Raw genomic sequence first — 123,707 nt, 5'->3', positions numbered from 1 at the left:
CAATAATATAATTTAATATAATTGGAATCAACTGGATCCAATCAGTGTAAAAAATTATAAAATGTAGCTATTATAATAAAAAAAGAGATTCAAATTACAAGAAAATCCCATACATTACAAATAATATGCACATGAAAGTGGTACCCCCCCCCAAAAAAAAAAAAAAAATAAAATAAAATAATTAAACATTTTCATTGTACAATATAATACAATTTATAATTTAAAAAAAAACTGGACCCTTGTGGTGTTTCCCACCAATATACAGCACAATGATATCAATTCAAATTTGCAACGACGGCGCTCACAAATGAGAATTAAAGCTTAGATTAAAAAAAACCCACAGAGCTGTCTTAAATTGAAATTGTTCTTAAAACTTGTTCTGGCATCCCTGATTGTTCACATGACACTTGAGCACGCGAGTCCAGCTTGCACTGCAGCAGCATTTATTGGAAATGCAGCTCTCACAGCACTAAAACATGGAAGTAGAGGTAGTAGACTTGAATTTGATCTGGTCATTTACACCAAATTCATAACATCATCTTTCAAATTGTAAACCTTTGATGGTTTGTTTGTGCTAGCATTGTACATATGCATGTCTGTGTTGACACATTGAACGTGGATAATATGGACAGAGCATTCGTGACGTCACCCGTTCATTTCTCATGTCAGAAAATGAAGCCAGCTAGAAGGTGGGCTTGTTGGATTTGTGGAGCCGGAGACGATATGTTCATTATACGTAATATACACTGTCAGTATGTTTACAGCAGTCTTGTGACTCTTAGCCATGGTTGAAAGCAGAGCTCACGGGGGAATTGAATACTCGTACGCATGCGGAGCCAGCTGAGCTAGCCAGGTGTGGGCACGCTGAACGTCTTTAGGTGAGCGCCTTCAGGTTGATGACATGGTGGTGAGCCCATAGTTGAGATGATCCCCCCAGAAAGCCACAAAAAGAAAAATTGTCCATACCACCTTTAAAATGATATATATCCTATAGTTCAAAGATCATGGCCTGGCCTGGCCCAGATTGGGATTCTGATTCTGACCAACCCAGATTGGAATCTAAATGGCCTGTCTACTGGCTCAAACTGGAATTCTAATGTTATAATCTAATGTGTTATTTTCATTTTGTTCAATAACATTTTAAAACATTCTATTGACAATTTCTCAGAATCTCGGACTAACATATTTTGAAAATGACTGGAATCAAAAGGATCAAATCAGGGTAAAAATCAAAATAAAATGACTATATCAATATAATGAAAAAAATCAATCAGATTGAAGCAAAAATCCATACATTGCATATATTATGCACATGAAAACTGGTACATGATTTCATTGAGATGAGGCAGTACCAGCCCATCAGTCCCAGTGAGATACGGCTTATTGCCCGGCAGGTTTGTCTTATTGATATCTATTAATGATCAGTAGACTGAACTGTGTGAGTCCTCTCTAGCCTGTCCTCTCATGCTCTGCTGCAGCTCCTGGTGGCTTTAGAAGCCCTGAGAGGTTTGTGCATCCTGCGACATCAAGCCGGACAACGTGATGTTGGTCGATGCAGTGAGGCAGCCCCTCAGGATCAAGCTCATCGATTTCGGTGAAGCCATTCCAGCCTCCAGCGTTCATCCTGGGCTGGTGCTCCAGCCTGGCTACAGGTGGGTTCACATCCTGGTTTCATCCACAGTGCCTGAGTCCGTCACAGGCTCCATGTTGATCAGTCCTGCAGTTCTCCAGTAGATTTCACAGATTTACCTCCTGTTTCCTCCTCAGAGCTCCAGAGGTTTTCCTGGGCCTGGACTACGCCGAAGCCATCGACGTGTGGGGGGTGGCGTGTGTCCTGGCCTACCTTTACCTGGCAGGCAACCTCTTCCAGGTCCATTGTGAATATCAGAAGGTGAGTCTAGTTCTTCAAACATGTTTCCTGAAACGGATGGAGACCTTGTCAGAACCTCAGCTGATGTGTGTGTGTGTGTGTGTGTGTGTGTGTGTGTGTGTGTGTGTGTGTGTGTGTGTTTTTGTACATACCCAAAAGTAAGGACCAAAATTCGTATTTCACCAACAGAGTGAGGACATTTTTGCCGGTCCTCACTTTTCAAAAGGCCTTTTTTGGCCTCTTTGAGGGTTAAGACTTGGTTTTTGATTTAGGGTTACTATTGGGTTTAGGTTAGGTTTAGGGCATAGGTTAGGGTTAGGCATTAATTTTTAATGGTTAGGGTTAGGATAAGGGTGTGTGTGTGTGTGTGTGTGTGTGTGTGTGTGTGTGTGTGTGTGTGTGTGTGTCTGCATTGTGGAGCTGCTGGGTCAGCCTTCAGACCAGCTGCTGTGGTCAGGAGGCTACACAAAGATTTCTTCGCTGAGGAGGAGGAGGCCAACGCCAGCTCTGCCTGGAGGCTGATGGTAAAGAATCTCAGAGTGTCTGTCTGGAGTTGCTTTAATCATCCTGCTTGAACATTTCTAAAACCGTTGCCATGATATTTCTGTTCCTGCAGACGCCAGAGGAGTATGATGTGGTGAACACCACACCGGCTCGAGAGCAGTACTCGTCCTTTGAGCAGCCCAGCAGTTTGGATGAGCTCAATCACGTAAGTCCTCTCTGCTGCTTCACTGCTTCTGTCTTCTTCACGTTCTCTGATTCACTTCAGCAAGACGTCCTGGTCTTTAAGGATGCTGCCACTCAACCATCACTGGCAGAGTTTGACACTGTGACATGGCTTCACTGCTGAAAATAATCTGGCCACTGACTGGAATATGTCAAGTTATTTCATACATTTTTAATGGTTTGAAGCTCTTTATATGCCTTAAACGCTTATGTGTGATGTTTTGGGGAATTACAGAACATTTCTTATGGATGTCAGAGTAAATCAGTTCGAGTACTGGACCACTTTAAAAAGGAGATATGAATTCATGATTACAATAAGTGTTAAAGTGGTTCATTGAAGCAGACGATGAATGTTTTTCTATTCAGCATTTCAGTTTAATATTTTGACAGTTTTCTTGTAAACATCTAAAATGCAACAGAAGTTTTGCATTTCACTTGAAATTGTGTAAACAGACACTCCGTTTGTGATCCATCGCGGAGCTGTTCCACTCACCTGACTGTTTCTAAATCCAGATGTATCCACACCTGAATGACAAGGAGCTGGAGGACAGGATGGCCCTCACCCACCTTCTGAAGGGGATGTTACATCTGGACGGGAAGCAGAGAATGATTCCCCGTGCAGCTCTGGAACACCCCTTCTTCACCAGGTCCTGCCTGGACCAGGACTTCCACAGCAGACCCTGGTCAGTGTCTGATTGTCTGCTCTCTCAGGAAGACTGCTCTGCTGTCTCTGATGGACTCACTGACTGTGCTTCTTCTTCCAGTATGAACAACTCCGAGTGTCTGCTGGAGGCTCCATCGGGAACAGGCAGCAACTCCCCGCATGACCTCCCGGAGCCAAAAAGAGCTGACTCCCTGCATCACCTTCTGAAACCGTAACTAGCCAGCGACTGTCCTCATGACCTCCTGAAGCCACAACCAGCCAACAACTCTGCTCATGGCCTCCTGGAGTCAAAACCAGACAGTGACTCCCCGTATGACCTCCAGGAGTCAGAGCAAGCAGGTGAATCCCCTCATGAGGAGTCAGACTCCACCTCTACTGGTTATTTCAAGCCAGTGAGGGAGAGGATCTGCAGGTTCTTCAGGAACATGAAACTGAGCGTAAATCCCTGGTTTTATCACTGCTTTCTGAGATAACTGTTGTTAAAACAGCAACAGAATTCCTCCAACGACCTTCTTTTCAAACTGTCCTTAAAACAATAATAAACTTGTTTAGAGGATTCATTGAACTCTGTTATTATTCAATACACTTTTTAAATGATCTTTTAACAGTGCATTGGTTTTTATACGTGATAGATTCAGTGAAGGAGTGAATGGAACATTGTCCAGCCTTTTATCATCCTCAACCGGTTCACCTCAAGGCTGTGTTCTGTCTGCACTTCTTTACATTTTGTATACTAATGACTGTTGTAGTCGTCACACAAACAGATTCATTATAAAGTATGCAGATGACTCTGTCAGCCTGCTCCATGATGAGGAGGTCAGCCACGGCCAGGTACTTGACGATTTTGTATCCTGGTGCGATGATTTCTTTTTACAGATCAACGTTACTAAAACTAAGGAAGTCTGTATTGACTTCAGACGTACGACTCAGGTTCCTCATCGCAGTGTCGTTAACAATCAGGGAGTTGAACTGGTGAGCAGCTACAAATATTTGGGCACTATAATAGATAACTCGCTCAAATTTGATGAGAACTGTGACATGCTCTGTAAAAAGGGTCAGCAGCGCCTATTTTGTCTGAGGAAGCTCGCTAAATTCCAGGTAGACAGAGGCCTGACGAAAATGTTTTACTGTGCTTATATCGAGTCCGTTATTTCCTTTTGTATCCTTTGTTGGTACGGTAATCTTACTGTTAAGGACAAAAACTCCTTAGGGAAAATTGTGCGCGTTGCTTCCAAAGTAGCCGGGGTGAAGTTCAGCAGCCTGGAGGAAATTTATAATATTCAGCTGCTTAAGAAAGTCAAGAACATTTGCAGAGACGAAACCCACCCTCTGCATCAGGAGTATAAGCTCCTTCCCTCTGGCCTCCGCTTCACTGTCCCTCTAGCTACTAAAAACAGATATAAATTTTCCTTTGTGCCTCTCTCCATCCGCGCTTTAAATGCCGAGAAGAAGAGGAAGTAAAAGCATGTCTACCAGTCTCCATGCTTTACTATGCAACTACTGCACATTTGCTGACAGTGGTTTGTCATTTCTTGTTTGCCGTCTGGAATGTTTCGCACAGCTTGGTTTTATGGGTCCACCTTGCTGATCTGCTTTTTATTTGTACTGGAGCTGATTATGCACTGAGGTTTGTTATGCTTTTATGTTGTCTTGTATATTTATGTTATGTATGAACGTGAACTTACTGCACATTGAATCGCCCTCCAAGGGACAAATGAATAAACTGAACTGAACTGAACTGAAGGAGTTTCAAATAATGGGTCTGAGGGTCAAAACGAGAGTTTATTGAGGAAATAAATCGCACCATCCTGATAGAGTCAAATTCTTTGTGATTAGATGAGAAACATACAATTCTGACAAGTCACAATTTAGCCTTTGCAAAAATATTTTCTAGTTCTAACACAAACATTTTTAGGATGAAAAGTGCCGGTAATAGTCAATGAGTGCACAAGACTGGCCAGTGAAAGTAATAGATTACTTTCCCACCACTGCTGACTGCTGAATAACTCCCACCCATGGCTGATTGCTGTCCACGCAAGACCCGAGCGCTGTAAATAAACCACAAGCACATGACATATATGTGCAGTGTATATGTGACTATTTGCATTGCTTTTGAAGGATTCCAAGATTTATACCAGTGTGTTCAAGTCCTGCTTTTTATATAAATACCGCAATACACATTATATTCCTTTTCATGTCAAAGTCAGGAAATGACATTATTTGAATGTGAAATTGATTTATTTGAAAAATACAGTATATCTCCAACAGACTCAAAGTGGAGGACGAAATGAGATCAACACATTCACAGATGCTAGCAACACCTGAATGTCTGTGATGTTTGAACTGGCTGACACACTTCCTCTGTGCTGCCATGTTCAGTTTGACTCCTTTTAACAGACATCTCTTTAAAAATCACAAAAGCTTTCAACTTCCTACCCAAGTCTAAAACATTGTTAGTCTGATTTTACTGTTCTGTTTCGAACAACGTGCATGTAAAGTTTGTGGTTCTGTGATCGCACCTTGCTGAAATTGGAGTCGTTTCATAAAGAAAAGATAGCTGCTCACTGACAAGCCAGTGGAAATGTCTGAAAATCCTCCTCCAGGGTGTTGAAACATTAAGGAAAGCTGGTCAATCGCTGTAATGTGTTTCAAAACAGAGCAATTCGCTTAAGATGCACAGGCAGCTTATAGAAAAGAGTTAGACTGCTTTAATTCTTTCTTTGAGGTAGAAAAACACTGCAGAGTCCCTGAATATTCCCTGATCTTAACAAACATTTATCTTTACTGGAAATGAGAGGAATTGCTGTGTTGTCTGTGATCCAGTGTGAAAGGAAGAATTTGGCTTTTATTGTTTCGAAGCGCCTGCTGACATGTCAGATACCTGTAGGATAGAGAAAAGAAAATATCAGAGATTACAGGGAATTACTAAGATTTCTGATTGTATCTTTACTAAATACAGCAGATCGTTTTGAAAATCCCTGAATGTCTTCAGTCCCAGGTTTTTCCCTCTCTCGTCTGAATCTTCCTCTGTTCTGACACTAGGAAAAGATCATTCAGTAGATTTCTACCTGGTTGTCGATGCACCTGAACTGCCAGCTCCAGCGTGTGTTATAAAGGAAAGGTCGGAGGTCGAAGCGGTTGTCGTCGGGACCGTAGCTCTCCGCGTGGTAGGACGGCGTCACCGTGGTCATCTTGTGGCGGTTCACCGAGTACATCCTGAAGAAGTGCTTCACCTTTTGGGCCACCTGACGGATAAACCAGGATTTCCCATGAAGCACTTTCTCAGAATCAGCATTCTCAAGTCCAAATAAATCAACAGGAAATTTTGCTCTGAAGCTAACAGGCTGCGTTTAGATGGATACATTCTCACACACACTGTTACACATGTTAGTACTGTTCAGTGGAGAGAGCCAGGAGTGTAATCTGGATTCCTTCATTAATCCAAAAGGCAAAAATATGGTTCCTTTCTACAAGTAAATTACTGTGTATTTGCAAAAGTTTTCGTCTCGCTGGTTGCACATGAGCTATCCCGCTCCACCCCGACTCCCACAGCTCACCAGTGCCGAAGCTCCGTCAGCTACGCATTCGTAGGAAACCTGGGAAATAAATTATCGACGAAACGAACGCAGCAGGCAGACAGAAGTCTCCATCCTCTTCTATTTATTAAACGTAGAGCATATCTGGTTGATGAGGGAGATGATACATACCACCTACATTCAATCTTTTTCCATCTCCATCCAAAAGTTATGCTCTTGAGTTCCTTGTAGAGCAAACTTTTTATTAACCCCAAAAGAAAACACTCCAATGTCTGTGTTCCTCGGGCGTATGTAGCCACCTTAACTATAACTCCGAACCCACCGTGACCCTGACCTGAGTGAGACCTGAATGAGTCGCAGTCTCTCTTATCAAACCTGGAGAGAAAACAGCTGAAATGAGGATATCTAATGAACACCGTGAAGAATCTGACTGACCTCAGACGGCGACAGAGCGTCCTTCCACATGTGAATGAGTTTACAGAACATGCTGAAGGGGCCGCACTTGGCGATCTTCCTCAGTCGTCCAATCACAGATAACTCAGAATAGGTCATCCCCATATCGGCCTGATGAGGGAGGAAGCGAGGTCAAAGAGAGGCATGAGAAACAGGACAGTCAAGTTTAGTTCTGTGATTCTACTTCCTGGGTTCATAGACCTCGAACACATAAAGCACTTTTAAAATAAGAAGAATAAGAACTTCAAGGGTGAGCAGAATCAGATCTAATAAAAGAGGAGATGGTGAGGTTTTAATCTCCTCTGCTCCATGTTTACTCACTTCAGATCATTCTTTGTGAGACTTTAACACATGGCTTTATCAGCAGCTTTTCCCAGCTTGTTTTCTGTATTGTGTGTTTGGAGAAAACTCTCAGAAAAGCCAGGAGACATTTCAAGCCGTCTCACCTCATCTGTCTGCGACACCTGTCCGTCAGTCAGCGGCTCCAGCTCAGCTGTGGGCGGAGCCGCCAGGACGCTGCAGAGGAAACACACACACACACACACACACACACAGCAGCAAACTGAGGACCACACATGACTGTGAAACCACACGGTGTTCAGCAGGCAGGTTGGAGACGCGGCGTCGTTTCCGCCCTCACCCTCTCAGAGCGCTGAGCTGGAACTGCTCCACGCAGTACAGCAGGAAGCTCTTCAGGTCCGTCTTGCTGATGCCTCCTATGGGGTTGATGTCGGCGCTGGAGCAGTCGTATTTAGTGAAGTAACCCGTCAGGCTGAGCAGGAACGGTGGAGAAAGTGGGAGAAAATGTGAGCTTGTGGTTGGTCTTTAAAAAAAAATTATTCTTCCAGAACAAAGTTTATAACTGATGCTTTTCCCATTATTGCCGATCGTACTGATGAGATTAAACGGCAGCCAGCGGCAGCAGGCGTCAGTGTCACTACAGTCTCCATCCAGGAAAAGAGTAACTTCTGCAAATGTTAAATGATTTTTTTATTATTAATCAGTAGAATAAAGTCTTTGTTTTTCCAGCAGATTTCTTGAAAAAAACATCTCCTTCAGCCTGGCTCTGATCACTCTGATCAGTTTCTAAGGGCTTCTCCTGCAGGTTTAGACTGCTCACAGGGCTTCTTTTCACAGGCTGCGTTGATCTGCGTTCCAAAGAATTTAAACTGGTTTTAATCAGGTTTCCGAAAGTTTTCAACAGATATTATTAATCTCTTTTCAATTGCACATGCAGTCAATGCTCTATTGAAAGGGTTAAGGCTATAGTGATCTCCTTATGTAGGTATCTAGACTGACATTTCTTCACTCCAATCGGAGGACGACACAGATGGTGACATGCGGGAGGAGGCTGTTTGTTTAGGGTGTATTCTTTTCACATGCTTCAGGCTGCTTTTATGTGGTTTCTAAAGAATTTAAACTGGTTTTATCAGGTTCTAAATTCCAGATCCAGTCAGTGCTCTAGTGAAAGGGTTAAGGCTGTATTGATCTCCTTTAGTGAATTTAATGTAGAGTGTTGCACTCACACGTCTTCAATTTGACTATAGCATGAGCATGCAAATGGTGATGTATGAGTGTTGGGAGTGTGTATTCTAAGGCAAAATAACTTTCAATGGATGGAACGAGTCAAGATTTCCCAGAATTCCAGTCACAGCTCGTAGTTTATGTCTGAAGGCCTGAAGCAACTGAAAAGGTCAAAAGTGTCACGTCTGACACCGTGAAGCAGAGGCAGTCCGAGGGAGGACCCGACCTGTGCTCACCTCTCGTCCACGTTGGCCGAGCCCAGCACCAGTAATCCCCCAGGTCTCCCCCGGGCCCACAGGCTCAGCTGGGCAAACAGGTAGGCCAGGACCATCCTCACTCTGGCCTGGTAACACACACGCCGCGCACGCACGCACAGACAGACACACACACAGACAGACACACACACACACAGACACACACACACACACAGACACACACACACACACAGACACACACACAGACACACACACACACACACACACACACACACACACACACACACACACACACACACACACACACACACACACACACACACAATTTCATTATTTCCTTTGTTGAATTTGAATATTTTTCATTGATTTATTTTTTTTTCCGATGCCTGACTCCTTGATCCTTGTAGAAACTTCCAGGTTAGGAGGCATGTAGAAAAAAACCAGTGAGAGTCAAACCTGAACATTCTGCAGAGCCAGGTTTTCTCTGTGGCTTCCTCCATGAGCGCGAAACTGAGGCCGGTGTCCAGTGACCAGGGAGAAAATACCCAGAATGCCTTTCACCGCCATGTCTATGTTGATGTTCATGTGCGTGCTGCAAACATATAAGCACAAGAGAATAAGATTAAAGCATGAAAACTCAGAAGACGAAGGAGATTTTTTTGTGGAAATGGTGATATTTGTGATCCTTTCACCTGCCGATCTGGTTGGCCAGGTTCTTGGCTCTGCTGCATGTGTCCTCAGAGGAGTTTTCACTGGACATGTAGCAGGTGGTGAAGATGCGACCGCACAGCTCCCTGGGGTGCTGCGGACGATACGACTCGTCTCCGACGACACGCCGGACATCCTGCAGCACCTCACGACCTGAGAAAAGTACAGAAGGAGAGAAGAACGGGACAGAGCCTGTTAGCAGGTTTGTATTTTATTATACTTTGTCCACATTTCTGTAGAAAATGTTTATGATGTATTTGTGAAATTTTTAGGTTTGTCCGTAATAAATTACTCATATACAAATCAGATTATATTGGTGATATTAAATAAATCCTGGTGGAAAAGAATGGAAATCCTCAGATTTCTCTAGCAAAAGAGCTTCAACCAGAGTGTGTGTTTGCAGTCAAAGCAAAGTGAAAGCCACTCACTGCCGTCCTCCACAGCCTGGCAGAGCAGAACACACATCGAGTGGACGATGCAGGCAGTGGAGGAGCTGTCCACGCCGCCGCTGAGAGGCAGCAGGAATCCAGCCTGAAACAGCACACACACCTCACCGACTCAACCTGCGGCTCCAACACTGCAGATTCTAACGGAGACGTCTCCGATCCGGAGCGAGTCCGCCCTCACCTGTCCACTCCTCCTCAGGTAGTCCCACAGCCAGCAGGCGGGTCCTAGACTGAACACACAGCCACGGTCAGACACGCTCTGCCAGTGAAAACATCTTCTGGACGAGATAATATCATCAGCAGCACCTGATCTCCTCCTCTGGTGTGTGAAAGAGCCATTCGACTGGCTGGTGAGTGGGGAGGTAGATGTCATCACAGCTGGATAAAGAAAAGTCGACTTTAATCCTGTGGCAGGGTTTGGGTTCGTTGCCCTGCAGCAGAGCGGAACACGAAGGGGCCGAGTTAAAATTACTTTCTCATCATGATCAGTAACAGGATGCTGTAAAGAGTCATTTCTACTGGAATCCAACAGGAGGGAGACGTTTTAGGAGTGGTTCAGGGTCAAATCAACATGAAATGCAGCTTTGTGTGCATTAGAGCCATCATGTCGGTGCTCTCTCACCATCTGCGGCTGGCAGAGCTCTCCTCTGTAGCTTCGGACATCCTCCAGATCCAGAGTGGCGCTGATCACCTCCTGCAACACCGGCGGGGATCAGGAACCGCCGACCCCACGCCAGGCCACTTCCGAGCACTTGCAACGGTGTTCAGATGAATGTGTGTGTGTTTCTCATGGTGCGGACGCTCACCACATCGTCCAGGGAGAACTGAGCTCCGTGCGCCACGACGTCTCCGTTGATGGCGATCATCGCACAGCCGTCGTAGTAGACGCGGTCTCCGTCACAGCCCCTCTGGTTGGCATACAGGTAGATGCCGCCACTCTGGAACGTCACCATCAGTGTAGTGAGTGTTCAGATTCCTCTGGAGCAGGCGGAAGAAGGAAGAACTCCATACCTTAGTGGTGGCAGACTTCACCAGGTTCACTCTCTGGTCGGCTTTCCGTAGCTCGTGATGGCTGGCGGACGAATTGGTGAAGATTTCGACTCCATCCAGTCCCATGTAAGTGTGCGGGCTGAGAGAGAAGAGGAACATAACATTTACAGCTTTCTTCAGTAACGACTGTCAACACAATCGTCTCCTGCTGTACCTGTCCGGGTTCCACATCTCCTCACACATCTCCGTCCCAATACAAGTGTCCTTAGTGGACAGAACGCAGTCGCCAAACGGAACGGTATCCTGAAGAAAACAAGGAAAAAACGTTAGATAAACACCTGCAGAAAAACCTACAACACGTTTTAACATGTGTTTACAGTGAAAATACACATGAAATCTCCATATGTACATGCACCTCTGCATGTACATATGGACATTTCATGTACACCTCCATGTACACCTCTGTGGACATGGAGTGTGGACAGTTGACACGGTGAACAATCTGTCACAGAGATAAAGACTTGATGCTTTCGCTATTTATTACTCTAATAAATAAGGAGCAAATGATCTCTTCTTACCTGGCCTGTAACTTCCTGGATCATTCTGGGCAGAAAGTACTCTTCCACCTGCCTGCAAAAGAAAAACACAAAATTAGATAAAATCACCTTCAACCAAGCCAAAGTTTAAGAACATCTCTCCTGTATTTAACCTGATTTCCTTGTCTGGGGGGATTTCTGTGAAGATATGTCAACGAAAGTAAGCATCTGTTTAGAGTTTGTTTCAAGGTTTGCTCAAAGAAGCAGCAGGAAGAATAATGACCTCCATTACTGAACATCTTGGCTGCTTGACAGTACTGCTGTCGAAGTGATGAATGGGTATTAGCATAAATCATCACTACAACAGCAAAAAGTGGAGCCAAAACTCTAAAATCCTGAGCAAACTGGCGCTAAAATGACTCAATACTGCCACCCAGTGGACATCAGCAGCATTACTACTTAAGCTTTGTCTTTAAAATGCCACACTGGTGAGTAGGGCTGTGAAGGCCCGACTGACCTGATCTGCCTCCAGGGCGAGAACCAGCGCATCTCTCGGTAGTTCCCGTGGTTGGCCATCAGCATTTTGGGCCTGATCAGCAGGACTTTTCTGCAGAGTGGAAGAAAAGCGCTGAGCGATGGAAAACCTGCGTTCTGTGAGCTTCCGGACGACGGACTATGAAGTACCTGTTGAGGAACAGGACCCGGCAGTTGTAGCGCACGTTGTGGTGCATGATGGGCCTGGAGAGAGCAATGAACACACCGGTCAAGGTGGAACTTTAGAATTCGCTCTCTGGCTCTGTTTTTTTTTTTAATGAAATCCATTCTTTAAACCATCCATGTGACTGTTTAGTTGCACTGCAGTGGCTCCCTGGAGCTTTAAAAAAAACAAAACAAAAACAAAAACAAACTACATAAACAAGCGTTTTGTCATATTTTGATATTGTTCTACAAAAGACAAACTGTCTCTTGTTTAGTTCAACAGTAGTCCAACTAGAACATGCTTCTCCTGCCTGCTGCATTTCACCACAGGTAGTAAATTAAAGAATTATAAGAGCTGCAAAGCTATGGTGAAAATGCTAAAAGATAAAATTACTGCAAAACTACTGAAATGGATGGATGAGATGAGATAAAACTGCTTGAGTTAATAAAGCAGCTAAAACCTCCAAAACAGCTAATTAAATCTTCTAAAGTCAATAAATTACCTTAAAAAAAAGCTGATAATGACTTACTCTATGAGATATACAGTCTGAAGGTTAAACATGTTTCTTGCCCCAGGCAAGGTTTATTTGGTGAATAGTTGGAAAAAAATCAGCTCTCTTGATGATAGAAGTTGGAGCCAGGCCCCTGACTCTGTGCCTGCTTACAGTGGGTGAAAACAAAAGTGCACCGAGGACCAGCCACACTGGAGGCCAATTTGGAGTCAATAATGAACCTGGCGAGTTTGTTTTTGGATTGGTCCCGAGAGCCAGAATAGACAGAAATCTCCTGCTTAGATGGAACATGCAAACTCCACATAGCACCATTAAAACTAGCCACTTCAGCCACATTGATTTACTAATCCTCTATTCCTGTTTCATTCCATGAGGTGAAAGGTTGAGCATGAACTGGACAGGCCGCCATTAGAGTCACGTTTCAGGACATTTAAGCAAAGCATGCGCTTCCCTTGTGTGTAACAGAAAACCCTCACACACCATCTGCTAATGTCACTAGATGGAGCCAAAGCCTTACCCTGGCCGTACAGAAGAGCCAGTGAAGCTGTTCTTTACTCACATTCCAACATCACAGATGATGTCCTGGGTGACGGGAGATTCCAGAAGATCCTTGAGGACCTGAAAGCTGTGGAGCAGCGTGTCCGACTCATAGAAGTGGTCCGCACAGCCGTAACCGCTGTGGAGAGGGAGGATCAGGATGAGTAATGAAGTCATCCTGTAAAGTGTTTTAGATCTGGTACTGTAGCAGCTGCATGAAAAAAATACTACAGAACAGGTGAGGTGGGACTGAGTTGTATTCTCATGTGATCTCAGAATATTCCATGAAACTGTGAAGACAACATACACAAGTATCTGAGAAACATTTAAAAGTATATTTTCATTTCATACCATATCTCCAGCTCCGGACCCAATCTGTATTTGGCTCCTTGACTTTTAGCGATCTCGATACCTGCAGGGACACAGACAGAGTCAAACATACCAGTTTACAGCCTGTCAGACTCATCCTAACGACAATGTATACCAGATAAGTTACATAAAGATTCATTAATTACAGGTTGCAGAGGTCAGGACAAATGTGGCAGATAAAATAACAATAATAAATCCTGAAATGAAATTCAAAATTCTTAAGCACAAAGACTTTCTTGTTGGACTTTTAGTTTCTCAGTTTCTGAGTTAAAAATACACCAACTTAAGTGACTTTATAATGTATTTTTTGCTGAAAGTGAAGGGAGCTAAAACAGAAAGGAAGATGAGTGAATGAAAAGAATAAAGTGCAGCTATCAGGAGAGACAACCCACTGTACACATCACACCTGTTTCACCCTGTTCAGTAAAGTTTCAGTGTTTTAATGGTTTAAGGTCCTCGGAAGGTCAATTCTGTCATCATAGTGTTTGTTTTCATCAATCTGAATGCTTGTTTTTCTCGCGAGATCTGGCAACACAGCTGAACCGGTGACTTCCGTGTGAACCAAGGTTGTGTAACAGTTGGTGAAGACCCCCAAGCACCTTCCTCCACAGCCGATTTAAACCCCACACGCACCACGCCGAGCCCGCCATGCTGCCTTACTGATTCATAAACAGAAACACTCACTCCTCAGGATCCTCTTGGAGTTTCCTTCAAAGTCCAGAGCCCATTGATTCAGAGAGCAGGAGGCTACGGTCACCTTACGGCCCATCTCCGGTGCGCTTTCAGCGGCGTCAGTGAAAACTCGCTGAAGAAAGAGGCGTAAAGTATCTGCAGTAAGTGTAGATAAATAAAACTTGACCGGACACTTATAAAGAACAGTGAGTTCCTTCCTCTACCTGCTCCCAGGCTCTTCTTCGCTCGTTCGGTTAGTTTGGAATCACTGAAAGAGATGCTGCCCCCACGTGGGCAAAGGCGGTACTACATCAACCATAGGACAGATGGATAGATAGATAGATAGATAGATAGATAGATAGATAGATAGATAGATAGATAGATAGATAGATAGATAGATAGAAAAACTTTATTGAGCCAGTGTGGGAAATTGTGTTGTAATTACACTGACTTTGGAATTACAAAACAATATAAATACACATTTAAAACTATAGAAGAGAAAAATAGACCTAAAGTTTGACCTTATTACACCTTTTATTCTTAATTTAGTTTTCCATTTCCCAATTCAATCATGCAATACAGCGCCTTAATGGTTTTTATGAAATGTTATTTATTTTTGCACATCTATTACTATTCACTTTACTGCTGTTGAATTGTTATGCATGTCATTATTCTTCAGCGAAATTCACGCTCAGTCTCATAATCTGACCGGACTGTCAGTTTTATTGATAGGGAGTTCTTACATTTACCTTAAAATGAATAGAAGACATTGTTTTGGGGGGATGGTGGGCCATAATCTTCTCACCCAGAAAGCAGAATTGGTATGACACTATCAATAAGATACAGACCTTTTGTTAAAGCTTACCATGAACAAGAGCTAGAAAAAAAGATAAAAAAAAAACATACATCTGTCATCCTCTTTCAAAATGGTATGTCTCTTTTTAAACTCTGGAAAGGGGCTACAGAGTCTTTCTAACAAATCAAAATTTATTCAAGAAATCCTTCATGCAGAGCGATATTACTAATCCTAACTCTGTCATCTGACAGGAACTCTTGTCAGTATTTCATAATTATTTTTTAATGCACTGGTGGCATAACAATAACCTTACAATAATGAAAGTTTCATATTTTTCCTTGGAAAAAAAAACTGCTTTACATTAAGTATGTTAGAAAAAAAAAACATTTTATCAAACATTTCCAAAACGTCCTGCCTCCCTCTATGAAATAAATGCCTTCTTCTGTAATTTTCACACCATAAATATTGATCCTCGGGTTTTGGAGGAGGAGCTGAAGCTCGATGTCTGACAGCTCAGTTCTATTCCAGGCATCAATCCTTCAACAGTCACTGACATTTGAATTATCTCCATGTTTACATCGATCCATACATCACTTGTCCCTGTTTTTTTCTTCAGGGAAAAATTCTCAAACTCTTTAGTCTCGTCACTATCATCACTTTTAAATCTCAAGCCTCGATGCAGTTATTGCAGGCAGTGGTGGAGCGGTGTGTAAATCCGTTTAGTGCTTCTCGATCATCAATCATGCTCTTAATGCCTCCGTCTGTCTGAGGAATATTCTTTTCACGGCTGCAGAGCAGCAAGATCAGGCTGCATTTCACAAAATAAAAGACACAGAGGGGTCAACATGTGAACTCACCCTGTGGAATGTGGTTGATTGGAGGCTGAGGTTCACCTTTTATCAGGTCAATATGTCTCAAAAGTTTCCAAAACTGAAAGGAGGGCCAGAAATGATGTTCCTAATAAAGTACAGTTGGAAAGTAAACTTCAGATCAAAATGTTTCTAATATGGGCACCAGCCCCATCTTCAAACAGCCCTTTTGAGCTTTAGGTCTTACTTGGCAGTTTTATTGCAGTCAAAGGAAAAACAATAGCTTAAATTCAATCTAATTTATTTTCTCCCTCAGAAACTAATACGACCCTTCATTGGCAGAGTAATGTTGAAATCAGACATTCACTCCCATATCTGCTCACATTTGGTCTCCGTTGGCGAATAAATAAAAAATGTTCACTACTTTATTTGGCAATAAAGAAGTCTTGGGAGCTTCTGGTAGTGGTGAGATTCTCTCAAATCATTACACTGGGAGCCGTAAAGCCAAATAATGAGCTGGAAGACGCAGAGAGCTTTGCACAGATGGAAAGAAGGGCAGAAGAAACTTTAGAGTTTGCTCTGAGAGGTCTTTTCAAAATAAAAATGGCTTTTTTGTTCATTCCTTGCATATAAACAGTCATTGATGCAGCTTTGTCTTTAAAAATAAAGTTGAATTTCTATACCTTACCTTTTTTATTTGAAAGAACTGGGAAGATTGTAGCATTTCTGTAATCACGTTAGATTTAAAGAAGCTATCTTTTCAACACAGTGAATTTAAGCTTTACTCTGAAATACCAATAGCGAAATTTCACAAGTGACCCCATAAATACACCAAAGTATTTGTATGTGTGAATTACTGGAGTGCAGACCATAAAGCATGTTGTTTAACCTCATTTCAGACTCATTTCATTATGATTCACTCAGACCTCCACATGAACTGGTTCAATTTACAGATAAAAGCTGCAATGTTAGCACCAAAACGGAGCATGGAATACAGTATACCGGTGATAAAGTGGGAAACTTCACCTGAGAATATCTCTTCTATAAGACATGTGGAATAAGGATTAAAGGTTCAGATTGAATCAGGTGAAAACTTCTGAGTTAACTGTTGCAACAGTCTCTGGTCTGGTCACGACGGTATCTGTGTATTTATCATTCATCTAGCAGAGCATCCTCAGAATATACTGGCTGTAAATGAATATTTACATGTGGAAACAGAGAAAAGTGGAGTCAATCAGAGGACTAATATCATAGCAGTTAAGTAAGTAATGGACTTTATTTTTCTTCTTCTCCAAAACATGCACTTAGTGAAGACAGTGTAACTGGAGGGCCGCGCCGTCAGGTCATTCGTTTAAAAGTTCAGAGGTCATCGCCACTGGTGAGAGAGGACTCGCTCACTGTCCAAACACTACGAGCGTCGACGCACACACAGCTGGAGGGAAATCTTTCAGCGCTTGGCTCATGAGGCCGGAGGAGTGTTTCATACAGGAGAGGCACCGGGAAAAGCCGAGCTCACTCAGCAGAAGAAACCAGGACCTGCAGGATCTCATTCCTTCGCTTTGTCCTGTCCGGCTGAGTCAACAGTTATTCGTGGTTCCAAATGTTGATCCAGAAACTGATGGAGGCAGCTAGCAGGGTGATGGTTACATTTTTAACACTTTCATTCAGCACTGTTATCAGCTCATCTTTGCAGTTTGTACAATTCTTTTGACCTTAGGTGAATAAGTACAAACAACCTCAGAGGGGCTGCGTGTCTCAAGCAAGGCGTCATCGAGGGTCCGTTATAATAACTGCAGATAGTTTGGAACATTTTAAATGGAACGGAGCCAATAATGTAATAAAAGTTTAGAATCAATATTGCAAGAACATCTTCCTCCAAACTTTACAGGTTTGTTGTGTTATATTATATAAATGCTGGATCCACGAAGTGAAAACCACTGATCAAGAATTATGTTCATCATTTGTAATGCAAAAATGATTGTTTTTGTTAAAAAAAAAAAAAGATTAATGTTAAAAATGTGTTTATCTGAAACATTTGATTTATTCTATTGGAGTATTTAGATGAAGTGAAAGGCTTCATTCCTATTAGCTTTATTTGAAAATAAAAATTTCAACATCTGAATTTGAAGTTCCTCCTCTGATGCCTTTTCTGTTGTTATATTTCTGGTTGTTTTTATTATGAACCAGTTTACATTTAGCGTCTACAAAATGCAACCACTCATATCTGTCTATCATTGACCAGAACAGCTTCTCACTGTGTTTTTTTTCTTGCACATCTTCTACATTTAATCCATTTCAATGACGAGACAAAAAAAAGCAAATAACTATTTAAAGTCAAATTAAAGTGTGGCATCAGTAGTAAAACTGATTAATTGACAAGTGGCACAGCGGCTTCACATTCAGCAGTATTGTTTGCCGAACGTCAAATTCTGTGTGATTATTGTAATAAAATGTATAATCACTGTTATGACTGAAACCGACTGCTGGAGCCTGAGGGAGAACCTGTCACCTCTGTGGCTTAGTAATGGAATTTATTCTCCATTTTCAATTTGCCTGCATTACATTCACATCTTCAATCTGACTTTTGAATTCCCTTTTCATCGAAATGTCTTAGTAAAAATACGAAGAATAAGCCATGCTGGGAAAACATCTTCTGCCATTGATGAAGAACTGCAGCTCTGAGTTGGTTTGAACTTCACTCTGGTTCAGTTTGTTGAGCTCAGTGACACTCAGTCATTTTACAATCAGCTTGGCTTGTTCCCATCCGGCTGTATGAAACATTCCTCTGAACAATTCCCTCCTGCCACAAAAGAAAGAAAGAACGAAAGTAACAGCAGAGTGGCAGAGAAGCTGTCAGTGATGGATCCAGGGCCAGAAAAGACGAATGTTTGTGGGGTCCGGTGCTGGGACGAAGGGTCTGCAATACACGTGAAGTGTCCACACTGACAAAGTGGACTGGCTACCATCCGCTGGCTCCACACCACAAGGTGCAAAGAAACGTGGCTCGTGAATACTCACTCACACACACACAAACACACACACACACGCACGCACGCAAAATAAATAGCAATATGTACAAGACTCTCAAGAGGGGGAAAAGCCCCCAAACTCAGATTATACAGTCTGTCGGTACGGAATCACACAACAACACTTACAGCATGTAAACAACCAAGAAAACGTTTAGCCCTGTCATGTTGGAATGAGGCAAAAACCATAAAGTAGAGAAAGATTCCAGCATTAAATCGCACAATCCGGATGCGAGGTGAAGGGGAGGGGGTGAAAGTGGTGGCGGCGTTTCCAAAGTTTTACATAAACAGTCTTAAACCTTCACGAGGAAATCAAACCTCCCACTGAGTCCACAGCAGGAGGAAAAGCACAAGCCAGCCTCTAGTGGTGCGACAGCTCGTCCCTCCTCCCGACGCTAAAGCACTTCCTGAACCGGACGCTCTGTCGAAGTGGAACCGAAGGCAAAGGCAGTAATGCAGCAAAAGGCAACATGTCCAGATGAGAGACTGAAAACGGTCCTCTGACTCGTCCTTCTCCTTTGACAGCAATAAAAAACCACGACAGCAGTTTGGGGGTAATTCCCAAGGCCAGGCGGCAGGAGCAGGGCGGTCGGGACGGGAGTGGAGGAATCTGATAGCAGAGGGGCGACAGAGTCTCCCGTACCAGAGCGACACACTGAAGGACGGATTTGATGAATTCAAACCACATGAGTGAAGGTCAGGACGCCTTTCAGGATGATGGAGACGGTTCAGAGGGCCAAACTTCACTGATTCTAGTTCCTTGCAATACTGTATCTTGAATTCTACCGACGGATCCACTGCAGTAATTACGGACACAAATAAACTGTTGATATATGTAGATTTGAGGAACCGGTGCAGCTTGAATTTTGGACTCGCTTAAAATCAGAACTACATGTGGACTTTATTCCACTCAGCGGTGATCATGATCATGTTATTCTTGCATATGAACTGCATTGTTTGACCGAATAGATCTCAGGCTCCAAACTGATTCGCTCCATCCTCAGCAAGACGGCCCGACTGGGTTTGTTCCTGTAATGTATCATAGTCTGCTCTCCTGGAAGTGTGTTCAGCTGTTTTCCACACACATCCATCATGTAGCTCTGTGATCACAACAGAAACAGAAAAAACCTCCTGAGCACCCGACGTGATGTTTTTTTTAGGAAGTGGTAGGCTTTATCAGGAAACCTTTCGGGGGGAAAACACCCCTCACCCACAGTTTAAACCCTCTTTACTAAATGAGTGCATGTCGGTATTCAAACACACTTTTCAATTCTTCTCCAGGAATTTGGACTCAAGTTATGGAGAAAATTGGAAATGACAAATAAAATCAAAATAAATGTGAAGATGTGAAATATCAGTGATTGGCAGGCTGGATGTGGCTGCATCATCAGTATAGATCCATGAACCCTAAACAGCTCCTGTTTCCCTTCTGACCCATAAATAATAGGAAAATAACAGATTTGTGCAAATACAGGTCAATACAAGCATGTGGATACTTGGAAGTGTAATCGGATACATCCCAGAGAAAGTCTGAGGCTCTGACTGCAAACACCCGCTTCAGTGCAGGAGCCGCTTCACAGAAAAAACTCAAATGCAATCACAGTTGCACTCCTCAGTCCCGGACCAAACAGTTTCCATCCAAGTCAAAGGCGTCGGTCCAGACGTGGACGAACGGTGAAACAGTTGTCAGTACGTGTGTGTCTGGAGCTGGCACGCCGGACGCCTTCCAAACTGCCAATTCCAGCCGTGACTCCAGTGATCGCGCAGTCCACCGGTGCTCAGCCGCGGCAGACTGCAACGTCCCATCCACCGGGGGGCGCCCTACTGTACACTCATCATACAAAAAAACCTGTGGAAATTTGATCAAAAAGATTGGCATTTCATTAATAACCTACTAAAAAAAAACTACCAGATCGAGGCAGGTAGCGACGTTACAACAAAGATCTGCTGCTAAAGGCCTGTTTATGCTTTAAACAACTCCAGCTTGTCATCAAACACACTGGAAGTGTCTGGAAGGGCCACAGTAAAGGTGGGGCTGAAAATGTTCCTTGTAATATATGACTTTGATTTCTTTCTTTTTTTTTTTATGGACATTCATAATGTTGACTTAAGTTTTTTTCATGAAATTTCATTAAGAAGTCTAGACTATAATTAGACATTAATCAGTCATCAAAAAATTCAATGTTCACATTCATAGACTGTCTTCCAACCTCTTTTGAACTTTTCAGATAAAATCTACAGGAACCGCTGGGTGACTGACGAGTGTGGCTAACAAAGCAAGATGCTGCTCTCGTAAAGTTGGATCTAGTTTGGCCGTTTAGAAACTTCTACAGGGAAACCGGGGAATGAAATGAGTACGTGTGAAGCGTTCCTACAATCTTTATGGCTCTTCACCGCTTCTTCTGAGACAACCTCGGTGGTTTAAAGCATACTGGGAGCTTTCCTTCAGGCCTCCAGGCTTCTCAGCTTCAGTCGGCTTCAGTCTGCCGCGGGGGAGGAGCATCAAGGAAGCTCGCTTTCTGCACTGGAGCGGCGAGGCGGCCGGTGTCTGCTGCTCCGAACGCTCGTCCTGTGAGGTGTAATGTTGGTCTGTTCAGCTCATCCAAGGAGTGTGTGTATGTGTGTGTGCGTGTGCCTGCATGCATGTGTGTGTGTGTGTGTGTGTGTGTGGGCTTCCTTGTTAAAGTCTTGGGCGTGTGTCACTGCCCGGGGTAGGTGGGGTAGTGTGTTGGGGAGCTGGTGTGTATGTGCGGTTGGGACTGTGTGTGTGCGTTGGCCAGCGCCAGCGGCAGCGTGGCGTGGCGGCTGGGAGGCAGGCGGGTGGACAGCAGCTCGTCCTCTGCCGGGTCGCCTGCAGGAAACAGGAAGAGGCCGTCAGGACCGGAGCCTGCAGTGGCTCCCTGAAGCTTTGAGAGAACTACACCGAAAAACATTTCATCTCATGACACACCAGCTGTTTTCAGACCTTTTCACACTTGATGCTGCTGTAACATCAGAATTTCCCAAATTGGCATTAATAAAATAATAATCTACTCTACTCTACTCTTCTCTACCAGTCTAAAAAGGGTTTAAAAAATAACTAAAATAGGAAAGATGCTAAAAGAAAAACAACGAAATGAGTCAAATTGTTAAAATAGCATAAAAGATGAGGGGAAAAAAAGAGCCAAATTGTAAAAAGCTAAAAAAAAAAAAAAAAAGGGACTAAAATCAAGTTCATCAACAGCTGAAAATGTAATAAATGTTTCTAATTTTTAATTGAAACTTCCTGAATGTACTGTGTACAGCAAAACAAAAGGTGACACTGTGTCGGCCTCATTTCAAAGGTAAATGTGTTTTGGGGCTCGACTCAAATGTGATTTGGTGAAAAATGACAAAAACGTCTCTTTTGGTCCTAGAGGTCTTGCAGAGCCCTGCTGTAAGGGATTGATCAGTAAATGGAAACTAGATTTAAAATTTTTTGGCCAATCATTTCATATTAAGCCTCTCATAAATCACTGTCATTTATTAGAAGCCACAGAATTAAATTAGGAAAAATCCATTGCACAAGGCCAGAATGGACACTTTCGTTCCTCATTATTTTATTTTATTTTATTTTTTTTTTTTAACTGGAGCTCAGCTATCATATTGCTTGTTAAAAGTTGCAGAAAGTAGTAGGCGCATTCGGAAGAAAAGTAATAGATAATGTTTCAAGTCTGCTTTAGAGAGTCTTATTATGATTTCCTTCGTCATGTGTGAATCTAACAACAACAGTTTGAGCATTAAAGCCTCAGTATTTGTCTGAGATCATTGGTTTCCTGTCAAAGGACTTAAGTTAAGCCACTGATGTGACTGATTCAGTCTAAAATAATGTCTGAGCTTTAAGCTGAAGAGGGAAATAAATCCGGTGGTGACAGTGAAACCTCTGTAGCCTCTAAACAGCATGTGAAAGTGGTTCATTAGTAAATAAATTCACATGCAAGTACAACAAAAAGTGTTCCAGAGGCAGGTGTTTGGCCTACCGCTGCCCGGCTCCATGCCGTTCTGGTTTCCAGTGATGTGGTGCCAGTAGGCAGAGCGCGGCAGGATGGCAGTCGGTGTGCACGGGTAGGAGCCAGACTCTGAACCCTTGGACAGTAACTGGGAGGCAAAAGCAAACACAAGCATGGACTGAGTGAGATTAATATTGAAAAGAGAAGGGATTGGCAAACATCTGGATATCTGGAAGACAAAACCACTGCATCAGAATAGATCGGGGTTGGTCTTCAGCTGCTGAGTCTGCAGCTTCAACCTTCCAGTTATAAACTTCTCCTGGCTGCGGTTCTGGTCATGTAAAAACTCCAGCATATCCTGGAATTTGTTGCTCAGCTCAGAGATTTTCCTGTATTCTCTGAATCTTCTGTAAACATTCTTTATATTAGATACTTTGAACTTTAAAATGTTCCCAATTATAAATGATTTTTCTTGGTGTTTTATGACTTTGCCTCTGAACTATTCTTTTTACACCCAGTCAAACGACTGAACTGCTGCTATTTTCTAAATCTTCATACCACTGACTGAGAGGTGGAGTTTGTTATTAGAATTACTTAAGAATAAATAGTCACATATTTTACTTAATGAGAATTATAAACCATTACATCTGATTTTTGTGTGTGTGTGTGTGTGTGTGTGTGTGTGTGTGTGTGTGTGTGTGTGTGTGTGTGTGTGTGTGTGTGTGTGTGTGTGTGTGTGCCTCACCCTGCTGTTTTTCTCCATCTCCAGCAGGACCTTCTTGTGCTGCTCGGCGATGGCCAGAGTGGAGGAGTGAACCCTCTGGTAGATCTGCTCCCCCTCTCTGGTCTGGAAGGTGTAGAGGCCCTCGCCGCTGTCACACATCCTGCACGAGGTTTGGTAAATCTCAGAGGCGTGGAAATATGGGCACACGCGTCTGGTTCAGTGAAAACCTGCCACCTTTCACACCGCTGCAGTCCCGATGGTCCAGATCATTACCAGAGCCTCCCAGAGACTGGTTTTCTCATCAGGCACACATTTGTTTGTAAATGTATCATATATAACATGTCAAAATTCACTTCATCAAACCACAAAAACATCAAATTCTTGACCGTATTTTGATCCTTGATGGATCTGTCAGATCACATTCTTTTCATCTGTCATGGCTGCCCTTTTTTTCTTTCATCAAATCTCAGACATCCACAACATGACCCAAATATACAAACATCTAAAGACAACTACAAGATGTAAATCAATCCAGTGAGCTGAAAAAAAAGGAAAATATGAGTGAAATCCACACAAGCAGACTCCACACAGAAAGAATCTAAATGAACAAAATATACATAAACACACAATGAGCATGTTTTACATCCATCAATCAGCTGAGACCAAAGTCCAATCATTAAAAAATGAGATATTGGATCCAGTATCATTGTGAATATACATCATAATACTGTCTGTGCTGTAAATCTGTAATAAAATCCAAAACCTGAAAACCAAAATAATCTTACAAATGATGACATACCATGAAGAAAAACATTAAAATGACAGATTAAACTCAAACACACGGATGTGGATGTGTTCTGCTGTCTTGTCAAAATCAATAAATATGTTTTTGAAGATTCTTATTAAAAACAAACTACAGTGAAGGACCCTTAAAACCCTGGAGGAAATAGAACAATTAAAAAAATATACTATTCATATAATCTCCATATGCATTTCCCTGTTACTGATTTGGCTTTGGGTGAATACAGAGCACAGAATGATGTGTGTGTATCTGCATATCAATCTCAATGTGTGTGATCAGGCTGTTTTTGTGTGTAATAACATCTGTGTATGTGTTTCAAGTTGTGGGTATATCATTTATACAAAATGTGTGTATGCCAATATTTGTGTGTGCCTAACAATAGGGGGTCATTGACAATCTCATGAGTGTGTATGTAATGCCGTTTGAGCCCATGTAATGTGCTTTGTGTTTTCACAGACAGATGTGTGTGTTCTTTGGAGGAGCTGTACGGTAAATGTCTCCGTCTTCGTGTCCTCCTCAGGCGGGCCTCTCAGTCGCTTTTCCTTTTTACACATGGGTTTTCTTCTCTTCTGACAGGACAGAGATTTGTTTGCAAGCTCCGCGTGTTTTTTTTCCCTTCAGTCTGGACTGGAAGGCTCTGGCAGGCTGAGCTCAGTGTGGTTTAACGGAGCAGCGCCAGGCGTGACACTTGCTGCCCTGGACACTGATATTCTGCTGTCTCTGACGGTATAAGGTGGATTTACAGATCCTTGTAAGTGTGTGTACTCTCAGTTAGTCACAAACACGCAAAATAATCTGTGTATGCACAAATGTTAGCACGCACACACATATATCATCGCATGCATATAACACACGTGTCATTACAGGCACACTGAATTTCATAACACATCTGCTTATTTGTGGCTTTTTGAGGATCAAAACTGTAAATAGTTTTGTAATTGACTTTCTGATCTTCAATTCACAATTTAATACAAGTTCACAAACTGACATGAAGCATGTTTCATAATTTATTCACAGTGTGAATAAATGATAAAAGATTGTCCACATTAACAGCCAGGGGGCTCTCTTGCTATCTCGCTTGGTCGTAAAGTACAACACACTCCTCCAGACACACACAGGACCAGTGTGTTTCTGCATGCTGACCCAATCATCGCTGTTCAGGTTTTATCAAAGAGGAGGAGATAAGGAGGTCTGGCACGGCTCGGATTCATCCAATAATCTATTCAATCAATCTCTGCATGGAACTCAGATAAACACAGCCAGCAGGAGTGCGTGTGAAAGAAACAGGATTACAATGAGAAACAGGCATCACACACACACACACACATCGCCCTCACCGTCCGGCCTCGAAGGTGAACCTGGTGGCGTCGCGGCCGTAGCGCCGCAGCGAGCAGAGCGGCCAGGTGACCAGCTTGGTGCGGGGGTTGTGGATGTCCCACAGGTAGATGTTCTCGTGGGTGATCTGCATCATGCACTCGCCGTAGATGTCCAGGTTGGGACAGGGCAGCAGGAAGACGTTGAAGCGCTCTGAACACACAAAGGGAACCAGACGCTCCACCTCAGTCACGACGCCGGGCTGGAAGCCATTTTCTGAGCCATCATAGTTTCTTATACATGTTTGTCTTCAGTCTTTCAGTGGAGATTTATCAGATTACAAAGTTTAACAGGTGTGAAATACCAGAGCTGTTTTACTGCCAGTTTCAGCACACAGTATTTCTGCTTTACAATGAATTCACAGTCAGGATTTACGGTGCGGAGCTTGAACGTCCAGACTGGTTTCAGTGTTATGGAGTATAAGAAATAAAGATCGGCCCTCTTTATGTTGTTATCCCGACAGTAAACTCAAGGCGGCTTTGGGAACCTGAAGTCTTAAGATTGCAATGTGCTATGACTGCACAATTTGTATGTTAATGCTGGTTTTATACCACATACAAGCTTTTTGATGGTTTAAACTACTTGTGCGCTCAGCTCTGCCACGGAGGTGTCTGTATGTATGAAGTTATGCTGCTTGTGTGTAGAAAAATGAGCAGTAATATTTTTATTTTAACTCAGAAAGAGCTAGTGGCCAGACACATCAGAGTGTCTGACCGGAAACATTGTGTTAAACTGGATTTTTTCTGAGAGAATTTGGATTTTTAAGATGGAAAAATACGAAGAAATAAGAAGGTGTTCACAAACTTGGAGTTCACCACAAATGAAGACAAACGTTTTGAGAAAATCAAAATATATGAAATTAAAAGTTGCTCTGAGTCCATTTCAAAGTGGAAAAGATGCCCTGAGCACTTCAACAGCTTTAAACAAATCCAATGTGTTGTCTAGAAAGCTGCAGACGTCACATTATGTTTGCATCAAGTGTTTTTCTCTGCCAGAAAAGTCCAAAACAAACAGGAAACTCCAACAACTCCCACCTCTATAGATTTGTTAAATGGAGAGCTAACACAGGTTTAAAGCAGAAGCTTAAACAGCCCGCTGAGACGGGACCGACATGTGTGTGTGTGTGCGCGCTACCTGTGTGTTCACACTGCACTCCAGCAGCCAGCAGGTCGGGTTCGCCCATACTGATGTCATTGAGCCGCGTCCCCAGACACTCGATCGACAGAGTCTTAAACCAGTCCTCTGCCTCCAGCTCTGACAGACCGAGAGGGAGAGAGAGAGAGCGAGGGAGCGGGAGAGGGAGAGAGAGAGACAGGGGGAGGGAAGGACAGAGAGGGATGGGAGAGGAGAAAAAGTCAGCAAGGCCAGAGATAGACAGATACAAAGAGGAGGACAATAAAACATGGAAAATAGAGAGAAAGGCAGCTTCTGTCCATGATGCCTGTTTGCCTCATGTGCTTATCAGCCAAATGTGTGTGTGTGTGTGTGTATGTGTGTGTGTGTTTGTGTGTGTGTGTCTCACCCGATTCACAGGTGAAGGTGCGTGAGGTGTCATCCGTGAACACAATGGCCACCGCCTGTCGTTTGGTGTCCCGCGGCAACCTGGTGATGTTCTTGACGTTGCTGATCTCTGTCACCTGGGAGAAAAGGGTTCAGGCAGGTGGAAATCAGAGCAGACTAACGAACACGTGGTGCGACTGTCCTGAATGAGGAAGCGGGTGTGAGCACTCTTCCTGGAAAGCATTGAAACTAAACACTTTTCTCTGAACACTCTGCCTGTCCTGTACACACACACACACACACACACACACACACACACACACACACACACACACACACACACACACCGGAAGCCTTCACTTACTTTGGGACAGACTCTAATGTAGGCGGCCTTCTCATCGGGGTATTTCTCCAGACGGCGAGGTCCTTTGCTGGACGACTTCTTGAAAACGAGCCAGCAGCGCCGGTAGATCTGAAACGTCAGGCCAACATAATTCATTATCCACAGTCACTTCTCAGCTGGTTTTAACCACTGAGGAACACACGGCTTTGGATCTGTGTATCTCAGGTCATCGCTATCAGTCATGATGCACTGAAATCTGAGAACGCGACAAAAAAAAAACCAGACTAAAATAGACAGGAAGTGGCAGGTCACGCAGTTACTGGGAGTGAACCTAGAATTACGTAAAAGAAGGAAGCTTTGACTCTCACTGGCTTTTTGAAGATGAATATTCAAAAATAGACTCGTTGCACCTTTTTTTTTTTATTCATCAAAACAAAATTAAGAACTCATTAAAACAGTATCCCAGGTTGAATTGGTTTGAAAAACACCAACAATTCAACAATCCATCATTAATCCAGACTCTCAGGTCTATATGACAGGTGCAAACACACAGAGACACGCAAACATTTGGTCACCAGTTAATGTTTGTCACTGGACTGTGGGAAGGAACTGCAGCAGCAGGAAAGAAAGCCCACACATTTAAACCCAAGCTTCCTCGCCATGAGGCATGCGAGCTCTAAACATGACTATCATGTAGCCTGAAGAACACTCCTGAACCAACAAACCAGAAGGGTGGATGGAGTGGACTGGAACCTGAAAACCTCCTCAGTTTCTCACATTTGAAAGAAATGAGTCCCAAAGGATCAAAACTAGTTTCTGCAGTCATTCTCTATATGCAACAGTTTTATCTCCTTCTGACGAGCCTCGTGTGTTTTTCCAGGGGAACCACGTCACCTTTGCACATAACGGCCACAGAGTGTGGAGCATGCACCAATTTCTAATCTGAAGTGCAGCTGTGCCACAAAACATTCAATCATGTGGACGGGAATCTAAAAAAAAACTCTCTTCTGTGAGTGTTTTCTCACCTCCTCCAGAGTAATGGAGAGAAAATTACCTCCCATTTTCAGTGAACTGACTGCATTTTATCAACTCCACGTGAAAATGACCTGTTGTGTGAAAATGGAAAAAGCTGGAAATGTTTCCGCCAACTTGATGGAGATGTGCCAAAAGCAGCACAAAGGCTCGTTTGCAAACCGATATCAGACCTGCGCGTCCTAGCTCATTAATTTTCGTCCTTCAACAGCGCAGTTCTAATGTTTCCTCAGCTTGTGTCACTTCAGATCGCTCGGTCCGGTCTCTCCATCAGCACCGAGGTCCACACCTCAGCCGCCCCTCACTTCTCTTTGGTCTGCTCCACAAACTCATCCACAAACGGCCCCCGGTCCAGAGCTGCCGGCCGAGTCACCAGCAGGACGCCGGGACACCAATCACACCACTCTTCATGGTTCTCACATCAAACACGAAGTCCAGACCTGAAAGTCCGGCTCCGTATACTGAAGGCCATTCACAGACTCTCTCCTCCTCATCTGTCAGACCTCCTCCAAAGTGGTCCTCCACACCGGGACCCCAGCGTCTGTTTCATCCGTCAGCCTCGCCGAGCCTGAGGCAGGATCAGAGCCTCTGGAAAGTTTTCTCCCTGAAGCGATTTGAAATCCCACCAAAGGTCAAAAATCCCACCCACTTTAATTCAATCTGTTTTCACAGCACACTTCACAAGCTTTTAAATGTCCAACTTCGTTTGACCCTTTCAAGCAATAAATAATACAACATTAGCTAATAATGTTAAATCTGCGAGCAATGTTATTATTATGTCCATTTCTGATGTAATACAGCAAACAACTCAATACTGCTCCAGTGTAATTAAACAGAGAGAACATTATTTACAACCGTATTACGCATATTTATCATCAATGAATGAATGACGGCGCCATCCATTATACCTATTTTTCAAAAGAAAACTTCAAAATTATGATTTCTGTTCAAGAAATTTACTCCTATTGGTGTATTATTATTGTAGCTGCTTTCTGTTTTATTTAAAAGAAATGAGAAAACTCCTTGTTAATGTCCAGCGCTGTACAGCGGTGCAGCGGTTTGCAGTCCCAGTTTGTCCTGGGTTTAAATCTGGACTTCTGTGTGTCTGCATGTTTTCCTTGTGTATAGATTTTCTCTGCTTTCCTCCCACAGTCCATAAACATGCCTTTAAGGTTAATTGGCGTTTTTAAATTGCCTGCAGCTTCAAATGTGAGTGTGTCTCTCTAGTCTGCCTACATCTATTGTTACCTGAGATCAGCTGCAGAAGCTGCAATGTAGCCATAAAAGAACAGGAAACTTGCATACTGTGACTTTATCAATAATCTTTGAAATGCCCAACCGTTGTTATACAGCATGATAATTTGGTTAAATCTCCAACTAACATAGAAATGTAATTTCTGTGGAAAAAAAATCAACTTCTGAACTCACAGTTTTAGGATAGTTTTACGAAAAACAAGAAAACCTGTATTCTTTCAGTGTAAATCTGATGTTAATGCCGTGTATGACTTCATACTTAAATTACAAATACAGAGGAGCATATCCAGACTGAAACGAGTTTGTGGACATTATTTTCTTCCAGGTGGATTTTAAAACTGTTTAAATGAGAAACCGTCTTTTGAATTCATGTCCTGACATTAAAATCCTGACATGTATCACTGAATTCCTCCGTCTTCTCTTTTTATGACGGAGGTCTGACTCCATACAGGACGAGTCTGCTGCCAATGTCACTTTAGACGACACACTTTCAGAGACCCTGGCTTTTATTTTTATCGCTCTCGGATCCTTGCGGGAACGAGGTGGGGAGCAGTGACAGTGGAATTGATTTCGCCTTGCTGTAGGAATGATGACTTTTTGAGTTTCTGACCGAGGTCGGGCCAAACATTTACTGTAGGGCAGCGTCTACAGCCGCTGATGTAGTTAACAGCCACAATTATTTCTCTAAGATCTGTGAAACTAGAAGGTACGGTAATGAAAATTGGTAGGATGTGAAACCGGCTTGCAAAGCTGATAATGATGCAGAAACATGCAGTTATTGACAAGATGTTAGGAACTCTCACAGAAACAGGGAGGAATAAATCTGGTTAATACAGATTTATAAGCTATAAACCAGCTGGATATGTGTGTTTTTGGCCAGTTTGATAAATAAATGTGCATTATAATCTTAAAATGTTATTTTCATGACTGTAATGACGCTGCAGGAATAATTAACTCTTGAAAAGCCTTCCAAAAACTCCCTCGATTGAAATTTTCCTCTTGCAAGTATTTTAAAGGATTCAGTTCAAATGTATGATATGAAAAAATCATATACAGAAAAAAATTGTGCAAAATTGTATTTTTTTAAAAACCCATGAAGCATATTTGTTCCACAGCTTCTTCTTCCTCTATGAAGCTTGCTGGTGAAGTCACTTCCAGTTCATGATCATCATTTCCACCTTAAAAAAAACTGTTCCAGATGTGCAAGACAAATCCAACAAAAACGCAGAAAAACACTCCTGAGCCGCTGCAGCTTCGAGGTGAAGGACAGACGTGTGAAAAGAAAAACAAATGCACCTGTATCTACTTAATCCTCCCTGCTGTCACAGCTTTTCAAGGTTGCACTAATAATGTGCCTGGATGAATTTCCCTCCTGTGAGTAAAGCCCACCGGACTCACTGCAGCTCCCATCACTCTCACATTAGCTTCACGTGTGAAGCCAGGAGAAGGGAGCAATTAGCTCTCCTATCTGCCCCCTCCTCCGTCTCCTCGTTTTAACTTCACTTAGCGCCGCTCGCAGCTCGCTCGTCTGCCGAGAGCTTCAAACGGAGGATGGCGAGCAGATACCACGAGAGGGAAAATGAAGAGGAGGAAGGGCGAGCTGAACGGAGAAAGTGGCTTGAAAGAAGCAGGGATGTACAGCTTATCATGGAGAACAACAGCAAAAATGACATTTAAGGATAAAAAAAATTCAGTTTTATCCTGTTAAAATGTATAAACTGCAGGAGGAGCGAGGAGAGGCTTCAGCAGGAGGCTGGAAGTGTTCAAGACTTTCACTAATTTCACAAAGATGATTCCTCAGCTATTCTTATCTGTGTATCTACGGTCCATCAACGTTCAGATTCCGCCACATTCAAGCAAGAAAGTCTCCTGGACGTGAGCTTATTCACTGTTTATGTTCATCAAGATCAAGTCTCAATTCAGTTAAACTGGTTTATTCCTGTTCTTAGCATCACATATGGACAAAGTGGAAGAAGCAGGAAGAAACGGTGTAAATCAAATAAACTTAATGGACTTCTTATTTGTCAGTGAACTCAGGTCCTCCACAATTCAGCAGCTAATGATTCATTACCAGTCTGCAAAAGAAACTTTCATATGGTGCTCAAAAAATGGACAAACACTTTAATTATAGTCGTACAGCAGGAGGAAACCTTCTCAGTGCTGGATTCCTCCCATTTCTTCTGTTAACTGAGCGTCCTCCTCTCCTCTGTGCGTTGTGTGTTTCTCGGTTTCTGCTCCGCGGTTTCTGCTTTCATCGGGCAGCACTGTGATGATCGCTGTTTACACTGAAACTCCAACAGGTTGAAACAGATGCTCTCGTTTGTTTCCTCCGACGAAAAGGAAGAAGAACAACAAAAAGAGCCCAAAAACTCAATTAAGAAGTAATTTAGAAAATACACTGGCTGCTTATTATAAGACACAGGATGCAGACTTCATGGGGAATCTGAACAAATCTGACTTTAGCTGAGATTTAAATGAGTCCGCAGAGTCGGATAACCATAAAAAAGCAGGTAAACACATCGTTAGGGTTGCTACAGTCTCAAAGGTTCGATCCCCGCAGGTTGAGACAAATATACACAACCCAGCTCATTTATTCCAGGCAGGAGAATGTGGACGATAGGAACTGATGATAGTTTGTGTAAAATGTTTTCAGAAGAGTGAAAATGTTACCATATTCAAATCAAAGATTTAAAGAGTATTTCCTCGATGTGGAAATTCAATTTTCAAATTCTTTTATTCTTTTCCACGAGGTCTCATTTTCAGCAGCGTTGCCATGTAAAACGGACAAACAAAACACAAAGAAAGTTTTGCTTGAAATCACCGGCAATCACTGAGTGTAAACAGGCCCTCAGTGTCATATACTACCACTACCCTCACTATAACACCTTAATCCTCATTACATAAACTAACAATAGTAGTCATTTATACCCCCCCCCCAAAAACAAACAAAAAAAAAAAAACAAAAAAAACAAAAACCTATCAATATCGTCTTTTGATTTTTTTATTATATTACCAAGTCAGTCTGTGGGGCAGATTGGACCCTGTGGCAGGCTGGTTTTGGCCCCCGGGCCTTATCTTTCACACCTCCAGATGGAGCTCTGGAGAGTTGCAGCTCACACACACACACACACACACACACACACACACACACACACACACACACACACACACACACACACACACACACACTTTATGTAGCAGCTGTTGTAAATTGCCTCATAATAAAAAAGCCAATTAACGTTTGTCAAATGAAATGCAGAGAGGCTTCAAGGAGGGACAATGAAACAAAACCGACGAGAGGAAAACAGAGAGGAATAATGGAGCAATTCTGACAATGAAATGCAGGAATGCACGATGCTGCAAGACTCCTGAGGTGAGGATTTGTATTTGGGAGTAAAGGAGACATGAAACGGTGAACAACAGTAATAGATACATCAACCCGGCTGAGAAAGAAGGAGATATAACATGTAGAATGCATCTATAGTCACCAAGGCAACAGGCCATCATGTGTAACACATGACACAAAAACCACACGCGTTCACACTGTGCCACAGTTTGCACCCATTATACTGAAACTAATCAATGACCTATGGAAACAGTGCACGTGCAGGGAGAACATGAAAACTCCACTCTGTCACTGTCAAGAGATAAAATTCTGGAAAACTTCTAGAACTGTGGTGAAGAAAGCAACTCGGACTTCGATTCTTTCCTCCCAGTTTATTCTGAAAATGTCCGATGCGGCGTTGACCCTTTCACCCACCCGGACCTCCTCCCTCTGCAGACTTCATCAGGCTGTCGAGACATCGAGTAGGTGGACAAGTGATCCTGCAAGTAGTTTGGAAAGTGCATGTGTGGGAGGAAAAGGGCCTAAAGCAGTGATGTTCCGACAATCTATTGTGTTATGGCTCTCATTTCAGCCTTCTTATGTATTTATAGAAGGCTTCTGGTCAGTGCTAGCCGAGCGGTTACAGTGTAGGAGAGCATAAAGACTAATATACCCATCAAACTTTCTTTTGCCGAGTTGATGAAGTTTTGTTATGTGTGCGCTGTCGACATGATAAATGAGGAGCAGACTGCCTTCGGGCTTGATGAAAATGTCCCAGCCGACGCACCACAGTAAGAGTGAAGAAGCTTTTTTGTTTTAAACAAAGACTTTTGAGCAGAACTTAAGAACAATACGATGTAACTCTGGGGTGAGATTTAGAATACATACAATGACATACGCTGAGTTCATAGTGTACATAGGAAATTATTTATTAAACCCAAATGCTGCAGAGTGCAGTGGTGTAAGGACGAGCAGTTTACTTGTTACACTTGAGTTTCTGGTAAAGTCTTTGGGAGGCTGATCTTGAAGGGAAGAGGTTACACCCAGCAGGCACTGCCACTAAGTGCCCATTGCAGTCGAAACAAATCAACCAGAGACCATTTCCTGACTCTCCAGCCAACGTCAACTTCCACAACACATCAGATCGATTCGCAGGGACACCCTGTGGAAAGTCCTTGAACTGTAGAAGGCCCCGTCTACACGACACATTTACACAGAAACGCTGACAAAGATGTAGCTTTCATGTTGAGCCACTAGTTTTCCTGTTTTCATGTGATCAAACCATTGACCTATGGACACAAAGAACAGCTGATTGCAAACACTGAAGCTCCTTTAAACTGTTTTCTCATTGTTTTGTGCCACTCAGTGTTCGTTGGTAAGAAATAAAGTGTGTCTCCACACAAGCCTGATCAACTTCTTTAAAAAAATCAAGTGGACTTGCTCGACAAAATGATATATCCATTTTAATTGAGATATTACAAAACAAAACATCGAGGTTCTTCAATAGAAACAAAATTCAGCAGCAGCTCACTCAATCTGTCCTTCTCTGATCTAAACTGTTCGGTTCTCGGCCCGATCCTGCTGTCCACTTGTTTTCTTTCTCACAGGAAATGAACCAATCACTACAATAATCTGTTGCATTGTAGTTTTCAGGTGACACCAGTCCGCAGTTTGATACGTCAGCAGTTTTATGATCCCCAAATGAGCCTTAATGACCATCTGGGAAGAAAGGGTGTTTATTGTGATAAAGGCATCACTTGTTAAAAAGGCCACCTGTGCATACAGATTGTGATCATTCGTGTGTGAACCTAAAACATTTTCTCACACGGCAACAATTAAGGAAAACAGCTTTTAAAAATCCCAGCAGTGACCACAGCTGCCCTCTTCTTCTCTTGATTTATCCCAAGATTCTCCAGACTTGTAAAGAGAGAGAAAAAAATCAAAGCTTCACCTGTCAGAACTGAATACCATAAAATCCCCCTCCTAATAACCACTAATGCTCTTTCTGTCAAATACAAGAAAAGGGAGCTCCGAACGATGAGGAGTAGAAGCCGTGTGCTCAGCAGAGATACTGTGGAGGAGCAGGTCGAAGCGCCTGCAGCCAGAGCGGCGCTGGCAGCAGAGGTGAAGCCCGATGCCAGATCAGGGCGCTGCAGCGCTTCAGATCAGGCCATCCCATTAGTCTCAAAGGGCTGCTTTCATAATGACGCCTTCAAGCCACATAAAACTTATTTACAGGTGAAGCGGAGCAGCTCAGTGTGGAGGGGTGAAAGCGAGGGAGGGCCAGACTGGAGAAGGATCAGGTTATTATCCTTTGTGCACTGAAACTCTGAGAATTATATATGTTATCTTTCAGTGGAGAGCATCACTGTAAAGACGTACTTTCTTCAAATCTTAAAACTGATCTAATTTCTGCTCTTGCAGAGAACTTTCACGAGCTGTGTAGCTTCTCTTCTGTTATTTTTAAGACGTGGGGCTCACTCCAAAGCAGCTCTGAGGGCAGTGCAGATGTCTCTGGGAGTCTCAGACCAGCACCCACGTTCTCTAACTAGCAGATACACTCTGTGCTCCTGTGGGAGGGCTGCTGATAAAATGAAGAGCCGTCATGGGCTTTGTTGGATTCTGAAGTAAGTGCCCGAGAAAATTTTACTGTTTGCTGCGGAGGTGTTGCTCACAACCTTTTCACATTGCTGCTGTGCTGCAAGGAACTCGAGTTGTGTTTATTGTTTCCACCCGCTTGATAAAATCTTCCCTCTCCTGGATTAATAAATACATACAGCATAACTGCATAAGAGGATCGATCAGCTCGTGTTTACAGCTCCTGTTTACACATGTGGCACTTGTTTACTCGCAAATATTCTCGGGCAGAATAGAGGAAGAGTCAGGATCGAGCAGCAGACGATGCTGTGTGCTTTACGTCTGTGATGCCTGAGGTCAACGGTTCCCAACATGTGGTCCAGGATCAAAACGGTCAGAGTCAAAGCACTCAAGCATTTTTCTCAATACCCTCTCAATACAGTTTGTTAGAAATGATCTCAGTGATGGAGTGATAAATATCCACTTTGTTGGAAAAAATGCTTTAAAATTCAAAAGGGTGGCAGAGAATCACACAGTGACCCATCTACTGGCACATGTGCAGAAAAACTATTGAGTGCAACTCATTTATGGCCTTCACTTGAAAACCTTATGTTTTCTAACAATGAAATGTGTCCTTTTCGCCTGTGAATGCAGGAAGTGTTTCATCTCCCTCACTTCTTGCTCCGCTTTATAGCAAATCTCTGCTCAAACAAGCGATTCTGAGATTTTCCCTTCATGATATGATGTGGGGAAATAACCCCTCCCTCTGAGAGCAGAGCTCTGTCTCACTGACACACTGAATAAATTCAGTATAACATGAAAAAACACAACAGTTAGCTAATTGGTAGAGACTAGAATAACACATATGACCAAGCTAAGTAGCATATGCAGACATAATATTATTAACGAAGTATCTTCAGAGGCCTCTCCTTCTAGATTATAGTTCAAACTGAGGTGACTGAACGGCAGCGTTTCTGCAGGCCACAGCGATAAACTCACAGAAAACATTAGAGCATGGTACCGGAGAGTCTCCTCTTCTTCAGGGTTGCCAAATCAGACTCACTGTTTCCAGTCCAAACACAGACGAAAAGCCAACCACCTCAATAAAAACCAGCTCGAATCTCAACCTCAGTGCAAACTCGTTGAAACCGCATTATTATTCTTATTATTATAACACACAACTGTATTAAATAAAGAAAGAAATAAAGGGGCTAACAAATACAGGATCCTGGAGAAAGCCAACTGACCCAAAACCTGCTGATCTGGAGACACTGATGTTCTCCTGAGGCGGCCTGGAAGAGGCCTGACAGACAGAAACATCACGTTCTCAGCAGAGCTCACAGGAGGAACTTTCAGAATGGCTGAATTGACCAAGACTGTATTTGGAGTGATACACTTTGAATATGATTTTGATGAAACTCTGAAAAACTATGTAAATTACTGATAAACTGTAAAATACGGGAACTCTCAGGGGAAAATGCTTCTGAAAGCATCAGAAGGGTCCCTCAAGGTGAGGCTGCAAGAGAGAGGGAGTGTGTGTGTGGAGTGTGTGTGTGTGTATTATTCCATCCATTCGTATTCTATGCTGCTTATCCTGTTCAGGGTTGCAGGGCACTGGGGACTATCCCAGGTTACTATGGGTGACGGCAGGATACGCCTGGGACAGGTCTCCAGACCATCACAGGGCTCATATTATTCAGTAAGGAGAAAATAAAAATCCCTGCAGTCCTGTAGGTCCTCACTGATGGCAGCAGGGCAGACAGGCTGTCATGTGAGGGGGACTGGTCCCTCAAGACCCTCCGGGACCAGCTGAGGCACTGCGGTGTGGACGGGCCCTAAAACCTGGGGAGTGTGCTCCACCCTCCACGCCGTCTTAAAGTCATACATTCACAGTCTGCGTGACAACTGGTCAAGGAGCATGTCAGAAGGTGACGTTCCTCCTGGGAAAGACTTCAAGGGGAAAAAAAAGATCGCTGTGTTTTCTTTCTCCTCCTTCCATTTCATTTGGTGTACATATAAAAACTAAGGCATACATTAAAACATGTGAAACATCTAAAGCTTCACCTGAAGCCATATATTTCTAGGTTTGATTTTACATCATGTCAACATCACGATTGTGGAAATTCATCAAATATCACCCATAATGTCGTTTTTGCTGAAGATACCAACATATTCATGTCACACAAAGTCTATTAAATCTTGAATTAGAGAAGATAGACTGCTGGTTCCAAGGCAATAAACGTTCTTTAAATATGAATAAAACAAATAATATCATATTTCGATTAAATAGAAGCCGAAAAAACTAGAAAAAATTCAGATCGAGATAAATGGTAGAGCTATTTAGAAAGTAAAGAATATCAAATTCCTAGAAAAACATCTCAATAAATTCCTACATTAAAAAAAAAAAAAAAAAAAAAAAAAACTTATTGATACCTTACTAATAAACTATCCAAATACGTTGGGTTTTTTTCTCAAGCTCAGACAATATCTTCCTCTTGAAGCACTTCTTAATCTGCATTGATCATTATTTGAACTACATTTAAATTATTGTAACGCGGTAAGAAATTCAACTTTACAGAAAAAAGTCATATGTGTGAAATCATGGGAACATTTTGACTCTTATTCCCTTTTCATAGATTTAAGATTCTGAAGCTCACTGAGTGCAATAGTTTCCAAAATGCTTGTGTAATGTAAAATTAGTTTACAGACTACATCTATGACTCTGTCAACTCATTTCAATGAACTCTTCATCTCATAACTGTAACACGAGAAAGAAAACACCTACGAAGAGGAAAAAAGCTTTAGCTACAACGTATTATGTTTAGTATATTGTTTAGGGGCCCAAACATCTGGAATGAGCTTGACAGGAACAAACATAAAAGAATCAAATAGTCTAGATGTTTTTAAAAAGAAAATAAAAACACAATTACTCCACAAATACGTTTAATTACCAAACCCTATTACAAGACTTTGAAGCTTCTCTTTTTTCTTCAGTGCTTTTCTGATACTGCTGAATTTTTTTTTTTTGGCTCACCTGGTATCTTAGACTGACTCATGAAAGGAGCAAACTTTATTAATTATAATTTGACTTTATTTATTTATTTATTTTGGATGTATTGTTAAAATTATATTTGTCTATTAATATTGGAATGAAGGAAAATTCTAATTATGGTATATGGAAATGAGGAAATGGTTTCCTGTCTACGTTGATTGTTGACATGTTGTTGATATTGTACTGAAGCTGAATTGCGGTTTACGAATATAACTGATTTTGAATACTAAGGAGTGGACTTGATAAGTTTCTGAACTTTTTTTTTTTCACTCCGATTGAGTACCAGTGTCTCATTTTCTTATAAAAGTTTAGTTGATATATTTATGATTAAACTCAATAAACAAACTCAACACAAGTCACTGTGAATTTCTTTTAGTTTGATTCTTTTCTACATAAATGTATCTTTTTTTTGATTCACTTTTCGGAATGTTTGCAAACGGAGCATTTGATAAATCTCATCCACGTAGCACAGCAGTGAGGGTATTATGAAGAAAAACTTAAATAAAGATAATAAAATCAGTAATACTTAAATCTGGAACAGACAAACCTGCAATGAAGCAATATTGGATCGATATGCGGTACGTGTTTCCATTGACTATCTGTTGGAAACACTTCATTATTTTAGCTCTGTGCACATTTAAAAGTGCACATAAACTCCAAATTCAGGGGTTTTCTTATTCTCTAAAGAGGCAAAACTGTGTACTCCATCAGACCGTGTCTTGGTCCGTGTGATCGTCACATCCAGAAGATACCAAACCTACATAATCCCCATGAACGAGTGACCTCCTTCAGCGATCCAAACCAACTTGCACTACAGACTAGTTTGACATTTTGTTTAGTTTTAATGTCCTTTCTGCTTCAGATGGGATTTAACATGGCCCTGCTACACTCAGCCTGAAGACACTCACTGGCACAGTTTCAGTGTTTTTGTTTCCTTCCTTCATTCTTTTTTTTTTTTTTTTTTTTTTTTGCAATGGCAATTTGCATGTTTCCACAGCATAATTAGGGAAATAAATCAGCTGTGGGGATTTTAATGTTCTGCAAAAACACAGCTCATAGTAGACTGTCACCACCAGAATTCAAACAAACTTATCATCTGGTAAAGAATGAGCTCTTCAGCTCAGTCCCGGTGAACATCGGTAATATCGTGGTGTCTACTGATACTGAATAACTGTGTCTGCAGTGGCAGAGGAGAGGTGACCAAATCCCTCAGTCTGGGCACTAAACCATCCTTGCCTTCACAAGTTCATACCTGAGAATGGTGAATAAAACGTTGGCCTCCCTGGCATCCACCTTTCTCCAGGAAGCGCAGGTCGTCTCCTCAGTCTGGTTTATCCAGCAGAGATCACTCACAGAGGAGCAGCGGCTGCACATTCAAGCAGAACTGGTGGCAGCAGTTCTTGGAAGACAGTTCCCGTTGTCAAGAGGCCAACACATCCAGTCGCATGACAACAGGCCGGGTCCCAGGAGGACGCCGCCCTGGAGGTATTCCCTGAGGAGTGGGGCCTTCGGCCAAATCTTTGAGGCGTCTGAGACCATACAAATGCTGCTGAGTCGCTTCCATGACAGTGAGTGAAGCCATGATGTGCAAGAATGTCCAACTATGCTCTTTTGATGTTGGACACATTCTTGAACATAAAAAATCATTTCCCAGACGTGTCTGATGAAGGCAGTGAAGTTCTCACTGCAGCCTGCTGGTGCCGACGACAGATCAGCCTCACAGCCAATGTGCTGACTGTAAACCACCCTGCGTGAAGCTGAGTGGGTCTGGAAAGACGACACTTCCTTTTCTGAAGGCTAGGAGGGACATAACGGTGTCTCCTTTAGTATTCAAACCATATGTACAGATGTAGGCTGCATTGTCACTTCAAATAGTATCCAGGGTTTTAGCACTGTCCTTAATCACAATATTCAAATCAGAAAAGCGGATGGAAACTACCAGGAGGCCGGTTCTTGATCCAGGTTTGTATGAAACCATTAGTATTTCATGCAGAAGAACAATGTTACCTCAAACTGCCCGAACTGAATGAATAAGTTATGTTTGAACAAAATGAGCGATCACATGATCGATGACTCCAGGATGATCAGCGCCTCTCTTTCGTCTTTCTTCTCAGCTGGTCACTGTTCACAGGGAATCAGAAGAAAATCTGGAAACACTTCAACCACTTGGCTGTTCAGTCCTCTGTTCAGCACCAGTTTTCCTTTGAGGCAGCCTGCAAGTTCTCCAGATGGACAGTGGCTAACAGAAGAGCTAGCAGAAAGAGCCAGCACGGCTAGCACTTAGGTCTCCAGCTGCGAACCACATCACAACAGGAGGGAACTGAGAGAAAGAAAAACTCCTCATCCTGCATCAGGACACAGAACAAACGCAGCTCCACTGGACATCTCAAACCTCCTAGTTTTAGCTTTATTATTTATACTGTAGTTCAGTTTTATAGTTGAGTCACCTGAAATAGCAATCCAAGTTCTTTGTCCAAACGTCGTCTCTTCATGTTTAAAGCGTATTCTTGTCTCTGTATATGTGCATGTGTGGTTTCTTGACAAAAATGAATAATAGCAGTCACTAGTAATTGTTTCCAGCCTTTCTCCTACTTATGCGTAAGCATGAAAGTTTCTCAAAACAAGAAAGTAAATACGAGGTTGATATGCTGTCGTGTAAACCTGTTCAAAATATCTAAGAAGAAATGAGTTGATTGATGCATACGAGCAGTCAGCTACTAGGTTAGTGCAGCCAAAGCAAAAATAATCCTGCATTGCACTGTAAATAATCTGAGTGGTCGTGGTGGTTTTTTGCTACATGCAAGAGACTGATTATGGGAACTGTGAGTGGCGGGAATATAAAACACAGAAGACCAGAACGCATATTAACTATGTGGCAGCATCCCTCCAGAATGCGCTATTACTGGAAATCATGTGCAAATACAACTTGCATACTGATGTCAAGCATTAAGTACAACTCTGTCCATATTCAAACACACGTTCCTCCTACAGAGCATTCAGTCCACTGACCATAAAGTCTGGAATGCATCCAACACACCACTGTGTTGAAGGAGGGAAAAACTATCGCACTGCTACAGGATGTTGGGGGAAACACATGAGGATGTTTCTTCGGACCCAAAAGGCAAAACTATGTATACATACAGATGGAGGAAAAAAAAACAAAACCAAATCTCACATATGCTTTTCGACGTGAAGCTTAACAACCATCCAAACATATTGATTTCGTGCTTGTTCAGAGGACGTCTGTTTGAAGAGGGCGTTGGCGTTTGAAATGTTTGTTCCTCACCCAGAGGCTGATCAATATCAGTCTCATCAATATAATAGTTCATTATCCTCAGAAGACTGAAGCAGGAAACTAAGAACAGATGGCTGTGTGGAAACATCAGGGCTAATACACAACCAGAGTGGGCTAAAGGCGGCTCTGCGTGTCTGAGCAGGTTTTTTTCTTTTCTTTTTTTAACTTTGGCTTTGTTGTTCCTGTTGAAATAAATTAGGCATGACTTTGGTAGTCTATCTACTCAGCCTTGAGGAGGACCTCAGCTGTGCAAGTCCTCTGTGCCCTGAGGATACAGAAAGTAACTGGGATAACCTTCCATGTAGCTCTCTTTGTATTCATCCCCTCCCCTCCGTCTTTGTGTCTGCCTCCGTGTCTCCTCTGGGTTTTCTACTACACTGCCTTAACTCACTGAGTAAAGCTTCCCCTTCAAAAAAAAAAAAAAGGAAGACGTGTGAGGCTTTGTTCGTGTTCGTCTAACTTGAGTGTGTCACTAATTCAAAGAGAAGTTGGTTATTTATTCAAGATCAGCTAGAGAACCGTTCCTTTACACAATACGTTCTATAGAGCAGAAGAGAGTTGACGGGGAAGTGGATAAGGTACTCACAATAAACAGCAGGATTATGTGTCAGTGTTCTATTTGCATCTTGTGTCTGTGTGAACAGAAACAGCCATGCAGACCCAGGAAAACATCCATCCATGAATCTCCCATGAGCCTTTTATCAAAGGTAGGGTCGATCTCACTTGATACTGGTCTAATGTTAACTGGACTGTCCATCACTGACATCAGTGATCATCCTGAAGCTAGGGAGAAATTACTCTACTTTCACCAATAAGCCCAACAAGCATGTATTCGGATTGTAGAGGGGAAAACTAATGCACACTGACAGAAAAACTGAAAAAAATCCCGATAGAAAGAGAAGTTTTGATCTTGATTTGAATAGCATTGTGTACAGACTGATGATGTACAGAAAAGTAATGCAAGTAAAAACACAGCACCTCCGATCCCGGGTGTTTGAGGAGTGAAATGAAGTACTCCAAACTCATATGACAACGACGCCATAAAAACAAAATGGCAGCAAGCTTCCTCACTTGATGGACTATAAACATGGAGGAGGCTGAAGTTGTGCTGGTTGTGATCATGATTTACTGCGTTGTAAACAGCTTCATTGAGACAACACTGGAAGGAGATGAGCCCTCATAGCATCACGGACCCAAAACACCACACATGCTTCCTCCAGTGATCAAAGAAAATAACAGACAAATTGAAAAAGTAAGACTGAGGCTCGTGTTTCAAGGTAAACACAATATTCCAAACTAATTCTACACCCTGGGTCCAGTGCTGGATTTTAATGGTTCTACTTTTTTATACGGCACAGTGTGAGTGTTTTGTATTTATGCATGTTCTGACTGTGATTAAAGGGTTAATAGAACAGCAGTACTGACGATTTGTAGCTAAACAGTCCCACATCCGGGACAGTGAATGGCTTCCAACACCATGGGTCAGCCACATATGACTCTTTTCATGACTGCAAATCATCATCCTGAAGGCTGTGTGCATTCTGTCAACAGATCCAACCCTGGATGTTCTTCCAGTCTGGTCAAATGATTCATTCAGATACTCTAAGTCTTTTTCAGACATCTTCACACCCTGGATTTTCCTCTGGTCTCATTGAAGGGACCCAGAGCCAATTCCAAGTCAACGTAGAGATAAAACCTCTACAGCAGGTCAAAGGTCGATCTCAAGGATTCGTCTCTGATGGCCTTGCCCAGCACACCTCTAATGAAAGGAAACCGGGGGCATCAGAATCACATCCCCAAAGCCCCTCTGGAGTCTTCACAGTGTGGAGGAGGAGCAGCTCCTCTCTGAATGCCTCTCTCATGGCCAAGCTTTTTAATCCGTCATGAGAGCGAAACACACACTTCTATAACAACACAGAACGTTACTTACAGTTACGAGCGAAGCCTCAGCAGGACTGAACGTGTTGAGCTTCTATATAAAGTTTCATCCAGGTTTCAGTGCGGCCCAGTGAGCTTCAGGAGCAGGCGCCAGTGAAGTGATAACGGTCATGTGATCAAACAAACTGAGCTTCTTCACTTCATGGTGAAGTTTTCTGAAGTGTTTTTTCTCTTGTCCATAATATGCACTTTGTCCATCTCTGTCTTATCTCGATGTCCACACTTTCAAACCTCAGCCTCTAGGACCCACCGGTGAGCACTCATATGTCTGATTCGCCAAACATGTTTACGTGCAAATGCACAGTGCATGAGAACATAACATGCATATTGTGTATGTTGACATCATGATAATGACAACATTTGAAATGCACTGTGCAGCCGCAGTGGGAAGGCTCCAAGCAACAATGTGGCGGACTGAAGCAGGAAATTCAAATCTGCACAAAAACAGAGGAGGAGAGGTGGATGGAACAAAATACAGAGGAGGGATACAGATAATGAGGCAGAAAAGGAAGAGATGTGAAGAATCGGAGCTGTGGGCAGAAAACCGCAGAGGGAGAAAGAGACACAGAGCAATTAAATGGCAAAGGGAGTGAGAGAAAGAGGAGCGGTTAGCACTAGAATCAAACATAAAGAGACTGCCAGAGAGCGAGAGAGCGAGAGAGGGAGAGAGAGAGAGAGAGAGAGAGAGAGAGAGAGAGAGGGAGGGAGAGGTTCATATGTATAACTATATTTCTCTTGGATTAAAAAACTCAGTGCCAGCTTTTAACATACCAAATGTCGATATTAAAGTCTTTTTTTTAAAAAACAGGAACAATGCATATCAGATCTGCTCCAGTCACTTGTGGGAATTGTATCACGTCCTGCATTTACAACTTCACACACCGCTCATTTCGTTTTACAAGATCAGAACTCCTCAGACGCCGTCGATGTGATTACAGCCAACTGAGAGAGGGGATGGAAATGGTAAAGAGAACAAATGAAGACCGATTATATAGACTCAGTGATGGAGGACAGGAAGTAATCCTCCTCCGAGCCGCTCTCAGACACGTTCTGCGGCTGAAACAAAGCCCGGACTGGGACGGGACACACACCACGAGGGGGACGAGAAGAGGGCTCGCCGTGTCCTCACAAGCCCCCGGCAGGCAGGAAAATAATCTGCACTGACTCTGCCGTCCGGCCTTTTTATGTCAAAGCTGTGCCTGTTTCACACAAAGCACACGGTTCCAGCACAGCCCGGCGTCCCAGAGCCGGACGAGCGGCAGGAACCCCCCGACTTCTTTAAAGACACGGATCCCGAGCTGCGGTCACGGTTTCATCTCAGATTAGAGCTGAGAGGACACATTTCTCTTTCAATCTGAGTTCTGAAAGTTTTCTAAAGAAACTTCACAAATAAGGCCTTTCCTTACCAACCTTTTCCCCTGCAGTAAGACTGTGAACCCCGTCTTCAACGCCATATTGAACAAGATGAACGTAAAAGGCGCGTTGTCAGGTCTTCTCTAGCTCATAGAAAGTTTCATAAGGTTTCTCTTTATTGATAAAAACCAGAGCAGGGAGACTTTATAAGCTTTTATTTTTTAAATGACTCCGCAAATATTTAGCTATCAATCAAAATATTGGGAACATTTTAGCATGATTTCTCGGTTCAAGTCACAGCAATCCAACAAGTGACGGCACAGAAAGATCAGGGATGAGCAGAGAGAGACACACTGGACCTGCTGTAATGCAGCAGCTCAGCACACTGCTGTAGATGAAGATCGACACACTGAAGATGAGATCAGTCAAAGCAAATGTTGGAAGATTACATGAAAGCCTCATTTCCTCCAGTCCCTCAACAGTCAGGTCAGTACGACATAAACACCAGTACATACACAGAGTGTAGGGTAAACTAAGCACTGTGGTTCTTCACAGTTCAAGTTCTTGCATCAGTGCAAACACACACACGTGCTCTGTAATTGTGTTTCTGGGCCACAACATTAAGTCATCAACACACTGCATTTCATACAATTCAGTTGCACTGCCTGGTATCGTGTTACACTTTGTTGAAGGTGTGCTTCGTCGTATCAGCTGGTTCATAAAATATCACTTTGGGGAAAAAAAAAGACATCAATAAAATTGTAAATTGTACAGTATTGTGTGAATCCAGCAGAAGGAGACGATCCACATCTGATAGATCTGTGGACCAGAGAGAGGAAAACCCTCTAATCACATCAGCGAATCCCACCGTGAACATAACGGATGCTTTGAGAGGTTACCTGCTTTGTTTCTTTTATTGCCAAAGCTTATCAATAAATGGAGAACGGAATGTTTTGCAGCCTGTTGCTCTTCTGCCAGAAAACAGATAAGAAATGCACATCGGGGTGGATGACAGCAGATAGAGCTGGCTTTGACAGCAGAGACACACACCTGCAGGTCCTATTTCTCAATTCCAGACAGTTCTTTAACGTCGGATGTAATCAATCACATGTGAAAGTCACTGAGCGAGCAAAGACTTACAAAGGCAATGAAACCAAAATGGTCACTTAACGTGATTATCCCCACGCCAGAAGTTTTCTTAAATAAACCATTAACTGGACTAAACCCGAAGGACAATCAGCTTCATTCTGGCGATATCCTAAACACTGGACTCAGAGAGGGATGAATATTTAACGGCTCTCCTGGGAGAGGTGAGCGCCGCCGCTCATTCGGCTCTGCCACTGGCGATAGCGTTCCGACTCCATTATTTGAAGTGAGCGCGTGAACCGAACCTGACTCAAATTGATTTGCGTTCGTTTGCATAATATGAGTCATGCAAAGTTGAATTCTGCTGCCTACACCGTCTGAACGTGTGACTCATGCCCGCAAAATTAACATTCCCTCAGCAGCCGCCGCAGCTGCGCCCCAGAGCAGGAGGTGCACGGAGCAGATGGTGGAATCAGCCTGTTAACAGCAGGTCAAACTGCACCATCATCTCCACCACACTTAATAACATACGAGGCCTAAAACTCCAACGAGGCCACGCCTCTGATCCAGGAAATACGCTGGTTTCAGAGACGCTGACTGACAGGACTTGTTACTGTGGAAAACATCAAGCGTGAAATTTCCCCTGCAGGGACGACGCATGTCGCCGTGATCAAAGAGAAAACACAGGCCTGCTCGAAAACTTACATATTTACAACAATTTTGACTTTTTATGCAATATTCATGGGAGACACTGCAATCGTTTCATGCTATCTGTAAAGCCAAAGGAAACCAGCCACTTACTCAAACTTGGAGCTTACCTTGAAGACGCCAAAGGACTGGAAAAGCTTCAACATTCTACCTTTAAATTAACTAACCTAACCTCCAGATTTCAGAAACAAATTGATCTTACGGTTCCATGGACAGTTCATTATGTGACTTTTGAACTGAATTTTAAACTGTCACTGACTCAGACGTTCACACGAAACAAGTCCATAACTGCTCAATGTTTAAAACTATTTAATAATAATAATAAAAAGTAAATAATCAATTCATTATAATCAGAATCTACCTTTTTAAATGAAACATCAAACTTAATTGTTAGATCAGATCTACAATGAGGATTGACTTTGGTCTTCCTGAATCATATTATACTGATTTATGTTCAGACCACAGTTAATGCACTGACTACAAGTTCCTCTTCTTTCCCACTTTTCATTCATTAACTCGTCACCACTGCATAAAACATAAAATCCAGTGAGGAAGAAGTCTGAAAAATCTCACAACCTGTAGCAGTAAAACTTAATATTTTCTATCTACAAAGACAGAGAGACACCGAATAAAATGAAGGCATTTATGGAGCGGATGGACCAATAAACTTAACGAATAGCCTGTGAAGATGGTTAAAGCAGACAAAATAAAAATCCTACTCTATGAAAACATTTTAAATAGGAAAAAAATCCCAGAAGGCTGTCTTTCACAAGCACCTGGTCAGATGAACAAGGATCCTAAAACTGATATTTAAGGAAGGATACTGCAGTAATTTTGTGCTTATCATCATCATTTGACTATAATTAGCATAAATAGATGCAAAAGAAAAAAAAACACAAAGGTGTCAAGAAAATATTCTTCCACTGGGATTTGTCAGACTGTGGCATTTAAAGACTGTCCAAAACAGTCATATGATTTCAATGGATGAATAAAAACAGGAAATACACTTAATTAGGTTTTCAAATAATCAATGACCCAGACTGGAGTAACCAAGGGAAGTCATTGATGTTTATAAAATCAACAGCCACCAGCAAAAGAACTATAAAAACAGCAAAGTTAGACACTGTAAATTCCAAGTGAAGTGAAGTAAAAACATCGACAACACAGCTAGAAATGACTAAAAGGGGGAAGCAGAGGAAGACACTGAGCCTCAGCAGGCAAACCTCCACCTTTTCTGATGGACGTTACTGAAACCCCTCAGTGCAAAGTGATCACTGCAGGAGCAGCTTAGAGGTTTGTTACTGTGAGAAAAAACAGAGAAATCAGCTAAAAAGAGGGTGGTCATTACACACACACACACACACACACACACACACACACACACACACACACACACACACACACACACACACACACACACACACGCTCAGTCTTGTATTTCTATCCTTGTGGGGACCGTCCATTGACTCCCATTCATGTCTAGCCCCTAACCCTGACCCTTACCCTAACCCTAACCCACACCACAACAAAGCCTAACCCTAAAGAAATGTTTTTGCACTTTTACTTTTTTCAGTAACAACAACATGGTCAAGAAAACACTGTTTCTCCTACTTAGGACCGGAAAAAGGTCCCCACAAGGCACGTCGTTTCACGTTTTGCTATCCTTGTGGGGACATTTGGCCCCAACAAGGATAGAAATACGAGAACACACAAACACACACACACACACACACACACACACACACACACACACACACACAGCAACAGCCGAGGGTCTCACCAAACATCAGTCTATGGTACATGAGCTGGAGATACGGCCGATACAGCCAGCCCTGAAATTGCAGGGCTATCCTTTTTACCACCGAACAGCCCCGTAATTTGGCACAGCAGGGATCACAGTCTTTTCACACGATACACGCAATCATTTCAATTCTTGTCCTGAAGGCAGCTGGATTTGCTAAAAGTTTCTCTCTCATGTGAAAAGCTTCGTCTGGGCTTCAGGGTTTATCGTGTAGAACCGTTCAGGGGCCCCTGGACCACAGGGGTCAGAAACACACAGATTAAAAGCACAGAAAAGGAACCAGGTTCTCCCCACCTCCCCAGAAATGGATAAATCCTGAATCCTCAGACTTTTAATTGAAAAACTTTTCTTTTGACTGATGAAACATCTTCAAAACTTCAACCAAGTCAGGTTGCCTTCACGAAAAGAACTGCATACACCATGACCTGGATGATCAACAACTTTCCCAGACAAGAGCAATCATTCACCCACATGAAGGAAAGACATCTCTGAAATCGCTCCAAACAAGCCAAGTGTTCACTTCATTAAAGTGGGAGATAATGACAGGGGTTTTTTTTTTTTTTTTTTTAATACAAATAAAGCCTTTCAAAAACGTCCTGATTGATGTGCAGCTTTATGAGTCTCATTGAAGATGCTGATCAGACCGGGACAGGATATTAGTGTCACGATGTGCTGCTCAGACTGACGCATTCAGACGGACTGGATGAAGACTCACCCCCAGCTTGCGGCTGCGCATGCGTACGTAGCCCTGCTTGACGATATCGTTGAAGTTGGAGGCCATCTTGGGAGGGGAGGAAACCTGCTGGCCGCGGTTGAGGAGACCATCCAGATGTTTCTTCCCTCCCTCAGACAGTGTCTCTGGAGTCCTCTTCTGGATCTTTCCCAGATTCTGTCCACCACCGCCTCAAGGTTTTTCAGTCCTTGTCAATAAAAAAAACGTCCAGAAGTCGGTTCTCCCGCCTTCCTGGAGCTCTAGACGTTTCCCTCCACGTCTTGCCTTTGTATTTTCCGTCTGTTCTTCCAGGTTGGAGCTGTTCCGTTCCTCCTCTGGTTCACTTCTCCGTTCATTCATTCATCCTGGCATGGTTTTCCTCTCAGCTTCCTTCTGGGTACCTCTAGGAAGTGGGCAGACAAAGACATAGAGAAAGGTAGGAATGGATAAATATATATGTATAATTCATTGAAGAGGGAGTACCACCACATTATCCTCCATTATTCATGCTGGTGGCACACATCGCAAACTGAGGGCAGCCACGCTGCTTCCCTGGTATTTGTAATATCTTGTTTTTTGCTGTCTGTCTGGCTGTATGAACCTTCCTTTGCTTCAGCAAAAGAAGGTTATGAATGAGTTCTGGTGAAAGAGCGTCCATACATCACAGTGAGCTGAAACGCTACAAAGACAACCAGACAACGTGGCATCTGATAGGAGGAGCTGTGTCGGGGGGAATAAAGAGATTCGAGGCCAGGTCTGCTGTCACAGCCCAAACATCCATCCCACCATGTTTGTTCCCCGCTTCCATCTCGTTACATTTGCATTTCAAACACACTGATCTCTTCATCTTTTCCTCTCAGCAGTCATTACTTTCCACCGCTGCTGGGAATATTAGGATACAGCAAAAACACATGTGTAAACAGAAACCCAGGATCCTGGGGTGTTTCATTTGTCCCCATAAAGCGGTATGAATCTTTTTTCTCAGTTATTTATGTGAGCTTCAGTGTCTGCCGTCGGACCTTTGAATCTCACTGACAAAGGATCCAGTGATCTGCAACCTGACAAGTTGTAATGCGGACTGATCAAAGCACATGGCATCTCATTGACGGCGATCTTCCAACACAGGCCCCGATATGTGGAGCTCAGACGGTTAACCTCTGAAAGTTTTCCTGCTTTCCTGTGTGATCTGGTAGAATCTGATTGATATCTGAGCCAGAAGTGAAAACAAACACATTGGACCTGATCTATTAGTGGTTTGCACTGAAAATGGTGAAATAACAAACTGTTTTTAAAGGTTTGGAATGAAAATGCGAGGTGACTCAACCTTCAGCAGAGAAGCAGCAGCTTCTGTGAAGAGAGGCGTCTTCAGCTGGCTACCCAGAATTGATGTCTGGGGATTTTATCCTGGCATATTTTATACTTTCTACCGAAAAAAAAAAAAAAAATCATTAACTTTGTGTCTCATCTCTGAGACTTTTGTAATTTTTTTCCAGTCCAGTGTTAATTATTGTTAGGCTCCAATGTGTTTGATAACTTCCTCCACCAACACATTTTAAGAGTAAAACAACACCCTTTCCAACTGAATGTTATATCATATTAAAAAGGTCTTAAACACATAGAAAGCTTAATAGTGTTTGTGTGCAGAGTCTCCCATGTTGTTATTCTTTGTAAACCACTTGAAGAATGCATAAAAGAGGTTGAAGCGCCTAATAAATCCAGGGTCCGGACACAGTTAAGGCCTTGTGACTGTCCAGATTTTGGTCTTCGCTTCAGATCAGCTCACATCTTAGAAGCAGTTCCTACAATCAAAGTCAGATATTTGACTTGACACAACAGAAGATGGAAGATGACTCCCAGAAATACAAATTATAGCAAATTGCTCACTGGATCAGCAAACTCAAAACATTTCACACCAAATTCAGGCGACAAGGTTTCAGCTATAATCGCCTTGTGTGGATCCAAATCCTCGATTATTGCCAATTATCTGCTTGAACCCTTCAGACCCTCCAGAGAAGCAGCCTCAGCGGCTCAGAGAGCTCTTTCTGAGTCCCTGATTTTATTTCCCCGGCAGCTGGAATAATTGTGGTCTCCTCCTGGGAGCTGCTGTGGGTCGAGCTGGGAGAGCGACGGTGAGTGACGGTCACTGAGGGTGACGGCAGGACTGAGCCCAGTAAACAACTGAATGCTAAAAACATCATGTCTGGCCTTCGTTTCACTGTCACGAAGAAAATAAAATCACTTCTTCCTGCTCTGATTCACCCACCTTTTCAATGCTATGACTTTGCAACTGTTTTTATAATTAAATCTTCATGCATTTATTTTACAGTTTATGCCTTATGCTGAAAGGCCACAGCTCAATGCGAAGGCAATCTGAGCTTTCATATCGAATGAAGACGCATCGTTTCTGCATTTGTGTTTCAGAAAACTTTAAACGGCAACATGAAAATGATGTCTATTTAAACAAACTGACAGAAGTGCTGAAAGCGACATGTCGGGCCACTAGTGGGTGCTGTTGGTTCTTTTCACTCATAATGATAGTTTTTCAGAAAGTTGCATTTCCAGTAGCTCTGAACACCGAAAAAACAACAAGATGTTTCCATTTTCACATTAAAACAGTCAGATAAATGTGGACAAATAATGTAATCAGCTATTTTATTTTTCCATCCCTCCAAACAACATTTAAGTAATTACAGTCATTTATTTTCATGTTATCATATTAATCTGTTCTGTTTGTGTGTTCAACTCGTGCTTAACCTGGTTTTCAACTCAGAGATGCTGTTTGAAAAATGAACTGAAGCCACCTTTGTGCATTAGGTGGCAGTATAAAGTCACTTTAATAGAAAGTCCGTCTCCGGTTCAACTCTTTACATTTATGTCAGTTTAGGTTTTGGAGTTTGAGCATCTGTTGTATTTACTTATCTCCCATCTTTCCTAATGGGCTGAGGACAAACGAGATCCACAATTTACACAGTTTTATTGGCTAACCTGATAGCTTGTAGCCATACTTACAGCACAGCACAAACACATCACTTTAAAATCGATAATATTTGCTTTCTGCCCTGGATTTATAGTTTCCTTGGCCTCACATGTTCTGTCTTTTTATAGCTGTCATTCACATGTGAAGCCGTTTGAACTGGGCTAACCACCTTGAAGGGCGCAACACAAACAAAGTTTGATTGATTGAGCGGACGAGCTGCAGTCCTTTCATAAACCGTATGTGAAGCAGAGCAGAGACACAACAGAGCGGCAACAGCCTGCACTGCAACTGATATACGATATAATGAACGCACACACACATTTATTACTCCTGTACATACAGATGATGCACATGTTCTGTGTGTGTGTGTGTGTGTGTGTGTGTGTGTGTGTGTGTGTGTAAGAGAGAGAGAGAGAGAGAGAGAGAGAGAAAGAGAGCAGTGGGGCAAACATTTCCCATCGGGCTCAGTGGTAAATCTCCTTGACAACAGTGGAAGAGAGACATTAAACTTTAACAAGGGGATCATTAATACACACACACACACACACACACACACACACACACACACACACACACACACACACACACACACACACACACACACAGGCTAGCAAAACAGGGGACGGGAGAGGCTTATCATTACGACACTGTTGGTTTAGCTAAGTGGTTCAGGCACAAAAGACTATTAAACATTAAAGAAACACACAGAAAATCTAAATGGAAATGTATGCACGCGTGTCATGAATGCAATGTTCACCTTCACCGAAGAAAAACGGTGTGTAAATGTCACCGTCCTATTGGAAGTGATTGACCCTGGAGTTCTTATACTGAGCCTATAATCCTGAAGCATCTCAAATAAACACTGTGTTTAGAGCGCCCTTCACACGGTCATTATTAAATGCATCATTTGTGAACATTAGTGTGCTTTCCATAAATACTTAAACAGACTGCGAAGAAGAGTAGCAACCTCTGCGCTGACAGGCGGGCACTTCTGTCCACGGGCAATAAAAGAAGCGTGAAATACTCTGGCTTTAGACCTTCGGTCCCTGTACCGCCTGACACAAGATGCACAAAGCCACAAGTCCATTCAGTAACATAAACACATTGCAAATAACCTTGTATCTTGTTCTCTGAGTAGGCAGGGGAGTGAGAGGCGAGACAGAAAGAAGAAATGCTCTGAATAGTTTCAGCTCGGTCTGAACAGGAGGCTGACTGAAGTGTTTTGCCTCACATGGAAGAACGAAGCCCATTAAATAAATAAATAAATAAATAACTAAATAAAGGCTTATAAACCTGCTGCGACATTTGTAACAAGCATCAGTTTGGAGGACGAGTTAGAAATCCAAGTACGTGGGTGTAGTTAAAAAAAAAAAAAATTCTTTATCGATGCCAAAAAGCCTTTCTGACTCTTGTTTGGTGGGTTGAATCACTGAAGTCTGAAGAAACAAGAGCTCGTGGCACAATTCATTCATTCATTCATTAACAAACAGGAGTCTGAGTGAAGATTAGAACGGTTCACAGCTGCGCCAGCAGGATCCTCACACCCTGCTTTAGGCTGGATCCCGCTCTTCTTCCAGCATTTTATGAGTCAGATCCCTTCTATTGTTTGTTATGAGTCGCTCAACCTGGTTGTGTTGAAAGAAACAGTGTCCTCAAGATGACCCCGCACATGCTCAATGACTGCTTTGGGAGGATTACCTGGAGTAAACCCACACACCCACATGGGGAACATGCAAACTCAGCAGACTCACGCCTGCTTTGATTCTACAACTCTGTCATTATGACGCATGAGGCACTGACCACTGCGTCATCATGCAGCACCCATGAAATCCTCCAGATTCTGGACGCAGTCTGTGATAAACGCCTCTCTGCAGCAGCACACTGTGGAGATACGGGCTTTCCACCGCTTCCAGAAGTTCATGTCAACATCTCTCCACGTCGGGATTCCCTCCAATGAAGACGTTTCTCCAGACGATCCTGACCCACAAATTACCAATTGCCAAATTATTCATGGCCCCAACGTGCACGCTCAGCTCTGCAGCTCATTCCACAGATGCATATTTCATAAAATGTGGCACCATTTAAAGGGAAATAGGATATTGGGTTTTACAACAGTTGAAGATTTACTGCAGACGGGGATTGTGCTAACAAAGAAATCATCTACCAAACACTAATCCTCTCGCTCAAGTTTATTAGTTTGTTCAATTAGTTTTGCTCATTTGAAGAGGACACAAATAAAAGGGTGGAAATAAAAAGTGTCCATGAAATGGTTTTAGTTTTCCTTTTGACTCCATTGCAGTGCTTTTCTGAGTTCAACTGGTACAAATTATCTTCCTGTCCAAATATTAGTCGGAGTAATAGCAGCAAAGTGACTATGTAAGCTCTGCAGAATAGTTTTATTGCATATAAAATGCAGAATACGAGGCACTTATGAAAATCAAGATTTTTTTTAACTTTGCAGAGATGAAGAGTAAAATGGTCTGATATCGGTGCACTATATATTAATATGGAAACAGTAAAGAGGTCAATTTCAGGGTATCACACTGGACTTAACAGTTATTAAATATAAATTCCCTGGAAACTGTACTCTCAGTGCCTGAAGTGGCTCCACTGCATCCACAGTATAATTTAGATATTTCCATCAAATCAAGGCTATTGTGATTTTAAATGAAACTCATCCATACTTCTAATATTGAAATTATTCTTTCAGATCTGTGTGTGGAGGTACAATGTGATCCGGGTGTGAGAACATCCTCTGGAGAGCTGCAGGAACGGCTGAAGTCGAAGGAAACCGCATGTTCACCACATGAATTTAAAATATTTGGCTGTCTGCAGGTCTGACGAGCATATGAAAGCGGATTTCCCATTATGTTCTGACTCGCCGTGTTTCAGGTGGCATGCCCCATACAGAACTCAACGATCCACTGCCAGCGCTATCATAACTCAGCTTTGATGATACGCTATTAAGTCCACTGAAACGAGACCAATGAGCTTCACTGTCGGCATAAAAAGAGCAATAATGAGTGTGTGTGTGGATGGGCGCAATCACGACGAGAGCGAGACCATGTAACGCACCAACAGAGGTCTCCTCCCAAGAAAATCCCTCCCTTCCTTTCACTTTCCGTATGCATTAACACGTCGGAGCATCGTACCATCGGATCTGTATTGTCTAAAAATATCCACGTTATCATGGTTTTCTGAGGTTCAATTCAAACTGACAAAAGCAGAGACTTCAGGCCGTTTGTCTGTGAAAACCACACACTGTTTTCTGAAAACTGAAGTTTCCAAATCAGTTCTGTGTGCATCTTTGTTTCTGCTCACCATGGAGTCTGGTTCTCCATGATTCTTCCTGCTGAAAGGGAAATTTGTCTTTCCGTCGTCTATTTTTGCTCATGTGGAAGAGCTGGGCTTTTCTCTGTAGAAGCGCTTTGAGATGACTGTGTTGCATTTCGCTCTATATGAATGAAATTAAATTGAATATTGGAGATAATCTGTCACAAAGTCCAAGCAGGAGGAGGAAGAGCAGCAGTCCAGATACAGAAAAGATTGCAGGGGCTAAGAAGGGACAGAACAGATGAAAGATGTTGCTGGACAGTCCCCATCAACCAAAGTTGTGGAGGACCAGCTGAGAAAAAGCCTCTCACCACAGTAACAGCAGCATGTCTCTCTAGGCTGAGCCAATTTTCACCTCACCATCTCACCACGGGGTTAAAAATAGACGCGATCATAAAGAAGGTCAGGACTTCCAGTCAATCACACTGCATGTTGTAAATTATTCTCTTAGCATAGGCCTGTCCCGGTGTTTTGCGTCTAGTAAAGAAGCCCGGCGTTTCTCAATCATGAAGACTAATGCACTTCATGGATTGCACACCTTGTTACATCGTTCTCAATTAGTAGACCAACTTCTCCACATGTTCCATTTTTCGATCAGGCCAGTGCTGCATTGCCCAGTTGGGACTGTTCACAACAAAAGAGAATGATCCATTAACTGTTCTCCCCAGAGCTCCAGGAGAACACTGCAGGAAGGCTCATCACACACCGCAACTGCCTCCTCTTATTGCACAGGAGCAGTGGCTCTGTTCAGGTGGCAAATGGCCAAACACCCGCTAAAGAAGTCCTTATCTGTCCCTGATATCACTCGTTCACTCAGGTGAGGGTGAGGGTGACGGTGGATACTGCTGCTGCTGCTGCTGCTGCTGCTGCTGCCTGAACAGCCCTGAAGTCCAGCAACCCTCAGCAGCGTTCACATTTCAGCCTGGACGATATGCATGAAGCAAAAAACTAAGTGCTTTAAAAACGCTTTTCACTTACACAATCAAACTCATTAGATGAGTCAATCACCTGTGTGAATAATGAGTCTTTGACATGACACACACACACACATACACACACACACAAACACACACACACACACACACACACCACAAGGCAACCTGTTCAAGCAAGCTTTATAACAAGGGCACGATATCGATTCATCTCTGTGCTGGTGGCCCTTCCAGGGTACGTGTGTGTGTGTGTGTGTGTGTGTGTGTGTGTGTGTGTGTGTGTGTGTTGAGGACATTGAATCAATACAGTATATACAGACTATTCCCCGGAGAGTCCTCAAAAAACATACAGCAGCAATTCAAATTCTTCTTGCTCACACTGGAGAAAGTGACTTTGTGGCATTCAGCCGATCATAATGCAAGTTAAGGGAGGCTGAGCATCTGTAAACAGGGCGCAATCTGCCCAGGATATGTGTGTGTGTGTGTGTGTGTGTGTGTTCTTCCATATGCCTTCTTTTGCAGAATGATCTTTTTTTTTTTTTTTATTGCAGCAGGAGAACTAAAGCAGGGTGGCCATCTCTCACAGAAGTCTCAGAGATAAATCTACAGTTTTACAGCACGCCGTGTCCCACACCAAGAGCAGTGAGCGGCGGTGGCTTGGTGGAGAATGCTGGAGTTTCTGAAGTTTTTAAAAATAGATATGGATAGGTTAAGCACTGTTGACATTCATTTGCAATGAATGAAGAGAATGAATCACTTTCTACATAAACAATTGATTTTTCAAAATTACAGGAAACTCTACACCATTAATAGCAAACAAATTGGAAATGTTTTATTTTCCTTTTAAACATTTCACTGTATTTTGCGAAAGAGAATCATTAAAACGGGCTTTATGTTGACATTGTAATCATTTTCTGTAGTAATTTATTGCTTTTATGAAAATATTGACATTTCCATCAAACATACAACAAGGAAAAATTTAAAATTAAAATTTGAATGATATTATGGCTCTATTTCACCAATCCAGCCTCTCCAGATGAAGTCGGGTTGTATGTGGCTGCTGAAGTAAAATGTGTTTGACATCTCTGTCTTGGAGCCAATAGCAGCAGAGAAACGCGCGACAGCCACATCGGCACCTCGGCAGCGTTTTGTAATTAGTGTCAGAGGCAGAGAGAAGGATGCACAAACTGCACTGCAGGTTTAACAAGCAGGCTGGCGTCGCTCTGCTGAACAGGGAGAACCGAGAAACTGTTATTAAGAGTGAAGATACAAGACTCAATTTAACACACACCACACACACACACTGCAGGCAACCGTGAGAGAACACACACACACACACACACACACACACACACACACACACACACACACAGCCACCTGTCTCTGTCCTCTCCTGCAGAGAGGTGACTCACGAAATCAGTCAGGCAATCATCTCCCCATCCTCCCTGCCCATCTCCTCTTCCTCTCCTCTCCTCTTCCTCTTCATAGTTTCCTATTTCACTCTTTTCCTTCATTCTCACGTTTTGTATCAAGCATCATCATTTTTTATTTCAAACTCAGGATGAATTATCCACACAGTGGAGCATATTTTCATCAAAGTGTTTTTCTCTTCTGTAAAATAGTAAGAATGCAGCCCAAACTGTGACACAGTGGAAGACTGAAGGCTTCAATCTGCGACAGGAAGCCTCAGTGAGCGCACTGTGGTGACGGCAGAGCCATTCTGGCGGCAAGACGAGCGACGAGAGATGTTTCGGTAAATTAAGTCAATCTTCACAAAGCATTAAAGCCGCGGCCCGAAGTGAGACGGGGTTTATTTATGTGCGCGTCGGATGCAGGAAATCTGAAAACAATGTTTTTTGTCACACCTCATAACGTCACATTGCATCAATTCTCACGCTTGGAGTTTGACGTTCAACGATTCTTCAGCGACCGGCTGTGGGAGGAGCCGGGACACACACACACACATACACACACACACACACACACACACACACACACACACATATAAACACTACATGAAATTGATTTGCTTTAGAGCGCAAGACAAAGTTCAGTGTAATCTGAAGCGAGGTGATTTGAACAATGTTCAGTCCGATGGGTTTTGTATTACTGTGGCGTCCTCTGTGGTCGACATTGGATGTTCAATTATGTAGGCTGTCACTGCGACTATGTTTTATTTGTCTCGCGACTTACAAAATGTGTTCAATTCTTAACAATGGCTGAAAACTAATTAAGTAAAACTGCCCCATGATACAACTGACCTGTTCATGTGTGACCGTGCTGTAGTAAGTACAAAGATTGGGCATTGTTGGAAATAGCTTCACCGTCCTTTCTTCAATAAAATAGGAAAAACTATGTTGAGAGACAGATGTTAGTAATTTTGACTTTTTGAGAAAATTTCGGAAGAATTTAAAAACGGATATCATCAGCATATTTGAGGTTACATGTATGTAATGACTTAAAATGGCATGAATGGATCAAAACGATTGGGAAAACATCTCAGAATTAATGAGGTTTAACTTGACAAGTCTCCATCTCCCCCTGAGATCAATAGCAAAACATTTTGCGTGTTAAACTGACCGGCTGTGCAGACCAGACTTGTCAAACGTTCGGCTCACGTTGAAACAAAACCCCACAGAAATGCAAAATGTGAAAATGTTAAACTTTCAAACCCCAACAGTTGGTTTTCATCCATTTCAGATTGTTTTACAAAGAGCGGATGCAGCGAAAACTGGAGCATTGTTCCAGCTGTCTTTGATAAATGCTCCTGGTGTCAGATTCCATCAAAGGTGTTTTTAATCCACTGTATTGGTTTCAAATAAATACAACTATTAAATTCACAGTGGTATTTCATTCAGAATGCTCCAAAATGGACACGCCTGTTGCTGATTTCACTGAAATATTTAGCAGGTAATCTCTAATGGAGACATCTCCTCAGGCTGCAGGTAACGTTTTTAGGAAATACACTCCAGCAGATGTTTGACCCTGAAAACACTTGAAAAACCATTTCTTATCAACTGGCTGAGATCGATCAAAAAAATAAAGAAGTAACCAATACATCCATGTGACCTGTGGGTGATTTGTACATTGCTACATTCTCAATGCTATTTTAAACATATTTTAACACTCCCAGAATTAGGTTTATCTCAAGAAGTTAGTTATTTTATTGAGATTTTCAGACCTGAATGTGATGTAATGTCTTAAAAGTGAGCTGTGGCAGTTGGATTGTGTTGAACTCAGCTCATCTAGCTTGAACTTTCTCTCCATTTCCAGTCTTTGTGCCAAGTGAAGCTGAACAACACCTCAATGCAGCGTCATAATAAACAGGCAGATACGAGCGTTGGATCACTCTCTCCAAATTACATGCTGTTTCTTTAATGCAGAGTTAAGATGGCTCATAATGAATGGGTGTAGTAAAGAGGAAAATATTTTTCCACTGGATCTCTGTGAATGACTCGGACTGCAGCGGCAGACAATGAGGAACTGAGACGGAGGAAGGATGCAGTGGGAAAAAATGACATGAAAGGCGGAGAGGGGGAGTTGGAGATTAAGGAAAACATTTTAAATGCTCATCTCCTCTTTTCTCTCTGTTTCTCACACGCATACACACACACACACACACACACACACACACACACACACACACACACACACATGCACACACACATGCACAGACACACACACACCCTCATGCCTCTCCCTTGTCTGCCCCAAGGCTAGCACTTGGGAAAGCGTCAGTCTGTCTGCTCATAACTATCTGTCACAGATAACGACAGGGATACACACACACACACACACACACACACACACACACACACACACACACACACACACACGCACACACGCACACACGCACACACGCACACACGCAAACCCCTCCCCTGGACAGATGGGCCATAGACAGCAAAGACACTCCGTCTCCAGGCTCGTATCAGATGATTGTGTGCATACTCTACAAACACACACACACACACACACACACACACACACACACACACACACACACACACACACACACACACACACACACACACACACACACACACACACACAGCCAGAACCACTTATAGTTATCTTACAAAAGGCATTCTAGTCGTCAGGGACACATTTTTACATCCGCTCTGAGAAAGCCTTGATAAACAGCCCCTTTCAGGCCTTCACAGGAGGGCTCTGTTTAGGTTTGTGTTTTCACTAAACTGAGAAAGAAAGAAAAGGTGAGGCTTTCATCTGAAAGCAGAAAACAGGGAATCACAGAAAACACAATGTGATTCCGTATTTTAAACATGTCACCGAGCCTAAATGCTTGGGGGGGGGGGTTTGGATGATAATTCTCAATCAGACTACGGGAGGGCTGATTTCCATGCAGCACACGGCGCAGTGACTGTGACAGCAAAGTGCCAATTACCTTCATTTTGTTGCTTGGCATGACATTGCTTGCACTGAAACAGGCAGTTCAGCCGACCAGAGAGACGTGTCAATACAGATTAGAAGCTGCTGTGCGACGTTGGGAGGGTGTTTGGACCTCTGAGGCCTCACAAGAAGCTGGAACATTGATGAGTGTGACACACACACATTGAATCACTGTGTATTTAGTGTCCCTATCACCTATTTTACAGATTTTTCAGACCACATAAGCATGTCTGACACAGCTGTGGAAGCCACATGGCCACTTTGAAGAAAGATTCTGACAGAAAAGGCTGCACAGCATGCATGAGCTGTAAAAACCTCCTGTACATCCCAAATCCACGGCCTGCTCTGCACAAAACTCTTTCCTCAGTACCTCTTTCAACTCGTTGATTCTGTAAGGCACTGTGTTGCTGAACTGCCTGTTTCAGTGTAAGCAATGTCATGCCAAGCAACAAAATTTCCACTTGATCAATCACTGCCTATGCAAACACAGCAGTAACAGTCATGTGACACTGGATAAAATGGAAAATGCTACTTGACAATGTCACAAATACACAAAAGATGCCAAACGAGAGACATTTTGAGGTAAATCTATTGATTATTTATTGAAAAGTCGGCCAGTCAATGGCTCCAGATCTCAGACAGGTGAGTGAATACTTTTGGCATTATAGTGTATCTTGAATGCAAATTGCATACAAAATCCATCCTTTACAGCGCTGACTGCTGCTCCGGGAGGCGGGGCAGCGCTCACAGTGGGCGAGGCAGAACCCTGTACAGTCAGACTGCCGTGAAAGTTGTGTTTGTATTCGCAGCCGTATCCAAGTGAGCAGAGGTTTTACTGCCCATCTGCAGCGGTTTCCTGAAGCTAAATTACAAGTTAAAAGGCGTTATTATTTTATTTTCGTTTAACAAAAAGATGCTACCTTACTGACGAAACTGACAGGTTCAGACGAAGCTGTTTGGAAAATGATGAGCAAAATCACTTAAAAAGACTCCGATCTGCTCAAATTAAAAGCTTAAAGAATTTTGCATTCAGTATTGAATACTCAGACAAGCTGAGATGATTCATATATAAACCGCTGCATTAACCCCCACCCTCTGGGATTCACCCTCACACCCTGCTCGCAGCAGCACGTCTCCAGCGATCGCAGCGTGTCTGCAGTTCTGGGAATTACAGTTCTTAATTCAGTCCAAAGCAACCCCGCTGAATTAAAATGAACTTCAACGACCCTCAATCTCATTTCATCTGGTCAAGATAAATGAAGTGGCTCAAATATGACTGCAAATGAAACAAAACTATACTGCTTTTGCATTCAAACAGGTTTGAGCGGTCAGCAGAGCAACATTTTCAAGCAAATTATTCTGCTGTTTCTGACCTGATTTGAGCTGACTGATGCATTGGGTTTTAATCATGCAGATCTATATCTGACTATTACAAGTCTGTTTTGGCCTATGTAATAGAAGTTTAACATGAAATTCACACAAAATAATGGTGAATTCAGATCTAATACTGCCCTTTAGATCATTGAAATATTATCTACATGTGATACCATGATAAAAAAAATCAGTCCAGGTGATATTTATTTTATATTCCCATTTCAGTCGTGATTATGCTAGTTTACTTTCTTATTGCTCGAAATTTTCTGTTTTCTGGTGACTTAAAAAAAAAAAAACCCATGAAGGCAGAAAAACCCACATTGACATTGTCGAAGTCCTGGCTTTGTCTGGTAACTCCATGAAATACAGATGTTTCCAGTCCAGTTTGTTCTGTTCTCATTTGAGCACAAACTTTCCTGTAAACATTATGTCAGATAACCAAGTATAAAACACACACATTTGTTTTATAACTGAAATCAGATTTTAATGGGCCTGAAGCTTGTCTGAGCTCCGTTTGAGATGTTTTTCTTTTGCCCATATAAATAAATCAATCACCCTTTTCTTAAACGTATGTTTTGTCACTGCAGTAATTTGCAGGTAATCCATATTTGATGATGAAAAAAATGGCTGTTATGATCTGCTTCCACGATCCCTTCATGAGTGTTACTGTTAATAATCAGCCTCGGGTGTAGTTTCACTGCATGATTAACACAGTATGACCAGTATGTTCTCTACAGTGCAGCAAACTAATTACTAAATCTCACCATTTTAATTTCAGTTCATGCCATTTTAATTTCAAGTCCAGGTTAAAGTTCATGAGAGACGCCTGTATTTGACCTCTAACAGCTGACTGGCTGCTGCAGTGTGCAGTGTGTCTCTGCTGAGTGGTGCTTTGATGTGGAGCATCTGTAAACTCGTCATTTCAACGTGCCGGTTACAGAGCGGAGTGGACAAATGAGCGGCAGGGTGACAAAACACACTGAGCAGCTTCGGCCTCCATGCCTCTGCGGTCTCCTCTCTCCAGGTTTTTCACAGGGTCACGTGCAAATTGTATGTCACGGATGGGTTTTTAGAGTTGGAAACAGGATCTGAAGGACAAGGACCTGATTTCAAATGAGCTGCAGTTATTTTGGTGGTTTGCAGCGAAACCGAACCTAAGACCCCTCCGAATCTCTTCCCTGTTGATTTTAAGCTGTGAACTTTCATTTAATAACCAATTATATTGCAAATCATCCATCTTTGAATGTGGACTGGACTTCAGCACCGCAGAGGCAGCAGCACTGCCGGAAGAGGAAAAGGAAAGATTTAGCCGGAGAACCGGAGAACCATGTCGAGGTAAGTGAACATGCAGCAGAACAGTTTCCACTTGGCTGGCGCACCAGAGCAGGAGAACCATTTCTTGTATTTGTCTTCAACACACAGCCTCGGCTGCATTGCAGAAGCTAAAGATATCTAAAGATCACAACGTAAATATCTTCCCCTCAAAAATCCATGCTCCGACACAACAGCTCCTCATGAGCGTCCACATAATTATGTGACAAATTAGCCGAGGCAGAGTTCTCCAGGTCCTGCTATAACTCCACCAGGAGAGGTATTTAAAGGGCAGCGTGCGCACATCAGTTCCCTTCCAGACATTTCTCTGGCGCTGGTCCGCGGAGCGACCCGCAGGAAGAGCAGCAGGCTCAGCCTCGCTTGTTTGGCTGTCATCCACTTCATTATGTTGACTTACTGTGGAAAAAAAGAAGCCATAAATTGGTTGTGGAGACTCCTTTACAGGCGACAGCGTAACCTTCATGAGTATTTTCACTCTGTAACAAATTGATATGTACATTAAAATACACCTGCACCCTTGTTACCACAGCATGCAGTGGATTAGTATGCCATAGATACAAGAATTCATTACAAAACTGACAAATCCGGGTTTGTAATGGATTTACTGCTTGAAGGTCACAGATGAAGAAAGATATTATGAAACCAGTTGGCTGATGTGTTTGCAATTCTTTAATATGACAGTGAAAAAAGTGAAGATGTTTCACCAAAACTGCTGCTGAGAGAAACTGAGCTGTGAAAATTCACTCAAAGGCTGTATGCCAGGAAACCTTCACGTCGAGAGCTTGACCTCCGCCCACAACTCTAACCCTGTCTTCCAGAAAACTCAGTAACATCTACTCAAGAAAAAGAAAACCTTTTGTACTTTGCAGTCCATAAAGTTCTGCATTTTTGGTGTAAAATTCAAATTGTGGCAGCAAAAGAGACTTTTTAAAATTTTATGTGCAGGGATTTCTAAAGTTTGAATGTTCTCCCTGCAGGAATGGGTTTCTCCAGATATTCCAGTTTCCTCTCACAGTCCATAAAAGTGCCACCTCTAAATTACGTGTGACTGTGTGTCTCTCTCTGCCCTGCGATGGACCTGTGAATGCATCCTGCCGTTGTCAGCTGGGATCCGCTCCAACGACCCTCAGTCAGATAAAGCAGCACAGATGTAGCGCTTACAGCAACCGCTAACTCTCAAACTTCTAAACATCCCACAAAATCCAGCAAAATCTCTGAACATTTCAATGCATGAAATGTGATTTGTTTTCTGGAAAACCAAGAACAACCCCCTTTCATCTCAGAGGGAATGGACTGCATTTCATTTCCTTCCAAACACTCAGATCACAATGCATACATTTCAGTTTTAGTCACAGAGAAGCCTGCACTCAGAATTATTCATCAGATGTGACGGGTCCCTGATTCATCTTACTTCTTTTTGTTTCTACGGAGCTGTTGGTCCATTTATCAAGACATATTCTGTGTTTCTGGGAAAAGCTCGAGTTGCGTTGGAACAGGCTGTACAACTTCTAAACAATTACAATGTTTCCCTCATGAAAAAAGTAAGGATAGACCAATACATCGGCCGGGCGATATATCAGGCCGATATTTCAGTTTTTTACTTGTATCGGCATCGGCCGATACGCGCACACACACTTTAAAACGCATGTAATTAAACTGCAACACGATTGTAATTAAACTTAAAAACGCATATCATTATGCTGTAACATGCATAAAATTACACTGTAACGCGCATGTAAATTGTAACACAAATGTAATTACATTTTAAAACGCATGGATATATACCGTCACATGCAAGCAATTACGCTGTAACTCGCATGTAATTACGCTTCAAAATGAATGTCATTACGCTGTAACACGCATGTCATTATGCTGTAACATGCATGTCATTACGCTGTAAAACGCATGCCACTATGCTGTAACGCGCATGTCATTGCACTGTAAAATGCATGTCATTACACTGTAAAACGCATTTAATTACACTGTAAAACACATGTAATTACGCTGTAAAATGCATTTAATTACGCTTTAAAATGCATGTCATTGCGCTGTAAAATGCATGTAATTACACTGTAAAACACATTTAATTATGCTGTAACATGCACGTCATTACGCTGTAACACGCATGTTATTACGCTGTAAAGCACATGTCACTACACTGTAACACGCATGTCATTACGCTGTAAAACGCATGTCATCAGGGCCGGCTCTAGGCATAGGCGAACTAGGTGGTCGCCTAGGGCGCAATGTCCTGGGGGGAGGCACCGTGGCCGTAGAAGGGGCGTCCTGACGCTCCGTGTGCCCCGCTCTGTGCTGCCCCGCTGTGCAGCGCTCCGACGCACCGCACTGCTCAGAACTGCTCGGTATCGTTACGCTGTGACACGCATGTCATTACGCTGTAACACGCATGTCATTACACTGTAAAACGCATGTCATTATGCTGTAAAGCGCATGTAATTAAGCTGTAATACACATGTCCTTACACTGTGACACGCATGTCATTACGCTGTAACACGTATGTCATTACGCTGTAACACGTATGTTATTATGCTGTGACACGCATGTTATTATGCTGTGACACGCATGTCATTATGCTGTAACACGCATATCATTACGCTGTAACGCGCATGTCATTACGCTGTAACACGCATGTTATTATGCTGTAAAGCGCATGTCATTACGCTGTAACACGCATGTTATTATGCTGTAAAGCGCATGTCATTATGCTGTAACACGCATATCATTACGCTGTAACGCGCATGTCATTACGCTGTAACACGCATGTCATTAAGCTGTAATACACATGTCATTACACTGTGACACGCATGTCATTACGCTGTAACACGTATGTCATTACGCTGTAACACGCATGTTATTATGCTGTGACACGCATGTCATTATGCTGTAACACGCATATCATTACGCTGTAACGCGCATGTCATTACGCTGTAACACGCATGTTATTATGCTGTAAAGCGCATGTCATTACGCTGTAACACGCATGTTATTATGCTGTAAAGCGCATGTCATTATGCTGTAACACGCATATCATTACGCTGTAACGCGCATGTCATTACGCTGTAACACGCATGTCATTAAGCTGTAATACACATGTCATTACACTGTGACACGCATGTCATTACGCTGTAACACGTATGTCATTACGCTGTAAAGTGCATGTAATTACACTGTAACACGCATGTCATTACGCTGTAACACGCATGTCATTACACTGAAACGCATGTAATTACACTGTAACACAAATGTCATTACGCTGTGAAGCGCATGTAATTAAGCTGTAATACGCATGTCATTATAATGTAACACGCATGTCATTACGCTGTGACATGCATGTCATTACGCTGTAACACGCATGTCATTAGGCTTTGACACGCATGTCATTACGCTGTAAAACGCATGTAATTATACTGTAAAACGCATGTCATTACGCTGTAACACGCATGTCATTACGCTGTAAAACGCATGTAATTATACTGTAAAACGCATATCATTACGCTGTAACACGTATGTCATTACGCTGTAAAACACATGTAATTACACTGTAACACGCATGTCATTATGCTGTAACACGCATGTAATTACACTGTGAAACGCATGTAATTACACTGTAACACAAATGTCATTATGCTGTAACACACATGTAATTACGCTGTAACACGCATGTCATTATGCTGTAACACGCGTGTCATTGCACTGTAAAACGCATGTCATAATGCTTTAAAGCACATGTCATTACACTGTAACACGCATGTCATTATGTTGTAACATGCATGTTATTATGCTGTCACACACGTCATTACTCTGTAAAATGCATGTGATTACACTGTAACACGTATGTAATTACACTGTAACACGCATTTAATTACGCTTTAAAATGCATGTCACAACTATGTTGTAACACGCATGTAATCACACTGTAAAACGCATGTAATTACACTGTAAAACGCATGTCATTACTCTGTAAAACGCATGTGATTACACTGTAACATGCATGTACTTACACTTAAGTAGCATGCATTGTATTAAAACCGCTAACTGCGGCATTAAAACTTGTAACTACAGCAATAAAACCGTTAACTACAGAATTACAACCACTAACTACAGCAATAACACCATGAACTACAACATTAAAACAAACATCGGCTGACATTTGAGTTTTTTTTTACTGTATTGGCATCAGCTGATACACATGTAGATTCGCGGATTTATTTTTCGTTTTAAAGATGCCTAAATATTAGTTTTCTTTTCTTTTATTTCATAGGCATTATAGGCATGACTTGAATAATTAAAAGCACCAAACACAACAAAGTTGAACAAATCTGTCTATCCATAGAAAAAAGGATGAAAAATCTGACAGACTCAACTGCAAACAACAAGATTGAAGTTCAGAGCTTGAGACCTGATAACAATATGTCAAATATTAATTATTTCTGCTGACTTTTGGACATTTCATACATATAATTATCATCAACAATGATTAATGATGCAAGACAAAGGACAAGCTCAATCTGTCAGAATGTGTCGGCTCTGATCATATAATGAGCTAGCTAGTGGAAGATATGAAATGATTCAATATTGGATTTAATCTTTACACAAAAAATAATCAGAAAAAAAATCCTCTGTACCTAAAGACGACACCTGCTTAAAACTCCATACAGTCTATCCATCCAGTTCATGGAGTCAGTCTCAGCTGACTGTATCGAGGGCAGCAGGCACTCTGGACAGGTCAACAGAGAAGACAACCTCACACTAATATTATTTTATCAGTGAATGATCACACTTCATCATTAACCAGAGTAAAATGGGTAATAAAGGAAAAAAATGTTCTGGTGGAAAAATGTTGTGGAATTTGACTATTTGACATGGAAAGCCTTTCATCTTTAAATCACCTGAATATTTTTATCCACAATGTCACAAGGACAGTGAGCTACGATCAGTAAAATACTTGAAAAGCAGATGACCGTGGATCTAAAGTGACTCACTGGCAGGATTTAGGTACTGCTGAAATCATTGCATTTCTTAAAAAGCTTGTCATTTTCTGCATTCATTTGCCCCCCAAAAAATAAAATAAATAAATAAAAGAAAAGAAATTACTGACCTTGTTTTGTAATATGATTTTACAAAACTTTTATTGGAGAAGTGACATTTTAAAATACATGCAGTCACACCAAAATACCCAGTGGATACCATTAAATACTTGTCAGCGACAATTTTATGATGGATGTCTTAAAAGTTCAGGATAACTGACGGACGATGCTTTAATTCCAACTGCAGGGAATGAATGAAAGGACAGAGGGAGGAAGGAAAAGGGCACAAAGGAGGGGAAGGAACTCTGGCCTGTCCGCACATGCTCCACATGCAGCGACGGACCACTGATGGACCACCATCTGTCACAGATATGTGTGTGTGTGTGTGTCCGTGTGTAACAGGAGCTCCTGAAGGTGGAAAGAAATGAAGCATGTGCTGAAAAAACAACTGAAAGAGAGCTTTTATTTTCACAACCAATGTCTAAACTGAACTCCAGCCACCTAGCTTTAGTGAACACACACACACACACACACACACACACACACACACACACACACACACACACGTATGCGAAACAACCTCACTGAGTGTTTCCATAGTAATCCTCTGAATACTCACATCAAACAGCTGCACACACACAGCTCTGTATAGCTGTGTGCATGTGTGTGTGTGTGCGTGTGTGATATCAGTTGCTAAACCCAGAGAAAGGGAGAGTTTAAAAAAAAGCCTGGCAAAGATCAAAGAAATGGACACTTTCCTTCTGTCTCTTTGTAGCTCTATCTGTGTTTGTGTGTGCGTACGTGCATGTGAATATGCGTTCGTGCACTTGTGTAATCAAGTATCCATGTTTCCTTGTTAGTTTGCAGGGAAAGTATGTGTAAATGAATGTCAGACAACAAAATGACTGCACTGTATTAAAAAAAAAATTGGTTGAATTGATTATTCATAGGGTGAAGCGTTTCACGAAATGTTTTGAGTTGACACAATTACTATTTAAAAACATTGACTGAACGAAAAACTCTTCGTTGGCTATTAATTCAGCCAATTGCTTAATAATCGTTGACAGAACGAATGACTGTTGGCTTATTAATTGAGCCAATTGAAACAAATTAGTTGACACCATGTCATATTCCACATCATGTGCTCACTCAACTAGGACTTATTAGTCATTACAACTATAAAGTAATAATTGAGTGAATAACATAATAATGACTGCATGAATTAATATTTAAATGATATATACTCAACATAAAATATAGCCTAATTAAATAAAGACTAATAAAGACAAATTTACTTTAAATGTTTATTTTTCTGTGTACAAAACAAAACATTTAAATTCAAATTCAAAAAATTACACAACATTTGAAAAGAGTGCAAAACAGTGCAACACCAATAGCTGCCAGTATAAGCTGTAAAGGAAAGTCTGGGGTTCAAGGCTCGTAAGGAGGTAGCAATGGCGCAGCTTCCAGGCCTCCCGGAGGCCCCACAATCTCCAGGATACCCATTGGCACGGGGCTTGAGGCTTCGTAAACACCGTCTGGCTATAGATGGAGCACATTAATAAAAAGGAAATTAAAAACAATATCCAAATGATATTGATGGACAGATGGATGTTCTCCTTGAAATGCTGATTTACCTGGCAGGTCTTGAAAAGCTCGGTTTTCTCCCCCAGGTAATACTGCAGCCCTTTGACAGTCACCACCCTCCGATGTTTAACGATCTCTGTGGTCTGGATACACAGGACAAGTCAAGTCACATGCATATTGTTCATACATGTACATTATACAGCATATTTCATACAAGACGTGTAAACTCAAAGTGCTTAAACATGAAAACAAAGTAAACAGTTCTAAATTAAAACAAAAAACAACAATGTAATGCTGTCACTGTACAATTTTTTACAATGTCGACTCTTTCAGACATAGTGTGGGAATGGAGTGGGCAGGCAGCTCATTTCACATCTAGAATCTAAAGGCTGATTCATTGTAACTGCATACATACATCTACTGTATGTACAGTGTACTGAAAACAGCTTCTACTGAAAATAGCAGACTGACAAGCTCACGATGTGACATTGTGAGCTTGTCGATCAGCTATTCTCAGCAGAAGCTTTACCCACAATAACAGAAAACACTATTTTCAATCGTGAGGGACTCCGGACACCCAGTAGGGTTTAAGTGATGAAGACACATTTGTCTGTTATTTTCCATCTTACCTGCTCGTCTCGGTACTCCAACAGACTCCTTAGTGTCACTTGAGTGGGGTGGTGAGCTGCGGTGCGGTGTGCTCTGGTGTGCTCATCCAAGGAGGGGAAGAACGTTTCCATCAATTCTTTTCCTGTTACTCTTCTGAATTCTGCATGTACCTGCAAAACAATTAGATAATGAAGAGACAACTTGTGAATGTACAACCTGTAGACAGATCATAGCAAAAACCACAGATGTAGCATCACGTCACTTGCTCAGGACAGATCAGAGTGACCATCTTCAATACCAGGCTTAAAGGGCCATTCCACCTTTGAGGCATCAGACCCTTTATTTATTGTTAGGGTATAAGAAACATGGCCCTGGTGTTGTTTTTGTGTTTATTCTGTGTTTCTAGAAATATTAGTCTAACTTCCTCTTGACAAAATCATTACATCTGATTTCTCTTCCCACCTACAGTTAGTTCCACCCCTCTCCAGTGCATATGGTTGTCTCAGTTGTGTGACATTTTATGTGTACTTTGAGGAAGGAACAAAGTAAAACATACACAAACTTACCTGACCCAACAGGAATAGGGCTGGCCATCTCTGGCTGATTGTGGAGACATGCACATCTTCAGCAACGACCTCCTTTCGTCTGAGGGAGAAGATACATAACTATAGATATGCGACAGATATTTACAGGGTAGTGCAAGTCAATGAGAAGAAACTGTGTCAAGCAGAAGAAACTGCCCTGAGTAGAGAGATGCCAAAATAAAAAGTTAAGATGGAAGCCAAAGAACGGCACAGCCAATTTATTTCATGATGTGTTGTGGGCTTGTAGATCTGTTGTTTTCACTAGTTTGGGTCCTGGCAAATGTCATAATTCCCCTTTGGGTCACAGGCAAAAAGGTTTGGGAGCCACTGCTTTAGGAGACTGTGAAATGACCCTTACAAGTTAGGAAAAAGTGTTTTCCTTAAAGGTATAATGGAGGATTTTCTCGATAAAGTCGAAGCCAAACGTCTGTTACTCGCTTATTGAAAAACGCGCATGTGACAGATCATCCTACCTGCTCTGCTGCTCCGACGAGCGCGCTTGACGGCGTGACGCAAGCATTTCTTCAGCGTGATTGACATGTCAGAGGACCAATAGTTGACGCTCGCATCACGCCATTCATTGGCTAAAACATTGTCCATTATACCATTATATATTCAAACAACTTTAATGGGACTGGGGTCCATTTAGTTCAATTTGTACTTTGTCAGAGTTAAGGGAACCCAGTGGTTTGAGAATGACAGGATTACAGCTACTTTCCCGCCGAGACGTTTGCTTCCCGACTGATGGTTTGCTTGCTAGGCTGTTTACCAGGCAAAACCATATTATAAATCTATGCTAGAGCGAGCTGGCCAACGAGCTGACGGCGTTCGTCCGCCAACAGCTGTCGCACAGAGGCGCTGCTATGCCCACGCCGGGGCGAGTGTCAGCTAGCCGGCTAACGGGCGAACGTGCCGCTCGCGGGACAGGAGCTAGGCGTCAGCTAGCAGGCGGACGTGCCGCTCGCGGGACCGGAGCTAGCTTTAGCTAAACCCTGCCCCGCGGGTTTGGCTAACGTGCGGACGTGCTGCTCGTGGGGCCTCGGGCGCTGTTAGACGGCTAATGCTGTTAGCTGGCTAAACATTGACCTGATGAATTAGAGGGGTAATATGTAAGTTAGCTGCCCGGCTACCCAAGCTAACTGGCTAGCTAGCAAGCAAAAAATGTTACAGTCCCCCAAGAACAGATTCCACAGAAAAACAAATTTCTTTTGACTCTGGTTTCAGAGATTGACAATGTTAATAAGCAAACGCACAGTGTTGCTTACCTGTCACTCCTCGTCCCTCCGTGAGGCCGTGTCGACAAACTTTGTGGCTTTGCCGTACTTCCTTTGCTCGAAGTTCATTACCGCAAATGACGCCGCCCACATTTGTTCAGTCAACAAATGCAAAACTTGTCCAATCCATTCACTCAATTACTGTATGTTAGTTGAGTCAATATCAGCCATTGTTGGCGTTCACCCAACAACAATTTATCACCTGACTCAATATTTTTTATGAATAATTGTACAAACATTTATTAACTGGCTTTCCCAATAACAACACTTGAGCCAATGGTCTATTTCAACTTGCCTTAGCAATCTTCTAATTGAGTCAATGTTTTGGTAATTGGGTTTTTTACGGTGTGTGAAAACCATGAAAGCTGAACAGCAGTGTGGTTGTTTTCTTGTTCATCAGTATGTTCGTCAATATGCGTCCGTCCATCAGCTCATTCCTGAACCAAACTCCAGATAACCAAAGTGGTGACCAGCAGCTGTGAGTCAGAGTCTTCATGTTGTTCTTATAACATTTAGAAAGTGCTCAGCAGTTCAGTTCATACTGTGGTCATGCCCTTATGATCTGGTTTCTGGATATATTATTAAATCAAAACTCTGCTGTTTGACATACCAGCCCTCCTACATCTTCTTTTTTCATTAATTTAATTTTTTTTTTTCTTTCTGTGGCACGAAGCGCCCATTGTGAAAGCAAGAAGGTGATGAAAACTGTTGCACAAATAAACAATACCATAAGATACTTCACGTATACAAAACCATAATATACTGACGGACTGGAACATATTACTAGTTTCTCTGAAACAAGAGTAATTCTGAATCAAATCAAATCAAAACTAAAGTGTTTTTACAGGTTTGTACTTATTGCAAGTAAATTTCGAGCAGTGGTTAGTCATTTTTTGTTTTTAAATGAACGAGAGTGCGGTCAGCTACCTCCACATGGACACACTTCCACTGATCAATATGATCCAAACTACTGAGAGACCGATGAAGGGTCACACATAATTCAGTTTGATTTTCCCAATGCTGTCAGCTTTTCAAATTTGTCCCCAAGTGATATTTAGAAGACAGGATCAATATTTCCCTGCATTTGATTCCCAGTCATCACCTGGGGCCAGCAGCAGAAAGCTCGCCGCGGTCTTATTATTGAACGTTATTTTAATTCATGTCAAGGAGTCAATATCAAACAGTGATGCTAAAATGGAGCTTCATTTCACAGACTGTGTCATGATGTTATACTTTGAATTAATAACATTACTTTAATGGGAAAAAAAAATCTAATATTTGTGGCTGCTGTGGTTTCTGAAGCACCTCATTATAGAATGAGAGCTTTTGGCAGTGTATCTGAAGAGTAAAAGCTTATCTTATCTTAAACTCTTACTTATGTTCTTCAAAAAGAACATTCACACACTGCATTTCTACATATTCTTATCCAGAACAGTAGTACCATGGTTTCCACCCATCCATTCATCCTCTCTACCACTTTTTACAACATCTGGTGACAACAGGAGAACAGCTGATCCCTTCTGAGTGAAGGCCGGCTCCACCCTGGACAGGTCCCTCGTCATTAATATTCATAACTAAATATACTTTCAAAGCAGTAACCCAGTGGTAATACAGTTTCACATCAAAAGACTTGATGACAAAAAGAATCAAAGTCCTTTAAAACAGTGTTTGGCTGTGACAAAATATAAGACAGCGTATTACACCATAACTCAGCTGAAAGTGTTTTTTCACTGAAACAGGTTGAATAAAGTCACTTTGATGTGCTTTACGTTAAGCTTCGCGCCTCCTGTTGTTGAGATGAATCGCTACTTAATCCCCTCATCTGACACAAAAATAATAAGGAAAATAAAACAAGCCGATTTGCCAAAATGTCTGAACAATCCTTTAAATCTCGCTTCTTATCTGAGGCAGAGCTGCAGCGCAGAGCCGCAGCAGACGCTCGCCGAGGACTCGTCAATATCATCCCCGGGGCGCTGCACCGTCACGCTACACCTGCGGGGGACTCCGCCAAGCAGCAACGCAACAATTAACAAGAGAAGCAGGTTTTCACTTCACATACATACAGATCCGGTATGTAAAGGTCAGCGATCACAGCTACACTCAGTGTGTGACGGGCCGGAACGCAGCGGCGCCGACAGTAATCACACGGCTCCTCCGGAGCTGGAGAAGCACCAGAAAACAGACACAATGCAGCTGAGCGCATCACCCACTCACGCTGCAACACAAAGGACAGAGACGCTTTCAGATTCTACTCTGTCAGAAAACGCCTTGAAAGCAAAAGTGACACAGAGTCAACGTGAACATTTCAGCGTGCGGCGTAGCGGTCAGAACTGTCGCCTCACAGTGAGAACGTAACCAGTCTGAGTCTGCATGTTCCTCCTGTGAATGTGAGGGTTTTCTTCAGGTGCTTCTGCTTGTTGCAGGTGTAAAAATAGATGTGTCGTCGACTGGAATAAAATTGCCCCTGCAGGTGAACGTAAGAGTGTGTGATTGTCTGTCTCTGTATTCTGATTGACAACCTGTCCAATCAGCTGGGATCAGCTCCAGCTCCCTGTGACACTGCGGTGGATAAACTGGCATAGAAGATAGATGGATGAGTGTTTTCTTTCCATTTTTAACCTCAATGAACACACTGAAGCAGAAACAGCCTTTCAGTAACAGTGTTCAGAGGATCTGTGTATTTCAGCGTGCAAACTTTGCTCCTTCACAACAACAGTGTAAATCAGAGGGTCTGGGAACCAGTGGAAGAAACGCTAAGACAAAATCATTTATTGTCCCTGATCTTCTTTTAAGCTCCAGTGTTTTGAATGATCTCAAGTTGATTGGTGAGGACAAGAAAAGGACAAGGACAGGAGTTGCAACCAAGACAGAAGTTGATGGGAAGACAAGAGGAAAAGGAAGAGGGAATGCAAAGAGGATGATAGAGGACAGAGGCAGTTTTAGGATGGAGGATGAAAGGCAGAGGATGAAACAATGGTGATGACGCAAAGGTGAGGATAGAAAATGAGGGCAAAGAATAAATAACAGGTGAGAAGAGGCGATGGGACAAAGGTGGAAGAAAGGATGAGAGGGACAGACGAAAAGAACCAGGAGGATAAAGCATGAAGTGAGTAATAAGATGAAAACAGGGTCAGACAGTGTTTGAGGTGAGAAGAGCAGGACAGGGGGCAGAGCGAGGACGAGGGGTGGGGACTGAGACGGAGCTGCTTGTGTGTTTTTCTCTCTATGAACACAGCTGGACAGCTGAAGTGAACCTCTGTGACCACAGTCTGATGAACTCTGGATCAGGATTTGAGGGGCTGACAGCAGCTGACCGATGTAAAACGACCTCATCTTCAAATCTTCCACTATCTTATTATTTTTTTACACCACAAAATCCATTTTTAATGCTCTCACTTGCTGCAGTGCATACGTTTGTGTCAATGGTCCGGCTTGCTGCTGCACACAGGGCTGGTGAAAAGTTTTTTGGCAAACGTGAGGCAGAGGTCCCCGTCTTTCCCTCAGATCTGGCCTCTCATCACTGGCATTCGGTCAAGAGCAGAATTTATTTGAAAAAAAAAAAAAAGAACAGAAACATCCTGCCAGCCTTTGTTTAGTCAGACTCACGGAGAGTCCTTCACAGAACTGCAGGGACCCTCAGGCCCTTTGAGCAGGGTCCAAATGGAAAAGTGGTTTTCATTTCCAATTTCAGCTGCAAGATGAGGGATAACACCCACAGACTCGCTTCAGCATTACTTAAAGGTGTCTAATCACTCTCATTTCTGGCAGCATACAGAGAGGAGCAGTGCTGAACCCACAGAGGAACAAAGAAAAAGTCACATTTAGCAAGGCCATACCTTTCTTAAGCCTGGACTGAAACTGTTCTAAAGTACCGTACCTCTTTACCAGCAGAGAGAACCTGGTGCTGGTCCTGGGCTGCTGCCACAACCAGTCCTGTTTGGTCCCATCCAGGACCTTTGAAGAGTGAACCTGCTTTTCCACAGAGACACATCTTACTGCATCTGCGAACCCAGAAACCCTTCCATTATCCTTCGGTGACTTCTGCACACCAGTGGAAAGAAGTCGTGTTTTCAAACCAATCGCCAACCTCTGCTGGTGAAAAGTGAAGCTAATGGTGAAGCGCAGAAAAGCTGTAATCCTGAGGACATTCCAAGAGGGGGAGATGATGCTGGTTTCAAAAAGAGGCCGGGTCTCATTGGAACCCATTCAAAAATGCCAAATTTCACAGTGAAAATAAATATATAAAGCACCCGGTTTCAGAACATGTTCTGATCTCTATCACTCATTTCTACAACCATGCTGGCTTCACCAGACTGTGATTTTCACATAAATCATCTGTTGATTTATATTACGAGTTAAAGTTTGCATAAATCGCCCTATCACAGCGCCTCCTCCGTCCACGTGATGCCTTCATGTGACGGGCGGGACCAATCACATTTACACCCACTTTCAAATGTTCAATATGGAGACGTCCTGCTGGAAGCTCCAGAACGGGATTTCAGAACGCTATAGGGAACGTCACGTAAGTACCGTCCATCTTTAATACACCATCAATGGTTCGAATTAAGCAGGCAGCCATAAAAGGAAGAGGTTTGCTTGGAATTCAGAGCTGCACTTGTCGATCACTAGTTATCTCCTGCAAGGAGCGCTCCTTTTTGTTTAAACTTCAGAACTCTGAACTTATAACTAAGGCCCTATTGAAGTGACATTTTCAAGCGAAAACAGAACAGTTTCATTGTCTTCTTGTTGTCACTTTACAATATAACAGTGTTCAGAGCCACTGAAGACATTTTTTTGAAAACGCTTTGACTCTATCTTCGAGGAAAAGAGGAAAAGTGCAACTTCTCTGAAACACTGCTACTGCGCACGAGCACCATGACTTTAGTAAATAGTTGCTTTTGCACATCCAGAGTGTCAAGACTCCCAGTCCAGATTCTCCTGGTAGTTTTATAGTCAGTCACTGTAACAACAATCCAACTCGGTCGTCCGTCCATACGAATGTCTCGGTGCTCACTAATGTTAACGTCTATAGCAGACTGTTCCCTGTGCGTGAGGCATGAGTGTGTGTGTGTGATTCCATTACAAAAGCAAACACCCGCTGGTAGCCCAACATGAAACTGGCCTAATGTTCAGTGTTTCTACCGTTTCCTTGTAAACGGACACTGATCTCAAGAAGTCACAGAATAAACACAAAACTTTTCTGAAGTGAAAACACATTATACATAGACTGTAAAAGCAGGTTTCTCTTGAAAAACAAACAGTCATGGATGTGTGCAGTTCAGAAATGGCATTCAAAAGACTTGCATCACATCCAAGTCACATTTCTGACTTTCCTGCTCAGCATCACATCCAAGTCACATTTCTGACTTTCCTGCTCAGCAGAACTTAAAGGCTCAAACCTGAATGTATGGATGTGTCTAAAGTGGCTGAAGATTTTCATGATTACTCAATTTCTTCCCTTGTTGAACCACTTTTGTCATATTCATGAATTCTTCTTCCTTCTTTTTTGTTTTTACTATTTATAAGATATGTGGTTATTTGACAAACACATGGAGAAGCCCGACATGTCTTCTCCAGGTTAATGTTTCACAAACTCCACACGGTTCGATACGGCAAACCTCAAACAGCTCCTGCTTATCTTTGATAGAAAGCTCATTTATTGGAAAATACACATTGCTGCCCAACTTATAATTCAGAAGGCTGTGACTTTTAAAGCAGCACAGCTCAGAGATCAGCAGTTTCTCCAGTTATATAAGATCCAGCGGGTTCTTATTTCAGCTGAAGGCAAAGACTGGTCAAAAGCTCCCATCAATTTTTCAGTGTGCCTTAACACTGTTACACACACACACACACACACATGCACACACACACACACACACACACTGCTGTCAAGATTCTGAAGGAACTAATCCAGAAATACTTCTGGCTGCAGACAGAGTCAGATTAAGAGTGTCTTAACTCCGATTGATTGCTTCATTTAGGTGTCAAGCGCCTCGCTGTGCCCAGCCAGCCCGGGTGTGTCAGACTCCATAACATACGAACAAACAGTCACATGTATCCAAATTCTAACCTATTCAGCAGATTTTCCATCCATCGGTCTTCTATACCGCTTCGTCCTGTGCAGGGCGAGGCGCCGGAGTGAGGTGAGTTCAGAGGACAAAATCAACAGGTCACCAGTCCATCACAAGGCAAACACACATAGTAGGACAGACAAGCACACACTCATTCACAGCCATGGGCAAGTTCAAGTCATCATTTAACCTCACATGCATGCTTGTGGACTGCGGGAGAAAACCTCAGCACCCGAAGGAAACTCTGAGATTTACACTGTGAGGCGAGAGCGCCAACCACGATAGTATAAGCCCCGTGTTCCCAAAACTTAGAGAGTTCATAAATATTAATGGAAAGTATTAGCACAGCTACAGTCAAACTCAGTTTTCACTTTGCAGGATGGATCTTTTGGTACTTTAGAGAACTTGTAATAGTTCCTGAGTAGATCTGACTCTTCTGTCTTTCAGTGAGATTGAATGTGATTTATGTTAAGCTCAGAATGTTACCAAAGTGTGCAGATGGACAGCAGGTCATGCTGCAGTCTACTGAACATGATAAATAATTTCTCTTCTTTGGAGTGGCAGGGAGCACACTGAGAATAATTATCCTTAATAACCCAGGCTTCAGATGGTCTCCATTTATAGGACGTATTGACAAGAAGGAAGTGTTACATGACAGTACATTACTTTCCTCATAGAGTGTATTTTACTGCTTCACTGTAACTTTATCAGCCGTGTTCACCCCTTATTTCACACAATCATCGGGAGCAACTTGGAGTTTTGTGTCGACTCGAGGGAAACCTTAACATGAGAACCGCTCTCTCCTCTAGTATAGCCAGAATGTGAAAGTTACTGTAAAACCTAAAAATATTTTTCTACCTATTTTCACCACTGAGGCTAAATTTGTTACTGTGGTTAACGAAACATCTTGAATAAAGCCTTCTCTTTACAATAAAAAAAAAACATTGAAATTATTCAGCACAATGTTCATTAATTCCTTCTACTGTTTGCCGTTCATTTTTCACACAGCAGTGTTGGAAATAATGCACTATACAGAAACAAATTACTGTAATGACACTTTGCTCGGCAGCAGTGCGCCAGCCACTGATTATAAAATTAGCAATACAGTTTTCTGCTGAATCTCTGCTGGTTTCCTGCTTGTGTTTTTCTTTTTTTCAATCCCCAGTTTTCTTGAGCTGGTGCGACTGCCTGTTCTTATTAAAGTGACTGATTACTGCACCGTGCAGCGCGTCTTCAGCTTCGCGACACCTGACAGGCGTTATCGATTCCAGCTCTATGAGAGCAGCTGCGTTGGTTTGGAGCCAGTGGATAAAACACACTGGAGCTGGTACCGATTGGTTATGACTTCAGGATTTAACCTCAATAGTTTTCATAGAGAACACTGTCAGATACAAACTGAATGTCTGCCAGCTAATCAGAAAATAGTTTGACACAGCAGACAACTGGCCAGCACCCTGCGATCCATCACACTGAGTGTGTGTGTGTGTTTGTGTGTGTGTGTGTGTGTGTGTGTGTGTATGTGTGTGTGTGGAGGGGGGGACCTGAGTGTAAAACTGTAAAGCAAATCATCAGAGCACAACACATTACACCCACTCAGATTTATAGATGGCCGCCCCTCACAGTCCAGTCAAAAGATATATATCAGTTCCATTAACACACACAAACACCACACACGTTTGTGCCATAAGACACTGAGCTAATTTGAGTGAAAACGTCAGCAAATATGTAAGATTGAGGCTGAATAATGTGCTCAGAGTCACCTGCTCTGAGACAACCGGGGTTTGTTCAGAAACGATACTGGAAACACAAGATGCTAACATGAAGCAGCCGAACTGTCTACTGAAGAATAGATGAAGAAAAAGAGTTGGCATTAATTATTATAGTGCCTGATAGACAGCTGTATACAATGGGTGTGAAAACACTTCTTCTTCTTTCAGCTGATGATTCATTGTCACGTTATATAAGTCCTAGTCAGCCTGAAGAAAAGCAGCTATAGATTTACCTGAGATGGTATCGTTGCAATAGTTTGTGTAAATTTTGATGCGCACAGTTTCGTATGCTGCATCTTTTGATTTTTTAATTTTCTACTTTGTTTTTATGCTTGCCTGGTCTTATTTCGTTACAGCTGTTTGAAATAAAGATTATTATTAAAGCTGCCCGGTATGAAGTCATCTCTGCAGCTGAAACTGTAGCTGATCATCTAACATTGATATTCACGTTAATAATCCATTTCATAATCGCTTAATTTTTAAAATCCACACAGAAAGGGCTCCTTGAGTAACCCTGGAACAGCACAGGTCTTTATTTCTTATGTTTAATGATGATGAAAGTCTTTGGTTAGAGTGACTCATCAAATCCAATCCAGTGTTACTGACTGGGCTCTCCTCTCGCCCGAACCCGATGCCTCAGCTCACCAAACTTAACAACTGCTCAGGTTTCATCCGTTGCCTGACTGATCCTAAACCTCAGTCTGCTGCACTGTCTTACATCTTTCTTAATTACACCAAATAGAAACGCTAACTTATTTTGATGTTCTGTTTGCTGTTTTAGTTGAGCTGGGAGCATCAGAGCAGAGGACAAACTAATCCACTTCTGACAGTTTTTTTTTTTTGTCTGGGATAAGTTGACATGTGCTGAAGATGAAGGCCTTATCGTGCCGGCGCTGCACTTAATAAACACAGTGTGCGGAGGAGAAGAGCTGTAAGAGCTTTGAGTCAAACAGAGATGAGAATAAGACTCATCAGTCATGTCTCCAGTCTCTTTTCTGCTTGCTTTACATGCAGAACAGGGTAAAAAATCCACAGATGACTGCGTAATATCATCAAATAATACAGCAAAAAGGATGTGTTTCATATGTTGACTTGATTATCGGTTTATCACAGGGGAAACAGAGAGAGGCATTCACACACTGAGCAGAGAGAACATGGAAACTCCAGAGCAACTGAACCAGGATCTGCCCACGTGAGTCATAACCACGACACATTTTCACATCTCTGTGGAAACTGACGCTGACTTTATCCATGCAGTAGTCTAGAATAGAGTTACTGCTTGATTGAATGTATATAAAACACAGAACAACGATGGATCAAATGTACATGAAATGACTTGACATACTAATTCAGCCACATAAATGATGATAATGTAAGACAGGCAGCACTCTGGTCTCACAGCCACAACATCCACTTGTTTGTGTTTGTTTTTTTTCTTGTCCGTGGATAATTCTCATCATTTATTCCAGTTTTCTCCCCGGAAACCATGACATAAAAAAAATAATAAAAGATAGATTGCTGATGCCAGTGAGACCGACACAATCAAAGGTGGTGTGTTTGACGAGAGTGTGTGTGATGGTGACTTCAACTGAAGTAACACCCCAGCAACAAGCAGCTAGTGCTCTGATGGATGAAATGGGTGAAAGGTGAAGGGTGAAGTGGAGGAACGTCGCAGCACAAGCACTAAACTGAACATTTACTGATCACAGGGTGCTCATGAGAGGCCGGAGCAGCGGATTTAAAGACTGGAAGGACAGCGTTCCACAGGAGAAGAAATGAAAAGGAGCATGGACAAAATAGAGATATAAAAAGTAGAAGAAACTCCTCTCTTGTTCGGTGGTTTGGAAACAACGGCGCCTGACCCGAGTGGACTGGAGGGCCAAGAGACACAGCCTGAGAGAGAGAGAGAGAGAGAGAGAGAGAGAGAGAGAGAGAGAGAGAGAGAGAGAGAGAGAGAGAGAGAGAGAGAGAGAGAGAGAGAGAGAGAGAGAGAGAGAGAGAGAGAGAGAGAGAGAGTCCACACTGCACTCTGTCATTTCCAGATGTGGTATGTGGCAGTTGTTTGGCCCGCAGCACTAATTACAGGCTATCATCCTCTTTCTCTCTGTCTTGACTTCTCCCTCCTTCACACTGTCAGAAGCAGTCAAGGAGAACCAACACCCACAATCCTTTGCTCTCTAAGATCTCATCCCCAGACACAAGAAGCTGTCAGAGTGTATGTATTATTATGGCACACACACACACAAATATATATTTCTTCTATATTCATACTTTCCAGAGACTGACTGACATTAGTTCTATTCATGCAGACTTCCTCTCACCTCCACTTCCACAGTCCTCCTCCTTCACGTCTTCACTTCAAAACGTCGTGATTTTCCTTTCAGAGGCCACCATGAGGGTGATGAGCGCCCCATTACGTGAGTGTGTAAACACGTTTAGGTTCTCACAACAGTTATAAATAACACACACGCGCACACACACACACACACACACACATGCTGTTGCTCCTGCTGCCACACTTGAACCTGCCCGTACTGATTATGATCCATTCAGTCAAATCCACCGGCTCATTCAGTCGGTAGATGAAGACGGGAGTTGTTTTACTAGAGGAGGGAAACATGCAGTCAAGACGACCGAACACAGCATTTAAAGGACGATAAAGAGGCGCCTGAACAAAACCCAGCTCAGGGACAAGAGCAGTGAAAACCAGGATGAACAGGAGGGAGGTGGTCTACGGTGAGCCGACCAGAGGAAGCATCTGCTGCGCCTCTCGGGTGCAGATCTTCAAGATTATTAATGCTTCATTTACATCTGATGGAGAAACAATCTGAGCGGTTTGACATCTTTTCTGTGAATTGTTTGATTTCCTCATACTTTGCTTTGCCCTGATTGTTTCCCTGTTTTTTTCTTGTCTTGTTTGTTATAATGAAATGCTGTTTGATACTGGAAATATACACATAATAAACCCGTGTGGGATTGATGTAAATGACCATTCATGTTTATTAAATTTTTTCCAGCATATTCATGTTAAACCTGCTCCCTCTTGTTAGGGGTCGACCTAAAACTCACACAGTAGCGATAAGAGAATTGAAGAAATGGTATGAAAGCACATTAAAGAACCAATATATACAAAAATAGAACTAAAATTAAAATTATGAAACAAATTAAAGGAATTTGTGGGAAAAAATGTGCACTTTAGTCACATCTCTCCACAGGTGTCAGCTGATGCTTTGCATTATGGAGCAGTTCAAGCATCATTAAAGGTTATGTTCAAAATGCACTGACGGAGCCAACAAAAGTAAATCATCACCTTTAGATGTGAAAAAAACCTGTAACATCAATCATCAATAGGATGTGTGAGGGAATATCACACACTATCAATTAGAAGGAAAGTGGAAAACTTTAGAGTATTGTGCTCATATTTTTAATTCCCAAGGCTTTCAAACGTGTAAGAAACCTGAGGTTATTAAGAATAAGCCATGTGTGAGATAAAGTGTTTTCTCACATCTGCTGAATGAGATCAACACCCAACAGATCCTATCCAGCTTCAACAGTTTAGTATCGTGAACTGTGGAGCAGCATGTCGAGCACAAACGGAAGAAAAAAGTTTTTTAGGGAGAAAAGTCCATCTGATACACTGAGTGCCAAACAATTTCCCCCACAAAACCTAATAAAGGAAAATGAGAAATAATGCAAGGATGAGAAAATACATAAGAATCCGATTTCTTGGCAAATTATATTGGTTACACAAATTGGGAGCACTTTGATTGATTTCAGATGCACACAGAAGCTGAAATGAAGCATCAGCAGATCTGATGAAGTTCAGACTGAAAGCAGAGGCTCACAAACAGCTTCAAATAACTGAATCTCTTCAAACTTGATTCACTCAGCATGTACAAAAAGCAAAATAGCCAGTAAAATTTAGTCTTTAAACAACCCTCAGATCACAAGGAAAAGATCACAGAGCAAATGATACGGTGGAAATATAACTAACCTGTATGGCGGGGTAGTGGTTGGTACTGTGGCCTCACAGTGAGAATATCCTCGGTTTGATTCTGAGCTGTTAATTTCCATGTACATTTCTCTCACAGCTCAAAACACACAGCTGCACAATGTAAACTGTACAAGTGTGTGTCTCTGAGATGGACTGGTTCTCCTGCTGCCATCAATCTTGGATCAAGACGACACAGTCGTTAAATTGATGGGGTAAATTATGTATTTCAACTTATTCTCATCAAACTAATTGTGGCACCTCGGCGTTCTGCAGCCTTTGATCATCCAGCCCTGCTGGTCTTACTTTCTTCTCTCTGAGCAATGCGTCATCCCAAGTCAAGGTTTCATTTCAAGACTAAATTCTAGGATCCCTTTTTAAAAAATAAAATCCTGTCAAGGTGAAGTTTCTCTCGGGCATGAATCAAGTGTTCACCTCAATTTCTCCAGCGTGGCCGGTGCATCAGGAAGAGGAATGGCAGGTAGAAGGTCTGGGCTGGGAGCGCACAGTGCGGTGACAGCTGACATACGACCCCCACAGGGTGCTACATGAAGACATACTTCCCTCTGTCCTGCAGCTATCTGTCACCGTGTCGGCTCCATCCCTCAGCCGCCGCCGCCGCCGCCTCACCCGCATCCAGCTCCGCTCATCACTTACTTCTGACCTCCTATCCCATCATCCATCTGCTCCGGAGGGCTGTTGCTCCTCTGCTGCCAAAGGCCGTATGTGCAAATGAACACATGAGTACATGATCGTCTCACTAACCCACCGAGCCCCCGGAGGAGCCCAGAGATAACGCATATCGCACACACACAGCTCGGGACTGGAGCCAACCTCAGGCGTGTGTGTGCGTGTGTGTGTGTGTGTGTGTGTGTTATCACACGTCTGGGAAACATCATAAAGCAGAGCTGGGGCTAAAGCCTAATTGTCACATTGTTGACATGTAAAAACAGGCTGCGCGTTGTAATAAGCAGAAATAACAGTGCAGAAAAGAAGGCAAAAGCAAACACACACACACACAAACACACACACTGATTCTTGCTGCAGGCAGGTGGTGGTATTCTACAATGGTCTTAGTATAAATTAGTTCACATTAATTAAACCACAAACACTCACTGGTTTAAGAAAGATTTGGGCGCACAATCACACACGTGCATGTACACACACACTCACACCCCTGTACAGAGGTTATCCTGGGATTCACCAGCCAAAAAAAAAAAAAAAAAAATCTCAATCTTCCTCAATCTCTCTCTATCCAGCCTTTTCCTACAGGGTGAACTTTTAACTTCAATTCAAAGGGATTCCAAATAAATATTGCATTAACTGCCTTTACTATGCTCTAACCCCGACCTGTCAAGGTAGATGCTTTCACCTCTCAGTCTGCTCCTGCTAGAACTCTTTCTTTTTTAATGATAGAACTGAGTTTTTACTCTGCACCTTTGCTTATGGGAAATATTTAGCTTTGTTTTTCTATATCCTCTATAACAGTAAAACTTCCATGTGATTTAAATTCAAATCTCTATTATTTGTTTTTCCTTAACAACAAGTCATAGGAATCAAAAACACTGAAAAACTACAATTTTTGTTAAGATGTTTTTCTTTTGATAGCTTACAGAACATCTTTTATTTAAAAAAAAAAAAAAGAACAACTATAGGAACTTTTCTCACTGTTGTGAGGTGACCTGGATGCAGAGTGAGTTTCCCGTTAATCTCTCCACTTTCACTCTTAATGAGTGAGAGGAAACAGCTCTGCTTAATTTAAATAGACCTTCAGTCACAATGTGAGCAGATATGGTTTATCCCCCCCTGCAGCAGGGAAGGAGGGATGTGTACGCCTGCAAATCGCACCCAGCTCTACCCTTTCCAATGCAAAATAACTCAGTGTTGTAGGGAATTAGTGGTGGTGTTGACTGTGAGACGTGAAGGTCAATCCATTGTCTGCAGGATTCAGGAGGTAATAAGCCCAGATTATAATGAAGAGCCTGGGCAGATGGGAAGCTCAGAAAAAATACACAGCTTTCCAAGGTAATTCATTTATATTCACTTCACTGTCAGAGTCAGTATTATTCAAATGAATAGATGGATTAGAGCTGATCTTCATGCATATTTTTGTTGTGATATACAATTAAATATATATCGCTGAGGTTCGTACAAAGGGACAGTACAATGCACGAGTTCATAAATAATAGGAAGCGCTCATCATGAACCCCGGTGGTCCTGTTTATTCTAACAGAAATACATGCATTCTTCATAATAAACAGATAAACAGTTGGGATATTGCATAATTAACAATACGAAAACTACAGAACTACATCAGGCTGATTGTGGTCGCTGTAGCATCACCAATTAAAGCATGCTGAAGAGACAGTAAAGATACTAAGTCTCTCCCTCTCTCTCTCTCTCTCTCTCTCTCTCTCTCTCTCTCCACAGAGCGAAGACTCCTTCAGAGCCCGAGCCAATGAAGCTGCTGTCAAAGCAAATTAGAGCAGGAAAAACACCGGAGAGAAGCCTCCCTCCCTCCAAGTCCTGTCTCTCCTCCCCCCTCATTCTCATTTCAACCTCTTTCTCCTCGCTATCGTTTCTTCTTTTGCCCTCCATCCCCCATCCTCCTTCTCCAACTCTCTCCCTCTGCGTCCCCTCTCTCCATCCAGAGGCTGAGCAGCACACACACAAACACACCCATCATGCGTGATGAGCACAGGCACACGCTGAAATGTGAATATGCATGAGCATACGCAAGCCTGCACACACACACACACACACACACACACACACACGAACACACACACACACACTGATACAGTATACAGCACATCATATTGTGTATATCATATTAATTTATGGGTCAAAGTCAGCAGCAGTATGGAGACGTGGGAGACGATACTTTAATGACAGCCTCCAAGAGACACACTCGGATTGGTAAGAGCTCCTGTATTTCAAAGAAGATTAACGGGAAGTTATGGGACAACAGTCAGGGAGGAAGTTCAGCCAGGAGAAGACTGTCAAACCAAATTCAGTCAAGAAGCTGAAGGATGCTGGTGGAGAGCTTTCCAATCCAGTCCTCAGTCACCATTTGTCCTGTTATGTTCTCTGTAAACTTCCTACGTCCATTAGACTGATTTCCTGTTTCCAGCAGGGCTTTCCACTTATCCACAGTCCCCAAATTATTCAGAAGTTCAACACTAAATGTAATAGCATTGAGCGTTGGTGAGCCGTGCTAACAAGGCTGCTATCAAAGCAACCCGGGCTTCATCTCAGCTGATCCACGGGCTGATCTCTTCCACAGCGATCAAGAATTCATGCAGAGGAGAAGTTGGACCGAGTATTGAAGAAAAAAGAGCCAGACTGACTTTTCTTTGATATAAAGTCTATTTTACTGATTCTATAAGAGCAAAGATTCAAACTCTTTGCTACGACACTTCAAAGTGAGCTCTGAATTTTGTCCATCATCTTTGATCAGCTCCGACGCACTGATTGAACTCAGTGGGTCTGACTTTCTGTGAACCTATATGTAGCATGCTAAATCGCACGCAGATTGTCCATTTCGTTTGTGTGCATTTTGCAAGTGATCAACCGAGAATATTATCACAAGGGACGTATCACTAACAGCTAGCAGATGAGGGTTTTTCATGCATTTTCTTTGTTTATACAAGAAGAAGAAGAGCAAAAGAAAAGATTCAGGAAGGATTGTAAGAAGTGGAAGTGTTGCGATACAGGAAAAGGCTCATAATAAGCTCTGAAAACAAAAACTGTTTGAAGTCAGCTGGGGATTCCTTCTCATTACAATTACAGCAATGCATTAAAAACAGGCACAATCAGAAACAAGGCATACAATTTCACTTAATCTACCAGCACAAATTTCTTTCACTATTTTGCAACATCGGAAACACACACCCGATATTCTAAATTCTTGGAGCAAATGAGTTAAACTGTATTATTTTGCTTGTCTCAGTGTTAGTAGATCAGCCTCTGTGTGTGTGTGGGTACACAATATCATGTTTGAATCTGTTGTTACACAAACAGGCCCAAGCAGTGGGGAGATACAGTAATGTGGGAACGATCACAGTGTCTAAATAAGGTCTCAGGTCAAGCATCAGGTCAAAAGGACTGTGCAGAGGTCAGAGATAAGCCACGGCTCTGCAGCTACACTAACATGTTGCTATTCTGAGGTTTCCAAGAGCAGACTGATTTATTCTGTGATTCTCAAAAGGAAGAAGACGGAACAACCGGAACTCTTCACAGATGGAATGAGAAGTCAGAGGGGAAGATTGATTTAAAAAAAAAAAAAGATGTGATAGAGAAGCTGAGCAATACAGAAAGTCTGTGAGCAGTGGAAATACTTCCAAACATCGCTGCAGAAATCTACTGATCTGTGAGCAGAAAATCAACAACCCACGGCCACACCAGCTGTGTGGCAGTGAAAGATGAAGAAATATCCGTGATTAGAACCAATGCAGAGCACTCAGCACCTCTGACTGGACTGAAGGGCAACCTTTCAAGTGGACCGTGACCTTAGCTGCAGTGAGCATCAAAACCCAGGACTGACTGAGAGACTCACTCTGGAGCGGCCCAGCCGGAGCGCAGACTCTAACCCTCTCTGGCGTCTCTGAGGAGATGTTTTCAGACACAGATAGAGAAGATCTGCAGAGAAGACTGGCAGCAAATCACATGGAAAGCTTGTTCTGTCATATACCCAAGGAGAGGAGACGGTAATCCCGTCTAAAGGTGCTCACAGCATGCTGAGAGTCTGAATCGTTCTGTAGGACGATCAGCGCAGGTTGATCAGCACCTCAGCGTCTTCTGAATGTACTCCACCACACATGATGGTCAAACACTCCAGCTCCACCTTCAGTGAATGAGTGAAAATAGATGTATTACATTATCAACATGAAGTCACGCTGTCGAGGCAGGACTGGAGCTACGGACAAAAAGTCACCTAAAGCTGCTTCAGAGATCAGGAGTGCCAAACATAGAGTCCATGGGCCAAAAACTGGCCTGGCAGAGGCTTCGCTGGGGCCCGCAGGATGACTCTGCAAAGTGTAACGATTACAAATAAACCCCCTTTTTTTAAAAACAGCCAAAGGATACAAATCAGGCGCATGTTAGCAAGTAGCATTAGCATCAACACCACAAAGTGAGGGTGAATCTGTAGAAATGCATCCTGAAGTGTGAGTATATTATGTGTCTTTTAGAAATAGAAGAGGAGATCTGAGCATATTCTGTAAATTTTGCCACACAATCCATAATAATTTGGGTTCAGTTTTTTTTGCTCAAGGACACTTCAGCATATGGACAGAGGGAAGATGGGGAATTGCTCCCCATCTAGCTCCCACAAGATAAAAAGCTGGACATCCTGGCTTTAGGTGTTCTAAAGGGCACTGAGTGGAGGACGGCCCCTCGAATGGGTCTCCGACCCATCAAAACACAACCAGACGACGAGCCACAGTCTCACCGTCACAGAGTCATCATCAGTTCAACGGGCCTGTTCAAACTTCGAGGGATCCGTATGAAGAAAATATGCAAGCTCACCGTTCAGATGAACCCAGTGACTGGTGGGGTCAGAGCCGGAATATTCCTCCTGAGGGGTCAGTGCTTTAAACACTGCTCCAACATAATGATGAATTAATTCCACAGTGGGATGACATTAGGTTAAGGTTACAGTCGGTACAGTGAAGGTTGGAGAGAGAGAACAACCTGAGGTAATTGGTGTTTCTCTTACGGCACCTAAACCTGTTTACACACTCACATTATGTAGACCTGGTATCTGTGTGGGGACGAAAACCAAGCACGCACGAGTAAATTAATTCTGTTTTTTGGGCGAAGGCTTGTTGGGGTAAGATTAGGCTTATGATTGCATTAAAAATCAGTCTGCACGAAATGAATGCAAGTCGTGTGTATGTGTGTGTGTGTGTGTGTGTGTGTGTGTGTGTGTGTGTGTGTGTGTGTGTGTGTGTGTGCAGGTCCCTAAGGAGCGCACAGCAGACACACTCCAACCAACTCCTAATGACAGATTTTTACTGTGCTAATATATTCACCACAGACATTACCAGGCTGCTCGTCTCTGCCCTCATTTGCTTTTAGTAACAATGTTCTCGTGGTAACTGTGTTAAAGACCCCACCTCTTCCACCTCTTCCACCCCCTCCACCCCCACGCTCTCCTCCCTGGCATTATCAAACTCTGTTATTACCAGGATCACTTTATGGCTGCAGAGATAACAGAGAGCAGAGGTTCATTAACAGCTCTGAATCAGGGGGGCTCCATTATCAGCAGAGGAGAAGTCCCACGAGGAAACATTACTCTATGATACTCTTAAGTGGGATGAAGCATTACACCACGGCACAGCTCGGCAAAGTGACACAACCCTCTAAAAAAAACTGTGCTCACTATTTTAGATGACAGCAGACAAACTAAACCGACGTTTAAATGAACTCTGGCTGATTTTAATGAATTTCACCGGGAGGGGGGAGACGCTACAGGGGGCCGTGATGCTGCTGCTGCTGCTGCATAATTTCCCTTCAAGACAGTTTAGGTGTTGGGAGGCTGCTACCTAATGTGACTGAGTAAAGACTCACAGTCGAGTCTGGAATTAAATGTAAATGATGCGAGATGGAGGAACAGTCAGGAGTGAGGGTTTTTTTTTTTTTTTTTTTGGAGGATGAGGAGGATGAAACTGTTGGGAACCTGATCCATACTGTGACATAGCTTCACAAATACATCTATCATCAACACAAGCGCTGTCATTTTCAATCAGATTATAGACTGAAATAGACTCCAGGGTTTCTAAACTGTAGGGTTGGAAAACTGTCTGTTTTTCATTTTCATCTTTAGATATGTGCAGGTTATTATTTGCAGAAATACAACAGACTGTCCATGGATTATTCTTAAAAAAGAAACTCTAATAAGATAACAACTTTTAAACATATAAAAATCATTCATCCTTCATTACATATTTTAACTGACCAGACTGAAGTAGATCATGCTTTAGGTATCTTTACAAATTTTGAGGAGTGATTTAAACAATAAAAACAAACTTTCATCCATAGGATGACAACTTCTAGTGACTGAAATGTGATCCAGTGTGATGAAAAGCTGAATAAAGACTGTCAGAATGACAGGAAGCTCCGGATTATTTGTTGAAGTGACTCAAAATGTGTGTGAAAGTGGCGCCTCTGCAGCAGTGATGGAGCTGAAGAAGCGCGGGGTCACCCCCAAACTCCTGCACTCTGCTTCCAGCTGCGGGTTACCTGCATGCGGCTCGGCGGCGCCCCGCAGCTGTGCGGCCGCTCACCGGGCGGGGTCCCGGTGCGCTGTCCGGGGGTCCGGGGGTCCGGGGGGGCTCGCTGCTCCGCGCCTGACCTTCCTGCTCCGCCGGCTGCACCGGCTCCACCGGCTCCGGTCTGCGGAGACGACGCGGTAAAATCCAAGGGGAGCAGAGGCTCCGCCAGCTGCGTGATCCCGCGGGGATGCTGCGTGTGCGCGTGCGGCTGCGGCGTTGATGCGCGCGGTCGCCCAGACTCCAGTCCGTCTGACGCCGCGCCGTGCAGGAGCTGACAGCCCGGACAGGACCGCAAACACAAAGGCAAAACACGCCCAGCCGGCCGGCCACGCTTCTCCAGGACCCTCCCACTACCGTAAAGCCCCGACGGCCGCGCGCGACTGTCAAACAGCTCCGTTCAGCACGAGGACTGCAAACATCCGGCAGAGGAGAGGACGCTGCACGAAGGAAATGTGTTTCAAAAGCATTTTACTTTATTATTATTATTATTATTATTATTATTATTATTATTATTATTATTATTATTATTATTATTATTATTATTATTATTATAGTACATGGTGCCGGCTGCATGGTGGAAGTCGGAGCTCTCACCTCACAGTCAAGGGTCACAGTCACTATCGAGGGTTCCAGTAGCACCCAGAGCCGGTTTGCTTGCACATGGGCTTCTTCCCACAGTCCACAAACAAGAAGTTGAGGTTAACTGTTGACCCTAAATCACCTCTAGGTGTGAACGTGAGTGTGTGTCTCTGACTCTGTATTGTCTTATCAAGGACTGGTGACCTGTACAGGGTGTATCCTGCTCTTACACATACTAGCCCTGCATCCCTGCAGAGGAGTCGTCAGGACAGAAGATTGATAGACGGATGGAGGTCAGTTGTGTCTGAGGAACTGATGATCTGGTGTAAACTGGCATTGCCCAAAATGGAATAAGCTCCAGCTCCCGGCAACCATGAGTTGGATAAAGTATAGAATGAGTGGAAGAATACTTCTTTAAAAATATATTTTGGCATGGAAAGACGTGGTATTCTAGTAACTGCTCCTGAATCACTAATCAGAAAGTGGTCATGCTCATTAGAAGACAGGCTGTCTTTCCCACTGCCACATTCACACAGAAGATTAATTAGTAACATCATGAAACATATGTCTTTCTGAGTTAACGTGTTTCACTCTGTTCTAAAATTTACTCAATTTGAAGTGAAAGAATACAAATTACGCTGTTTGGTGATTGTACTGAAGCAGGATCAGGGGTGGGGAACTACCAACCCAATTTTTTTGGAATTTTCCCCCCTCTGGTAGTTTTGTTGATTCAACTTTTTGCTTCATGTCTTCTGTTTCTGACATCTTTAAAGGCAGAACTTATGTGACAGCTTTTGAACTGGATCAGTTGAGACGAGACATCTAGAAAAGACCAATCAAAGTGCAGACAAATGCAGATCAGCCATAATATTATGATCACTAGCTTTAAATCCAGTGCATCCATGACTCTGTTGCTGGCTCACAACTTTCCCTTCTTTGGACCAAGCAGACTGGAAGACCCCAGACACAGCAGGAGCCGTCCTTTGATCCGGTCATTCAACCAACACTGTTCGGTTTCTGCCCGATTCCTCCCACGCTCAACAAGCTACCATCTAAATTAACTCACTGATGTTTTTCACTTCACTTTGTAATAGGGTATGTCTGATCAGTGTCTACAGAGACACTGTTATAGAACATAATTCACCCATTAAAAAAAAAAAATACTGATGAATAGGATGTTCTCAACAAGGTGAACTAAAGAGTTAAAAATGAAGGAGATCACATTGGAATATAAAATGAAAAAAGTGACAAGAGCATCTTATTTCTCATCTTTATTCTCATTCAAGAGAAACGTTGGAAGGTTCCCCATTGTAAATCCATGAATTGCTGATAGAAATGTTCTTTGAAGAGAATCTTTTTTCCACTAATATAAGGAATACCTTTGATTTATTCCGCATAAAAAAAATGGGCTGAAAATCTGTTGAGGATGTTCACTAAGTAAGTAAGAGGCTGCAGCCAACTCCAGTCACCCACAACCACAACCTGGACAGAGCTGGTGTGGACCAGACGGTGGATGGATAGGTGAATAAATGAGTTCAATCCAACGTAAATCATCTCAGAGTGGTTTTAGAGGAACACGTTCTCCAGGCTGGTTTTCAAAGACTTACCAAAGTGATTAGGCTTCCTCTTGTTCAGAAACTCCCCCGCCAGCTGTAAAACTGAACATTTAAATAATGTGAGCCAAATGTGATAGATAAACTGAAAGAAAGTCGAGGCTGTAAGGTTTTATCCAAATTCCCCAACCTTTGAAATACTCAATGCCATGATGATTGGACAAATCATAAAGTTCTGGAAGAAACCCAAAGAACTACCATTTCAGGAATGGAAGAGAAAGTTGGCAAAACTACCTCTTACTAAGCGATGTAACATCAGTTGACAGGAAAATTTGCTGTAATGGTGCTTTGACAATGTGTTCATAGATGAAGAGCAAGTGGAAGCACATGGTTTGTGAGTGATGGGCTGCTTCATGGATGTGTGAGAATCCAGGAACATGTTGAGTCATATTTATTTTACAAAATTTAGGATGTTAAAATACCATGCACCGCTTTGATGGAAGACGTTTTTTGGTTGTGTTCTTGATAACAAGTGTTTCAAACTTCTGGCTCATATATGCACAGAATAAAGCAGAGGTATAAAAGGTATTAGTAGTTGGGCTGTAAAGGGTTGTTTTTAAAGAACTATTAGCAAAAGCAATCAAAGCTTTGAATATGAAGAAAGCATGAACATAAGTGTCTGGTAAGAAGAGACCAATTTCTTTATTTCTCAGTTTATTGAAAGGCTAATCATAAATGTCACTAATAAAAGATAAAACATTGAAAATCATGAAAAAAGGAAATGTTAAATGTGGTTGTAACATGTTTTACAAGTTCACTCGAAGCCTTGAAAAGTCAAACAAAAGCCCAGCTCTGAAATAAATACAGGGTCAAAATGCTAACCGGTATGCATAAAGCGTGGGAAGTGAAATAATAAAGGAAGAAGGTACGAATGAGGAGACAGTGAAGCCCCCATAAAGTAAGCAGGCAGGTTATTATGGCGTTCCATTAGCCTATATGAGAAGGTCAGAGGAGCGCACACATCAATCGTGTGCGGCAGGAGTACAGTTCCACTAATAGAGGGTTTGAACAGGGTCAACTGTGAGACTCGTGGGAGCGCCACCGCTTACCATCAGAATGATAGATGAACTGCCCACGCCGCCGCGCACGCTCACTGAGAAATGCTGATCGGGGAACTTCTGGGCGTCGCACCATTGCGTTACCTTGGACGGTGTTGGGTATGAACGCAGGCGCCATCAGTCACGGTGACAGCCGATCAATTAGCCGTCCAATCAGGCGAGAGTACGAGTGAAAAATCTGAGCTGATAGCTCCATTCTGTGGCGGTTCGGACCTGCTGTGCGGCGAGCAGATCGGGCCTGTCACTGTCGAGGTTTCATCCCACAAAAGGCCGGTTCAGTCAAAGCTTTACTGACATGTCTGTCTGAAGGGAGAGCAGCAGGGGGGAGGCATAACAACTGAAACCCCTCCCGGAGAGCGATGTGATTTCTCTGACTGCTCACCTTGACAGTCGAACGGTTTTGCTGACGGATGCTCCTGCAGTCCAGCTACAGATGCTCCAGTCTCCACTGTGGGGTTGTGGGAAGTGCTCTCGTTGAAAGCCCATGCATCATCTTCTTGTTGCAGACAGGCCCCTTTTCCAGTTGACAAATGCTGCTAACTGGTGTGAGGCCAGACATGACGCTTCAGCAGTGCTCGGCCTTGTGACATGAAGCCATTTTGAGCCACTCGTCCTTTTGCATCACTTTCCTTTACTGGTCCATTATATTCATTATAAATTTATGACTTTTAATTAGGCAAGATTTGATTAAAAAAAAGAACAACAAATCCCTAAGAAGTCCAGTGTTCAACTGGAATAATAATCATTCTGATCATGGTTCAGTCTGATTCTGAACTATAAAGATGAAACCTTGCAGAGAGACACAAAGTGTGTTTAATATCTTCACTGCAGTCAAAGCTCCTTAAATGATGCTGTTCCAGCCCTTAATAATGAATAAACCAACTTTCACTTCTGTATTCCCTCACAGCCCTTCCAGGATTGATTCGGTGATAAAGCTGAACCACTGAAACATTTAATGGAGGCTCTGTTGAGTCATTCTTACTTTTAAAAGTGGCTAATTGCTAAAGCATCATGAGCCCTACACCAGCTGATTGATCTCGCATCGCATCTGAACCCTTCACCACACCAGCAGCTTCTGCTCTTCTTCCTGTAACATTTAAACTAAATTTGTGCAGAGCACTGAGATGATAATAAATATAAGCAGGAATTGAGTATTGTTCAACTAGAAACACATTCCTTTTTGCTGATTTAACACCCTGTTTGATGATTTACAGTTTAAACTAGTGGAAGTTACAGTTTTTAAAAAAATATTCGGTAACACTTTATTTGAAGCCCCTCTGTATAACACATTATAAGTACATTTATAAAGCATTATAATTTCATTATAACACATGTAGCTATAGTTGTAAACATTCATAGATGATCACAATGCCAGGACCTAACCCTAACCTTAACCCTATGCTGTATAGTGCTGTATAGTGAGTTATAAAGCATTGTGATCATGTATGAGTGTTTATAACTACTTATAATGTGTTATACCGGGTGCTTAAAGGTGCATTAAGGAGTTTGCACGTTTTATGCAAAACAGCGCCCCCTGCAGGCCGTGGGCGTAATGCAGCTTAGTGAAACACTCGTGCCTGTGGCTTGTGTGCACAGAAGAGAGGAACTGCTTCCTCATTCTTTTAGTCGCGCTCGAGTAAAATGTAAGTTTCTTTTACCTGGTGGAGTCTGTGCTGGAGCTGTGGCAGTGCTAGAAGCCAGTCTTTTCTTACTTTCTGGAAGATCCTGCTCAGTTGTTGCTCACTAAGCATCTGGCGGAGTAATGGCAGACAAAACGAAACTTAACTCAATCAGGCCAGCCAGAGCGTGCATTGCGTCATTCCTTTCAAATTCTCCCCCAAAAAATTCTGGTGCCGAAGTGACAATTTAGCGCTGTTAGCGCTACTTGCAATGAATATGTCAGGGCACATTGTACACATCATTAAAAATGTGTAACATATTTATGGTGGAAAATAGGTATTTTTAAAGTTGAAAAACTCCTTAATGCACCTTTAAAGTAAAGTGTTACCAAATATTCAGTGCATCCATAAATGTATATTCACACCAGAATTTTGTAAATAACACAGTATATTGTCAGAATCATATACTCAAATATGGAAAAAGGTCATTCATAATGTTTTACAGAAATTTATGAGATATAAGACATGGGAAATGTGATTTTCGTCAACACAAATGGCAATAAGAAATATTCCATAATAAGAAGGTAAAGTTTTCCTATTTAGAATTTGTATTACTTAAGGAGGACAAGATAATCATGACACAAACTTCTAAACATGTTGATTGTGTGTCTTTGGGTTAAATCCAACATGGTAAATGTGATCCCAGTGGTCATAATAAAGCATGGAGACATGAATGGAGCTGAAACTGCAGGAGGTTTTACTACAAGAGTTACGGTAAGGTTAATAACAAACCTTCATCTTGCATCTTGACAGTCTGTGTGTGTGTGCGTGCGTGTGTGTGTGTGTGTGTGTGTGTGTGTGTGTGTGTGTGTGTGTGTGTGTGTGTGTGTGTGTGGGTGTGTGTGTGTGTGTGTGTGTCCATGCACGATTAAGTGCAAGCGTGCAGTGTGTCCCCAGGTATCTGATGAACTGCATAATGATGACACAGTGGAAACTTCACACACATCGTCTCACTCTGTCTGCCTCGCTCAGATACGCGCACACACACACACACACACACACACACACTGGCACTGGAACTCTTTGGCACTAAAGACGTAGGAAGTGAAGCGCAACAGAGCAGCTGAGTCGTACGAGAAGAAACAGACAAAACAGCCCCCTAAACAGCACCCTCACACACACACACACACACACACACACACACAAATGCAGGCTGACACTGTTTTAATGATTCACCAAATGCTCCGAAACACAGGCGAGTCTGAATACGCAGTGCCAACCAGAGAACTATCCCGCGATTTTGTGACATGAGGACAGAAACAGGAGTGAGTTCAGTGTGGTGGAAAGACACAAGCAGTGTGTGTGTGTGTGTGTGTGTGTGTGTGTGTGTGTGTGTGTGTGTGTGTGTGCGCATGCAAGACGCTTGGTGCCAGTGAGCTGATAAGGGTGTGATAGCACTGACACAGTGAGGAGCATGAGACAAAACACAGATATGAAGACTCACGCTGGCAGGTCTCTGCAGCATACTATGCATACACACACGCAAACACACGCACACACACACACACACGCGCAAACACATGCACAAACACACACACACACACACACACACACACACACACTAGGTGAACAGACGGAGGGATTAATGTTGACGCTCCCTTATTCATCGCATGACATATGTTCGCTCTACACGGCTGCTGTGGCGCCTTCAAGTGTGCCTTCTTTTTAGTATGTTGTATCAGTGTACCGTGTGTGTGTGTGTGTGTGTTAGCTCAGCAGAGTGTAAAAGGTGGAGACAGGGGTGATATTTCTCCCAGACACTCTCTGCTTCAGCTCTCTGACTTCACCATATGGAGCCCATTACACCCATTTATGAACATTCTACATCAGCCACACACACACACACACACACACACACACACACACACACACACACACACACACACACACAGAGTATCACACACACACAGAGTATAACATCCCGTGGGGGTGAAGATGCTGTTTCTCCAGACGGTGTTTGCATGTTGTTGCAACATGTTGTCAAATGGAAATGATTAGGAAACACAAAATTATCGCTCATGTGATGAAGACACTCAGAGAGAGACGCAACGAGTGCGAGAAAAACAAACTCACAAAGTGGGAAAGAGAGAACATATCTCCATATATGGAGCAGTTATAATACATACGGTTTGAATAATCAGTACGGAGAAGAAAAGAGGTTAGGACGCTACAGGATGCTGAGAGAGACTACATACTGGCTTCATCAGTGGCAGACAACTTTAGGACATTTTTAAAAAGATACCCAGACTCTATCCGTTCATCCATCCATCCATCTATCCTATCGCTCTTCAGGGTGAGCCAAACAGAGCGCCCACTGGAGGTCATGCCTGGTACATTTCTAATGATGGGTTTTCTCATAATGCAGAGGAGGACCTGCTCTACTTTGAGGAGTTTTGCCATCACAAAGAGTGAGACACCCTAAAACCTAATTTTTTACAACATAAAATACATTCAGTTTCAACAAAATCTATTCACTGGCTCTAATGTTGAGGTAATGTGGTGATGAAGTAGATGTCAGATCCATGTCAGAGTGACAACAACCCCAATTTCTGTCTGGACTTATGTGTTTGCATGTTTTCCCAGAACTCGTCTGGATGTTGTATAGTTCCTCTGGTTTCTTCCCTCTGCCTGAAAACATGATTGAGATGCATCTGTGACTCCAAAGTTCCCATATGTGTGAATGTGTCAACCTGGCAAATCTGTAGCTTGTTCAACCATGAAAACTGAATGCGGACATAGTAGAAGATGGATGAATGGTTTTAAATGTTGCACAACAGTCATTTGGGCTCATGTCGACCCTGTTTCTAAAAGACGGTCCCACATCACTTCAGTCCTGGCTTCTCTTCACTATCTGATGATAAATTTTAGAATACATTTAAAAATTACAGTCTTGACTTTTAGAGCACAACATGGTGGAAGCTCCTCATTATATCAGTGACCTGCTGAAAGCTCACTCTGGTCTAATAATTTGAAGTCAACAGGTCAGAAGCTCCTCTCAGCCACACACACTCCATTTAAAACTCTCCAGGCAGTGGCTTCAATGCTCTAGTATCCGCTCCTCTATCTCTATCAAGCCAGCGGTGGCCACAGCTAACCAAAAAGTTAGTTTCAATAACTGTTCTTCCGATAACTGAAAAGTTAGCTTCAATAACGCCAAACTGCTAAACTGCTGAAAGATTTAGCTGAAGTTAATAATAACCGCTAACCGCTAACTTTTATTATATGAGTGACTTGTAGACTCTGTCTATGGACTCAGTAAACTGACGAGTTAGCACTCAGGACTCCATTGATGAGCCGGTGCGTCAAATGCACACGTGCGACATTTGTTGATGTCGTGCCATGACACAAGCACGTACGTGAGTCATTCATAAACTCCTGGAATCTTGAGTTCCGGAGCTTTCTAACAGTTTTTGAATCGTTTCAATCTGACAAACGGATCGGGAGTTATTTGCGTTACAATATCCATGTTTTTTCGAAACAATTATCAGCGTTTTTTAACTGCAGAGAAGAGACTTTTCATTTCTTTGCACAGTAACGGAAGCACTACGAGAGGCGTTCAAGTACCCTCGGAAACTAGAGTTTCAGCTTCATGTTGATGTAGTCAGCCTACATTGGTTCCCAGAGCTACCACTACACTAATGTGTACATTTAGCGGAAATGTTTTTCAAAGTTAGCTGAACAGCTAATCTGCTAATGAAAATGTTAGCTTCGCTAATTAGCGATTAGCTGCGCCCACCACTGTATCAAGCACAGAATCCATTGATTTTTATACAGGAAGGATTTCAACTTGCAACTTTAACTCATTACATTTCACAATTTTTTTATGTTTTATTGTGTCGATTGTAAAGCATTTTGTCATTTTTACCTGAGAAAAGTGCTCTTTAAATAAAATGTACTCATTTACTACTTATTTGTTTGTCAAACCTATACTCTATATTTTTTTGCTTTCTGAATCTGTAATTTGATTGTTGAACCAGTAGTTTCTTTGTTTTATATTAACTATTGATGGTAACCTGAGTGTATGTGCAGCGAACTACCTTGCAGAAAAAGTTGCATTTTCCTTTTTGCACGTGGAGAAAAGGCGTGGCGCTCAGCATTTGAAATAAGTACCTTGTTCAGAGACTCCAGACAGTTTGAAAATGTTGCCGTGTACATAAACAGCGCCTGAGCATATTAGCGACTGTAAGCTGCGTCTCCGTTCCAAAGCTGCATCTTTCAAATGAGTCGGCCTTCAAAGTCTTTGTCCAGCTGAATATGTGGAGTCACCAGGGTGAAGCTAATGAAATTACACAATCCAAACAGCATACTTGTAAGACATGCGGAGCCATTCCCATAATTCATATGATGAGTTAATTGGAAACAAAGGTAATAGCTTTAATTTGAAGGAGATTGAGATTCATTTTTTATTGGTGATTTGTTTTGTCTGTAATTTGTTTGGGTCTAATATTGATGCTTGGCATCATTTTTTTTTCTGGTACATTTAAACAACTTAATGCCAGGTGGCCCTACGTCATTAAAATTATCATATTTACTTATTGCTATGAATTGTGGGACATGAGCGTCTGTGAGGAATTGTTGGATTTATTGAAGGACTATTTCTGGGCTGAAGGACACAATGAATGAAGAATGCAGCTCCTAAATTGGGACTGAAGGTCCTTTCACTTATTTCATTGACTCGACTGAATGAAGACTTTCTCAACAACCAAATCAAATCACACTACATGAGGACCTCTGACAGGAAATAATGCAGGAAGTCAGCGGAGTCAAAGCAGAATTTGTTCTTCTCTCCGAGAGCCCTCACTCAGCATGATGTATCGATAATAATAAGGCAGCTATGTGCTTTTACTAAACCAGAAAGTAATTATATTTCTGTTCCTCTTTGTTCCTCCGTATTATGGTGAGTGACAATGGAAAGGTTTACCTGCCCTCACTTCTGAATTGAAGACATTACTTTACAGTCTGTGTGCGAACATTTTTTCATTAACTTCAAAACGAGGGAAAACTTGGCATTAGAAATGGGTTTGTCGGACATAATGTGATAAAGAATAGCTGGAAATTCACAGCGTCTTCCTTCCAATCGCATAATGTTGTCTTTGAATGAGGAACTACGTATAACCCAAACACACCAATCACGCTTCTCAATGTGTTTCTGTAGCAACAGAATACGTCAAATGCATCCGGGGAAGTACAGATCAGGTCATTTCTCAGCTGTGTGGCACTGACTGTGACGCTAAACCGAAGGTGAAAAAGAGATGATTGCAGGAGGGGGTGGGGGAGTTATTCATAAATCAGTAATTTACTCATCCTGATGCTCATACAAGTTTTTAAGGTAATATTAAGCCACAGTGAGATGACTGCTACTATTAACAGCAACACAAGAAGTTGATCATCAAGAAGCTAAAATGTTAGCTTACTCACTGCTAAATGCTAACAATCTTTTCAGTAAAAATTTCTCCAGAAATCATATAAAGCAAATCAAGAAAAATCAAACACATCAGGGATATGCAAGATTGATTTTAACATCACAACTGTCAAACTTGCATTTTACCAGATCAAATAAACACAGGAGGAAAGGCTTCTCGGAAATGTGAATCCTCTCAGACCCACACAGGCTGGCTTCAAACTTGGTGTGTTTTTAGCTTTCTCTTTATCAGTTGACTAGTTTTCAACCATTTTCAAAACAGAATTTTATTTTTTAAGGCACGCTTGGACTTGTATATTCAATGTGCACTTTTGTCTTTCGAAAGCTAAAAGCATAAGATGACAGTGGTTATCATGGAAATAACGGGATGGGTGTAATTATATTGAATGCTGAGTGTCTGCACTAAATAACTGAGGTGTGAGCATTAAAAACGGTCACCTTGAGTTGTGTCTGAACCAGATGGAGCACAAAATCTGGAAATGATCTCATGTGGAACATCTACAGTGTCTCGCTAGGAAAACGAGAAAATTGCCACACAAACTCACTAAAGAGCACAGGCACACACACAGAAAACTCTGACGTTAACCACAACAAAGCAGCGCAGAGGGTGATTTGTGCCTGTATTAAAATGTAGCATCTCATTAACACAGTTATTTCAGAGTTGGCTTCTTTATTTAAATACCTGCTGAACAAAAGCCTCCATTCAGCACAGGAATTCCTACAGCCCACAGCTAATTGACTGTAATCCACACACACACACAGACACACACACACACACAGACACACACACACACACACACACACACACACACATACACACGCGTCTGTTATGGTTTTGGCTTCTTTGAGTCACTCATACAGAAAAACTTTTTGTCTTTTTGTTTTCAGTTTGATTTGTCTGGTTTCCTATAGTTCTTCTCACCCTCATTGGTCTGACGTCCGCCTGATCATCTTCCCCGTTTACTCTCCGATCTTATCATTTCATGTACCTCAATGTGCAAACAGAGACCCACAATCTTTGTGTTGTGGTCCTGTCAGCCAAGCCTCAAGGCTGTGAGATGAGAGCACCTCTGCTGCTCTTTGAATGATATTTATTCCAAACGTGTGTCAAAAAAGAACAGAATCCATCCTCAATGTATTCAAGTTCACCTTTACATTAAGGTAAAGCAAACCCTCATAGTGACCATTACAGTAAATATTGAACATTGCAAGGATCAATTATTTATAACTCTTCTACTTTTAATGTGAATTATGTTTGATATTTGTTTAATCTTCACATTCAATTTGCTCTGCAGTTTCACTCCACACACGGTTTTACAGAAACTTTTCAAGGTAGTGCAAACTTTGTGAATCTTTAAATTCAATTTTCCCCTTGATTCGTGGCCTCCATCTCTGTCTGCAAATATTTTCTGAATATTACCCAGCAATAAGTTATGCTTTGCTTTATACATTAATTGAATCATCCACTGTTCAGCCCAGTTTCTACAGGTTTGTGTTTCTGCAGCCTGTAGGTATGTGAATGATAACAGAATGTAACCTGAGCTCTGTGAGTTGACATACTTCTAAGATGGGTCACTCTGATGTCACTCTGATGCCGGGAAGCTGTTCTGTTTTTGATAGTACAGTTGATTTGGAGGATTTTCCTCATTTCCTCCATGTACTGTGCACACAGATTTATCAGTTGCAGCTTTAGAATAAAGTTATTTAAAATCAGAGAGACTGGTGCTGACACAGTTCTCACATCAGAAATATAAATGACTTGTTCAAGGTGGGCACTGGACTCCACCGAGGCTGCACTTTGTCTCCCAGTCTGATCATGATCCTCCTGGACAGGCGGTCATGTTCTCCTGTGGAGGGGTCAAAGGGTGGCACCGTCACATGAGGGCCCCAGCATTCACTGGGACAGATCACCACAGAGATCAGCCACTCTTCATCTCAGTCCTTGGTTCTCTGTTGAAGACAGATGGCACGGCTTCCTCAGGTGGGAGGGAGCACCGTCCCCTGGTGGAGGAGTTCAAGCTCCCCGTGTAAAGATCTATCAGCTTCAGACAGGTGTCTACAGAAGTGCATTCACTGTACCAGACTCTTGTGGTGAAGAGGGAGCGGGGCTGTTCACCAGTCAGTCAACATCCTCGCCACTCTTACCCATGGTCATGACCTTTGGCTCAGTTTCCTCCGCAGGGTGTTGGGCGTTACTTTTCACGATAGAGTGAGGAGCTCAGTCAATCCCAGAGAGACTGAAGTTGAGCTTCTACTTCCCTACATTGCGAGGAGCCAGTTGAAGTCGGTCATCTGATTAAGATGCCCCCCATTCGCCTCCCATTAGAGACTTTACCAGGCATGTCCGACTGGAAGGCGTCCTCAAGATCAGCCCAGGACTCTCTGGAGAGATTCTATCTTTGATTTGGTCTGGGAGCAGCTCAGGGCCCCTCCAGAAGAGCTGGAGGAAGTTGTGGAAGACAGAGATGTCTGAGCTTCTTTGTTCTCTGTACGGCCACCGCGATCCATCAGGACTAAGTTGGAAAGAAGACAGATGAGTGGATGGAATCAACAGTATACCCTGGTAAATTATACTCATAAAGACACTTCAGGCTCTAGTTACATTTCTTTGCTCACCTCCATTATCCCCTGTATTTCTGAAGACTGATACATACTTTACATAATTTCTGGATAGAATTCATGAATGTGTATTGACAGGCTTGTCAAGGAACTCAAAAATGAAAATCCATGCATGGTTAACGGATGATGTAAAGGCAGGCAAAAGCTCCTGTGGTCCAAACGCTGGCATCAACAAGCCAGTTCGGATCAGGGGGAAATAGAATCAACTATTTACATTCTATCGGTTCTTTTTCTGTGTACGCACTGCTTCATTCAGAGTAATATTGCCCAGCAGGAGCTTTCGTAAATGGAAATCAGAGAGTTATAGATTCCTGGGGCACTGTAGGATATCAACCCAATTTATATCAGCAGCAATGCCAATTCAATCTGCCAGCAAATGAATTGTGAATGCAGCATGTGTTTGTTTAGTCAATTCTTCTTCCCACACATTCACAAGTCTGCAACCTTATCACTTCTCCTCCTTTCACTGCTCGCTGAAAGGCCAGTCTTATCATCACTACACAGCGTGAGCAACTCTCATACAGTAGAGGATGATTTCCCTGTTGATAAAATGATGCACGGACACAAAGACAGATTATAAAGATGAATTTAAAGTATGGCAAGCAGTACTGGAAGTTACCAAAATTTCATTAGTGTTACTAGTTACTTCTTGTAAAAGCAATGGGGTTTCTCAGAAAAAAAAAAAAGTTTCTTGAGAAAGTAGCGGGAGACTAATTCAACTCTTTCAGTTCATGTGAGGAAAATGCTCTAATATCCAGCTGGTAGGGATTCTGGATAAGAAGATATTTGTAAAGTGATGACAACATGAAATTAGTGGTGTTAGAGTGAGGTTCAGCCAAACTTTTAAATCATACAGGGTGCAGATTTAATTTCAGAAATGGTTTCACTCGATAAATACATCATGTAGCAAAGCTGCCATTTTCTGGTGCATCGGTGAAAATTTTGGGGCTGTTGACTGATCACCTGATAACCATCTTGCTTGGCTCTTGGAGAAGGCGGACGCTTTTTCTATCGCTCCCTACTTTGCTTCTCCCTCTCTATTGTCTCTGCTTGCTGCTGCCTTTGTCTCGTCTGTTTTTGACAGGAGCAATCACTTGAACAAACCAAATGTCAACCGTAGTATTGATCAGCTGATCTCTTAACGCAATTGATACGATTTTTTTCAACGAAGAGCCAAGTAGCGACGGAGCGGGGGATCCTGCCTGCCCAGACGGGGCCTGGCATGCCGGGTATGTGATCGACGCCTGGGGCAAGTGGAGGGGCGTCGCATGCCTGGCACCCCTGTCCGTGGAGGACATAGGAAACGGACATAGGATGACGGTCTTTTCAAGTCAATGGGCAAAGCTGACGCTGACCGTTTGTGCAAACTCTTTCGAAAGCTGGACATTTGGTTTGCGGACGATTGAGACGCACGTTGGATGTCACCATCACTGAGAGGGTTAAACTTCAGCTTTTGTCTGGAAAAAGTTGAGAACCAAGCAAAGGAAGGTCAACGGCTCCTTCCACACCAAAACAAGATACCAATTGATTGCATCTGGCGTGCCTTGGAATTCAAAACACCTCCTGGAAGACTCAAGGCCAGGGATTGTTTATCTGTCTTTAACCTTGATCTCTCTCTCCCAATGCCACCTGCCTTCACTCCGGACTGCTTCAACACAGCTGACTGCAATGTGGCTCATTGTCAGGCTTTCTGCTGGACTTGGCCATGAGTGTTCATGAGATTCAGATGTGTTGAAGCAGGGAGACATGGAAAATATGCAGGGCTGCAGCCCTCAAGGACCAGGAATGCCCATCCCTGGTCTAATGTAGTGCTATCTTTGTGTGTGCCGGTTGTTGTTGTTGTTTTTTTTGTTTGTTTGTTTTGGTTCCTTAGCCTAACTTTGTTTCCCCTAGGAAGCACGGTCTGTAATGATGTACCTTTTTTTTGATTCCTCTCTATTGAGTCTTATCTCAATTTGTCTGGATTCTTTGAAACCTTTCAAGATGTTACTTCCTGCAGATGATGAAAGTTCAGTGTTCTCTGAGAATTTTATCCAAAGAGTTGTGATTATTGATGAATTGTTATATTACTTTCCAGCTGGGCACTGAGCACTCAACTCCTTATGATCTTTACTCGTAATAAGCTCAGCCTCTCTGGATGCTCAGTTCACATTGATTCACGTAAACTTGATCTGCTCAGGTGTCAGTCAGCCTCATTAACTGGGATCGAGACTCAATTTATTCCAGGTATGTTTTATTTCAGTATCGACATTCAATATGTGGATACTGAAATGTCTTCATATCATTTTAAAAAGTTCTGACACTCAGTCTTAATAGATCCAAGTTTGTGTGTGCGTGTGTGTGTGTGTGAGGTGATAATGTTTTCAACTTGGCTAGTGAGATAAACTGTCCAAACAACTTTCTTCTGATGACCAGGTGAGATCATGATGTGGAGTTGCTTTTATTCAAACAATCTCTGTCAAGTTAAGTCGTTTTCTTTGTTTCTTGTGCTGGTCTCACATGAGCGACACTGCACAACACTGCCTCCACAGGTTATCAAGGTTCCGTTCACATCTGCTTATATCTTTTTTTTTTAGCATCAAACACATTTGACTACACATCAGGAACACAGCTGACAGAGATCAAGTCTCAGAGAGGTGGAAATGGCCTCAAGGCAGAGTGACACAAGATCCTCAATCAGGAGAGTCAACAACACACAACGCCTGACAGACATGGCACGTGAAAACATGAGCAAGAAACAAGGAGCAAGAGAGACACGAGAGGAGAATTAACACGCACTAACACACGACTATAAACATACTACAGGAGGGGATTAACCTGACTGACAACAACTATGACTTTAAAACATGAGAGAATGATTTGAAACATAAAAGACCTGAAAGATCAGACAACCAGTACAGAAATACACATCTTGAGGTTGAACAGCAAGATGAGGCTCCAGATACATGGAAAAACTCTTAAAGACAAAACAACACAACAATACAAGAAACACAAAGAACCATTAAGGAATCAGACATTACAGAGCTGTCGTTTCCTAAGGCATAAAGATAAAATATCACGACAAAAAAAGGCTGCGAAGGCTGCTTCAACTCCTTTTGACTGAGGGTCTGTCTCTGGAGGATCTGTCGTCACCTCTGTGTTAAAAATCTACTCGTATGAAGAGCAGCATTTAAATCAGCACGGCTTCCAGCTTTAGCATGAATGCATTTTTTTTCCGCTTCACAGTAGTCTACTTTTCCATTTTGATCCACTCTTTTGTATTATCATTAATGTTTTTTCATATCAAACAAGCAGCTGTTTTTAGAGACCGAGCTCCAGAAGGCAGTCAGCAGCAATTAGCTGGCAGAGAGTGAATAGAAAGAGACATTTGGCAACTATTTTCTCAGAAAAACAGAGCTAAAAGCGGCAAAATATATTGGGAGAAAATATTTTCTACAACAAAACAAAATAGAACCAAGGGAATGATCCTTCTCATTCATTTATTTGACATCGATTTGGATGGAAACCAATCAAATCAGTGAAGGCTGCTTGAATAATCAGAAAAATTAATTATAAGTGAATCAAATTATATTGTTCCTCCATCCACAAAGCTGGGTCTCAACAAAATGCAGGCACCTCCACCACGGAAGACTTGCAGTGAAGAAATGTGGCCTAATAACACATTTGGCCTGGAAAAATACTCCATAGCCATTTCAAAGCCATTGTCGATCCGTTTGGGGGAAGATTCAGTTACAATAGTGATGGGACCCACTCTGAGTTCAAAAGTTCAAAGATGCAGAGAATTATGGGTAGGGACTCGGTTTTTATTGGTGCTCGCTACTTCAAAGAAATTCCATCTGAAATGGAGGAGAGGAGATAATGACAACATGAGAGGAGGTCTGTTATTTCACAATGACAGTTTTTTGCTGTGTCAGCAGCAGTCATGGGAAAACAGTGAAGCCTCTCAGACATTATTCTATCTTACAACACAGCAGGGACCAAACTCTGCATCAGCGTCTTCTGGTTTTTACATTTCTGTCTCCTCAATACACAAAAAGGTGCTTTTTCAATAGCAAACAATAGCCTGAGCGTCAAAAACTGAGAAAGAATCAAATCAATATTCTCTAAAGAAACAGTATTTCTGCTGACGTGATAAAACTGAGAAGTTTGAATACTTATGAACTGGGCCTCGGGTTCCAGCAGGTGGGAAGCTGATCCGGTCACAATCTGTTGATTGTTATTGTTCATATTGATTGGTGGGTGGATTGGTTGAGTCATTGATTGATTGTGTCTCTGTGTCACTGGTCAATCAAGACAGAGCATCACATTGTTCCTAGAGTCTGTTGTTGCTCAGGCTTCTTTGGCATTGTTAACACCGATGTTGAACATGCACAAGAGGCGAGTACACGTTTTCTATCGCAAGGTGACCTGAAAAGTTCTGCAGAGGAAAAGTTTCTTTAATTCACCTCCAGTGCAGATGACAGTACTGCCATGCTGGAACAGGTGCAATACAAACAATTTGCACTCATGTTTCACACAAACAGGTTGAGACACTGTGAGTTTTACACAATGTTGTACTTGAAGTGTACAAATAAACAATAACAGTAAGTACATCTATTCTATTTTTAAGATTTTTCAAAACAGCAGAGACATGGTGAACTGCTTTAAGTGTTTTAAGAAATGAAGCTCAAGGTAAAGTTCACATTAGTTTTTTTTAAATTGAAAAATGTTTACACTAATGTAAAAAAAAAATTACAATTCTGTTTGTCCCATAGCCTTCACAAAGCATTGAAATGACACAATAGCATCATTATTGTATTCTATTATTGCATTGTATTATTGCTATTTTGTATTTCGTTGTTTGTCGCCTTGACCTGTGATAAAGGCTGCTCTGAATAAAATAAAACTGCTTATTTTCATGTAATTTCATGAAACGTGGAGGGAGCTGCCACAGAAAAGCTGAAGAGCCAAGAGAATTAGAGTATTGTTAGTGAATCAGCAAATTCTGAATCGTTTGAGGATTGTCTAATTATTTTTGCTGGTGGATGAAAAACAAGGAACCAAAGAAATTCAATACAACACAATATTACCTTGAATGTCCTTCATGCCAAACTCAGGCGCCATTTACATGTCAGTGTCTTCAAGTGAAAATGTAAAACTCTCATTACTGGTTACATGACAGCGGTGTCGCTGAATGCTCAACTCCCAAAATGGTTCCCAAGGTGGAACTTTTCAGAAACACTTTGATGGGGAAAATGCAACTTTTCTGAAACATTGCTTTTGTGCATGCGCACCGTGGTTTTAGTAAATACTTCAGCACATGCGTGAGTAGATGGATAATGACAACAAGGTTTCCCTCCAGACGGCCATGACCCGCAGTTCATATCCAAGATTCAAGAAACCTTTATTACCCCTAAATGGAAAACTCAGTTTAGAGCTGTTCTGCCAACGCAAGGGTCATGGCGTCCAAGGGAGCAGGTTAATGGTGAAGAGCTTCACTGTGCCTGAATCCTCGAGGGGGAAAATCAGACCCTGAACAAGTAGCCTTGGTGGCTACTGCAGGAGGGGAGCCCAGATCTATTCTTTGCATTCTTTTAGGCGTAGGAGAAAAAAACAATTTTGTGTTCCTACTGAAAGTCCGTCAAGTCTCAGGTTAGCCAGAGGAGAATTAACCTGTTCTCAGATGGAATCCGCCTCACAGTCAGTTCAGTCCGACAATCTTTCCTAACAAATTGTCCATCTTGCAACTGACTTTGGCGTAGCGGTTAATCTCTCCTTTGAGCCACTTGTTGATCAAGGCCGCCAGCTGTTGGACGCCATTGGCTGCGGTCTTCATTTTCCAGAGGCATGATCCGGTGCATCATCAGACCAGCATCAGACCCGTCATCTGAGATCCAAATATATGGACATCGTCAACATCTTCAAAGGACGGGGTGCCGGGCACGTGACCCTCAGCTTCCCGCACATGTCGGCCAGCCGTCCTCCCCCCACCTCTGCTCCTTGTTGAAATAATCTTGTCAGTTGCACTGAGAGACCCGTTGATCAATTCCATTCTGAATTTGAAGTTTTCGAAGATCAAACAGAGCAGAGCTCCAAAGAGAGGCGAAGGAGGAAGCTGCAAGCGGGAAAAACATGACGGAAGGACAAAAAGATAGGAGAGGAGGAAAAGATCCTTCAAGAGCTGGAGCAGAACTATATTATATTATATATTCTCTCGCTATATAATCTCCTGGGACTTGACAGTTCTATACTTGAGTCATTCGTGATCATAATCTAATTTGGCAGTCTGTCTATATGAGTATCTGTGTCCTCAAAATTTGTTCAAGCTCATTACGTGTTGTTCTCTGAGCACATATTAGAGGTTCCATTTCAAAAACAATATATAAACTGACATCATTTACAAATTTTCTTCACATTCATCATATTATAAAAAACTCTACATAATCTGAAAGATTAAAATATTAAAAAAAAAAAAAAAAAAGGATTAAATCTCCCAGTTTCAACAGTAAATAAACTATAAACTAATAAGCTGGTTTTCAGGTTTGTCCAGCTTTGACTTTGCAAACACATACCTGTGTTTATTTTGTAAAGGATATAGTGTTTTTTAACAGTTTTTTCATGTTTTTGACTCCACTAACCTAATCTGTTACTAGGCTGCGATCGCGTTGAGAGCAGGAGCATTATTTCCTCCAAAAGTTTAAAAGACATTTAAGTTAATGTCTTCATTAAGTCTCCAGCATCTGGGGAGTATTGATAATACACATTCATAATGTGAAATGTTGCCGACTTTTGTTTTACTTCTTGTTTTTGTATTTTTTGTTTTTGTGATAACTGACTCTATTCCCTGTGTCTGTTGGACCATGAGATTGAAGGTGAATAAATGCAGACAGATAAACAAATCAACACAGAAAGCAATCAGCTTGGCAGGAGAGTGAACGTCTGGACCATTTTCTTTTGTTCTCACATCACTTTAACCGCGTTACGAGTTTATGTTGAGAAAGATAAAAGACAGCAGACACTATTAAGATAATAAGGGATTGTGTGCATTGACATGTTCAAATTTATTTTATATTTTTTGTTGTAATAGTGAAGGACAAGTTCATGTTTTCAGACAGAAAAACGGGAATGACAAATTGAAATGTCAGCGTTTGCTTATCATGTGTTACTGATATGATATCGCTGCTGGGCCTGCTGATCAGATGTCACACGTATAGAAATGTGGGACTTGATTACAGTTATTTACTGCTCTAATGGGGAGTGGGGAAAGAAACCAGATTCTTCAGAAATAAACGTGTTATTTTGAATTGAATTTTTCAATTGCAGAACATAAAGCCGAACACGCAGCATGTGATCAGTCAGCTCTGCACATCATTCTCCCAACACATTAACTGGATAGAGCTGCCTGACAAAGCCAGGCAGGAAATCCTTCACTTGAGAGGTAAACCAACAGTGTGACTTTCACAACTGAATTACATCTCACAGGAATGAATAAGAAAACTGAAATAGATCGAATCCTCCCAATAACAATGTTGGCAAAACTACTTCATAACTGGAGTGTACTGTACTCAGTTATCGTGTGGCTGCATTGTTGTTGTTGTGTTGCTGTGACGTTAGATGAACCGTCAGCACTGCGGTGATCAGCTCCATGAAGGATTCGCTTGTCGACTTCAGCTTTTAGCTACATAAATTAGTTTGAGGTTCGATGATGCACAAGCATTATTCTGATCTGTCTGAGTCAGTCAGACTCTGATTGGTTGTTCGGTTACACCCACATTTCGAATCCAGTTTTTTGGCAATTGCACAGAATTCAACAAAACACCTTGTGACAGCTCTGTCGCTGTCCGTGGGCTCTGCAGCAGCGAGGACGCCAGCCCGGTCACGGTTTAGATGGTCTTTATCTTTCAAAATACAAAAACACACCCCACCTGTACCTCCTTCTCTCTCCTCCCTCTGCCATGCATCCAGGCTCGGCCACTGCCAGCCACCACATACTTCTTATTAAAACCAACAGATTTATAAAAAAAAAAAAAAAAAAAAATAGAAGAAGAACCGACAAAACATCTGAGATAAACTTATCAACAAATCCCATGACAGCAACTACACATGTATCCATCGTGAGGATGAGCTGCTGAGGGTCAATCCGAGCTTCACAATGGGAAAGAGGGTTGATTTTAAATGATTTGTGAACATGGTTTTTGGCGTCACACAACGTAGTCTGAGTGTTTCACAGACCAGGGTCAGATCAGGCACCGGTCCTCCAAACCAGGAACTTAGACGTGTTGTGGAAGAGGAGATTTTCAGCACCTTGTTAAATGTACATAATACACAAGAATGAAGACAGTTCTGGCAGTAAAATGGTTCCACCTGCTGCTAGCAGTGTTTCACTAATGTTTCTGCTCGCGTGCAAAGAATATGTGTCTGAAAAAACAGACTTTAGACGGAGGAAGAAAGTCATGCATGTTGAAGGGTTAGAGTCTGAACTGAATACATTTCAGAATTACTACGATTCCTTATTTCTGCACCTAGAAACACAATGAATACAGAATTTAATGAAAACAATGTAACTATATATTCGCACTGTTGGAAAAAATGTGTCACAAAAAACTGACAATAACCTCATAAGTTAATACATCTCTCTTGAAAAATGCCGTAAATTATCTCCACCATGGGGAGAAATGTGTCCCGTCTCTCTGGGTGTTGTGTTCAGTCTAATAACAGAGCAGACAAATTGTGCCTCAATCCCTACCTTTCATTCTGCTGCTTTTATCTCTCTAATACTGTTTAGCAGATAATAAAAGTTTCACAGTCCATTTAAGAAACTGGGTCAGAGCAACTGCAGATAATGTGAAACAACGAGATCAAACAAATAACATCAGACGGACACATTTTTTCCTTCCAAATGACTGAAGGAAAAGCACATCCTCAGTTGTGGATGTTGGGACCTGCAGGTTTGTGGGTCTGCCGTTAATGGGAACTGGCTGTGCTGACTGCGCCGCCGTTAATGCAGGAAGTAATGATATAATCGTTTAATGACGTGTAATGTGCAGCTGGGATGACGTATAGTGATCGCACCGACGTTTCATTCTCAGGCCTTGAAGTTTCTCCTTGAGGGTGATTAGTGCTTGAAATGGAAAGACTGAGATGTGGAGCAGGAATATGACAGATTGTGTGTGTGTGTGTGTGTGTGTGTGTGTGTGTGTGTGTGTGTGTGTGTGTGTGTGTGATTTTTGCGCTTTGAAACATCGTCCCACAAGCCGGGATAGTTCTGTGTGTTCAGTCTCTGTGTCTGACATCCTGAGCCAAGAAGCCCGATTGCTGATACTTTCTGATGTTCTTCTGCTGTTTGCCTACAAGACATATTTCGTTTGTGCTGCTGGATGAGAGCTGTGACTGTCTGTCCTCAACGATGGAAAACCTTTCACTCAAGCTTTGAAGATTTATGACATAGATGAACTGTTTTCTCTCTAAAATATCTTAACACATCATTGTTCTTTTGATGCATTCAAGCCTCCAGTAGATATAGTAAAGCAGCCCAACAGCATGATGCTGCCTCCACCATGCTGAAGTGTTAAAGTATTTTGTTTTCAAACTACTCTGTTCTCACAGAACATGGAGGGTGGTTTTGTTTAGTTTGTTTGGTGAAAAAAGCATTCCAAACATCCAAGAATTACCTTTAAAATTAGTTAGAAATGTGACAAACATGTTCATATGTACCTGTAACCTTGAAGTCTTTAGAGCTGTTGTGTTTTCTGATAACATTTTTATATACTCCACTGATGTTTAAAAGGAAGCATAAACTTTTAATACTGTGAAACAATCATCTATTACATTTGTTCAGGTCACTCTCTGAGGTCTGACATAACCAGGCTTCATGTTAAGCTCATCACTTTGCATCGGCAGGTTTGCCAAATGTGGACAAAATCCTTCAACGACAATAATAAAACAGCTGTTCTTTAACCATACCAAAACACATGTTGAAGTTACTGAATGTTGAATGTCAGAAAGAACCTTGTCCATACAATCAATTATGGAAGCAATTACTTCTGTCTTTTCAGGCATTTCAGTTGCGTTTAACAAGAGACATCAAAAAATCAAGCAGACTGTAGCATACAGACATTAGAGGGAGGTAGAGGTGCAGAGTGTGACAGACTGAGTGGCATGAGCGGAGAGGGGAAGTGTGAATGTACTGCCAGACATCTTGTACTGACAGTGCAGGTGTTCGCTCTTGTACTTCTGCCAGCTCCGATAAAGCAGCTTATACCTCAGCAGCTCATTGGCTCCATACAGCATGTAGCTGGAAGACTGTGCAGCCTGCCAGGTCCAGGATCCTTCTCCCCCCTCGTCTCCCCCCTCGCCCCCCTCCCCCTTCGTCCCCCTCCTCCACTCTGTGTCTGTGGCAGTAATTCTACTCTCTGTGACAGCGATTCTGTTTGGTGATCATAAGGGCATCTATGGTGTGTAATTTAGTGTGTGTGTGTGTGTGTGTGTGTGTGTGTGTGTGTGTGTGTGTGTGTGTGTGTGTGTGCGTGTGCGTGTGCGCGTGTGTGTGTGTATGATTAATGGCTAGAGGGAAGGAGAGGTACTTCTGCAGCATTATGTACTAAAGGGGTTCTTGGCTGCAGAGCAATATCCACTTACTGGCACTGACTTTTTGCTCGCGTGCAATACACACACACACACACACACACACACACACACACATTACTTTGAGTTTTCTGCACAGTAATATTGATATTTTCCAGCTCTCCCAGCTACAGTCCCTCTACAGTCTAATTTCCAGTGTATTGAAGCATTTCGGGTTGTCTAAGCTATGGCCTGTTCTAATGACAGCTAATATGTGCTCTCAGTTTTGGTTTGAAACAAATCATCACCACTATATTTGGACCATGTCATCAGATTAAACCTTATTTTCATCCATTCCCCTGGGACCATTACATTTCAGCACACTTATGTTACATCACAGATAAACTGTTTCTGAGTGAAAACTGAGGTCTTTGATATAAGAAAGCGTACACAGTTTATCTGCTGTCAGATGGACTCATCATGTGCTCATTTCAGGGATGAGTAAACGCAAACAAAAATACTGATACTGTTTGAAGTTTGCATGTTCTCTCCATGCCTGCATCACCTTTCTCCAGTTTCAATCCATAAATAGGTGCATAACTCAAGGTTACTGAGTGACTCTAAAACCATCCATAGATGCAAACGCGTGTAGAACTGTGTGTTTTTGTTTTCCCCTGTGAGGAACTGTCGAGCCATCCAGTCTGTCTTCATCGTCAGCTGGGATTAGCTCGAGCATCATTCTCAACCAACATAAACCAAGCTTCACTCTGAAGCATTTACGGCATTTTAAAGCTACTAGATGGAATTTTACTGAGATTTCTACAAGTAGGAGCAATTCTTCTGTTTATTTTATTCTAATGAATATTTATCTCATCATGTGAACATTAACGTCATGTTTCTTAATACCAACGAGGTATTTTCAGTTTCTTTCAGGGACGGTGGAGCCAGTTGTTCTCGTGATGATAACTGAACCACTTTAACGCAGCCGGAGCCACTGACTTCCTCTTCGGGTGTTCCAGCAGAGAACGTCATAACCACCCACAGTTCATAATCTGCACTCACAGGCATCGTCTTCTTGAAATAATGTGTCCAATTAAACATTATCATATTCATTTTTCCGGATGACTTTTCTTTCCATGAAATAGAAAAAAAATAGAAATATGTTTTAGTTTGGGGATGTTGTTTTAAATTTGCATAAAAGTTACTTATTTTTTTCTAATTTACTCATCTATCTCATTTTTAATCGTATATTAATGATCATGTTAGTATATTTCTTTTAAGGAAAATCCACATTATTCATGTATTTATTATCATTATTATTATTATCTATCCATGCAAGATATTCCTTTTTGCTGAAGTTTGCATTTTATCTTTTTAAAATATTCAAGTTTGCTATCAAAGTTTGCAAAATGCCAACTTTAGTGGAACATTTACATAGTAAAAACTACTTTTTTTTACATTTATTTTGCATTTATTTTTTTTATACGTCCTTACAACATGGAGTGAAATTTATTTCTATCTAGTGGTTCAATCAAGATGAAATGTGGCAACAACACTCCAGACTAAACTGTTATACACAGTCTGCATGTCTGGAAAGATCCAGCTGTGTGAGGGTTTTATATTCAAGTTGTTTTGGTGTGCGATATGATCCACGAGGGTCTGAAATTACTGAACACACCTGCACTGCCGCTTTGCTCCAATGATTATTTTAAAAAAGTTGTGTTTTCTAAATTAAAGAAGGATATGGACAATTTGGTTTTATTTGACAAAAGATTTAGTGGGCAATGAAAAGCACACAATTTTTTCTCCTTTTTTTTTTTTTTTTGTCATGCACACAATTTAATTAGATTCTGACATCGTGTGAATATTGAATGCAGGTAGAAAATAGGCCAACACGTTTAATTCCTCCATGTTTTTTCCCGCTGCAGCTGCCAGTTCACACACACTTTCAGTTTTGTTTGCCTTTATTTCTCCTACCTCATCCTGAAGGAACCCCGGGGCTAAACACCTAATGACACACACACACACACACACACACACACACACACACACACACACACACACACACACACACACACACACACACGCAGCAGCAGCTTGAGGGAGGCTGTGTTTAGAGCTTATTCCATCCACGAGGCCCGAGGCAAGCATTCAATCAAATTCCCATTACTGGCGCCCGCAGCATTTTTATCAGTGATACTTCCATTTTCCCAGTAGCTACCGTTGTGTGCTAAGTATTGTGAGTCCGCCCCAGTTCTCAGAAAACCTGATCGACGCTGACTGAGCCAACACACACACGGATAAACGCTCTCCAAGTCATAAACAGAAACTAAAGATAAACTTCGCTTTGTCCACTAATTCCGTGTCAGTGAGACATTCCACATTCTGTGATACATTAATACTAATAACATGAATGTGGAGTGTTAAATTATCTTCTGTAGCTTGTTCCTTTTTGTATAACAAAAGCATGTATAAGAAAAATAACATTTTAATAGACACAATTTGTATAAGGTTGTTTGGCAAAATGCTGATGTTAAGACTCGATTCAGGTTCCTGAAGGGTCAGTTAAGGTCATCTTTCGGTGAGTGACAGGTTTCTCAACCAATCTGTCTAAAAGTTTTTTCTCAAAGTCCAAAATCAGTAACTGTCTCTCTCCATTCACACGACAACCTTTTCTGACACACTGATACTGCTCCTGCACACCGTGGCTGAAGTAAATAGTTCTTCTTCACATGTGTGATTGGATGGATATTAAAGTTTGCCTCCAGAAACTCAAGACTACAAGTCCATGTTCTCCTGGGACGTCATACTTTATGACTGAGAATCAGCAGTAATAACAATCCAACTTGGTCATCGGTCCATACGAATGTCCGTGGGCTCGTCATTTTTAATGTTGATTGAGTATTGATCTCTGCATGCATGTTTCAAAAACAAAACAAAATTTGCCACAAAACGTGTACGAGTTAGTCGCAAATCAATTAGTGGTGTCATCATTAATTTAATGTCAGTATTTGACAAAAGATCTAACTTTTTTAATTCAACAAATTTTGGTGGATGGCTGATTCAATCAATGGATTTAAAAATGTTTAAACAACAGACATATTGCTATTTTGTGTTTCTTAAACATAAATTCTGCGTTCTTAAAGGACCTATATCATGCAAAATCTATTTTTTTTAAGGTTTTTAGCATGCCACAAAGTTGAGTTCCCTTTCAAACCACCCCCAAAATGTTATTTGCCTTCATCCACGCATATCTGAGTAATCTCTTTCAGCCTGCTGCTCTTCACAGCAGCCCCTCCCTTCGGGTAGAAAACAGCTTGTTTGAAACTCTTCAAACCTAAGTACGTCACAAAGTTGAACTCCTCCCCACCACTCGTCTCCCACCCCACCCTGTGCAGACAACAGGCGCACTTTACTCTGACCAGTACGCAGCTGATGCGCATTTCGGCAATCAGCGTTGCTACTTTTTATATCTCCGATTACGGATATAAACTTTAAAGGAATACTCTGAAGATTTTGGACCCACGCCCTATCCCGATCTTTTACAGAGTGAGATAAGCTCATAAACACCTTTTTTGTGTCCGTTCGTCCAGTGCCTGGCTAACAGCTGTTAGCATCGTAGTGAGCTTAGCTCAACTACGGCAGGTGAAGTGGAGACACAGCCAGACTGAGAAAGTGGACAAAATACTCCTTCCAGTGGTCCAGGGGACGGCGTATTAGCACGTGAAGTAAATCTGAATGGTTATAAAGCATTTTAAAAGACGTGGTTTTTTTTCAATCCATTAAAATGATGTTTTGATCCACACAGACCTGCGCGTGCGCAGTGCTCTGCGGAAGGATATACCAGAGCACAGCAGTAGAAGCATAGACTCAGCCGCTATGCACCGGTATATCCTTCCGCAGCGCACTATGCTTGTGCAGGTCTGTGTGTATCGAAACGCTATTTTAAGGGATTGAAAAGAAAACACGTCTTTTAAAAAATTTTATAACCATTCGGATTTGCTTCGCGTGCTAATACGCCATCCCCTGGACCACTGGAAGGAGTATTGTGTCCACTTTCTCAGTCTGGCTGTGTCTCCTCTTCATCTGTCGTAGTTGAGCTAAGCTAACTACAACGCTAACAGCTGTTAGCCAGGCACTGGACGAACGGACACATAAAAGGTATTTATGAGCTTATCTCACTCTGTAAATGATCGGGATAGGGTGTGGGTCCAAAATCTTCGGAGTATTCTTTTAACCATCGTCTGAAAGCAACAATCAAGCAAGAGCAAGAGTCTGAAGGGTCTGCACTTGGTGAGTTTCTAACAGGAAAAGATGTTTTCGCGTGTGTTTGTGTGTAGAGAAGATAAAGCTAAAGCGCTAAAGCTAACCCTTAGAGAAGCTAATGCATGACGTATTGAAGCGCTGATTGGTTGAAGTACGCTGTCAGTCAAAGTCCACAGGAGGAGAGGCGGGATCTTCAGTGAAACACAGCGTTTTCTCTTCCGGGTTTCAGAATTAACCTTATTAAAATAACTTTTCCTTGGCGCCAAAAATAAACTATTACCATGTTAATGCCAATAATAGGGTTTGGGCAAGCTAAAAAAGCACGATACAGGTCCTTTAAATCAAAATATAGACAGAAGTTTGTATTTGCTGTGTTTAGGTGTGAAGAGTGAGGTGAGTGGAAGCGTTTCAGTGTTATCCAAAAAATTGTGTTCCATATTTTTGGTCATGATCCTTCTCTTATCCACATTCCGGGCACTTATTAAATCAAACGCTTACTGAACTGACACAACTGATCAGTGTCCTCTTTCTCATGCTTCTTATGTCCCTCTCCCACATGGTGCTTTGTTTTCTAGAATCAACATTCTGTGTACTGAAAGGACCGTTACATGCCTGGAATGGCAAAAAATAGATGATTAAATGTGTTCATTGCTTAAATATTTTTTTCAGCAATAATTTCCCAGCTGTACTGCCGTTATCCACAGAGTGGAGTTGTCTTTCAACACATCCTCAAAGCAGCTATCCTTCGGCCATTGTGGAAGTTTTTTGGGAAAAATTCATTCATATGCAAAAATGCTTTCTGTTTCCACCACGACTTTGTTTTCATGCTGTCTGCAGCAAGCCGTTCGTGCAGCTGTGTATGACAAAAGGGATTTAATTTTTAATGTGTGTCGCAGATGCTGAGCGCCACACCGCCGCCGCTGCCTGCCTATCAAGCTTCTGCCCCACCCCAATGAATTTCAATATGCCACTGATATTCTAACATTTTTAAGTGGAAGCGAGTGGAGACAACCTACTGTCAGTGCTAGTCAGCTGCTAACTGGTCCCACTGGGCTCAGAAAGAAACTTCAAAGTCTCTACACGCACACGCACACGCACACGCACACACACACACACACACACACACACACACACACACAGAAACAAAAAGGATATCTGCAGGCAGACATAACCCACATAACCATTGCTTGTTAGAGAAACTAACAAAAGCCGGAGGCTGTGCAAGACATGCAACAACACGCATCGCATCACGCATTCCTACAAATGGAAGAAGACAACTCAACTGATTAGCGCGCATAAAAAAAGAGCCGATCAAGACATTCAGTGACAGATGCAAAGCAGGACTGAGAGCGGTCTATCTCCAGGGCCGGAGCAGGGAGAGGAGAGCGCTCTGAGCGCCGACCTCAGCCCATCACAGCAGCTTGGCAGGCGAGTCGTTCTGGGGCGCTGTGGCAATACTGTCACTCCCAAACAAAGACGACGCTAAAAAGAATTTGACAAGCAATTCACTCTGTGAGAGACCTGAATGCCATGTTTTCTTCATGGATTTGATGATTCTGTCTGTGTACTGACAGTAAAGCAAGTTACATGCTTGGCATATTTATTGTCTTCGTACATTGAGTCACAGTGAGACAGAAAATCCACCGTTTTATCGTACAGTGGTTCTGAACAGTTTCTTTCCCCCAGACTGCTCCAAAGAAAGATATGGACTCGAGATTATTTCTCTTATACCATCTTATAAGTGTCTTTGACATTTGCAAATCTAATTTCAACATGACTAAATCTTTGCTTAAAAACTTTACCAAAAAAGCGAGAGAAAAGCAATATGGTGCAAACCTTACTCTGCAGCCAGCAGTGTCTTTGAGGAAGCAATGTGGACATTTTGGACGGAGGATAGATGCTTTGAGAGAGGCGTAAATGAAGCCATTTGTGTCAAAGTCCTTTCTTAGCGGCGGAGGAGGTTTAAGCCATAATCTCTGCCCCATTTACAACATCGTCCTCTCTTCTCTGCCAAAGAAATTCAATAATCCAACTTCAAAGGATCAGACACCAGTGACCTCCTTTAAACCCCATCTGAAATGTGTGACTCCAATGAGCAAACTGAAAATCATTAAAATCACAGTAGAGTATTAAAGAGCCACATCCAGGACGCTCTGGTCCATCAACATGGAAACTTTTGTTCGGTATCCCAATAAACTTTAAATACCTGAGCGCCACCTATCTGCGTTATCAAGAGAGAACACAAACAGTTCTTTATGTTGTGGACATCTGTGCCACAACATGTGTGAAAAAGATTCGTTCATAACAGTGAATGCTGTGTGTGTGCTTCAGTCTTGAATTTGACTTTCACTGGAGAAACACAGCTTAAAAGATCTGCAATGTTTTCAGCGTCTGCTCTCTGTGTTCATAAAGAAGTGATTTTATTACATAAAAACAGCCCCCATTATCAACACCTTGTCTCATGTAAACTGATGTCAAAACACTGGAGTCCAAATGCAAAACCTTTCTGGAATAATAACACTGTTTTCACTTGAAGCATTGTGTGAACAGCGTCTTGCTAGCTTAGCGAGCCTCCAGCTGAGTGAACAGCAGAAATGAAGCCATGTGGTGAAGAGACAGTTTTCTGTTTTTACTGTAATAGATGAAGCACTTTGTGCTGCATCTTAATGGATGAAAAATTATCTTTACAGATTGATATATTTATTGATTGATTGATTAATGCTTAATGGCTGTGTCAAATTAAAAATGCACTCAAAACCCAGCAAACCTTTCCACATGTGTCACTCCTGCACCAGAGGCACCACTTGAATCCCTTTCAGACCACAAACAACACTCTGATGTGCTTCACACTAAACAGTGCAGTCTTCTCTATTTTTACCTACATGTCCTCAAACAATTCTCTGAAACTAAAGGAGGGAATTGACAGTAATCAGCTTTTTTTGTTTGAACCCCAAAAGTTTTTTCCCCCTACAACAAACGCAGTGAGAATAATGGAGTAATGTACAGTGACTTTGCTATACAAAACATGATGTCTCACAAAATAACCAGAAGCATCATTGGAACAAATAAAAAACAGATGATTGTCGTTTCATGCTGGATGCTGATGCAGCCTGTCTTCTTTTTGCATCTCATTAAAAAAATCTTCACATCACAAGCAATGTTCTCTGGTTAAATGAAGAGAAAGCCTCTCCATGGCTCTTCTTTGCTGAAGAGGGAGACGTTCATGCAGTTGGTTGTATAGTTTCATGCACCGTGACAAAAAGGATTCTTTGGGTTGAGAATTTAACAAAAAGGGACATTTCCTGGTTTGTGAACCAGCCTCAGGCATCAGCTGGCACACTGAAACTAACACTCTACCAAACGACAACAAACCTGCTGAGCTCCGTCCTGTAACAACTATAAAATGCAATTAATAAGGAAATTTAATCT

General features: G+C 42.2%; 2 protein-coding genes across 3 annotated transcripts; both read right to left on the bottom strand.

Annotated features, from left to right (window-relative positions):
* Positions 1 to 5,064: 5,064 nt before the first annotated feature.
* Positions 5,065 to 14,695, bottom strand: nadsyn1 (NAD synthetase 1). The gene is made up of 21 exons (XM_030083067.1): positions 14,470 to 14,695; positions 13,768 to 13,828; positions 13,439 to 13,555; positions 12,353 to 12,406; positions 12,186 to 12,275; positions 11,711 to 11,762; positions 11,347 to 11,435; positions 11,154 to 11,271; positions 10,949 to 11,080; positions 10,765 to 10,836; positions 10,449 to 10,573; positions 10,324 to 10,372; positions 10,125 to 10,227; positions 9,681 to 9,849; positions 9,445 to 9,580; positions 9,010 to 9,116; positions 7,890 to 8,021; positions 7,696 to 7,765; positions 7,232 to 7,360; positions 6,329 to 6,505; positions 5,065 to 6,141 (listed from the first exon to the last, which is right to left on the bottom strand). Exons 1-21 carry the CDS (start codon positions 14,552 to 14,554, stop codon positions 6,106 to 6,108), a joined length of 2,103 nt encoding a protein of 700 aa, XP_029938927.1. The 5' UTR covers positions 14,555 to 14,695; the 3' UTR covers positions 5,065 to 6,105.
* A 2,654-nt stretch (positions 14,696 to 17,349) lies between these two features.
* On the bottom strand, positions 17,350 to 92,733 carry dok4 (docking protein 4). Of its 2 annotated transcripts, none has more exons than XM_030083187.1 (9): positions 92,469 to 92,733; positions 49,936 to 50,335; positions 27,821 to 27,928; positions 27,479 to 27,593; positions 27,091 to 27,210; positions 25,920 to 26,109; positions 23,802 to 23,940; positions 23,087 to 23,204; positions 17,350 to 21,939 (listed from the first exon to the last, which is right to left on the bottom strand). In XM_030083187.1, exons 2-9 carry the CDS (start codon positions 49,999 to 50,001, stop codon positions 21,788 to 21,790), a joined length of 1,008 nt encoding a protein of 335 aa, XP_029939047.1. In that variant the 5' UTR covers positions 50,002 to 50,335; positions 92,469 to 92,733; the 3' UTR covers positions 17,350 to 21,787. The 2 variants fall into 2 exon arrangements, with proteins under 2 accessions (XP_029939047.1, XP_029939136.1); XM_030083276.1 differs by having other exon boundaries at positions 92,513 to 92,733.
* Positions 92,734 to 123,707: the final 30,974 nt, after the last annotated feature.

This window comes from Salarias fasciatus, chromosome 1 (assembly GCF_902148845.1).
Source record: "Salarias fasciatus chromosome 1, fSalaFa1.1, whole genome shotgun sequence".
Taxonomy (NCBI): domain Eukaryota; kingdom Metazoa; phylum Chordata; class Actinopteri; order Blenniiformes; family Blenniidae; genus Salarias; species Salarias fasciatus.
Note: the sequence above shows the minus strand (reverse complement) of the source record. Positions and strands in the feature narration are given on the sequence as shown.

Coding starts and splice junctions, on each gene's coding strand:
- nadsyn1 (XM_030083067.1), bottom strand. CDS start 14,554: ATGGGCCGTAAGGTGACCGTAGCCTCCTGCTCTCTGAATCAATGGGCT. Junction 9,581..9,680: donor CTGGCCAACCAGATCGGCAG/GTGAAAGGATCA, acceptor ATATGTTTGCAG/CACGCACATGAACATCAACA. Junction 8,022..9,009: donor TCGGCCAACGTGGACGAGAG/GTGAGCACAGGT, acceptor GTTCCTGCTCAG/CCTGACGGGTTACTTCACTA.
- dok4 (XM_030083187.1), bottom strand. CDS start 50,001: ATGGCCTCCAACTTCAACGATATCGTCAAGCAGGGCTACGTACGCATG. Junction 27,594..27,820: donor ACATTAGAGTCTGTCCCAAA/GTAAGTGAAGGC, acceptor CTTTTCTCCCAG/GTGACAGAGATCAGCAACGT. Junction 27,211..27,478: donor CACCTTCACCTGTGAATCGG/GTGAGACACACA, acceptor TCGGTCTGTCAG/AGCTGGAGGCAGAGGACTGG.